At 40.2% G+C, this 142,726-nt stretch overlaps 10 protein-coding genes, 4 non-coding genes and 4 pseudogenes across 15 annotated transcripts in view; 12 read left to right on the forward strand and 6 right to left on the reverse strand.

Moving 5' to 3' along the window:
* Positions 1-1,113: 1,113 nt before the first annotated feature.
* On the forward strand, positions 1,114-5,164 carry LOC117305913. The gene is made up of 4 exons (XM_033790802.1): positions 1,114-1,565; positions 1,855-2,066; positions 2,846-3,011; positions 3,940-5,164. The coding sequence occupies exons 1-4, from the start codon at positions 1,226-1,228 to the stop codon at positions 4,131-4,133; spliced, it is 912 nt and encodes a 303-aa protein (XP_033646693.1). The 5' UTR covers positions 1,114-1,225; the 3' UTR covers positions 4,134-5,164.
* Positions 5,165-18,521: 13,357 nt separating this feature from the next.
* Positions 18,522-18,640, forward strand: LOC117305927. The gene has a single exon (XR_004520756.1). It is a non-coding gene; the product is annotated as a 5S ribosomal RNA (ribosomal RNA).
* Positions 18,641-18,719: 79 nt separating this feature from the next.
* On the forward strand, positions 18,720-18,838 carry LOC117305926. Its single transcript, XR_004520755.1, has one exon. It is a non-coding gene; the product is annotated as a 5S ribosomal RNA (ribosomal RNA).
* An 82-nt stretch (positions 18,839-18,920) lies between these two features.
* LOC117305944 lies at positions 18,921-19,039 on the forward strand (annotated as a pseudogene).
* An 80-nt stretch (positions 19,040-19,119) lies between these two features.
* LOC117305936 lies at positions 19,120-19,238 on the forward strand. The gene has a single exon (XR_004520765.1). It is a non-coding gene; the product is annotated as a 5S ribosomal RNA (ribosomal RNA).
* A 72-nt stretch (positions 19,239-19,310) lies between these two features.
* Positions 19,311-19,429, forward strand: LOC117305929. Its single transcript, XR_004520758.1, has one exon. It is a non-coding gene; the product is annotated as a 5S ribosomal RNA (ribosomal RNA).
* Positions 19,430-19,507: 78 nt separating this feature from the next.
* On the forward strand, positions 19,508-19,626 carry LOC117305953 (annotated as a pseudogene).
* Positions 19,627-19,704: 78 nt separating this feature from the next.
* LOC117305960 lies at positions 19,705-19,822 on the forward strand (annotated as a pseudogene).
* Positions 19,823-21,407: 1,585 nt separating this feature from the next.
* LOC117305900 lies at positions 21,408-26,966 on the reverse strand (annotated as a pseudogene).
* A 4,673-nt stretch (positions 26,967-31,639) lies between these two features.
* LOC117305901 lies at positions 31,640-33,342 on the reverse strand. Its single transcript, XM_033790789.1, has 2 exons — positions 32,547-33,342; positions 31,640-32,460 (listed from the first exon to the last, which is right to left on the reverse strand). The coding sequence occupies exons 1-2, from the start codon at positions 33,340-33,342 to the stop codon at positions 31,640-31,642; spliced, it is 1,617 nt and encodes a 538-aa protein (XP_033646680.1).
* An 11,246-nt stretch (positions 33,343-44,588) lies between these two features.
* On the forward strand, positions 44,589-60,044 carry LOC117305902. Its single transcript, XM_033790791.1, has 6 exons — positions 44,589-44,675; positions 56,098-56,145; positions 57,498-57,579; positions 58,265-58,320; positions 59,230-59,954; positions 60,014-60,044. The coding sequence occupies exons 1-6, from the start codon at positions 44,598-44,600 to the stop codon at positions 60,042-60,044; spliced, it is 1,020 nt and encodes a 339-aa protein (XP_033646682.1). The 5' UTR covers positions 44,589-44,597.
* LOC117305915 lies at positions 50,154-54,205 on the forward strand. The gene is made up of 4 exons (XM_033790804.1): positions 50,154-50,605; positions 50,896-51,107; positions 51,887-52,052; positions 52,981-54,205. Exons 1-4 carry the CDS (start codon positions 50,266-50,268, stop codon positions 53,172-53,174), a joined length of 912 nt encoding a protein of 303 aa, XP_033646695.1. The 5' UTR covers positions 50,154-50,265; the 3' UTR covers positions 53,175-54,205.
* Positions 59,694-63,588, forward strand: LOC117305914. Its single transcript, XM_033790803.1, has 3 exons — positions 59,694-62,164; positions 62,601-62,690; positions 63,032-63,588. The coding sequence occupies exons 1-3, from the start codon at positions 60,088-60,090 to the stop codon at positions 63,235-63,237; spliced, it is 2,373 nt and encodes a 790-aa protein (XP_033646694.1). The 5' UTR covers positions 59,694-60,087; the 3' UTR covers positions 63,238-63,588.
* A 2,965-nt stretch (positions 63,589-66,553) lies between these two features.
* Positions 66,554-67,323, reverse strand: LOC117305911. Its single transcript, XM_033790800.1, has 2 exons — positions 67,033-67,323; positions 66,554-66,880 (listed from the first exon to the last, which is right to left on the reverse strand). Exons 1-2 carry the CDS (start codon positions 67,321-67,323, stop codon positions 66,554-66,556), a joined length of 618 nt encoding a protein of 205 aa, XP_033646691.1.
* Positions 67,324-106,921: 39,598 nt separating this feature from the next.
* On the reverse strand, positions 106,922-119,012 carry LOC117305903. The gene is made up of 5 exons (XM_033790792.1): positions 119,001-119,012; positions 118,265-118,370; positions 115,657-116,385; positions 115,198-115,275; positions 106,922-107,271 (listed from the first exon to the last, which is right to left on the reverse strand). The coding sequence occupies exons 1-5, from the start codon at positions 119,010-119,012 to the stop codon at positions 107,024-107,026; spliced, it is 1,173 nt and encodes a 390-aa protein (XP_033646683.1). The 3' UTR covers positions 106,922-107,023.
* Positions 107,372-114,890, reverse strand: LOC117305910. 2 transcript variants are annotated; one of them, XM_033790799.1, is made up of 10 exons: positions 113,956-114,890; positions 112,613-112,711; positions 112,420-112,473; positions 112,110-112,202; positions 111,740-111,997; positions 111,206-111,619; positions 111,009-111,086; positions 110,746-110,838; positions 110,489-110,551; positions 107,372-109,995 (listed from the first exon to the last, which is right to left on the reverse strand). In XM_033790799.1, the coding sequence occupies exons 1-10, from the start codon at positions 114,008-114,010 to the stop codon at positions 108,299-108,301; spliced, it is 2,904 nt and encodes a 967-aa protein (XP_033646690.1). In that variant the 5' UTR covers positions 114,011-114,890; the 3' UTR covers positions 107,372-108,298. The 2 variants fall into 2 exon arrangements, with proteins under 2 accessions (XP_033646690.1, XP_033646689.1); XM_033790798.1 differs by lacking the exon at positions 113,956-114,890 and having other exon boundaries at positions 112,613-113,536.
* Positions 119,013-123,081: 4,069 nt separating the features above from the next.
* LOC117305906 lies at positions 123,082-139,732 on the forward strand. Its single transcript, XM_033790795.1, has 3 exons — positions 123,082-123,330; positions 138,850-139,086; positions 139,427-139,732. The coding sequence occupies exons 2-3, from the start codon at positions 138,875-138,877 to the stop codon at positions 139,596-139,598; spliced, it is 384 nt and encodes a 127-aa protein (XP_033646686.1). The 5' UTR covers positions 123,082-123,330; positions 138,850-138,874; the 3' UTR covers positions 139,599-139,732.
* Positions 139,733-140,811: 1,079 nt separating this feature from the next.
* Positions 140,812-142,726, reverse strand: part of LOC117305904 — a 2,100-nt gene continuing 185 nt past the window's right edge. The window contains exons 2-4 of the mRNA XM_033790793.1: positions 142,018-142,246; positions 141,545-141,775; positions 140,812-141,137 (exon numbers count right to left, since the gene is read on the reverse strand). Of these exons, the coding sequence (XP_033646684.1) occupies positions 140,812-141,137; positions 141,545-141,775; positions 142,018-142,246 (786 nt within the window). The remainder of the gene's footprint in view (positions 141,138-141,544; positions 141,776-142,017; positions 142,247-142,726) is intronic.

The raw sequence follows: 142,726 nt of genomic DNA on the forward strand, positions 1-142,726 counted from the left end.
GTCTTCACCGAATGGTAGTGGGAGAGATGAAGGCAGCAGCAGAATGGGACTGTCATGACATCGAAATCCTGTATCAGTCGGGTAAGTACATATAACTTCGGTGTTCTGTGTACATGAACACAAGAAGAGTTTTGTTGCATATGTTTCATATCCAGTTGTGGCATTTTTGAGAACAAATTCCATTATCCGTCTCAGGAATGATCGATATGTACGTGATGCAAATTATCTTTTCACATTTTGTGAAAAGAGAAGAACACTTTGTAAAAAACGCACTGTACATGTATATATCCACACATCTGTTTTTCTAGCAAGAAGCCATAAATATTCTGTTTATTTCGGACAGTTTCATGTTTCTGTATGATTTAAATAGTCACACCGCTAATGTCAAAATGTAATTAAAGACTAAAAAATGAAGCTTACTGCTCTTATACATTTGTAGATTCCAGTTTACACATTAGCTCGTTATAAAGATGGAGCCAATACAGAGTAATAACATGCCCCATACATGGTATAAATACAAAATATACTTGCATCAATGTAAAATACTAAACTTTGTAGGTGGGGCAAATTTAATTGACAAAGCTTTCAAGAAGCAGTGTTGATACAGAATTTCCCAAAATAAGAAAGCCTTGTAAGATATGTATTTACTTTGATGTGCTTGAAACTATTAGATGACTATCTGAAGTGCAAGGAGAAGATGAAACTTCTTCTTAAGGAGGATGTGTCCATAGAATGCCTGCAGACGCCCTCTGAAGGCTCAACAGCCGAGAACATCAGGAAGAGCAAACGAAGAAGGATGTAAGTAATTAGGGAGTTTGGTAAATGGTCTCACATACATGTACCTTGACAGGCCCATCCATATCCATGTGTTTACTTCTACTTGCCTCTGCAAATAACACATTTTTCCTCCAAGTATTCCTTTGATTTTGTTAAACAAGGAATATGTAGGTGGTAACATGTAGCTCTTAAATGTTTTTCAAAAGCAGTGCATGCTGTGAGATTATCATTGTGCTTAGGTAACACAGCAAACATTCAAATAGTTCAATTGGTTTTAATTTCCAGGCAAAGCCACCGATACAGCCCATTTGAGTCGGACAGTGATGAGGACAATGGGCAAGACACACCACATCGCCCCAAAAAGGCAAGGATACATTTTCCACCCCTACCAAGGATCCAGTTCATCCATCCAGATGAACTGGAAAGTTGTCCACCCTCACCATCTATCATGCCACCCTCGTCCACGAGGCCACCCTCAACAGCTGCCAGGCCACCATCATCTGGCAGACTGCCTTCATCATCTGTCAAGCCAACCTTGCCATCTGCTGGTCTGTCTGCATCTGCCAGGCCATCTTCATCATCCACCAGGCCTCCATCTACATCTTCTAGGCAACCGACATCATCAATGAGGCCAACACCTTCCCCCAGATCACCCATAATATCACCCATGTCATTTCCCGCTATTGAGCCATCTACCTCCCACAGCAGTTCCTCTCGCTCCTCTAGCTCCTCTAGGACATCGCTGGCCCAATTAACTCAAGAGAAGGCTGCCAGCAAGGGAGTTTCAGGTATTGAGATGAATACCCTTCAATATCACGACCTCAGGTTTAGCACTAAAAAGTTAACTTGACCTGAATTCAAACAGATCTTGAATAATCTTTTACCAACGTTCCAGCTGGTTTCTATTGTCTTCTGCACAACAATTGCAGTTGCACATAGACTAACAGTAATTTTGGGGAAATATTAATTTCTATCGGTAATTTTCACTCAAGTATCAGGCTTTGAAAACCTGTGATGTAAACTGGTCAGATGACCTGTACATGTATCATAAACGAATACATTTTCATTTTATTGCAGCAACCGAGGCTAAAATCCTTGAAACACTCGAGGCAATTTTGCTTCAAGTTGAGAGGAACTCAAGGATGCTCACCATGCTTGTTTCGAACAAGGAATCTTTGGAAGAGAGAGAGGATCTACCAGAAGAAGTCGACCTTCCCTTGCCCACGTACGACTCTGCAAAGGATTTGGATCAGCGGCTTGCCGAAAACCAGACTCTTAAAAAATCATTGGTAGGTATATTTAATAGCACAACACAATTGTACTGCAATTTATATGACATGTTCCATAGAATATATACGGCATTTCATGTCATTTGGTCATATGATATTTTTAATTAATGCAAATACAATATGACAACATGCACAGCGTGGGAAGCGCTCAAGTGTAAAATGTGTTTGGAAATGTTTTCACTCCTTTGCAGTTGTTCTACTGTGGCACTTCTTTCATGGTAAATTTCTACATAGAAACAATTTTACACACATCAAATTTGGCGGTGACTTATGTGACATGTCACTGTAAACAAGTTCATTTAAACTCCTGTGTTTAAGTCAGTGTATCATATACTATTGAGGACAAACAATGCTGAGATGAAAACATCATGGTTCGCTTTCCTATGACCGGTTTTCATAGGAAAGCGAACTATGATGTTTTCATCTCAGCATTGTTTGTCCTCAATAGCTTGAGACATAATAGGACAGCACACATGTTAGTACTTGGCTTTGTTTAAATATAATACCACATTAATATTGACCATGAAAAGTAGAGTGTAACGCTTGAATGAATGGTGCTGATGAATTCACCCAAAGAATGTCCCTCTATAAGATATCTTCCTATGTATGTATGTTCTTGAAAATAGTAGATTCATATCATTGCCTTTTGGGGCAAAAATTGCTCAAAAAATTGTTTAATACATGTATTTTTTATCAATTACATATTCAGTCAACCCGTGTGCTCTTGTTCTGCTTAAATGACTAACTGAAACATTAATTGTCATTTTTGTTTGGTTCAGATTAAGCGCCTCTCATTGATCGGCGGTGCCACCTTAGGAAAGGTGGTTCGAGGGATCATGGTTGATCTGGTGTCAACAGCCTTGGCCACACAGTGCAATTGGGTTGGGCAGAGAGGGCCAAAAAAGCCTTTTAGTGTTCTCAAGAACATTTTCTCTGTGATAATCAGTAAGTAGGATTGTTTCTGTATGTACCTTAGGAGGGAGCCTTTTCAGTTTGCCAAAATGCATCTATTAACCCTTCTATGCTTGGGGTCACCTCTGGCCCAGGCCCTGCTAATCACAACCCCTCACAGCTGTGAAGCAATGTGAAGTGCAGAAATTTCCCTCAATAGGATTTTAGCGTGGAGTTTCTTTGTTAAGCCTGCATCCCTCAAAGGAACATACTTAATGCCTGCTGCACACGTGCAGCACGCATTGTATATGTTCCATTGAGGGATTCAGGCTTAACAAAGAATGGAATACAATACACAGTAGCTACAATGGACGAAACAAAAGTGGTAATAATGGGGTGTTCATTGGGCAACTTCATGGCCAGCCCCTTTTGCTGCCCTTCACAAACACCCATGCAGCTTTAAGGAGCAGGGTGGCTTTGCCCACAGGTTGTGTGTGAGGCATTAGCATGCATATACCAAAGCATCCAGAGGGAGAGTTAATGCACTTGTAAACAGTTGGATTTCAGCCATTTACCAAGCAAAAGAACAGATTCTTTCAAGTCATTTTGGTTTTGTTCTCATTTAAGTTACATGTATGAGATGATTTTTATGTTGAGCTCATGCATGCATGTACCAACTCGCTGCTAACTCTGATGTTGCTGCGTGAATTGCACTGAAACTGAAATATACAAATTTCTTTGAATTAGTCAGAGAGAAGCATGAAGGTATATATACCTAACAATGTTTTGTTAACAAATATGAAACATACATTATAAGAAAACAAAAATATTGAACAAGTTTGTGGAGAATTTTCCAAGAAGCCTAGCTGTGTAAACGTTTGTAAGTCCCACAGGCAAAAGTGGCAATCCGACAGGGTGAACAACCCCAATTACCATTTTTGTAGGCTACTGTATTTATCTAATATTTTTACTTTTTCACCAGAATCAGTGCGACGAAACGGGGGGCATGAAAATGCCAGCCAAGAGGCAGTGCGGGATGCAGTGTCCAACCATCTCCGCTACAGCTTTGATTTGGATGGACGTGGGTCCATCCGCAAGAAAAAATTCAAGGATGGAAGAACCACGGAGACCACTGCAGACCCTTCAAGTGAGCCGGACAGTGACACTGAGACATGAAGGAGGTGTGAAGGATATATTGGACAATTTTGGCTGTTTTTGCACTTTTAGGAAAAGCCATTCTTTTTCGTTTTTGCTTTTCTTTTGACTTGTAAAAAGGGCTTTGTGGTTTGCAGATGAGTGTCCCTAGTCGACTGGGGCAATTTACATTCAACCAGTCCCAAGCAATCTCCCTGAAGACCAGAATCCAATGTGTGTTATTGATTTACTGAAATTGTTCTTTGTTTCTTTATTTTATGAGAACAACCATTATGTAACATTTGACCATTTTCTGGGTTTTTTTTTATGTTGCCTCCGAATTGCTTATCAAAGTTGCCCTGTTGACATAGGCCTTTTGGGACCTAATTGTATAATAAAGAAAAAAAGGAGTGGAGAACAAAATGTAGAATTACAGTTAATTGTTAAAAGAATGTTTGACTCTTAAGTGACTAAGAATAGGAACACAAATTATTGTTGTCATTTCAATCACTTCATTACCTTCTCCATTTCAGAGACATTGGAGAATGAATAAGTGTATATTAAGTTGCATTTATCGTTTGTTAAACTCATACATGTACACTGCTTTTTCTTTTCTGCACTTTCCAGACGTCAATTTTGTTAACAGATATGACTGCTTGCTGATGTACAGAGTATGTTAAACCATCAAAACTGTTTGATTAGAACAACTGAAAACACTTCATGAATGGATTATATTTGTGGAAGAAATAGGAATTCGGGCTACGCATTCAGACTTCCCTCTATGATTTGTTTTGCCCTTTAATAAACAATTGAACCTATATAGGTGGCCATGTTTGTGACAATCAGTTGTCCACGCGTCTCTCCATATATGCACTGAGTATATACAATGAGTTCGCCAACTATCAAGCAGCCAGTGTCTTGCCTAGACTTGTTTTAACTCATACTGGGGTAATGCTGTTACATGTTTGAAATGAAACTAGGCCACTACGTTTGAAATTTTCAACGTTTCACTGTTTATATCGTGCCTGCAAAATTTCTATTTCATTGTACATGTACATGCGTTTTTAAGAATAAAGTGATATTTGTCAGTATCGCAGTCATTTGTCACTTTCGTTGTTATGCTGTCGGATGAGTTAAAGCTCATTCCAAGTTTGTGGAAGTCACTTTATTAGTCATTTGTCTATTCATATGCCATGAAGCCTAAAATGGTCTGTTGGAAAGTTGCTGGAAATTTGTTGGAAGTGGGTGGAATCTGGTTGGATTAACATTGGAAACTTGTGGGATTTGTTGGGAATAATGACAAGTTTGGTTGGATATTGTGGGAATAACGTAAATCCAACGTTGGAGCAACGTTGGATCCAGCGTCGCTGCAACGTTGTCTCAACATGCAAAATAACGTTGGTGCAACGTTGCCGGACAACGCTGGTCCAACGTTGTCATCCGTATTTGACAACGTTGGTGCAACGTTGGACCAACGTTGGCTTGCTACCTGGGATTAAATGGGAATTGAAGAGGCTATCTCGTCAAGCATCTGACGTGCGTGCGCCGCCAGCTTGCAGTGGTTTCGCTATCAGCAAAATCAAATTCCATGCAATTAACAGTGTGACGAGACAGCCCAGTTAATAGTTATTTCAAAATTAAACATTTGGTGGTTTAACATGTTTTGTGGGTGTTTACTGCGAATTTGCAGTATTTTTGCTGTTTTAAAAACAGTTACAGGGTATGAGCATAAAATAAAACCACCAGCCACACAACACAAACTTCTTGACAATTAAGGGGTTTAACTTGTCTGACTGTTGGCGAATTATTAAATGTTTTCAACTTTATTTACAGGCAGATTCATGTATTTGATTTTGTCAGACCCATGTCATCTCAAAAGGAAATCTAGAACGGAGTAACAAAACCGATGAAAAGAAAAGTGGTTTTTATTACTCAATATTCATAGTTGATTTTTCTCATATGGGCGCAATTTCGTAAAGCCTATAAGCACATAATCTTGATAAGCACAGAACAATCTTGTTTAGCAGAAACAGGTAACCAGCCAAAATTCCTCAATGCTTACATTGTTGTGACTGGTCCCCACTCAACTTTTGCTTAGTAGAGAAATTTGCTAAGCAGTATTTTCTGCTAAACAGCTTTATGAAAATGGGCCCTGCATGGTGGGAGGTGGCAGGTTGGAGGAGACTTCCCCTTCAGTTAAACAACTGACGGCATGCCTCAGATTTTAATCTGTGTCCTGTACTTTTGCAAGGTGTTTATCAGCAAAGCGAAAGCACTATCATTATACCCGTGCTTTTAAATACATTGACATGTCTATTTTTATGTTACACTTACAATTGAAAAACATGTCGGTGGACTGTGTTTAAAAATGTTAGAGGCCCATAAATACGTCAAAGTGTTTATAAGAAAAGTACATGAACAAGATTTAAACATGCATGTGAACAACAATTTTTTAAACACATTGTTTATAATTGTTTAGTTTTCTTGTTTTAGAGCTAACACGTCAAAGTGTTTATATGTACACATTGTTTATACGTATGAGGGTGAAATCTTTGTAAAAACACATAGACGTGTTTATAATTTTTGTTATTGTTTAGAGCTAAACACGTACACAATTTAAAAACACGTCTGAGTGTTTAGAAATTGTTCCAGGCATGTAACCACGTCAAGTGTATACAAATAAACATCTAAACATTTTGTATACGTATAAGTGTGAACAATCTTTAAAAACACATAGACGTGTTTATAATTGTTGTACTGATTAGAGCTAAACACATGCACAATTTAAAACACGTCGGTGTGTTTAAAAATCGTTACAGGTCTGTAAACACGTCAAAGTGTTTATTTAATAAACATTAAACATTTTGATAAACAGTGTTATGTTTAGGTATTAAACATGTTGTGGTGTTTAACAACAAATAATAAATATGTTTAAGTGTTTAATATTGTTAAACATTTAGATGTTTAATCGAATAAACGTGTTTGCGTTCTGAAATTAAGCGTGTGTTGCTGTGTTCAGTTATTAAACGTGTACATGTTTAACACATAAACATTACTGTGTTTACAATCAACGTTTAAGTCCCAGTATTAAACATGTTTAGAGTCTAAACACAGTTTATAAGTAAATGCGTCAAAACGTTTATAAATCGTTACAATTTGGCGTTTATGAAGCGTTTAGATATTAAACGTTTGGTTTTACAGTGTACGTCTTCAGTTCTCTTCTTATAGTGCCGTCTCTATTAAACACTCGAGTTTGTTGTGACGAAGATGTAGAGCGTCAAAGTCTTTTTGTGTGATCTGTCCTGTGTAAATAAAAATAAAGATTCATAAGTTATTTGTTCTTTAAATAACAACAATTGTTGTTTTCCGTTTACACTTTTTATATATATTGTGACAAATGTTGGTGTACATACCGTCTATTTGGTCCTGAAGATTGCTAGTAATCCTGTTGACATGCCTTCTTCCAAATATCACTATTGCAACAAATATGATTAGTGATATCCCGCCAGTAATTGTTTGCGTCAATGATGTTTCTACAAACGGAGCAAGGCTGTCTGTGATGCTGTTAGTCTCATTTGTAATTGTTGAGTGCGAACGTTTGAAAGTTGTTCTCTCTTTTATAGCTCCGCGTGTGTTATGATTTTGTTATTGTATGGCGTTTTAAAACTCAAAAAATTCTAACGTACGCGCAATTCTCTCCTGTACGCGCGCTTCACCTTAATACGCGCGCGCTTTAACCCGCCGCTAATTCCAAGTTTTTTAAATCCGAGTGGGTGCTTTCTTATATATTAAGAAGTTGTGACCGTCGCCGTTGGGACAAAGGCCAGGTTGTTATCTTCTTAATATATTATAAGAAAGGACCACCGCTGCCGTTGGTTTTGGGAGTGGCGTACGCCACCCCACGTACGTGGGCCAAAACCAACGGCAGCGGTGGTCCTTTCAAACTATTGCGTTGGAATGATCAACAGGTTCATTATGTTTTAGAGTATCTGAACTAGTTTTAGGTCCAACAAATTTACTCATAGGCATATGTAATTTATCAGTTAAGAATTCTCTTGGTTCTTGTTTACTGTTATGACCAAAACTAATATCTTTATCTACTTTAAACCATTTATCTTTAGTAATGGCTTGTGGATTAGTATCAGCAGTCCTTTTATTAGCCCTTCGAGTAATTTTCTTGTCCCAATTTGGAAAAAATTTTCTATGTTCATTTGTCCAAGTATCCATGCGCTGTTTATTTTCTTCAATCTGTTTCTGTTTTTTAGTTCTAGTTGCGCAAAGTGTTGGTTGTGTACATCTATCCATTGTTGCTTATCTGCTTCTTTGGCATCTTCCTACAAATCAGAAATTTTCTGATTATTGTCTTTAAGTACTTGTGCTTGATCTAATTGCATTGCTTTAATTTGTAATAGTACATCAAATAGTTCTAAAACTATGTAAAAATTCTTCATTCAATTTTTTTACTACGTTCTTGATAGGCTGTTAATCCCATAGTAGTAAAGAAATCGTCCCAAAAGTTTTTTTTCTGTGTGACAAGTAGAATAATTCACATCCGGGTACTTTGCATTTATTCATAGTCACCTTTTTAAATACACCGGTTAGCGCGCCCTCATCGGCCGCAAGACGTCAGAGGGCCACTCTTTCCTTTGACGTCGGAGACTGAACATCACATTATTTTCTCCGTCTTTAATTCAGGTAATTACCATTCTATTTTCCATCCATTCTCCCCTAGATTTCATTTAAATTCCTCTTGTATAAATTATTCGTAGAGTTTAGGCTATTTTATGACATGTTTCTTTATGACAAGAGAACGGTTTTCTAGAGTTAATTTACTTAGTGTTTAGTCGGGAAAGGAAACTCCCCTTATAGATATATTTCTTTTTGATTTGAATTTTCTCAAGTCTCCTCTCTTAGATTTTGTTTCTAGTTTTGCATTACTAGAGATCTAAAGTAATGCCGTACTTGTTTTCCGATTTAATGATGTAAATATTGCTGATTTTGCGGAGTTATCCTCTAATTTTGGTACAATTCCAAGATGGTGGACGTCATTAAACTTTTGGCGGGAACTTTAATTATATTATTTAGTTTGCCGTTATTTATGCTTTTCTGTTTGCCATCCATTTCCAATCTTTGGCAAATCGTTTATTATAGATAGTCTTTATCCAAGTTCACGGATTATTTCATTGATTTGTTTATTCTAAAATACATAATTTCTAGGCTGGAAAACAGCAACACTCTCGCGTCTGTTAAGGATTTCCTAATTAATTGTAAATAGTATTTGTGACTGTAAGTTTTATTCTAAATGTTTTATTTAAAGTATGTTTATTTAATTACACTCTTTCCTTTGACGTCGGAGACTTAACACCACATTATTTTCTCCTTCTTCAATTCAGATATAAATAAAAGTATGGAACAGCGAAGATTGTGTCCCGCAGGATCCTTTATTTAAGCCGATCACATCTGTTTTTGTTAGATCACATTTAGATTGGAAATCAAATGACATTCTATACATATCATATGCTTCTACTTTATGATTAGATTGACTATAAATGTTAATATTATGTTTGACTCTTTTTGCTTCTAGTTCTTCAATTGCAGTACCTTGTGCAGTTAACGATGCCAATGTAAATTTATCTTTGTCTAGAAAGCATTGATGTTTTTTCCTATCTAAATCATAAATTAAAATATGTTTTGTGACTTGTAACATAGCAAAAAATGCAAGTCTACTATTGCAGTCATCGTAACAATCGTTCAGCGTTAGAAAATCTTTATAATCTTCCCAGTTGTTATAATCGGCAAATTCTTCTTTAGCTTGTATAACCAACGGCGAGAAATCAATATTTAGTTGTCTTTGATTTCTGACTAACGCTGTTCCGATTTTTCCAAATTCTTTCGCCCACGGTTCCACATCTTCTTCCGTTTTGATAGATCTTTTTGTCATAGTGTTGCCGTACCTTTAATATATTTTCCTGGTTCTTCTTATAGATTCTTCTTTTTTTATACTTCCGTTCCTTCCAAATTCTCTGATACGTTTTCTTGTACGTCTTTGGCACTTTGTTCTTTTGATTTCTGTCCTGTTAATAACAATATTGAATACTAAATTTTGTGTAATTCTTTTAAAAATTGTGATTTTGTTTATAGTTAATTATAAAATGTTTGTACTCGCCGTCAATCTGGTCCGAAAATTTGCGTATAACGTTATTCAGTTGTCTGCGTCCAAAAATTGTTATCGCTATCAGTATTACTAATGCAAATCCACCGGTAATAGATTGCGATAACGAAAATGACGACTCCAGAGCTGATTGGTTTAATGTCAGTCCAGTTGTATTGTTCATGTCGATATGAGCGTATTTTATTTGAATCGTGTCTTTTATACTTTTGCTTGTTATTTGTTTTATTCTATTACGCGCTATATTAGAGCGTTCCGAACCCGTAGGGGAGAGGAAAAAAAAAAATCACGTCCTATTAATAAAAAAAACAACCGTCGCCGTCTAAATTTCCTTCTTCTTTAAAAAAAACTTCCCACCGTTGCCGTCGCTAAAATCTCAGGTTGCTATCTTCTCATTACATATAAAAGCTCACCGTTGCTGTTAGTTTGTACACGAGGTATAGGATATCACACGTATGTTTGTGTCGTACGCCACATACCCTATACCTCGTGTACAAACCAACAGCAACGGTGAGCTTTTATACGATACTTGGTTGTGGCCCACGTACGTGGGGGTGGCATACGCCACTACCACAACCAACGGCAACCTTTGCACAGCAACGGCGGTGAAATATTCTTAATATATAGAATATAAAAACACGCGCGAAGCTATAATACCTAACCAAACTAACTATTCCTACACGATCCAACGACGGCCCACCATAGTATCAAATGTAAGTGTAAGTCTTCTTTGTTGTCTGCTTTTGAGCATGCAGATGGTTCCATATTTACTACACTACTGTACCCTGACGTGTCTTCTCTTCTCTTCTTAGTTGCTTGACATACATTTACTGGCCCTTTACCTACAATATTATCAATTCTGCCTGTGTCGAATTCTGGGTCTCCGAAACTATCTATGACCAATTCCCAATCTATAGTCGGAACATGTAATGTACAAATATAGCCTATGCTATCTTCTAATCCACTGAGATACTCCCTTGTTGTTCGGATTACATCCCCAATACTCTTATCCTCTGATCCTCTACTTATTACCATACCAGTAAATGAATGTTGTGCACATAGTTCTTTTTTGGTTTGATACTCTCTTCCGAATCTTTCACCACTATAAATTTCCGCCATCTTCAGGCTTCTACTCTCGTATTCAGACAAATACGAAGCCATCCGATCCGAAAACTCATATGGTCCTTCATACATTGGCCAATCGCTAACCGATGCCGTTTTACTGACTGTGAATGATGTGTCCCTCTTTACGTTTTCTATCCCTCTGAAGTTGCATCTACTTATTACTGGCGTTACGCCTTCTATGACCTTTCTTGATAATGATCTACCCTTTAAGTTTGTGGCACTATTCTTATACCATCTACCAGCGATATTCGCCGCTAATACATATTTCTTCAAAGTATGTAAATTATCATGACTTGTGTTCCGGAATCCGGTCGCCATGTTGTATTGTCTACCTTGTTTTCTTGTGTTGACTTTTTCTCAGACGGCCGTCTCTCCCAAACACTCGTTTGTTCTGATGTTTGTGTATGATTTCTGAACTTCCTTCTGAGATCTGTCCTGTGTAAATAAAAATAAAGACTCATAAGTTATTTGTTCTTTAAATTACAATAAATTGTTGTTTTTCGTTTACACGTTTTGCTATATTAATCCAAATGTTGGTGTACATACCGTCTATTTGGTCTTGTAGGTTGCCTGTTATCTTATTGATATGCCTACTTCCGATTATCACTATCGCTATGAATATTACTAGCGATATGCCTCCTGTAATTGTTTGGCTTAAAGATGTGTCAAACGGAGCTAGGCTGGCCGCAATGTACATAGGTTATTACTATGACTATTTCTCATTCCGGTGGCCATATTGGCTTTCTACCTTGTCTTCTGAATCTTCTTTAGTCTCTTGTTCTGTATCTTGTCTTTAGCACCTTCTTCAAACTCCCGTTTCTTGAGAATTCACGTATCTGTTGTACTTCTCGTTGCCTTCCTCTGAAGGTTTTGTGGATGTCTGTCCTGTGTAAGAAAAATAAAGTTTCATAAGTTATATGTTCTTTAAATCACAAAGATTACTCGTTTGTTTTTACACTTTAGACATTTCTTTAATAAATTTATCGTGTACGTACTGTCAATTTGTGTTTGTAGGTTGTTAACCAGCCCGTTAACGTGTCATTTACTTAGTACAGCTGCTAGTACAAATACTACGAGCGCAATTCCTCCTGAAATTATTTGTGAAATCGTTATGTTAGATGGCAATTCACTACTCAAGTCGATCTGTCCTGTCTGGTTGAACATGTTTGTGAACTGTGAGCATTTTTTGTTCTTTCCGTCTTATCTACTACTGCGTTTTGTTATTCGTTGTTGTTGTATCGTGTTTTCACGCGTCTTAGATTCTATATTTTGCGCAATTTCTTGTTTTTTGTACGTGCGATTTACCTTGATCCGCGCGCGCTCTGACCCACCGCTTATTCCAAGTTTTTTAATCCGGGTGTGGTCCTATTCTTATGTCTTAAGGAGATTTTTTCCACCGTCGGTGAGAAGCCCAGGTTGTTATCTCCTTAAGACATAAGAATAGGACCACCGTAAACGTAGATTGGGGGTGTTGTGGCCCACATACGTGGGGTGGCGTACGCCACTTCCACAACACCCCCAATCTACGTTTACGGTGGTCCTATTCTTATGTGTTAGGTTGTTATCTTCTTAATAAGAAAGGACCACCGTTGCTGTTATTTTTAAACCATTTACTAGCTATGTCTGTATCTGACTGGCCAACGTACGACGGCCCAAGTGAATTCAGTGATCGAATGGCCTCATATTTGACTGAATATGAATCTCGTGGCCTTAAGATGTCTGGTTTCTCTGATCTTTTTAATTCAAAGAAAGGAATATTATCCCCATCATCTATCATTTGTTCATATTCTTCCATCTTTGGTTCATCTTCGCTCTCATAGTTAACTTCTGGTTTGTTTAACGTGTATCTTACCCTTTTTGGGGATACAAGTTCAACTTCTTCTACCATCTCTACTTCTTCTTGTGCGTGTATTACATCATCGTTTGCTTCTTGGAATGTTTGTAGTTTTTGATTGAAATTCCCTTTTCTTTTTAGGGGTGATTCATCAGACATGTCAACTTCTTCTTCGTATCGCATGCACCTGCAAGTATCGAACTCACAGGTGCTTTTGTCGTGAGCATCTGTTTCAACAATGTGATTCCAGTGATTGAGTGCCTCTTTCAATGTGAATTTTTGTCCATAATGTCTTTCACAAGTGCTCCCATTAATACTTTCCCTCTTTCACTATAGTCGTAATCTCTGACACCTACAGTCTTAACAATTAAGTCTACCATACTGTTAATCTGACCATGGATTGCTTTCTCTTCATGTTTGTCTACTGTCTTAGTTATTCCATCAATTAACTTCTCATAGCAACCTGGATGTAAATCGGCCGATTTGTCTTGCCATGGTAATTGGTCCCATTCTATTCTTGACCATTTGTGTACATCACATCTGTTATCGAGTGCTTCCCTGTTCATAGAATTCATGACATGTTTCCATGGCATGTGGTTGTTCGTTAGTATGCAAGGTACCCGTCCAATTCTGCTTGCTCCCGCGAATTTTACAGCCACTTCGGCATTTTCGCCTCCAAGTAACTCTTTCATTTTTTTCGACATTTGATCGGTTATGAGTAGTTCGTTGAACAAGCACCAACGCTTTCCCTTCATTGACATGAATTGAAAGATATTGGAGTCTGATTGGCAACCCCCTCCAATGATTGCATGGTTTTGGCATGCTCGTTGGAGGGGGCGAATGATCCATGATTTACCGGCATTTGACGGTCCATAGATACAGTTGGAGTTTTTTTTCTTGTTTGTTGTGCCTTTGTTGAACACATTGTGTATCTTATCTACCCATTGTGTTACATCTTCTCTCTGTTTTTTCAGAAAGTGTGTCATTGCTTTGATTGAGTCTTTTTTACTCAGTATCTGAGTACTTGATGACTCGTCGTATCGTGCATTTGTACCATACCGATTTTCATAGGTGGCAATGTATTCATTCAAAGTTTTTTTATAGTCAATACTTTTATAATGCTTGGCTGCATTGTCCCATACTGATTTTGCCATTTGTGGATTTACTGTGGCCCGGTGCAGCAGCTTATGGTCGGGGTCTTCTAAGTATGCCATATGTGCCATTAACTCAGGAATGTTATCCATGTTAGTTTCTCTATATTTACACATCAATTTGTAAAACAAATTAAACCTTTGTTCTGATACAGTTGGTTTTTTGCCTGTGTCAAATTTAGCTTCTTGTGAAGTTATATTTACACTTGTTCGTTTTGTTTCTCTTTCTTCCTGTTTACTCATCATCAATTCCATGAATGAAATGATTGAACTAACTCTTATCCAAGCTTCAAGGATTCCATCGAGATCATTTACCATATAACCTATGTTACCTTCTTGTTTCATTGTGTCTCTCTTATAGACGTCGTCAAGGTTAACTACTATCCATCTAGGCGGACATAATATGTACTGTAGTGCTCGACTGCCACTAGCCATTGTTTTGGCTTCTACGTTGATGTTTATATTCTTACGATAATTTCTATATCTATAAGTATTCAACAGATCTCCTGAATTTTTTCGTACCCATAGTACTACATGTAAATGTATATCCTCTTTGTTTTCTCTCTTAGTACACGCTGATGGCCCCATATTACATATTCTTGTGTACCCTGTCATTTGTGTCTTTTCTGGTTCTTCTACAACTTTTGGTGCTTCCCCTAGTATGTTCTTAATTCTTCCGCAGTCAAATTCTGGGTCTCCAAATGCGTCAATGACTAGTAGTGAGTCTACGGTTGGATCATGAAGTGTGCATACGTATCCTACATTGCTATCTAGCCCTTGTAAGTATTCTCGTGTTGCTTTAATTACATCTCCGATAGTTTAATCTTCATTACCTTTACTTACTACCATACCAGTAAAACTGTGTTGGGAACATATGTCTTTTTTCGACTGGTACTGACGACCAAATCTCTCCCCACTGTAAATTTCAGACATCTTAGGCCACGAGATTCATATTCAGTCAAATATGAGGCCATTCGATCACTGAATTCACTTGGGCCGTCGTACGTTGGCCAGTCAGATACAGACGATCCCTTACTTACATTAAATACAGTATCACGATGTATGTTTTCAATACCACGGAAACTACCTCTACTGATATTTGGTGTTATCCCTTCTACTAACTTTCTAGAAAGTTTAGTGCCTTTGAGATTTGTTCCATTACGTGGGGGTGGCGTACGCCACTACCACAACCATGGCATGTTTTTGACCGTTGGTTTGAACATGGGGTATAGGGAATCATTCCAAGTTTGTGTATGTGGCATATGCCACATACACATACTTCCGATTCCCAATACCCCATGTATTCCAGAGATAATGTGGTCTACGGTTTCTTCATATTTTTCGCAGATCCTACATTGTGGGTTCATTCCATCTTTGATGATGTGATGGTGAAATGATCTGGTGTCGAGACTCTGAACTTGGGCGGCAAGTGTTTTTGAGCCATTGGTGTGTCTTCAGTTGGTCAACATCTGCTTTTTTCATCCTTTTTGTATACTTCCCGTGCATTACGTTGTCTTCCCAGGTTTTCTGTAGTTGTTTATGACCCTTGGTTTTTGCTGTCTTCTTTACTCGCTTTGCAGATGGTTGCTTTATTATCGGGTGGTGCGATTTCTGAGTAGTCAAGCTCTCTTTTGAATTTTACTGCTTCTTTTTTGATGGAGTAGAGCTTTTTCTTTTCATCATGGTGTTTCACTATTTGGAGGGGTGGGTCATTATTTTTTGTGAGATAAGCATCTAGACTGATTGTGGAGGTTATTATTATTATTATTATTTGTCACATTGCCAGGTTATCCCAAATACCAAAAATCAAAACTAAAGAAAATTGTTCCTCCAAGCACACCACAAATTTACAAATAAACGCCGACTTTAGAATTAATGCGTTTTACGCTAACTTATTTATTTACAATTGAATATTTACACTTTGACCAATTTAACAAAGGAAAATAAAGTACGAATAACTTAATAAATTACAATGTCGCAAATCAGTACGACAATAATCTTTCAAAGTCTGGACGACTACTGCGTCTATAAATTACTCTTCTGGCGTCCACCGCCCACTGCCTAGTCTTGGTGCAAGACGTTTCTCGTTTCCTTTTCACGCACACCGTGGCCAATTCACCGACAGCGCGCGCGCCGACTCACCTGACTTTAGTTCACTCACCGCCCCGGAGAAACGTCTTGGTCCGTGTGCATGTTTGAGTTATGTGACCTCACATACATATTCAACGTGTGGGTCAACAAAATGCTACGCACGCGCACAACTGGAAACAGACAAGTGGGCCAGCCTGGTAACTTGCATGCACCCGACGTGTCGAGTAAAAGCCTCGCTGCATCATGCTACGGCAGGAACCCGGGGAAATACACACCATGTGCGTTTTGTTGTGCATGCAAAGGCGATCACTGATCTTTATGTTATTATTAATTAGAGATCAGCGGTTGCGATCGATTGTTAGAGGGAAGAAATTGTCAGTCAATGAAAAAATACTATAACAATATTGCTGACCGCATCGTCAAGACTCGAGGAGTCGAGAGTTTTATTTGCGGATGAGAGAACTTGTACCTTGTATGGGTATATTTGCACATTATTTCGAAAATAAAGAAAGATATCCTCCATGGCTATCGGCACTTAACTATAAAGCACAGTTTTGGGCGAAAATTGTCCTCCATTACATGTCACGTCTAATTGTGGCCAAGTGCGTCGGCAAAGGATATGTCTGACATGTACATGTACCTTCTTGTACACATGCATACAGTACACAACCGAATGCCAACGAGGTGTTGTGGCTGGGCTTCTTATCTTCGCGAAGACGTGTCAAATTACTCATAGGCTTAGATATTTAATGGTGGTCGACCACCGGTTGATTTTGACCTCTAATTCTACCTCCATGTTTTGACCAAGCTGTGTGAGTATGATACGGAAGTTTCGGATGTAGTGTTTATTTTTTTCTGCATAAAAAGTACTTTCAGGCACTGTGACCCTATAATTTTTTTCACCTACAAAGTTACCCTTTGGACTAAGACTAAAAATGCCAGAAAATCCCATGTTCGTGAACATCGATCTATTTTTGTTAGCTCTGTTGCTAAACATCCTCGTTCATAACATTTTAAGATTCCATTCCCCTCAATTAATTGCACTTACAAAATTCTCAAAATCTTCCCTAAAAACGTATTTTAGGGCAAACTAAAATTCGCACATCGTTCAGCAGCAATCATGTACAAAAACTAAAAGACGAACGTAAATGTACAAGCCCTACACACCAACTAACATACAAGGAAGCCTGGCTGTTTCTGGTTGCGTTGCACCAAAGACGTACAGATACCAGACTGGGGGAAATTATGCTGATACTGCTCCGTCAGAGTTATGCAGGCCTAGCGCAGCACGGCATGATTGGAATGTGCTCGGAATTTCCCGAGCGATCAGCACACGGACCAAGACGTTTCTCCGGGGCGGTGAGTGAACTAAAGTCAGGTGAGTCGGCGCGCGCGCTGTCGGTGAATTGGCCGCGGTGTGCGTGAAAAGGAAACGAGAAACGTCTTGCACCAAGACTACCCACTGCCTACAATATAAGTTTGTTTCAAGTTTACATCACCAATCCTTCTCGTCCTTAGGCTCCGGCAGTCTCTCCCCTTCAGCCGGGTGTTCCGGGTGTAGCGACGTGTCTCCTCCCCACGCACCCACCTCCACTGAACCCTCTCAAGGCCGATGTATCGTAATCTCTTCTCCATACTGGGACCCCTGAAATTTTACCCAAAATACTTATTAATAGTACAGGTTCTGCTGAGTTACATTGTCTCACTAATTCGGATCGGCCGCCCATCAAACAAACTCGCCAGCACTTGTATACTTAACATCAAATTAATTTACATTTTGGTTGCAATAATCAGCACTCTTACGAAGTTTCCCTTCTTCCAGTTTTTGTCTCAAAACCAGCCATACAACATTCTTTATACAAAGGAAATAGTACGAAACTACCATAATTAAATTAACTTACAGTTTCGGCGAGAATACGTCTCTTTAAAACTGGCTCCCCTTATAATACTGCAAAAACGAGTTTTGTCTCAACTCGGTTGGACCGTCTGTCTTCTGCTGCAGAAACAACTTTTGTAAACCTAGACTTGACAGATAAACCACTGCATTAAGTTTAGTTAGTGTCTACAGCCATACTACGCTGAAAACACCGGTTCTCGTCTGATCACCGAGGTTAAGCAGTGTCAGGCCCAGTCAGTACTTGAATGGGAGACCTCCTGGGAATACTGGGTGCCGTAGACTTTCCTTTTTTTTCCCTCAAAGATACCACTTTTGTAATTTTAGACTTGACAGTTAAACCACTGCATTAAGTTTAGTTAGCGTCTATAGCCATACTACGCTGAAAACACCGGTTCTCGTCTGATCACAGAAGTTAAGCAGCGTCAGGCCCAGTCAGTACTTGGATGGGAGACCTCCTGGGAATACTGGGTGCCGTAGACTTTCCTGATTTTTTTCCCCTCAAAGATACCACTTTTGTAATTTTAGACTTGACAGTGAAACCACTGCATTAAGTTTAGTTAGTGTCTACAGCCATACTACGCTGAAAACACCGGTTCTCGTCTGATCACCAAAGTTATGCAGCGTCAGGCCCAGTCAGTACTTGGATTGGAGACCTCCTGGAAATACTTGGTGCCGTAGACTTTCCTGATTTTTTTCTTCAAAGACTCAACTTTTGTAAACCTAGACTTGACACTTAAGCCACTGCATAAAGTGTAGTTAGTGTCTACAGCCATACTACGCTGAAAACACCGGTTCTCGTCTGATCACCGAAGTTAAGAAGCGTCAGGCCCAGTCAGTACTTGGATGGGAGACGTCCTGGGAAAACTGGGTGCCGTAGATTTTCCTTTTTTTTTTCAGAGTAACAACTTTCGTAAATCTAGACTTGCCACTTACAGCAGTGCATAAAGTTAATGTCTACAGCCATACTACGCTGAAAACACCGGTTTTCATCTGATCACCGAAGTTAAGTAGCGTCAGGCCCAGTCAGTACTTGGATGGGAGACCTCCCGGGAATACTGGGTGTCGTAGACTTTCCTTTTTTTCCCTCAAAGATACCACTTTTGTAATTTTAGACTTGACAGTTAAACCACTGCATTAAGTTTAGTTAGTGTCTACAGCCATACTACGCTGAAAACACCGGTTCTCGTCTGATCACAGAATTTAAGCAGCATCAGGCCCAGTCAGTACTTGGATGGGAGACCTCCTGGAAATACTGGGTGCCATAGACTTTCCTTTTTTCCCCTCAAAGATACCACTTTTGTAAATTTAGACTTGACACTTAAGTCACTGCATTAAGTTTAGTTAGTGTCTACAGCCATACTACGCAGAAAAACCGGTTCTCGTCTGATCATCGAAGTTAAGCAGCGTCAGGCCCAGTCAGTACTTGGATTGGAGACCTCCTGGAAATACTTGGTGCCGTAGACTTTCCTGATTTTTTTCTTCAAAGACTCAACTTTTGTAAACCTAGACTTGACACTTAAGCCACTGCATGAAGTGTAGTTAGTGTCTACAGCCATACTACGCTGAAAACACCGGTTCTCGTCTGATCACCGAAGTTAAGAAGCGTCAGGCCCAGTCAGTACTTGGATGGGAGACCTCCTGGGTCATCCCCCCTCCGAGGACTTATCCTGGGCGACCAATCACCGGAAGCCCTCTTTGATTCAACCAATTTCACCGGAAGTTTTAGTAGAAAAGCGCCCTCTCTTGACTCTTGGATTTCTTTCCCCAAATACACTTGTACAAGTCTAATTTTGACCAGTTTCTGTATTCATAGAGCAACCCAACACAAAAATAACCCAAAAATAACACATTATTGTGCTTTCAGTGAAAGTGAAAAAAAGAAGAGAATAATGAAGGATAAACGTTTTAAAACTAATTTATGTGCTTTCCTGATCACTTTTTGATTGAAATTACTCCATTTTCAACAACTCTTATTGCTTGTAACTTCTTTAGGCTTGATATTTTTTATACCAACAATGAATTTGGCTAATCGTTTAGTTAGTGACACAGAAATCATGCTAAAACAAATAGAAAAATTTTAATCACCTTGAAAGAAATTATCATAATAAAACAAAGGACAAACAACACAAAGTATAGATTTTAATAATAAACACCATTTTTATTAAAATACTCTGTATTTTAATTGCTTCTACCTGTTATATGCATTCTTTCTTTAAAACAGATCAAAAGCATGAAAAACCCAAAACTGTTTACCTACAAATACCGAGTTCCTTGGATGACACATTAGGTTTTCACTTTCATGTACCTCTCCCCCTTTCCCCACCCAAGCTAAACCCAAACCCCACGTGCAGTACATATAAATGCCTATACACCGCATTACCATGCATTGATCTCTTAGCATAGTCAGTACAGTTTACCCCCCCCCACACTACTCCCACGAAAATAAATCTACCTGCAGTACATACATATATACACCACATAACCTAGTTACTGATCTCCAAGCATGTAACTATTTAAGGAAGTATTAAAGCGACAGTCATTCTTGTATAAAAGTACCGGTATACAAGTTCCATCATCATTCAGCTATAATGGTAGCTGAAAACCAAACTCTTTTTGATGAGACTATTTGCCAGAATCAATCAAAATGCAAATAATTCCATGCATTTACGATGATAATGTTGAAAACTCTTTTCATACTTCAAAAATATCCCAAAGGAGGATAAAACAAAAATAAGAGTAGAAAATGTTCCTAATATTGTTTTCACCTACAAAAACCTACAAATTCCTCCCTAAGATTGGGCATTAGGTTTTCACGTTCAGTACCTATCCCCCCACCCCAACCCAGCCACTGCCTCCATAATACTGTATCGTACACAGCACAACCTGGCAATGAACTCTCTTGTAATGCAAGTAGTGCTTTACTAAGTGGGGACTTACTTGACAGGTGTTCAGGGTCTGACAGCAGGCTGTGCAACAACAAAAACAATTGGCTGAATGAGATATGCACAGATTCAAGATAAAAAATTAAGGAATACTTGAAAAGTAGAACCTATTCACGAATTTCGGTTCTCTTCCTCCTTTCAAGCTCTTCGTCTACCTCTCATTTAAAATGTTCAAAGTTGTTGTAAACTTTCTGAAATCCTGGTGTAGTTGATTTGCTTGTTGTTGGACAGAAAGTGAAAATTTTCTGATTGCTGCCAACAGTCTTGGTCTTTGATGGTGTGTACCTTTTACGAAGCCCACCACATTTTGGTACATGACATGCAGCACATGGTTTGGTGGATTGGTTAGGGATGGAACGAGTCTGTTTTGGTGGTGGAGGAGGTGGAGGTTGACATATGAAAGGCACACTACTTGATGCAGGTTGTAGGGAGACAGATTGTGCCATTGGCTGTGAAGGCACGACTAAGAGAATTGGTACACCACTTGAAGATGCAGTTGATTTTGGACAAATGCGACGTGGACATTTGGGCTCTGTGGAAGCTGTTGACTGGGGTGGAACTTCATTCAGATCAGGCGTTGCAGGAGCATCATGCCGCCTCTTCTCTCCAACTCGCCTACCAGACTCGTGGGGTACGTCTTTATATTGCACTTCAGTGTAAGCTGGTGATGGAAGGGACTGAGGGAGTTTGGATGCGGCTGGCATCGGCTTAGATGATACAACTTTACGGTGAGATGTCACTTTTGGTATCGTAGTTGCAAGACAGTTTGATTTCTTCTCTTGCCTTGCAATAAAGGCTGTGATGGATTTTGCATTTATGTTCGGGAGTGGGATTGCAATCTCCGACAAGACTGGATCATCTTTTACTCGATCCACAATCCTTTTGTAACTCGCTTTTATAACTCCTGCAATTTTAGTTGGCGAAGACAATACTCCAACCTTTGGTCTATTCTTCAGCATTTTGATGAGAGTATAAAGTAGCCTCGATTCTTCTGTTATCATTGCTGCCTGAGGGTATCGCATCCAGCCGAATTTTGTTTTTGTGCAGCACTCATTTCTTTGCTTTCCGACCCTGAACATCTCCCAAACAAAGTATAACCTCACTTAGACTCATACTTTTTTACAAAATTCTTGGCACACCTGTCATGCTCAGACAAGTTATTAGCTGCTGCTGCTATGTTTTTCCTTAGATTGACTGGGACCAGATGATTGTCATCATTACCGCACAGTTCAAGGAGGAGCAGTGCCAGTTTTTCTACATCATCATATCCTGGAAGATGGAGATGACTAGGTGTCATGAGTACATCTTCCAGGACCGGACTGACCTCTTCTGTCATCTGCTCCTCCTTCACAACGGCATGTTTTGTACTTATAACATTCATGGGGCCCACTTGAATGGGGTTGACTTAAATGGGTTCATCAATTCCTTCGTCCTCGGATTCGCACTCAATGTATTCTTCTTGCTCTTCTTCTTGCTCTTCTTCAGCTGAATACAAAAGGAGAACGAACATGTTAACAGCAAGCAGTTAGCTTTTCATTTGTTTCAACAAAAAACACATGAATATAACTTGGATATAGTTTTAAGAGACTTCAGAACTGTGGACTTTCTATAGGTGAAATACAAGTCTATTTGTCAAAAAACTTATTTTGTTCTTTTCTGCCAACAATTGCTTCTAGAGTTATATAGTCCACAGACAGTGCAAAATAATAATTATGAAAGTGAAAGAGTTCAGCTGTCAAATCACAAGTTTTGCAATATTATTATGAGGTTTTATATTTAACTTTAAGTTTTCTAACCATGTATCTCAAGGCTAAGAAAACATAGGTACCACCCTATTTGTCTTAGGACATGGGAAAGAACATGTGTATGCTTGAAAGTGTTTCTCACCTGCTTGAATATAATAGCCCTTTGGAGTAAAGTCAGTGGACTGTGAATAGCTGTACTCAACTCCCAAAAGCTCTTGCTCTGAAGGATCTGGGTCATCTTGGTCCATTGTGGAAGAAAAATTGGGCTGAAATAAATTCTTTTCTTTCCCAAACAGGATTTCGGCATGGTTGTTGAGCCTCTGTACCTGTCTGGGATCGAAGCATGAGGTTCCTGTCATCCCTCCAGCAATCTTCCGCTTGTTCATTTTACCATTCCATTGAACGGCGAAGGAGATGAGATAAACCTGGTAAGAGGGACAGAAAATGACTCGCCACATTATAGAGTACATGTTTTTAAATGAAATTTTAACATACCTGTCAAAATGCACTTTATAATGAATGTATTTTAAATGCATACATTCTAATTTGATTGACAGAACAAAGGAGTGACAGAATGAAAGAGGAGTCAAACCTGTGCGCATCACTCAACATAGACCTGAATCTGTCCTCCATCAGGGTCAACACAACTTAATTCAGAGGTGAACTGTTTTATCAAAATGGACTAATGCTCATTATTTCTGACCATGGAGTGAAACCAGTGAACATGTTCTTTTAAGACCATGGTCAGACCTGTCCTACTAAATTGGTAGTTTTTTTTTATTAAATGTCCATCTGTTCTGCTTGTTCTGAGTGATTGATTGCATACACTCTATACTCAAGTGTGAGGCACAACAGGAATTCTTAAACTTGTCACAAAATGCACCATACATGTGTATGTACAAAAGAGGTGCTACTTTGTAATTCTGACTGAACATATGATACCAGAACAATATAAATGTAGACGCTAACCTGGAAAGGAATTATTCCACATCGCTTCGAAGGGATGGCATTTAGTAAGTGGGAATGGAGCCCTTCCAAGGCGTTGCTGCCTCTTCTACATCTGTATTTGTTCAGTTTTACCCCATTGATAGTAACAATCTTGGTCGTAACGTACAGCTGGACATTTGGTGGATCCTGAAAATAATGACCAAAATGTTGATAATTCCGAAACTTTTATCAAAAGTTCTGCATATAATGTTTTTACATTCTAAAGTCAAATCTTCTGGCACTAAAACTATAGCTATAACTATAGGGAAAACGATAGCGCTTCTGTGTCCCATATCTAACGTGGCCGAAGGCAGAGTTGGATATGGGATGCAGAAGCGCGTGTGTGATAATGTCTTTATCTTCAAGCAAACTTGGCGCGCAGTTAGAACACACCAGACGCAGGGTGTGATATGGGCCACGAAATATAGGTTTATATCACACTCTTGATAGCTATGGATCAACCAATCAGAATCAAGGATTCAAGCCTAGTTTAAAATAATTTAAATCATCAGTTTTAAATTTGTCATTCTGTTTAACACTTAGAGCATGTACATTGGGGTCTTCTATAAATTATGTCAGACCTTCTCTTTTTGTACAAATTGGGAACAGTCAAGACTTAACGATCACTGCATAATTTGGTTCTAAAATGAAGTATAGTAGGGCTTAAACAGATATGGTGTCACACATTTAAAAGTTTAACACTTACTCCCAAAGCAATACAGCCTGCAGATTGAAAAAAAAATAGTTTAGCTTCATCACTTGTATCGGGACTGTAATATTCTGATACCAGTACAGGAGCATAGATGCTTGTTGTTACAAGTTAGTTGGACACAGGGGTACAGTGTACCGATACTGGATTGTAACAAAATCACCTTTTGCGCTGTCAGTGTTGTACAGATCAACTATTAGCAGGCTATTGCTGTGTAACGTAATAACGCACTGTTTATTCTTAACTGCATACAACTCAGATGTTTACTAGCAGTTTCCCAATGCTTATCGACAGCTTCGTGTGATTTGAATAAAGGGATGCCATCGATGTCTAGCCCAGCTCGACCCTAAAACTCTTCCAAGATGTACTCAATAGCAAGTGCACTCTCCTGCAGAAACAAACAAGAAATCTGTTTAAATGAACTAATTTTAATAAATCATGATTCCTTAGTTTTTCACATACTTAATTCCTGAGTGAGCAAGAAGACAAAACAACAGTGAAAAGTTACTGATGGGTATGTTTTACACTTAACAACATCTGAACATCAACAATGCAAAGATCATTTTTAGTTCTTGAAAAGAAAATAGGCACAAAATAAATCAGTTTACCTGGACACCACATGTCGCTCGCCGCACGTAAGATGATGCCTGATATGGCTTGACGAAAGACAGCATTTCGTCATCCCGGTACTGCGAGAAGTCCCTGTCCCCTTTTCGGATGGCTTGGATCAGTTGGTTCATGTCATGCTTGTTATATGCCAGTACTGCACCAGCTAGAGCACTAATAAAAACTCCATACTTGGCATGTGACTGCTTGATCACTACAGCTTCCCATCGGTGGAGCCAGTGCCAAATGTCAAGTCTGATGACCATACCATCATCACTCCAGTCCTGGAAGAGGGACTGAAGTCATGAGGCCCCACCATCCCTGAAACAAATGCAATCAGAATTGAACAGAAATTGTCAACCATTTCCACTTTATTCCATATAAATGTTATGGTGAAAATAAGCATACCTCATAGGTTAGTTTGCCAAAGTGTATGATCGTTTGAACAGAACACAATCTTACTACTTAGCGATTTAAGATCACGGAAGAGGCCATTGTTGATGAAAGTATTTTTACAGTTCAAAACAGTTTGAAAGCCGTTCGGTGAACAAACATATGAACCATGATGGTCAAGGGGTTCTTTGTAAATCAATTATTGATTGGGGTTGTAGGTTCGAGGGTCAGCATGCTGTTTCCCCATGAAGAGAGATGACTCTGCTAATTTCCTGGTAATAATAATGGCTGTGGAATGGGACTATGGTGAAAAGCTGATATGGCGGCAAATTACCAAAGCACAAAAAACTTGACCTACCTACAACAGTTGTTGTCAGCGTAGAGCACTTTTGGCGCTGCAGCATTGGCACGTTTAAAGCGTCTGATGAGTCCCTGAGCAAACCTCCTGTAGCAATTCTCCGACTCGGAGGTGACCACAACAGTTGTCAGAAACTGGCCACTCGTTCAGCACACTGGTAACATAATGCATGGTGCCTTTTCCATCTCCATAAACTTTCTTAAGAACCTGTATATAGCATACATGAAACGCAAAATTACAGCTGTGGTAAAAAAAATCTGTCCAAGACCGATTTCTTCATGTTCATCTTCAATAAGGGAATAAATGTGTGGTGACAAGCTCTTAAAGGGTAGTTGAGAACGAGTCACTGCTCTTTTTACTTGTCTGTTTTCCAACGTTCTTGAGGTCTGTTAATGCTGGTGTGCATTTTTAGAAGGCAATTTTTGGATAGCATTTGTGTGCATAGTAATGCATCCTCAAATCCATGCTATCCGAAAACAACCGGTTATAAACAGCTCTGGCTGTGCCTTTATCAACCCTAACACCCCCGCTTGACATGCTCTCCAGAAATAGGGATAGCAAAACTGTCTGGGGTATTTCTGAGTTGCAATTTAAAATCAAATTTTCAATTACTCTTACAGAAATATTAAAAGCTCCTTTTTCTTCAACACGACAAAAAAGTACATTTTGTTTTAATTTTCACTTTCTGGCTCAAGATTTTTTTCTAGATTTAATTTTTTACTGTGCCATAGTAGTACTTTGGTAACGAAACTGAAAAAGGTCAGAATAATAAAAAAAAATAAAAAAAATAGAAATTTACCTGTTTTGTACCATCCATGCACAGTGTCTCTCCAGTCACACTCGTGATAATTGATCGGTAGACAGACATCTTTTCCATCTCAACGATGAGTTGAGCTCTACGGAGGACACGGGGGACGCGGGGTGTAGTGTTGGTCAGTGAAGGAGAGTATACCACGCTGTGATTTAGGTGCTTTGCTGGCAGTATGTGCCTCCATCAGTAGTGTCTGGTACAAGTCTCGCCTCTCTGCATACCATTCGTCATGGCCTTGCTGGATCATCCGGTGCACCTTGGTCATAGACACAGAATTGAGCCTGTCACTCAGGAATGTCACCACATTCTTGTCTATAGCCCGCTTTCCGCAGATGATGGCTGGGAACATGCTCCTAACTGCTGGAGAAAGTTGCATGAGGATGCTTGGGCTGAAGGCATGCCATCGATATTGGAGTTGCTGATCATCTTCACTCTTGGCCTGCTGTCTAAGTCTCATGCAGGGATTGCGTTTAAGTCTTTCCGTCAAGAGGGTGTAGTCGTTCCTCATGCCGCATACTTGTCGAGCAGTGTTTCCATAGCCGCTTTTGGTCAGGTAGCTTCCTGGTGGAGCAGGACACTTTGGATTGGGGCACTTCATCTTGATCTCCATCACTCCAACTGGTCTCCAGAAGAGGACAGGAGTGGTGAAGAAAGACAGCATAGATGGCAAGGACCCTTTTCACTGAAGTTGGAAGAGGTGGGGGATTAAATTCCATCTTCTTCTTGAAGATTTGCCGAGTCCCAAATTCTCCTTTGGCAGTAGTGTACATCTTTGCACTTTCAAAGATGCCATATGGCCCATCAGTCTTTAGCCATCGGACGTTTGAGGGAGGGATGCCCTGAACTTGCGCTGGAGGCTCGTCCCAGAATTTCTGCCACCCTTCCTGCAAGGTAGAATCATCCACAGAGGACAAAGATCTGTCTGCTGATGACGTCGAAGGTCTGTCTTCTGATGGCAATGTTGCTGTTGATGAAGGCAGAAGCTTTCCAACAGATGTTATTTGAGTGGACACACCAACCCCCGAGTCTATGAGTACATCCTCTGAAAAGTCAGAGTAAATACCAATTTTAGTTTTAAACAAATAAGAAAAACAAATGATGCTACATTCTTTCAAATGTACCATATTTTCACCATAAATGAGCTATTTATATAAAGATGCAATAAGGATCTACAGCAAAGGAGTAGGTCACTGTCCATTTGCTCGAGCCGTCACCCCCTACCTATAACCCAGAATGAGTCGAAGATTAAACGCCTTGTAAAATTTGAATGTTCTGCCTACACTCAACATTTGTTGTATATTTTACAGACACGATCTGGATACTTTGGTACCAGTATACAGAAAATATAAAAGATATAATAGGATCATGACCTGCCCCTTTAAATTTGTAAAGATCAGAGCAAAGGGAAGAAACCATATAGAAAGAGCAAAATGAAAAGTGATTGGAACAATCACACAACATCAAGATTAGTTAGTAATGCAGTAGCCTTGATCAAGGCGCTCTAGCCAGCAGCGACCTGCATATCCGAGTACCCACTGAATTCGGCCAGCGCACATGCCCCCAGCCCCATACAAAGCGTGCATATAATACGTGTGCAGCGTATGTACATGTACATCACATGGTACACCTATCGTACATGAGTACTTTCTGTTTGAGCCACGTGTACGAGGTTGAAAGTAGAAAGACAAGACCGTACTCACGACTTCGCTATACTGTTCTCGCTGTACAATGTACTGTACATACAATATATATGTGGTTTGTATATGCACAGCGTGCAGACTGCCGAACCACCGGACTGGGGCACATACTACGCCAACAGCCTTGAGTCAAGGCTATTAATGCAGTAGAATAGATAATCACTTTTATTTACAGAAACAGAAATAAAGTAGTTACAGCTACCACATCTACAGAAAGAAACACACTGAAGCTATCACAGCTAAACAGAGTTATGCCAGGTACAGAAACAGCTATGCCAGCTACAGAAACACAGCAAACAGAGCTACAATATCAAGAATACTAGGCAAATTAGAGTTACCTCAACACCACACAAAAACAAAAAGTTCTCACCAATGCTGCGCAATGCACTTCAACTTCGAAATGAAAACTGAAAGAAAATTTTACCAACATTGAAGATGGAAACATCAGAAACTGTCAATACTGATAGGCATTCATCATCAAGCAGGGTATTGTTCATTTTTGTTTTTATCAAAAACAGTTTACCTCAATCTTTTTTAAAAGATTACAGACAAAAAATCAACTGTAGCTTACCTGCCATTGCCAGTAGTTCAGCGTCTTTTATATAGTCATCATCAAAGTCCCCTGCTGCGGTAGGTGCATTAACTTTTTTCTCCTCCCGCTTCTGCAAATGAAAAAAGAAGCATCTTTCTAACTTCCTGTTCAATTGAAATTGCAAGTCAAACTGTAATGATTAGCAATGGGATCCATCTCAGTCAAGCATGTTCGTGTATGTTCTATATAACTCGTCTGACTCGTCGCTGATTCTCTTCATGGCTTATACTTAAAGTAAAACCATCTCGTATTTTATTACACCATTAAGCCCGGTTCATACTTCCTGCAAATGCGAATGGGAAGCGAAATTGACGTCACAAACCTCCTTTCGCAAGTGATTTGCACAGAATTGAACTGCTGGGAGTTATTTGTTGCAAATTTGTGACGTCAACATTCGTATCGCAATCGCAGGAAGTATGAACCGGGCTTAAGTCTTGTATTTTGGTTCTTTAGTTCAGTATGCTATCATCCCATGAGTTTGGGAGAACTTTATGCAATGGTCATGCCCCACATTATGATTACAGCTGGGTTAAACTAAACTAATCTATTTGATACAAATACATGAAGCTACATGTGAACCCAGTGAAACCACTCCCAAAATAATGGTGAGATACTGTTCATTGTATTTAAAACTTACCTTCAGTTTGTTGTCAAGATGGCACTTCACAGAGGGAAATTCATTGACAAATTCTAGCAGTCTCTCTTTCTGCCAGAGCATGCTGGAGCACTTCTCACCATGAATGCTGAAGGCATCCAATAGCCACACCACCAAGCCAACATCGTTCTCAAGGAGCCACTTGAAACTTTGGCCGGAATACTTTCCAAATTGGATGACTAAACTGGATCTCCACAAGGAGCCACTAATGCCCCTTGCGTCTGATTCAGCTTTCTCTGGATGCCACTCATTGTCAACTGGGGTCTTATAGGAGCGACCAGCTACATGTGTCGCTTCTTGGGAGCATTTCAGTCTTGCTTCTCCACTCTTGAAACTGGGTATTGCTGGATAAAAATGCTGCTTTGAGTGACGATTTAAGTTTTGTTTTAGTGTAAACTTCTTGCTGCAACCTGGGCATTGAAGAAGTTTTTCCTCATGTGTTTTGAAGTGTTTAGTCAAGTTTGATTTTACATAAAACTCTCGATGACACTTGTTGCATTCGTATGGCCTCTGCTTTGCCTCCATCCTGACCTGTTATTGTTAATAACAACAAGACATAAAATTAAAAGTTTGTCTATTTAATTTAACTGAAATTTTCGCTAAAGTAAAACATGTGGTTTGAACAGTACAACAATTTTCTTAATGGTACATTTTTAATATGAGTCATGACTTTCGATGAATGTTGTACACGAAGGGGGTGGGGATAGTAAAAACCGAGTCTGGACTCGAGTGTCAGGGGTCAATTTCACCGCCATGGTGTCACCATCTACCTCCCATAGAATGGATGGTGTCACTGTAACTCACGGCCCCATTCCACACTCGACCCACCCCCACTGGCACTAGACATTAGAGAGTAGACTCTGGGTTTTTTATTAGTCCCAATACTATCAGATGAATTGCATTGCATCCATCTAAGAATTATTCACATCCTCTGTTTTAATAATTAAGAAAGTAATATGAGAGGTGTGTTGCAGCAAGAGCAAATGGCAGGATGGATCTGCGGAAACTTTTTCCCATTAAAATTCCATATATATACTTCGTACGTACACTTCAAGAAATGTATGCCTTTAACCGGCCAAGAAGTAATCGGATCTTGCATAAAATTTACGTTTTCTTACTTACTCAGTAGTCTCAGCAAACACCATGAACAGAAGCGATGGCTGTCGGATCCATGTGTCATCTGTCAGCTCGACATGTTTTTGTCGTGCTGTTATTTATGGAAAACAGGAGTCACGGTTAAGCTCTCTTAGGATGAGCAACCCTGGATACTTACTGAAGCAGCATATCCGAGGGGATCGAATAGGTTGTTGTTGATGGTAGACAATACCCCACGTCTTGTAAATGGCTTGTCACTGGTCGTCGCTTGGAAGGTGAATGTGTCTGCTGCCAAGTCCCACTGAAGGCCCAAGCTCCGCTGTGTTTGAAGGGAGTCTTGTCCAAGGTCAAGGTTCTGAAGCCCTTTGGCGAGGTCTTCTTTGGGAAAGGCTTTCATGACATCTGAACTGTGTTAGATGCGATTTTGTGAAGACGAAGATAGGACTGTGCTAGCATGTCTTGTGATTTCTCCAACACTTCAACAGCCTTGCCCACACTGGGAAATGACTGAAGCCCGTCATCGACGTAGAAATGACGATCGACGAAGAGTCTTGCTTGGTCACCATACTCTTCATGTCCTTCTGTAGCCGTTCTCTTAAGTCCATAGATTGCTACAGCTGGTGACGGACAGTTGCCAAATACATGGACCCTCATGCGATAGTCCAGGATGTCCCAATCGAGGTTGTTGTTGTCAGACCAAAGAAAGCGGAGGTAATCTCTGTTCCTTCTTGACGAGAAAACTATGGAACATCTGCTGGATATCGGCCATGATGACTATTGGTTCACATCTGAAGCGAATGAGAATGCCTAGCAGACTGTTGTTGAGATCTGGACCTCTGAGTAGCACGTCGTTCAAGGATACATTGTCATGTTGAGAGCTTGAGTCAAACACGATTCTTATTTGGCCCGCTTTCTTCGGGTGATAAACACCTAAGCTAGGTAGGTACCAGCACTCTTGGCCTGGCTGGAGTGGTAAAGCTAACTCTGCATGACCACTGCTGAAGATCTTGTCCATGAATTCAATGTAGTGGTCTTTCATCTCGGGTTTCTTGAGAAGAGTGCGACGAAGAGACATAAGACGGTTCACTACTTGTTGTCTGTTGTTGGTTAGGCGTCGCCGGGGGGTTTGACAATCTTCATTCATGATGGAGAGGAAAGTGTCGTCTTCAACTGACGGGGCCAACTTGTAATATTCAGGAGACTCAAGGAAGACATCAGAACCGATACTATCTAGCTGTTGTTTCTCGTGTCTGGAAGTCTTGTTGACGAACATTTCCTTCACATGGAATTTGCTCTCACAGGGTGTTAAGTAGCGTGGACGGCCGTTATCAAGGATACTCGTTTTGAAGCTATTGACGGCTGGTTTGTGAGCTCCCCCGAGGCAGACATCTCCCACTATGACCCATCCCAAGTCCAGTTGTTGGGCGTAGGGGGCAGTGTGGGGTCCGTTGCTCTGACTGCGAACCTTGTGGACCTGAATTACATCTCTGCCAAGTAGAAGAAGAATCTGCGCTGTTTGATCAAGCGGAGGGATAATGTGAGCGATGGCCTTTTTAGGTGAGGATGATGACTTGCAGCCTCAGGAGTTGGAATTTCACATCGATTGTTTGGGATAGAGTCACACTCGAGGAGTGGTGGCAAGGCCAGCTGGACTTCTTCATCTGCTGATTGTATTATGAAGCCGTTAGCTCTCATTCCATGAGCGCTTGTTGTGCCAGAACATGTGCGGAGTTCGTAGGGAGAGGTGTCTCCAATAATGTTGAACATGTCAAAGAAGGCAGACCTGGCAAGCGAGCGGTTGCTTTGATCATCTAACATCACATACACCTTCACCTTCATGTCAGGTTGGCCCTGCGGATACACGCTGGCTAGACATATCTTGGAACACGATTTTCCAGGTAGACCATCTCCACAAACGTCTGTGCAACTTGTGGAAGCTCCTGATGGCTCTTTATTGGGTTGCTCCCCGCCATGGTTTTCCACAGGCAAAGAATCAGTTCTTTTCCAAGGTGGCAGGCCATTATGAAGGGCGGATACATGACGATCGCTGTCACACTCGGTGCAGCGAATTTTCCCATTGCAGTCGTTTGCCATGTGAGAAGTAGAAGCATAGCACCTGTAGCAAATAGCATGCTCTCTGAGAAAGGCCTTTCTTTCCTCCAATGGTTTTGCTCTGAAGCCACGGCACTTTCTGAAGGAGTGGGGTCTCTTGTGAATGGGGCACTGCTTGTCTGGGTCCATCAGTTCATTGGGGGCAAAGGTCGAATTTTTCTCCACCTCAGTCTTGTGCACAGCGATTGAGGGCTTTGATATGAACGGACTTGGCGTGAGCTTATGGCTTGTGGATGTCGCCGTGCTGGACGAATGGAAAGCAAAGCTTGGATCAGTCCTCATGTCGGCCTGTGAGTACACAAAGTCAGCGAAGAAGGTAAATGGGGGAAAGGAACATGATGCGTTTTCTTGTACATCGAGCCCTGAGTTAACCACTTTTCTTGTAGAAATTGAGGGAGCTTTTCAACAATCGGATTTATATCCCTCTGGAAGTGTCCAAGTAGTTAAGTCCGGGTAGGTTGTCTTCAAGCTTTGCTGCTTTCACTTCTGTGAGAAGATCTGCAAGTTCATGTAGTCTCGGGTAGTCTCTGTTTCCAATCTTAGGGAAGGTGTCCAGACGAGAAAAGAGTGACTCCTCTATGGCCTCAGGGGACCCATATATCTTGTCCAACCTTTGCCATACCTTAATTAGGCCATCTGAAGGATTGTTTATGTGGACTGCCCTGATCCTCGTAGCATGCTGAAGTGACTCTCCACCAAGCCACCTAGTAAGTAGATCGAGTTCTTCACTTGCTTTTAGGTTTAATCCCTGCGTAACATTGCGGTAACTGGCTCTCCATGACAAGTAGTTCTCTGGCCGATTATCAAAAACCTTGAGTCCGGCTGTGAGAAGGTCTCGACGAGCGAGGTGGGCTGTGAGGTCAAAGACATCTGAATGGCTTTGCAAAAACGGGTTTGACCTCACGTTGTCATGATATCGTCCGACTGATTGGTCAGTGAATTGTGCAGTGTGTAGAAAGGGATGTAGCGCACCAGCTTGCGAGGGCGGAGTATAGAAGTCGGGCGGATCCAAGGGGGGTTGAGGATGTGAGAGAGCTTGAGATTCAACAGCGGTGCTTTGTGGGTGCGAGTGTTCATCAGGGCTCTCTTTCGGATTAATCTTAGCAGGCTGGTTATCGGTGTGGTTATCATGATGGTCAAAATGTGCATTTATGTATTCTTCCGTACGTTGCTCGGGTTGGACTGATAGGGCAAGATGATTGGTGATGCTTGATCTATCCTCAGTTTCTTTGGCATTTACAGCTGCCTCCAGTGTTTTAGCAGCAGCCAATGCAGATTCAGCTTCACCTTCTTCCTGCATGGCGAACAGCATAGCGTCAATGCGTGCACGTTCTACCTTCATCTCGATTTGACGCCTGGTGTAATCAGCTTTTATGCGTGCGGCCTCTGCTTTAGCACGTGCCTCTACTGCAGCCAAGCTGATGTGTGACCTGGTTGAACATCGTGAAGATGAGGATGATCCGGGTTTGTGTTCTGAAAGTATCTCCCAGTTCTGAGAAACTCTTGGAGGAGATGACATTTTGATAGTAGTGTTGCAGGGAACCACCAGTTAATGAAGATGCTCTTGTTGAGAAGCTAATCTTTTCACTCTTCTGACCCTCACTAAGTCGAGTACGTGACGAAATTAGTCAGAGGCTAAACACTATTCCACTGTCAGACTGTCATTTGTTTCTTTATTGGAACCAGTGTGAAACTGTAATAAACAAGAATAAAACATACATTTAGTTATAAAGCATAACGTGAAGGAAGCCTTAAAATATAAAAAAGCTGACATAGAATGTGTAAAGTCACAAAAAGGACCCTAAATCCATGCTGAAATACCAAACATGAGAATTGCCCAGTTTCCGGACAAACGTTGAACGTGTAGTGCCTTCGCAATGCACACATGGTAAAAAACTACATGTAAGGTGCACATGTTTTAAGGACAGTAAACTAGCCTGAAAACACTAATAAATCGAGCGAGCTAGACAAGGAATGATTTATAATAAGACAGAATGAAAAACTTACAGATTGTGCTTGATCCAAGGGAAAAAACAAGGATGTTGAGGCTCAAAACTGCAGAATTAGACGAAGGCTTTATAACGGGAAAATGATAGATGCGAGTAAAAATAATGAACACTTGAGGGCGCTATCTACAAAGGCGAGAGGCCTATTAAGTTCTCGGGGCAAGACATTAACTTTGCCAAAAAGTGCATTAATCATCAAAAGTGCATAAATCAAGTGCATTTTTGTTCATCTAGAGAAACATTTTTATTAATGCATTGCAAAACCCATCGTATTTTGAATATAAACCCACACAAAGTAAAAACTGAAACTTAACTCGCTATACCTTGGTATTAGATTGTGAAATTTCTTAGGTCGAGAACCAGTCAACTGACGTGTCACAAAACTTTGTCTCCTCTTTAAAGTTGAACGATGGTTATGCAATGATCACTGAATGCTGAGCCTTTCATTGCAGTCTATGGTCGCAGTCTAGGTATCAGCATTGTCTATAAACTGCGTCGCGTGTCAATTTTAGTGTCGCATGCCATCGCGAATGTGATCGGTTACTTAAATCGTCCTCAAACCATGAACTTCATCGTCTCTGTTGATATAAGGTAGCAATAGAACCGAGGCATGCCGCATGATGATGCACGCTATAGGGACCAGCTTCATCAACTAATACAATTTTGTATTGAATTTTGTTGTCTATGTTATGTTGGTGGGAAAAATACCACGGTATAACAAAACAACAAATGTTGCACGCTATGATGGAGTCCATAGGTTTTGAACAACATGGACCACATGTGAGCGTGCAACAATTTTATAATATGACTGGTTAGAACCTCTTGTCAAACTTTGTCTTTGCAGATTTGGTTCGTCAGAGATATGGGGATGCGGAAGCAGCAAAAGTGAATCGTCACATCACAGAGAAAATTGCTGACCTAAGGAAACTAGAAAAAAGGACTAGCCTTCCAAAAGAATTGTAGATTATCATCCAACTGTTTTTTTTTCTGTCTCTCTCTCTCTCTTCGCCTACAGGAATAAGTACCATAAACTTAATTTATGTGACCTTTGAAAACCATAAAAATAAGGGTCATTCCGTGTCAAATCAACAAATTTTCAGAAAGACACCGCCCGTGTCACCCAGGTTGACCCTGCGATCAATTGAAAAATGTTTACTTATACACCAAATTTCAGCTTTGGCACTCGACTTTTTCATGGTGTAGTGGCAATTTCAGTAATAAAACACCTAGGGAATATAGGATTGATTTGACCCCTCATGTGGGCACAGGGCTTGGGCGACCCCAAAATATCACAACAACATTTTCTGATTAAAGTGCCTACTTTGGGTAACTAGAAAATTAAAGGAGATACATTTAAATTGTTTGCAGATTCATGAAATTTTGAGCTTGAGCTCTCTACCTGGTAAAAAAACTAAATTATAAGCTTTCAAAGTTGGGGGAGAAAAAAAAAACACTGTTCGCGTCTCGCGCGCGCACACAATGCCCGACTCAACCAAATTCCATAACTGTGTGAGGGTCATCACCTGAGGACCACTGGTTGATTTGACATGGGACTGACCCAAAAGCAAAATACATTTTATCTTCCAGTACGCGCTAATCCACCAATCAGATGCTTGAACTACTAGGGGGATAAAAACATTTATAACACCCCTTACAAATGTTCTGCCTTTTCATTGGTTTTAAGCGCGTCACATGATATGTCTTAGTTTTACTATGCAGCGGCCGTGTGATAGTGCATTGTTTGTCGTGTGATAGTGCGTCATTTGCCGTGTGATAGTCCGACGCTATCACACGACATGCAGTACCCATACTGACGAACGTTACGTGTACAAAGATGACTAATAGTGACTGCTTCAACCCAAAGTATAGAATAGTTAAAGGAACACGTTGCCTTGGATCGGTCGAGTTGGTCTTTGAAAAGCGTTTGCAACCGTTTGTTATGAAATGCATATGGGTGGAAATATGTTGTAAATACAATGATCCACACAACCATGCTTCGAAATTGCGCGGTTTTCCTTTTACATCGACGACTAACACGGTCGGCCATTTATGGGAGTCAAATTTTTGACTCCCATAAATGGCCGACCGTGTTAATTCGCAAAGTAAAAAGAAAACCACGCAATTTCGAGGCAATGTTGTGTGGATCATTGTATTCTACTTTTAAAACATCTTATAACAAACGGTTACAAATGCTTTTTATAGACCAACTCGTCCGATCCAAGGCAACGTGTTCCTTTAATTTGATGTTTTGTCAAAACTGTGGCGGCTATTATTGTCATGAAGTTTTTTAGGTTAGTCTGAGCATTTGAGTGTTTATTTCTACATAGTGAATGTGTGTTTTTTAAAATGTTTCCCGGTGTTGTAAAGTATTTGGATTTGGGTCATTTCATCAGGTTGGACACTGCTGTGACATTTGTCTAACTTATTTCATATTTTTACACTGCAAAAATGGTGTTTGTCAGTTTAGTCTATAGACCCTTTGAGATACCGATCCATTATGCTCCGCCCACTACACACCTTTAGCAACGACATCTGAACCTCTCCCAATGCCTCTTCATTTTTTTGGAATTGAGGTTGTTCAAAATCCCAGCTGTGATTAGTCATTGAGCTATGGTGCAAAGGCTTAATGGATCGGTCTTTTTTCGTACATTACACGGACTCCCATTGTTTTTGACAATGGGTGGTCATAATTTGCTTGAGCCAGTTTGTAAATCAATTATTATTATTTAAGTTTTAGAAAGGAAGTTAAATTTTCTTATGAAATAAATGTGAAATTACATGGTAAACTGAATGGTAATAAAAACATGTTTCCTTAAATTATGCCAATTTGTTGCTATATCCATTACTTCCACCAATCAGGAAGAAGTTTCTTTCTTGGTAGTTTTAAACTCCATGCATGCACATGGGTAAAGTTTTTAAACGTCCGTTCGTAATAATGCTTTTATTGAACTGTTTGACCTGGCAAACATATACAAAGCCACTGGAATGATGATACTAGGCCTCTTACTTTCCCAGTAATGGAGTTTTGAAAGATAAGGACGCCATTTGAAAAATGGCGGACCTTATAGTCTGACACACTCAATACTGCTTTTATTTAACTGTTGGAATTGATTAACAAAAACAAAACCAATGGAATGAAAATACTACCAGCCTCTTACTTTCAGAGTTATAGAGTGTTTTAGTCAAAATTGGCGGCCGCTCTGAAAGATGTGAAAACCATAGCAAAACACCTTCCGAAGTACTTGGTGATATCAGAGGGCCCAGGAGACCAAGAAAAAGAATGAAGAGAGGAACACTGGCTCTGAGGCAAATAATTGGAAGGAGGCTCAAGACAAGGAAGGATGTATAGTCTGTGGTGGGTCATGTGATGATAATGGGAAGGAGGCCAGTTAAATGGCTGGCAATAGTGCCCCCGATGAAGATGGAGATCGAATTGAAGCTACACACAGAGAAAAGATTACACAACTTGTGTAAAATATTACCTGTTTTAGATGTAGTGGGCGAACACCATAACTATTATATATCTTGCTTAATAGCTGTGTAAAAGTTTACAGAAATATTGGGTAGTTAAACCCACTCATGTAAAATAATTACTTAATTTTGAAGTAAAGATTTTACCGATTATTAAATATGTACTAAAGCCCATTAGTGCCATCGCAAGTACATATTCAGCGATTCTTGTTTTTTTTAAGTACATATTTCAACGATTCTTGTTTTTTTGAAGTACATATTCAGCGAATCTTGTTTTTTGAAGTACATATTCAGCGAATCGTGATTTTTTTTTTAGTACATATTTGGCGAGTTTTTTTTTAGATATGTTTTCCCCCATCCTCGCGCGGCGTCAGGTGCACGGCGTGTGAGGGCGCATTTGACATGATGGATTCTTCCGGATCAGGTAAGCGGCGGATTTTAGCTTTTTTTTATCTTCATCTTTTTCATGATTTAGTTTTTAGCCAAGTGAAGGTTGATAGGTACGCCATTCTTTATAGCTTTGAGGCTGTACCCCTTCACTTTACAGACGATAACAAGGTCAAACAAATTATATTTTATAAATGTAAATGCACCGTAATTAGGCCTATGGTTTTGCTTTTCTTGCCTGTGTGCGTATGTACTGTACTCTCAAGTTAGGATTGAGTTTGAAGTCATAGGTCTAGGCCTAAGATTGGCCTATCAAAAGTACCGCTCAAGGAGCTCCTTTGATTTAATTAATATAATGAGCAAGTAGGCTCCCTATAATTGATAAGGTAGCCTTGAAATATCTACAAAGTACAATTATCAGCATCCTGTTTTATAAAAATACATGATCTATGTCTTGCACCAACATGACCAAACAATTCCAACTTAAAGAAATGTTATGGGTCCCTGTTTGTAGGCCTACTAGTAGTTGTAGTAGTGCAAGTGACAGGAAATTTTTAAGATTAATGGAGTCTTGATTGGAGTCCGGGTATAGGCAGCCTACTGAAAACTGTGAAAACACCAGAAAGACTTTATCCATATAATGCTCTTGGGCAACAGTGTGCATTTATGAACTTATAAAACTAAGAAACACAACACCAAGTATCTATTGAATTTTGATTGGCCTTTTAGCTATTTAGCCTTCTTACTGTTGTATAAAAAACTGTTATTGTATATAGGTGAAAGCTACTGTTTCAAAATCGTTAAAGGTGTTCCTTTAACGTTGTACTTTTTTTTCTTTTTTTCCCCATAACCATCAGCTATGGATCTCTTCCAATTTATGAGAGACAGGGCCATCCCAGAATCGATAATTGACAGAATGAAGAAAGAGAAGGTATACACACTCTTGATTTTACACTGAAATAGTAGCTTTGCATATTTTTCTTCATCAAATAATACTGCAAACCTGTCTGTTTGATATTGCTAATTGTTTTAATCTAATGATGTTACTCTAATGACATGAGGGTAAGGTGGGCCTCACAGTTTTGGACAATCCCCTGTGATGTTCCATTAAGTCCAATTGCATTCGAGAACGACTGCAAACACTCCTAGGCTTGTTCCAGCCAATATTTTTCGTTTAATTGTAAGAAATATTGTTTTTTTTAAGATCTAAGAAGGTGCCTCATTTTTTTAATAAAGCAAATCGAAACCTGCTTTGATCTTCTGTGAAAAAGACATGAAAGCATCTCAGATTGAACAAGATGTTGTTTTAGCAATTGATTTGGTCCATTTTGGATTTTTGTTCAGTAACAAACCAGCATTTCTGAGTTTGGGTCCGTCGCGGATGAAATGTTTTTTTGTTAGTATCAAAACACGGTTTTGTTAATAGGCTCCACGTAAAAGTAAATAATAAACGAGTAATTTTCATGAAAAGCTGTTTCCTATAAAGACAAAGTGTTTCCTATAGGGTTACATTATAGTTTACAGTTAGTGATAAACTTTAAACAATAATTCTAATTAGGTTTACATTTTTATTTTGTTTGCAAGGGGGCACTTTGCACAGTTTAAAAGTCTTATTTGAGCATGCATGTTATACATTTTTTAACACATCAATTGTTGATGGAATATGAGCACATTAACTAACGATGCACAATATTGGTGATGAATCTGAAACAATCCAAGGCTCAAAACTGACATTGAATATTCAGATGTGTAAGAAGGCTGCCAATGAAGTTTTTGAGCATTTTTTCTAAAAATATAACATTTTTTGTATGCAGATTGATGAGAGAACACTACTTCTAATTGAGGAAAAAGATTTTGAAGCATTCATTCCACACCTGGGTGACCGAGTGGCAGTGAAACGTTTCTGCAAGAAAAGGATGAAGCAATCGTCTTCCAGTGATAGTGAAGATACTGAGAAGGGGAAACTCCTGCAGAAACTCAGACTGAAACTGCAAAACAAAAGAGCTGGTGGTAAATCACAAGCTCCAAACATGCACCTTGTTGGTAACAAACATGCCAAACGCACTACACGAAAAATAGATATTGGGTGGATGCATTACGATGAAGTCCAAAAACAATACAAGCCGGTCAGGAAACAAAATGGGGGAGGGACAAGAAAACTGTCAGTATGTAAGTCGTCAACAGCAGATACCCTACAAAAAATAGCAGAAGGCCTCTTTTTCAAAGTGGGCAAATCCTCCAAAGGATCGTTGGAATTGCATGAGACCCAACTTACTGACGTTGGGCACCAAGTGGTGCTGAGCAGTGCTACAGTGGAAGAGCTGTATGACGAAGCAAAGATGACAGTCCTACGATTGTATCTGAAAACGAAACACCGTGATGTGGAGAGTGGAGAGGAAGAATTTTTTGACTTGTGGGATACCCCAGAAGTAGAAGTGGAGACCTCAACGGAAGTTCCTGATGATCAGGTATTTTGCAGTTGATGGATGTTTTCCTCGTAGAAAGGACTAACGAAACCAATTAGAGGCCCGACAGGCAAAGTTAGAAAATTATTTTATTTATCAATTGACCAAGCAAACAAGACAGTATAGCAAACATTTTCCATCAGTTAGTGGAAATAGAAACATCACCCTTAGTTAAGCTGTACACGTTGTACATGCCTAAAACAAGTAAGTATGGGCCTACAGGAACTGACTGGTCAACCTCAATTCAAGTGTGTGCAACAACTGATTCTAAACCATTTGTTTTGTCTTCAGCAAAACTAGCTTTTTCAAAATACAGTTTGTTTTTTATACTGACTAAGACTTAGGTGGCACTAATCTGATCAATTGTAAATAATACAGTCATTAACTGGTACAGGTGAACATCATGTCTGCATGATTATAATAATTTTCTTATCTTGTGTAAAGTTTTGCTGCTGTTATTGTTATTGTTATTGGTACTATACTGTTACTTTTATTACTAGAAAGGTTTGCGGTAACACCATGTGAAAACTCTTTTGAGTTGTGTTGGTTCTGAAAAGAACTGGGGGTTTCCCCCACTGGTTCTTTTCAGAACCAACACAACTCAAAAGAGTTTTCACATGGTGTTACTGCAAACCTTTCTTAGTTATACTTCCATCATGCAAAGTTTCAAATCCTACTTGTTACCTTTATTGTTCTTGTCACATAGCATTCAGACATGGAAACCAGCAGTAGTTTTGAGAAAACTGATACACCAACCATTCTGTTTCGTAACCGACGTCAGGTAAGATTAGTATAGTTTAGCATCATGTGTTGAATGAGATAGCTTTGTCTGCATATCAACTCCCTCAGTTAAATAGATGTTAAATTTGCATCGTGGATAAATCCTATTATTTTGTTTTTACCATTCCACCGATGTGTGTAAAGCACTGTATACTCGGTATTTTCCCCGAGTCCTGTGAAAAAAAACAGGCATATTATTCGGGTGGGATTCGAACCCACTCCCTCAGTTTTGGCAATATGCAAGAATGAAGAACTGCACTTTTTTCCTCCATGTTACCAGTATTTTTTTTAAATTTGACATTTGATATTTCTAAATAAATTATGGTCTTTCATGACACCTACATTTGATCATAAGTAAAAGGAAAGAGCTTAAAATTAAATGGCTCACATTGTTTTCTTCTTACTAAGGAGTGTAATGTACCATGTACTGACAGTACATACCAATCCTACATGGAAATTCTTGACAGTGACAGTGATGATGAAGAAGCTTCATTAGCTGCTGCAATTGAAGCAAGTTTGAACGACATCCAGCCACCACCAGAACAAAGGTAATGTTGATCTATATAATCCTTACCCATGAATTTTGTTCAGGGGATATATCGCTCTGTTTTTAGATTTCAAAATTTAAATACACATTTATTTCATACACTCCTTGACAATGTAGTAATATTTTCTCTGCAAAACACATGGAATTGAAAATGGACTCTCTTACAGTAAAGGGAATGTAGTATATATGGTATTACATTTATGCAAACTAACAAAAGTGGGAGTATGAGGCTGTTCAGATAAGCCAAAACTTGTATGCTAGGTTCACGAAGGACAAACAAAGCGGACTTGACAATCCTATGTGAGAAAAAAATATGCATGCCAGGACAAAGAAAGACAAAAACACACACCAAAAAAACCAACAAACAAACAAATCACAACCAAACGAATGAACAGACAAAACAAACCATAAGAATTACAATGGTAGGTAAATACAACATGCAGGTGGTCTGTCTAAGCAGAAAAGCTAGCTATATATAGCCTACATTATGATAAGAGAACTCTTGTAAGAAGATTTCAATTGTACATATCTGTGGCATTTCTTAGGTCAGAATTTATAGGTCAGAATTTTTATAGTCCAACATAGTAATATGATAAAAATCTTGTGTTTAAAATTCAAATATTGACATCAGTGATAAATTGACTTGTCTTGTTAATTGAAATGATACATTTATAACAGAATGGTGATGATGATGATTACTATTTTGTCTTTATCCAAATTATAAGAATTATATGCTATGACGCCTGTTCCCCTTGACATATTATTGGAAAATTTTTTGTTGCGTGGTCAATAAATAGGAAGGAAATGTATGCAACAACCACATTTCTGACATTCATAGTTGATTTTGTTCTTGACAGTCTGTGAATGTACAAGTTCTAAACTTTATACAGTTACTTATGGATGCTATTTTTTCAGTTTGTTGGTTTACCTTTCATTATTTCTAACAGAACAGAGGAAACGCTGCATCATATAATTTCACGTCTCGAGCAATCAGTCACAGGAGATCCCATAATGATCATTGCATGTAGAAAAAGGTTACTGAAGTCAGCTCTACATGCTACTCAAGCCCGGGAATTTAGTTTTGATAGACCACCTTGTGTGACATTTGCTGGTGAGGAGGCCGAGGATGAGGGTGGCCCAAGTAGAGAATTTTTTAAGTAAGTGCACATGTTTTAACCAGATTGATTTTCTTGTGTTTCAATTGTCTTGTTTTGTTTCCTCTCTTCACCTACAAATACTTCCCAAGTATCCAGCCCCCTCTCCCTTCCTCGATTATTCCCAACATGCTCACCCTCTCTTATCTTGCTTTACCTATCCCTTTTCATACTTCCCAACAATACCACCTTTAGGTCAATGAAGTAGACTACTAGTTTCTCATCACAATTCTTTTTATTATTACCCAAATTTCATTATTTTTCCCAAAAAGTTGGAAAAATCTGACACAAACTGCTCCCATCTTAAGCACATAAAAAGGTCCAGACCAGTTGTACGGTTGGTATTTTTGCAGCTTCCAAGGAAAAGAAGGGAAGAACAATACATCAAACCAGTTTCGAAAAAGCAGTTTGTGTGTGTGTGTGTGCGTTTGTATATGGTGTAAATCGAGGACACATACGTGAATACATACCCACCTACTGAGGGCAGTCGGCTCACCGAGGACTGTCCTCGGTAGGATATCCGTTTTAAATGCAAAAATCGATGAAATCTCATGTTTTCCTGCAAATCTCACGAGAAAAATTGGGCGTCCTCGTTCAAGCGACACAGAACGTGTGGAGTGTTACCGTGTGTGAAATTCAGCACATGGTTGTGTGTTGGTCTACTACCCAACGTCCCCACTAATGCGGCAGCACACATGTTTAGTCGAAACACAAGGTACCAGTCTAAATGCAGTACAACCGAGCACTTCACTGTTGTTGGGAACGAACAGCGACATCCTTACGCTTGGATTTCAAGACAAACAACGTAAGTGGCACATTTTTGACAGTCTTTAATTAAGAGAGCTATAGTTTATTTTACTTTCATAACGTTAAAAACCTAGGAATAGTACTCGAAGTAGTGCATGTGTCCTCGATTTACACCATATACAAACGCCGTGATTCACGCGGCATCAAATGTGGCCATCATCAAACATGGCGCCGGACATGACACAGCGTGTTGAGCATCAACTCTGTAACCAAATTAGAAATCTTACGGTTGCTGTAATAGTTTTGTTCATTTTGTTCATTTTTCTTACATTCTATACATTTTTGAGATCGTTCATGTAAGTTAACAAAGTCTATGAATAATTATTCACAACTTGCGACTCGGCTGACAGTGCTAGTGGCCGACAGTGTAATAAACTTTCAAGTTTCATCAATGATGACATGACCTCAATAATACAATCATTCGTGGTCCCGGTGATGTATTTTGTTTAGCTGTGGTTTGAGGAGGGCTACAATTTTTTTTTACTGGAGTAGGCCTACTTTGTTTGAGTGTGAGTGATCTTTTTTTGTAAGTTGCATTGAGTTGTTTTCCCAGGTAGCAAGCCAACGTTGGTCCAACGTTGGAAACTCGCAACTTGTTGGACGTTGGAAAAACTGGTTGGTCCAACGTTGCGGCAACGTCGGATTTCATTTGCTATAACGTTGGAATCTTTGGTTAGTTTCACGTGTTTCCAATGTTGGAAACTTGTTGGGAGTAAATGAGAAATATTTTGTTGAAGAAGAAATGGTCGGGGTGGGGGATGCTGCTGGAAATTACGTCTACTGGATATATTTTGTTAAACCCAAGTACCATTTCCATTGTTAATTCATGTTTCTGATTGTGTGTAGTATGCTTGAACAATAAAAAAATACATGTATCTCATAAACATTTGAAGGAAAAAATAACAATATTTTATTCAGGCAGTTTTTAAAATATACAGACACACTGGCGGATCTATAATTTTTTTGGGGGGCCGGCCTAAAAGTCAAAATTTCAGTAAAATAGTTAAACAGAGAAAACACGAAAAGAAAAACATTCACATAAAACTAACATGGTTAAGGCATTCCCCTTCCTTCTCTCCTCTCCCTTTTCTTTCCTTTTCCTACTGTTTTTTACAATTTCTTTTGCGGGGGGGGGGGGGTGGGGGAGCTTTGGTCTGTGGATGCAAGAGTTACACCAAAAACAGACTTGTTCCCAATACGTATTGGGAGCACCGTGTTTGTATAGTATTGTTGTATTAGCACTTGCAAAGCAAACAGTGTAGAGACTGGAAGCCAGTTTATTCCCCATTCTAGGCTGGTTCCCACATCCAATGCTGCACATAAATGTCAAGTACAGTGCAGGGAACTAGTCTGGCTGTGGGCACATGTGTGCATATACACATGGTCATACACACCACCACGTTGTTCATTCATCATAAGCACTCTGTTCCTTGACCTCGCCTCGTTATTTACCACAAAAATCTATCTGCTTTTGAGTGTGATTTGTTTCCACATTTTGACCCAGGTCGTCGTGCGTTATATTTATATGTTGCATTGGTTTCTTCAGTACAATTGTGGGTATGTATCAGGTCATTATTATTTGTTCCATTGACTTGAAATTGCAGCTTTTTAGGCCACGTTTTTGATCAAAATGATGGATGGCTGTCACGAAAGTACTACTAGTACTACTACTACTAGTACTATAGTGTCAGCGTTTTGCTTTCATTTTCAACATGGTCAAATGTAAATCAACGTGTAAAATTGGTAGCTGTTTGAAAATACTGACTTTATATGAAGTTATATGGATGTTAGCCTTCAGCTGTCATAGGAATATTCACTGTCTTCATTCCTTACTATATAACCTCACATTATAGCTGAGCTAGATGGGTCTACGACTTGTTGCATGTAGGGCAGGCCACCTTTGTAAAATTTCAGCATGGCTCATCGACCTTTGTCATTGTGTGTGAAGTTCAAACCAACCTTCGTTTCAGCACGCAATAGACAAGCCCGGACAAGAGTATTAAGATACCTTCAGTCAATTGAAACAGAGAGACCTAACTCCAATCATACAGCTCAGTCAGAGGTTGCTGGGGATAACTGGCATTCTTTTGCAAATGGTACTGATGACATTTCAAATCGTGGTCCTAGTTCACACATGGATAGGCCTAGCACTACTAGTAGTCCAGAGCATTCATCAGTCAGGGAAGAATCTGAACATTCCACAGCTGCTGACATTAAAAACGATATGTCTACGCCTAGTGATGATACTACTAGTACTAGTGATAGTGACGAAGATGATAGAGAACCTCATGAAATTGATTTTCAGGTGTACCCGCTTGATGAAACCGCCAGCAATTCAAGTTACAGTTCAAATGTCAGCGCTCACAAAGACAGGAATAATAATCAGTTAAAAGACAGTCTAGCTCAGTGGGCCATTGAATACAAAATTCCACAAGTTGCCTTGTCGGGTTTGCTATCCCTGCTTCAAGTTAACCATCCAAATCTTCCAAAGGATGCTCGAACACTACTTCAAACAACTGTCTCTTACTCAACAAAGGTGATCGGTGGAGGGTCATATCATCATTTTGGACTACAGACCTCAATAACATCTAAACTCAACTCTTATAGCGGGCCCCAGTATATGAACCAGTTGTCTTTGCAGATGAATATTGATGGGCTTCCATTATTCAAGAGCTCATCAGGTCAGTTCTGGCCAATATTGGGCATGATTGAGCAGTTACCGCAGAAGGAGCCCTTCATAATAGGGCTGTTCTATGGTAACTCTAAACCTCAGGTTACTGAATTTTTGGCAGATTTTGTTGAGGATATGCATGCAGTACAAGCCGCTGGAGGAATACGATTTAAGGATCGTTTGCTTCCTCTGGAGATATCCACTATTATCTGTGACACCCCTGCCCGAGCGTTTGTGAAATGTGTGAAAGGTCACAGTGGCTATCATGGATGCGATAAATGCATTCAAGAAGGTGAATGGGATGGACGCTTAGTCTTTCCTGAAACTGATTCTGCTCTCAGAACTGATAGGGACTTCAGTGACATGACTGATGATGGACACCACACAGGCACATCACCCTTTCATCTGTTAGGCCTTGGAATGATTTCGCAGTTTCCCGTAGACTACATGCACCTCGTTTGCCTAGGGGTAACAAGGAAGCTAATCTTGTTGTGGAAAAGTGGCCCACTGACATGTAGACTGAGTTCAAGAGAATTCCTTGGGATGTCAAACTCTTTGGTGGCTCTCAAGTCATGTATGCCAAGAGAATTTTCTCGCAAGCCACGCACACTTACAGAAGTTGACAGGTGGAAAGCGACGGAATTCCGGCAATTTCTTTTATACACTGGTCCTGTTATCCTTGCCCATGCTTTACCTAATCCAATGTATAAAAATTTCTTGCTGTTTTCAATGGGAATCCACATTCTGATCAGCCCATCTCTCTGTCATGCTATGTGCGATCTTGCCCACAAGCTTTTAGTTGCTTTTGTGCGGCATTTTGGCGACATGTATGGAAAGGATAAACTGGTGTACAATGTTCATGGACTGGTTCATCTTGCTAATGAGGTCAGATTGCATGGCAATTTGGACAACATATCAGCATTCCCATTCGAAAATTTCTTGGGTCAGTTGAAAAAAATGGTTCGTTCTCCCAAGAACCCCCTTCAGCAGGTAATCAGAAGATTGTCGGAGAATTGTTCAATCACGACACACAAGAATAGAGGCATCAACGGAGTGAAAAAACGGCATTCTGAGGGTCCTCTGCCTGTACACTTCGGGGCATGTCATCAGTACAAAGCGGCTAACCTTCCTGTTGGTTATGTTTCTTCAGTGGAAGGTGATAACTGTGTGATGGTCAACCAGCAGATAAGCTTGGTTCGAAACTTGCTGGTGAAGAACAATGTTATCTACATTGCTTTTCAACCATTTCAGCAGTGTCGGGATTTCTTTTCATATCCACTGAAATCATCACATGTTGGAATATTCGAAGTGGCCATGTTGAACGATGATCTTGAGGTTGTTCCGGCTCAGGCTATTTCATCTAAATATGTACTTCTTCCCAAAGTCAGTTGCAGGGTAAATGACAGACCGGGTGATGTTAATGAAATTTACATTGCTGTACCACTTCTCCATACAGTATGAGAAATGACTACAAAATTAGTTTGCATGTCACATATTGTATTTTTTAAATCAATGCAACATCAGGTGTATTTAAATGAATCTTTATGCAGCAACTCACCATGGATCTGAAAACATATGTGATGGTCGAGTTCAAATCCAAGGCAGAGGTCGCTGTGGTCCACAAGAACTGGATAGTTGTAGGAGACCACAATACAAAATGCAAGTGGCCCCAAGTGTCACCAAGTGCAATTCGTCTTCACCTAATGGTAGTGGGAGAGATGAAGGCAGCAGCAGAATGGGACTGTCATGACATCGAAATCCTGTATCAGTCGGGTAAGTACATATAACTTCGGTGTTCTGTGTACATGAACACAAGAAGAGTTTTGTTGCATATGTTTCATATCCAGTTGTGGCATTTTTGAGAACAAATTCCATTATCCGTCTCAGGAATGATCGATATGTACGTGATGCAAATTATCTTTTCACATTTTGTGAAAAGAGAAGAACACTTTGTAAAAAACGCACTGTACATGTATATATCCACACATCTGTTTTTCTAGCAAGAAGCCATAAATATTCTGTTTATTTCGGACAGTTTCATGTTTCTGTATGATTTAAATAGTCACACCGCTAATGTCAAAATGTAATTAAAGACTAAAAAATGAAGCTTACTGCTCTTATACATTTGTAGATTCCAGTTTACACATTAGCTCGTTATAAAGATGGAGCCAATACAGAGTAATAACATGCCCCATACATGGTATAAATACAAAATATACTTGCATCAATGTAAAATACTAAACTTTGTAGGTGGGGCAAATTTAATTGACAAAGCTTTCAAGAAGCAGTGTTGATACAGAATTTCCCAAAATAAGAAAGCCTTGTAAGATATGTATTTACTTTGATGTGCTTGAAACTATTAGATGACTATCTGAAGTGCAAGGAGAAGATGAAACTTCTTCTTAAGGAGGATGTGTCCATAGAATGCCTGCAGACGCCCTCTGAAGGCTCAACAGCCGAGAACATCAGGAAGAGCAAACGAAGAAGGATGTAAGTAATTAGGGAGTTTGGTAAATGGTCTCACATACATGTACCTTGACAGGCCCATCCATATCCATGTGTTTACTTCTACTTGCCTCTGCAAATAACACATTTTTCCTCCAAGTATTCCTTTGATTTTGTTAAACAAGGAATATGTAGGTGGTAACATGTAGCTCTTAAATGTTTTTCAAAAGCAGTGCATGCTGTGAGATTATCATTGTGCTTAGGTAACACAGCAAACATTCAAATAGTTCAATTGGTTTTAATTTCCAGGCAAAGCCACCGATACAGCCCATTTGAGTCGGACAGTGATGAGGACAATGGGCAAGACACACCACATCGCCCCAAAAAGGCAAGGATACATTTTCCACCCCTACCAAGGATCCAGTTCATCCATCCAGATGAACTGGAAAGTTGTCCACCCTCACCATCTATCATGCCACCCTCGTCCACGAGGCCACCCTCAACAGCTGCCAGGCCACCATCATCTGGCAGACTGCCTTCATCATCTGTCAAGCCAACCTTGCCATCTGCTGGTCTGTCTGCATCTGCCAGGCCATCTTCATCATCCACCAGGCCTCCATCTACATCTTCTAGGCAACCGACATCATCAATGAGGCCAACACCTTCCCCCAGATCACCCATAATATCACCCATGTCATTTCCCGCTATTGAGCCATCTACCTCCCACAGCAGTTCCTCTCGCTCCTCTAGCTCCTCTAGGACATCGCTGGCCCAATTAACTCAAGAGAAGGCTGCCAGCAAGGGAGTTTCAGGTATTGAGATGAATACCCTTCAATATCACGACCTCAGGTTTAGCACTAAAAAGTTAACTTGACCTGAATTCAAACAGATCTTGAATAATCTTTTACCAACGTTCCAGCTGGTTTCTATTGTCTTCTGCACAACAATTGCAGTTGCACATAGACTAACAGTAATTTTGGGGAAATATTAATTTCTATCGGTAATTTTCACTCAAGTATCAGGCTTTGAAAACCTGTGATGTAAACTGGTCAGATGACCTGTACATGTATCATAAACGAATACATTTTCATTTTTATTGCAGCAACCGAGGCTAAAATCCTTGAAACACTCGAGGCAATTTTGCTTCAAGTTGAGAGGAACTCAAGGATGCTCACCATGCTTGTTTCGAACAAGGAATCTTTGGAAGAGAGAGAGGATCTACCAGAAGAAGTCGACCTTCCCTTGCCCACGTACGACTCTGCAAAGGATTTGGATCAGCGGCTTGCCGAAAACCAGACTCTTAAAAAATCATTGGTAGGTATATTTAATAGCACAACACAATTGTACTGCAATTTATATGACATGTTCCATAGAATATATACGGCGTTTCATGTCATTTGGTCATATGATATTTTTAATTAATGCAAATACAATATGACAACATGCACAGCGTGGGAAGCGCTCAAGTGTAAAATGTGTTTGGAAATGTTTTCACTCCTTTGCAGTTGTTCTACTGTGGCACTTCTTTCATGGTAAATTTCTACATAGAAACAATTTTACACACATCACATTTGGCGGTGACTTATGTGACATGTCACTGTAAACAAGTTCATTTAAACTCCTGTGTTTAAGTCAGTGTATCATATACTATTGAGGACAAACAATGCTGAGATGAAAACATCATGGTTCGCTTTCCTATGACCGGTTTTCATAGGAAAGCGAACTATGATGTTTTCATCTCAGCATTGTTTGTCCTCAATAGCTTGAGACATAATAGGACAGCACACATGTTAGTACTTGGCTTTGTTTAAATATAATACCACATTAATATTGACCATGAAAAGTAGAGTGTAACGCTTGAATGAATGGTGCTGATGAATTCACCCAAAGAATGTCCCTCTATAAGATATCTTCCTATGTATGTATGTTCTTGAAAATAGTAGATTCATATCATTGCCTTTTGGGGCAAAAATTGCTCAAAAAATTGTTTAATACATGTATTTTTTATCAATTACATATTCAGTCAACCCGTGTGCTCTTGTTCTGCTTAAATGACTAACTGAAACATTAATTGTCATTTTTGTTTGGTTCAGATTAAGCGCCTCTCATTGATCGGCGGTGCCACCTTAGGAAAGGTGGTTCGAGGGATCATGGTTGATCTGGTGTCAACAGCCTTGGCCACACAGTGCAATTGGGTTGGGCAGAGAGGGCCAAAAAAGCCTTTTAGTGTTCTCAAGAACATTTTCTCTGTGATAATCAGTAAGTAGGATTGTTTCTGTATGTACCTTAGGAGGGAGCCTTTTCAGTTTGCCAAAATGCATCTATTAACCCTTCTATGCTTGGGGTCACCTCTGGCCCAGGCCCTGCTAATCACAACCCCTCACAGCTGTGAAGCAATGTGAAGTGCAGAAATTTCCCTCAATAGGATTTTAGCGTGGAGTTTCTTTGTTAAGCCTGCATCCCTCAAAGGAACATACTTAATGCCTGCTGCACACGTGCAGCACGCATTGTATATGTTCCATTGAGGGATTCAGGCTTAACAAAGAATGGAATACAATACACAGTAGCTACAATGGACGAAACAAAAGTGGTAATAATGGGGTGTTCATTGGGCAACTTCATGGCCAGCCCCTTTTGCTGCCCTTCACAAACACCCATGCAGCTTTAAGGAGCAGGGTGGCTTTGCCCACAGGTTGTGTGTGAGGCATTAGCATGCATATACCAAAGCATCCAGAGGGAGAGTTAATGCACTTGTAAACAGTTGGATTTCAGCCATTTACCAAGCAAAAGAACAGATTCTTTCAAGTCATTTTGGTTTTGTTCTCATTTAAGTTACATGTATGAGATGATTTTTATGTTGAGCTCATGCATGCATGTACCAACTCGCTGCTAACTCTGATGTTGCTGCGTGAATTGCACTGAAACTGAAATATACAAATTTCTTTGAATTAGTCAGAGAGAAGCATGAAGGTATATATACCTAACAATGTTTTGTTAACAAATATGAAACATACATTATAAGAAAACAAAAATATTGAACAAGTTTGTGGAGAATTTTCCAAGAAGCCTAGCTGTGTAAACGTTTGTAAGTCCCACAGGCAAAAGTGGCAATCCGACAGGGTGAACAACCCCAATTACCATTTTTGTAGGCTACTGTATTTATCTAATATTTTTACTTTTTCACCAGAATCAGTGCGACGAAACGGGGGGCATGAAAATGCCAGCCAAGAGGCAGTGCGGGATGCAGTGTCCAACCATCTCCGCTACAGCTTTGATTTGGATGGACGTGGGTCCATCCGCAAGAAAAAATTCAAGGATGGAAGAACCACGGAGACCACTGCAGACCCTTCAAGTGAGCCGGACAGTGACACTGAGACATGAAGGAGGTGTGAAGGATATATTGGACAATTTTGGCTGTTTTTGCACTTTTAGGAAAAGCCATTCTTTTTCGTTTTTGCTTTTCTTTTGACTTGTAAAAAGGGCTTTGTGGTTTGCAGATGAGTGTCCCTAGTCGACTGGGGCAATTTACATTCAACCAGTCCCAAGCAATCTCCCTGAAGACCAGAATCCAATGTGTGTTATTGATTTACTGAAATTGTTCTTTGTTTCTTTATTTTATGAGAACAACCATTATGTAACATTTGACCATTTTCTGGTTTTTTTTTTATGTTGCCTCCGAATTGCTTATCAAAGTTGCCCTGTTGACATAGGCCTTTTGGGACCTAATTGTATAATAAAGAAAAAAAGGAGTGGAGAACAAAATGTAGAATTACAGTTAATTGTTAAAAGAATGTTTGACTCTTAAGTGACTAAGAATAGGAACACAAATTATTGTTGTCATTTCAATCACTTCATTACCTTCTCCATTTCAGAGACATTGGAGAATGAATAAGTGTATATTAAGTTGCATTTATCGTTTGTTAAACTCATACATGTACACTGCTTTTTCTTTTCTGCACTTTCCAGACGTCAATTTTGTTAACAGATATGACTGCTTGCTGATGTACAGAGTATGTTAAACCATCAAAACTGTTTGATTAGAACAACTGAAAACACTTCATGAATGGATTATATTTGTGGAAGAAATAGGAATTCGGGCTACGCATTCAGACTTCCCTCTATGATTTGTTTTGCCCTTTAATAAACAATTGAACCTATATAGGTGGCCATGTTTGTGACAATCAGTTGTCCACGCGTCTCTCCATATATGCACTGAGTATATACAATGAGTTCGCCAACTATCAAGCAGCCAGTGTCTTGCCTAGACTTGTTTTAACTCATACTGGGGTAATGCTGTTACATGTTTGAAATGAAACTAGGCCACTACGTTTGAAATTTTCAACGTTTCACTGTTTATATCGTGCCTGCAAAATTTCTATTTCATTGTACATGTACATGCGTTTTTAAGAATAAAGTGATATTTGTCAGTATCGCAGTCATTTGTCACTTTCGTTGTTATGCTGTCGGATGAGTTAAAGCTCATTCCAAGTTTGTGGAAGTCACTTTATTAGTCATTTGTCTATTCATATGCCATGAAGCCTAAAATGGTCTGTTGGAAAGTTGCTGGAAATTTGTTGGAAGTGGGTGGAATCTGGTTGGATTAACATTGGAAACTTGTGGGATTTGTTGGGAATAATGACAAGTTTGGTTGGATATTGTGGGAATAACGTAAATCCAACGTTGGAGCAACGTTGGATCCAGCGTCGCTGCAACGTTGTCTCAACATGCAAAATAACGTTGGTGCAACGTTGCCGGACAACGCTGGTCCAACGTTGTCATCCGTATTTGACAACGTTGGTGCAACGTTGGACCAACGTTGGCTTGCTACCTGGGTTATTAGGTAGTAACGTAACATGAGTAACGGCACATAGACCCAGTAACTGGGGCGCTGTAGCTGTACTCCTTTTTTCAAAATTTTCTTTTTCAAAATTTTATAGGTCGAACTACTAGCGACCGATAATTTAAAAAAAAAATTTAAAGGAGTACAGAGCCCCAGTTACTGGGTCTAGTGTGCACCTGATTATAAATTTGACTATAGCCTAATTATGACAATGAGTTTCAAATTATTAAACGATTTTCAAAAGGTATTTTTAAAGTTTTAGTTTGAGCTTATTAAATACAATGTAGGTAACTATGGGATACTCCTAGAACTATGCGGTTTCATTCTGCTATCGTCTCCAGTAAAGCAGTAACCTCATAAACGTACATCTCTCATGACAATAAAGATACTGGTTCAATGAATTTTGGAATCGCAAATCTCTTTTTTTTTTTTTTTTTTTTTCTTCCGAAATTAGGCTCTATGTGTCCTTTGAACTCTCATTGGTCCTGGGGCTGACGGAAAATCCACTCCGTGATCTCAAAAACTATCAAAAATTATAAATTCTTACCGTAATTCAGTCCCCAACTGCTTCGTTTTAACACTACACTACAAATGCCGGATGTCCCTGACTGTGCACATATTTTTTTTCCAGGACAAACGTGGAGAATTATGTGCACACGTTCGTCCTGAAAAGAAAAAATACCTAATCCTTGCTTTGTGTACAAAACATATCTGAGAACACACTTTTTGTTGACCGAAAAAAAAAGGACTACAGCGCCTAGTACGACCGATAATGACAAAAATTGTAAAAAAGGAATACAGCGCCCTAGTAACTGGGTCTAGCCTGACGCCATGTACATTGTACCTTCAGATTGTCACCTTTTTTTCAGATAAAAACCCCAAATGTTATGCCTAGACTTTTCCCCCAGTTGTCATGGAAACGATGTGCGCGCTCGTTTCAGTGTAATTTTATAAACAAATCTGGGGGCAAATCACTAAATTTACACCGTCGGCACTATGATGTTTACTGATGCGCATGTGTACATGAGCGCTGATCTGATTTGCTGAAACGGACGCATTGCTTGCATTATGGCAATTTGCCCCAAGATTTGTCCATAAAGATAGACCAAAACGAGCGCGCACGTTTTCGTAGTAATGTGCATACGTACTAATGTACTGAGGTATAGTGGTAACTGGGGAAAAATCTAGGCATAACATTCTGGGTTTTTATCCACAAAAAAAGTGACATCCTGAAGGTACATGTACATTGGCGTATACGGCCAAGAAGCCGAGGGAGTACAGCGTATTGGCACTACTTATGGGGCTAGAGGTTCGTGAGCTCAGGGGGGTCCAGGAAATTCTTTCAGACATGTCAGAAAGATAAATTGATAGAAATAAATAAATAAATAATCAACGCCATTCATAATCCTTAACTAGCTGCTTTCTTAAGTTTCATGATTTCCTACAATTTTGTGTTTCCTGCAGGCAGTCATCATGATTCGCTCACGGTTGCGAAACAGGTTTAAAAGAAAAGTAAGTACACTGTAGATGCAGGATAATTTTTTTAGTCCACATTTTTGGGGATTTTCCCAGTGCATGCATTATATATAAACATTTGGGTTAATGGTGTCTTTCAATTTTAGCCTTGTGTGAAACAGTATATTTTTTGCACTTTTTAATTTTGTATTATTTTAGATCCAGTACTATTGAGCTACTCTCTAAGATCTTTGGTCTATTCTGACTACCCCATTACAGTCTACCCGCAGGTCACTCGATATAATAAGTTCCCTTTGTGATTTATCTGCACGATTTGGTGTGATTTTTCATGCGTGACCTCGGTTTGAATATATAATTAGTCCAAAGGGCTTCTAAAATTCAGTCTTTTTCGGCCTTATCTGAAAAGTATTGACAGAAATAATGTAGAACTTTTTGTTGGGTCAGGGACCAGTCTAGTGTATGCAGTTAGTCTTGGTTCAAAGACCATGGTGTTTGCTCGGTACATGCACAATCAGTACCACCAACGTTTGGATTTATGTATCCCATATACACTGTACACGTTTGTAATGAATAAACATAGAGGGCGCTGTGACTAGTGTTATTTTCCCACCGACATCTGGATCAGGAAACAAAATTACAACACGCTCTCTATGTTCATTCTTTACAAATGTACAGTGTGCGGTGTACATATGAACGTTGGTTGTGTGTACACGCAAACACCATGGTCTTGGAACCAAGACTAGTATGCAGTGTGCATGTGGGACTGACCACTCTATCGGGACTAAAAACTCTAATCGACCAGCAGACCTGAACCAATTGTTGTGTGAACTTGCTCGATCCAGCAGGATGCTGGGCGTGCGTCATTTGGGACAGTCACGGTACGTCATTATCAGGAAATTGTGCATCGCAAAATGTATTTGACGTATTGTCATTGTAGGCAAAATGTGCGTCACATTTAAGACACAGTAATGTAATATAAATCCAGCTTACATTTGACAAGTGACGCACGATTCCAGGGGGGTCCTATGATGCGTCATACAATTTACATTAGTGCATTAGTCTGACGGTATTTATAAAGACTTGTTCTAACAGTTCATCCATCCAACATCTTGTCAGTCTGATTACTGGTCTGTAAATCAATCATACCAAAAAAATTTGAACGGCCTGATTCTTTGACCCATAGCAGAGTCTTTCTCAAGAAAGATTCTGCTGGGGGCCAAAACTTCAGGCCGTCAATTTTTTGTGTGCATTTATACCACACATACTTTTGTTTGGTGAACAGTTTGTAACAGCTAATTTTATTTTCTCTATCGAACCAAGTCTGACCAAATGTTTTAAATCGTTACTTATTCTTTTAATTTGTGGATTTAAAACAAATTGTCTTGCAGTTTCAAGAAGGAGATAATGTCAAGGCACTGTGGCCTACTGATGGTTCATGGCATGGAGCAGTTGTTGTTGGTTACAGCCAAGGTAATTGTTTTAACATTTATTCAGTATGCTAGTTTATAAAGCAGTTACATTCTGTGAGTTCCAACATGCACAAATTTGGTGCTCAGCCCAATGATATTATTGTTAACCAAAGCTGGAAGTTCAAAAAAATTAAAGAGGTTAGGGGTTGAATTTTACATCTTTATATGCCACCCAGTGAGATACTTGTCATATATGAAGCAGAAGGTTTTACGCTTGACATTTGAATGTATTATTCCTTGACCTACATCATAAACCATGCAGTTTGGTTCCTTAAATTTGTATCTGTTGCAGGCCATTACTTTTTGTCAAGGCATGGCACCTTGGTTCAAAAAAAATACCACGCAATCTGCTATGCAAGTGATGTTGATGAATGACGGAGATCAGGCAGATTGATGACAATGACATTGTTTAATTAATTTATGTGATTGACAAAACAAATGCCATAAACAGATGATATATGCATCGTATGCTGACGAGAATCTCATCAATGCATGTTGTGCCAGTTTGTCTTTGAAAGCAGTTGAACAAGCTGTAATTTCAGAAAATGTTTGTTTGCCCAATTACAAAGTTTGCAGTTCTATCTATCGTACAGTTCTATCAATCCGGTCATCATTTCCATTTTTAAAATGTTTCTCAAGAGAAGGTTTCTTTCATTAAACTGTATTATTTTGACAATTTTTTTCAGGGAGATATATTGTGAAGTACAATGACGGTCTGAAGAAGACACTCCATGAACACCAAGTGAGTAATGTTCACAAAGTTGTAGATAATTTTAGCCTGAGATGGTCCAATTATAACACTGACAACATTGATAAAGATAGTAATACAGGGCTCGACCCTAACGCTAGCCTAGCGTACATTGTCTAGTAAAAACTGCTGCGAGCAAGTAAAAACCACTTCTCAACTTCCCGGCGGGCTACTTAAAAACATGTGCACGATTCTTGTTTTTTATATGTGACTAATGTGATTTTGTGTGTCAAGCATGTCAAGCTTCAAGGCCATGGGCCAGGCGTAATGCATAACACCAGGCATCCAACTCTTCAGAAAACTACAACAAACTTATATTTTCCTATCACTTGCATGGACCAGACTGAAGCTAGCAGCGTATTGGGCCCCTATAGTGTCTGGTTCCCGCCTCATCACCTTATACAAAAAGCAACAAAAACACTACGGAGCCAGACTGTTAAAAACATAGTGTAGAAGGTGTGCTGTATGAGGAGAACTTGTGTCTGTTTCAGGACTGTGTAATGCTTTTGTTCATGTGTAAACTTTCGTGGAGCCAGACTCTAAGAATCCTGAACCTTTATTATTTTTCAACAAGCAATGTTTCATTCAGTGGGATTTTTTTTGTTCATCTAACGCAGATTTTTTTTTTCATGCAGCTTGATTGTTTGTTTTTTTGGAAGTTTTTTTTGTAACGGCGGATTTCTATTTTATGAAATGGGGAAAACCACGGAAGAGTTGCATGCCTGTAACACGCGGAGGGCATATTAACTAAGACTAGTAAAAGCTCAAGTTAGATTGTTCTTGTTTACACATTTTGTACCATTGAACTTGAATCTTATACTGTGTAGTAGAGGGGATGATAAGCAAGTTTGCTATACAAGTTCGTTGTTGTATAATTTCGTTTTTGAAATTGGTTTCAAACAGTTACGTGTTTCAGATGAGAGAGACTCCAGTAACCTAGAACAGCGCACTTCTCCGTCAGTTGAAGAAAGAGACTCCAGTAACCTAGAACAGCGCACTTCTCCGTCAGTTGAAGAAAGAGACTCCAGTAACCTAGAACAGCGCACTTCTCCGTCAGTTGAAGAAAGAGATTCCAGTAACCTAGAACAGCGCACTTCTCCGTCAGTTGAAGAAAGAGACTCCAGTAACCCGGAACAGCGCACTTCTCCGTCAGTTGAAGAAAGAGACTCCAGCCACCTAGAACAGCGCACTTCTCCGTCAGTTGAAGAAAGAGACTCCAGTAACCTAGAACAGCGCACTTCTCCGTCAGTTGAAGAAAGAGACACCAGCCACCTGGAACAGCGCTCTTCTCCGTCAGTTGAAGAAAGAGACTCCAGCCACCTAGAACAGCGCACTTCTCCGTCAGTTGAAGAAAGAGACACCAGTAACCTAGAACAGCGCACTTCTCCGTCAGTTGAAGAAAGAGACACCAGCCACCTGGAACAGCGCACTTCTCCGTCAGTTGAAGAAAGAGACTCCAGCCACCTAGAACAGCGCACTTCTCCGTCAGTTGAAGAAAGAGACTCCAGTAACCTAGAACAGCGCACTTCTCCGTCAGTTGAAGAAAGAGACACCAGCCACCTGGAACAGCGCACTTCTCCGTCAGTTGAAGAAAGAGACTCCAGTAACCTAGAACAGCGCACTTCTCCGTCAGTTGAAGAAAGAGACTCCAGCCACCTAGAACAGCGCACTTCTCCGTCAGTTGAAGAAAGAGACTCCAGCCACCTAGAACAGCATGAGAGACAGTCGAGTCTTCACCTGGTACGGAAGACCACTACTTCAATGAATCAACAACGGCTTCAGCAAGCTCAATCATCACAAGCTTTGAAGCTTCACAGTATACCAGTATGGGAAGAAAATGACAAGCTGCAGCTGATATCAATTCCTGGATTTTCTCTTGACCAAATGGATGAAGTTTCATCATCAGTGGCAGAACAGTCTGATAGTAGCTATGTTCCTGAATCAGAGTCGGATTCTGGAGAATCTATTGAAATTCCTCTTGCAGGGCTTGATCAGTTGCAGAAAGAAATGAGGGAGGCAGTCACAGCAGATAACACAGAGGAATCAGAAGAACAATGTCAGCTGAGTAGTAGTGAAGTATCTTCAACCCTTTCGTTCTTGGTTTCTGAGATTAAAGTGGCGCAAACTACAAATGATGGAAAATCTAGAAACTGGGACAAGAAACAGTACTGTTACTTTTGTGGGCTTCCTCAAGCAAAATTATTCAGACATATCGAGTCTGTACACAAAGAGGAGCCAGATGTTACATTCCTGCTTAATCACCCACATGGTGCAGCAAGAAAAAAGCTTCTTGTGAAAATCAGAAACTTGGGAAATCACAAACACAACTGCAATGTTCTCAGAGACGGGAAGGGCATGCTTGTTGTTGCATATCGGCCCTGCCATAGTAAAGCAAAGGCAAGTGACTATGGCCCATGTCCAAGTTGTCTTGCCTACTTTGTACGTAGAGAATTATGGAGACACACCCCCAAATGTCCATTGAGAAAGCCCTCAAAGAAGTCAGCAGATGGAAAGCCAACTTACAGCCGGATATCCAGACAAAGTGACCTTCTAAAACCACCTGTTAAAGGTGTCTCATCACACTTAAACTTAATCATCCAGTCAATGAAGAAAGACGCTGTGTCCCTGGTAGTTAAGACTGATAAACTCATACTTGAACTTGCAAAAAGGGAATTCATGAAGGTGGGCCATGACGTTGACCAGTACAACTACCTGAGGACAAAACTGAGGGAGATGGGCAGACTGCTGCTCCAACTACGACAAAACACAAAAAGGCCAAATGCATCACTTGAGTCCTTCATCAATCCCAGGTGCCTTACCGACATTGTGTCAGCTGTCCATGATCTTGCAGGATTTGACGAAGAAAGACATGATTACAAGGTTCCTTCACTGGCCCTCAAAATAGGGCACACATTCAATAAGTGTGCGGTTATTGTGAAAAGCCTTGCATTGGAATCTGAAGATAAAGACAAGGGAGCAAGAGCAGATGATTTCAAAGAACTTTGTGAAAGTAACTGGGAAGTGAGAGTCTCTACTCATGCCCACAGAACTTTAAGTGAGGCAAAACGCAACAACCCCACTACCTTGCCAACAAATGCTGACATCGTTAGAATGACCAAGTACCTAAAAGATGTCGGGGCTCAACAAGTGAATTGTCTCAATGATGGCAAAGAAAATCCTCGAGATGCATGGAATCTGCTGAATGAGACAACACTCTGTCAAGCGATATTATTTAATAGGAGAAGACAAGGTGAGGTCTCAAAAATGAAACTCTCGGACTACACCAAGAAACATCGAGCAAAACCAGATGGTATGTGTATTCTCAGCAAGCTTGAGCAAAGTCTGTGTAAGATGTTTGAGATAGTTGAAGTTGTAGGTAAGCGAGGGAGAACAGTTCCTTTGTTACTGACTCCGGAGATGTCCGAGCAATTAAATTTGCTAATTGAGAATCGGCATGCTGTAGGGGTGGCGAGTGACAATAACTTTTTGTTTGGTCGTTCAAGCTACAGCAGTGAGGGACATATCAGAGGATCCGATTGCCTGCGTAAACATGCAAGACTAAGTGGCGCTACTAATCCCAACAACCTGAGGTCAACAAAACTGAGGAAACACATAGCAACGGCTTCACAAATGTTGGCGTTATCTGAGAACCAGTTGGAGCTGTTGGCTTCGTTTATGGGCCACGATCTCCGAATACATAGGGAGTATTATCGAGTTCCGGACACTGTGCTGAGAGTGGCTAAATTATCAAAGTTGTTTCTAGCACTGGATAAAGGAACATTGCCATCACAAGAGGGGAAAACTCTGGACAACATTGAATTTGAGGATGACACTGAAGGTAATTAAAAATATTAGAGTATTTGCCACTTTCATCTGTTTCTGCTACATCTACTTATCTAATGTTGGTGCTCTTTATTGTATTGCCCATTATGCTACTTTAGTCCTTGTGATATTTCCCCCTGCTTTTGCCAATAGTTTTCATGTTACTTCCACCTCACCTCACTACCACTCCAACACCCTCGTCACTCTTGCAATTTACCTAGTCTTCTCATCATCACCAAACCATATTCAACCCTGCCCTGAACCCTATCAGTCCTAAGCCAATGTACCAAAAATTTAAAATACAGCATACTGACTACTGTTCATCAACCATCTCCACACCATCTTCCCAGCCTTCCCCTCTTTCAATGTACCAAGGTTTTTTTGAAAAGTAGCTTATGTGACTTTTGACTTACCTGTGCCTTTTTGGGATTGGTTTTTATAATTTTATGCAGAGTCAGAAGCAGAGTCAGATGGAGAAGAGTCATCAAGGGAAGACAATGAAGATGAAGCAAAGCAGTCTTCAAGATCATCATCAGCTAGTGGTAACTTTGCTTGAATACTTTGCATTTCTTCTTGACTTTAAGAGATTTTCATTTCCGCATAAGTTTAATTAAACTCTGAGTTGACAAGTTTTAACCACAACTATTGGTTTGTAGATGCTGTTTTGGATATTTTAATTGAGGAACCCCAACACCTTGCATGCTGCTTTTTTTGTTACGGTTTGCACGTGGTGTAGAATATTTGTAACATGTTTGTTGTATGTCTCCTATAGAACAGCATACCAGTAAATTTAAAATGCCTTATGAACAAAATAGGAAAATATGTTTTTTAAATGTAAATTTCTAGTGTCATTACTTTTGTTTTTATTTGTTTTCATTATCAGTTGCAGTTCCTAAAGGAAAAAAGAGACCGTGGAACACTGATGAGGTTTGTGCGATACAGACATTGACACCCATTCTTAGCATGCGACTTCCAGGAAAGGCAGAAATTGAGAAGGTTCAAAAGCAACACCCTGCACTCACAGGCAGAACATGGCGCAACATAAAGGATTATTGCCGAAACAATCGCTCAAAGTTGATGAAAGTCTAAAACAAACCGGTAAATTTCTTTTCTTCAGAAGAAGCCTGTAGGGGCGACAAGCAGTCGCAAACATCTTTAGCTAAAATGCCCATAGAAAGTCTTATAAAAAGGGGTATTGGCTCAACCAGTATCCACCAATCCCTTAAGAAATGGGGTGAAAATTTTAATGCTGGGTCATTCCATGCCAACTCGTCTGATGGGTTAGCAGGTTCCATCAAAGATTTTGCTAAATTTAATATTTTAACATTCCCCTATGGGTGTCATGAACACACACAAAATTTTAGAATCCTACTCATCCTCCTCAAAATTAATGGCCGGCCCCTTAATTTTTTTTTTGTTTTTTTTGTTTTGGCCACTTTTAGAGGTCAAATGGAGATAAGATATGTAACTACAAATTAATATACTGGGTACTTGTTACCCCATCAATTAGGATCTACTGTCAAAAATAGCACGGGACATTTTTATATCAAGGTATAGGTCTTTATAACTGACATTTCAGCCTGGGGGCAAGAGGGGGGTCTCAAAAATTACGAAAAATAATTCCGCAGGGTAAAATGTCTGTTTTTAAAGACCTATACCTTGATATACAAATGTCTCGTGCTACTTTTGACAGTAAATTCTAGTTGATGGGGTACCAAGTACCCTGTATATTATCTCCATCTGTAGATATAGACCTATAAAAATGCCTGAAAAGCCAGAAATGTCAAGGAGTAGGATTCTAACATTTTGTTTATGTTCATGGCAGCCATAGGGGAATGTTTGGGGGAAAAAATAGCAAAATCTGAGACGAGGCCTGCCCAACTTTTCAGAATTTTGGGTGAGTTGACATAGAATGACCCTGCTGATTTAAGCAACGATTATTGTTAAACTCATCTCTACAGTGATTGTAGATCCCTATCAATACTCCTACTAATCTTTGTTTTGCTGAGATATATAGGCATTCCTTATTTTTGTTACTGCAAAATGTATTAGAAGTTAAACAGAACAGAGGAAATGTAATTTTTAGAAACGTTTTGTTATGCGGTCATGGCTTTATTGCAGCCAGTTGTAGAAGTCAACTTCTTGCATGCACAGGCTACTATCCTCCCTTGGGGAAAATGTAGCATACAGCTGAAATTTTCAAATATGTTCCTCTATTATGTTTGTTATTCTTCAGTGTTCAGTTCACCTTAGCCATTGGCTTTTTGTTGTTGTAATGTTTGAAAAAAGACATCCATTCAACGAATAAAGCTGAATAATATACCAAATTCTTTTTCCCTACAATGTGCTTGTAGTTTAAAAACACTCGGGGGAAGCTTAACACGTTTATCATAGAATGATGTCTCTACAGTGAAAATTGCCATTGTCATTCTTCCAACGCATTCAAAAGGATGTTGTGCACAAATACATGTAATCACATTTGCACAAATAGTCACATTAGTAGTACATATACTTTCATTAAGGCATACAAAAAAATATGTTATGTTGGCGTAACGAGCCCCCAAAATAGGGTAGGTAGGTAGGTAGGGAGTTTTTTTTTATCCCCTCCCATCAACGAAAATGACATGTTTTCTAATTCTTGAGCCGGTAGTATACACGATAACAAAAGAAAACATGGCTACACACAACTAATAGTATATTTTTAAACTCTTGATGACATTCATTTTATTTTTATGTCTTTAAAAGATTTTAATCATTTAATTTCTTCCCTTGAAAAAATTAAAATATCCAGGGTCGGCCATAGTTTTAGGGTAGGTTGGGTTACGGCAACATAACATTTTTTTTTTATGCCTAAGGCTGTCTTCATATGCCAATGTCACCAGTTGGTTAACAAAAAAATTGGTGTTGGCGCTTCTTAAATCATGTTGCCATGTTAGTCTGTATAAGTTTCAGTATTTAAATATAAAATGTTGATTATTTAAAAGTTGAGAAAAGCAACAATCTAAACAACGGTTGTAGAATTGAAAGGTTGGCCGCAAATTGTCTTAATTTAATCTTGTAATTATGTTGAGATTTTGGATTTGATTCAACTGTTGTGTGTATACAATGAGGATGTAGAATGCTACTGGGATTTATCAGGGCTTTGAAAATAATGACTGAAGACATTTATCACACTGAAAGCCATCTCTGTGCGTACTAGAGGAAAACAATCCTTAATGCTCACAACACAATACCAAATAGTTAGCCCTTCAAGCGTGTGTTTGAGTTACAACACATGATGGCTTCACCATGATAAAGCCTTACAGTGGGCATGAAACAGTAACCTGAAGGAGATTTGTGAAATTTGTTGAACTTGTCTTTGTTTTGCTGAGATATATAGGCATTCCTTATTTTTGTTACTGCAAATATATTTAGAAGTTAAACAGAATAGAGGAAATGTAATTTTTAGAAACGTTTTGTTATGCGGTCATGGCTTTATTGCAGCCAGTTGTAGAAGTCAACTTCTTGCATGCACAGGCTACTATCCTCCCTTGGGGAAAATGTAGCATACAGCTGAAATTCTCAAATATGTTCCTCTATTATGTTTGTTATTCTTCAGTGTTCAGTTCACCTTAGCCATTGGCATTTGTTAAACATGTTTAGAAAAAAAATCACAAGCCCCCATTCATTCAACAAATGAAACTGAATTATATACCAACTCCTATCTCCCTACAGAGACTTGTTCTTGCCTAGACACTTTTATTTTTAAGTTAAATGTATTAAACTTGTTACTAGTTTTGAAGATAAAAGTCAGCTGTGCATTGTCTCTTTATAAATATTCCTTCTTTTCAGAAGGGATAAAATTGTGGGGCCTACTTTTAACTTGGAAAAGTGCTCGGGGTGGGGGTATGCGTTAAAAAAAAATGGAACCAGTGATCAGGCAAATTTCAATTACGGAATTGTGTTTGTATTTTTTATTTAATTTATGATCAACATTACTTTGAAATACACCTTCAAAACAAACACTGCACAGGCAGGTATAGTATCAAATTGAATTGCTTTCAAAATGGAAATTGACAAATAAAGCAAGACAAAATATCAATGCATAAATGGTTTTAATATGAATGTCTACTCTAACCAAGGACTGTCATTTCCATTATACAAATCCCACTCACCCTGTGTTGTTAGGTCCAAGTAAAGACAAAAACTCTGAATGAGTACATATCCAGATTGGCTTTATGTCTGGTATCACACAACAATGAATTTAAAATAAAATTAACAGAGTAAATCGATGCCATGCCACACTATTTTAAAGTGTTAATATTTCAATCTTGATAGTTCTGTCCCTTGTCTTCATGACAGTACAGATTATGGGCTATTTTAACAAACCAAAGTCTTCAAATGTCATTTGCCTGCATGATTAATGTTATATTTGTTGCAGTAGAGTTCTTCTAAGGAAGTGATATAGATGAAGTCCTTGCTCAGCGTTACTTGGCTTATCAATGCCTGCTTCATTCATCAGAAGAGTGCACAGTTTAAACACATCCTTGTCACATGGAAATCGACTTTTAAACTGACACTCAGTTTCACATACTTCTACTTCATCATGCTGTACAGGAACAGTATAATCTTGCGTTCCATACAGTTGGGGCACTGTGTACATCACCATAGGTCGACCGAATGGACCATGCCGATTTCTTGATGAAGCTATTCTGTGAGAGTTCCACTCCTTCACGGTAGTGTCAATATCATCCTGTATTAGAAATGGAGATGAATTGTTCAGGTAGTGTAATTATTTGTTGTTCACAAAGTCAGAAAGTAAAACGTCTTCCAATGATGTCACATACAAATTTTTACAAATTACTGAGACTTGGTCAAACTAGGAATGCCTCATCATTATAGTACCTGGATTAGATTCATGAAGCACAACTGTATTAAAGATGTATCCAGAAAATCGCCACTGAAATGACCATCATCTTTAAGTTCTTCAAATAAGTTCATCCAATACTGAGTGCAATGTTTCCGAAATACACTCCACCAACATTCGATGCGCTGATTGCTTTTACTGGTACCTTGAAGAAAACTCCTGTCTCCTGCAAACGCATCTTGGCAATTAGTTCTCATGAAGTGTTGCATTTGTCGAACTGTACCATTTTCAGTTCCAAAGTCTGACCGAATTACTCTCGGACACCCCATTTTTATGGGCGGCCAAAAGGGCCAAAAGCTAAATAAAATAAAAACTAACTATACTTTTGAAAACTATACATAACAAACTAAAATCAAAGAACAATTATAAATAATTAAATATTATTACAATAATACCAATAATAAACAAACGAAATTTATGTGTTGATCGTAAACGCAGAGCTCCAAAAGTTTAAAACGAATAAAATAAAAAAAAAAAAAAAAAAAAAGGCATACAGTAAATTTAGACTATAATAATGGAAAAGTTGAACAATAAGTCAAAACTTTAAAAATAATATGAAAACATATTCAAATAAAAAAAATTTAAAAAATTAATAAAAAAATGTATTCCCCTTTAAAAATACAATACGCGAAATGTTTTTAAATTAACAATAAAAAAAAACCTAAAAAATCCATTAGAAAAAAATTACACTAATTTAAAAAAAGTACTAATAAAAAAATGTTTGTCCCTTAAAATTAATTACACGTAATGTTTTAAAATTAACTGTAAACAAAACTATCCCAAAGTTATCCATTAGAAGAAGAAAAAAAATCACTTTACTAAAAAAAAAAAATAATAAAAAATGTCTGCTCCTCAAAAATAATTACACGAAATGTTTTTAGATTTAAACAAAAATTAAATTATCCTTAAAAAAAATTACCTTTTATGTTTTTTTTTCACTATTAATTCTTACCTAAAAACCACCAAAATTACAAGATAAGTTAAAAAAAAATAAAAATAAAAAAAAACATTGAGGGCGTCAAACTAAAGGACAAACTTTGTAAAGGACAAATTTTGTAAAGGACAATTTTCAGAATCAACGTACAAAAGTGTTTACGAACTGACCATAAATGAACATAGAGGGCAGGCAGCACACGCGGAGTTTTTAAAAGGTGTTTTTACACGACTGTGCATTGCATGCATATCGTTACTTCTAGAGCTAAAATGTCAGACTCAAACATAACTGAAAGAACAGCTAGAGACCTGATGGGTGCCCTGCAAAGGGTACCCGATGTGTTGCCGACGGCAATTCCTGCTATGGGCGGTGCTATAACCCCGGCTGGTCCTCGCCCTACACCTGTGATAGGCCACCAAAATTCGAGGATTTCGCCTACCGCTGGCCCTGCACATTCTGCCGCTGTCTCGTGCGTGGCTGGCACATCAAGAGTTGCTTGCTGCCCACAAACCCCTCACATCAGGCAGGCTACAAACCGAAGGTAGGCACTAGCACGATGATAACTTATGTGTTTAACACTTTTTGATTTAAGTATCAATTAATAAACCACAAGCTAAGGGTAACTTTTAATTTATAATTTGGGTTTGAACCAAGACAAATTGACTGGAGTTGAGCGGGATTTGAACCAACTACCTGGTTAACGACAACGACAACGACAACGACAACGACAATAACCACAGTAATAACAACAACAATAATAACAACAATAACAATAACAATAATAATAATAATAATAATAACAATAATAATAATAATGACAATAATAACAATGACAATAATAACAATGACAATAATAACAATAACAATAATAAAAATAATAATAATAAGACCAGCACTTACAAGTTACATAGCGCAATTCCAAAAAAAAATTGTTTACAAAACACTTAAAGTAAAATGGATTAGTATTTATTATCAAATGGTTCATCAGTGGTGGCTATTTTTGGTGGATGGCTTAAACCGGGGGCGGGGGGGGGGGGGACAGGATGGGTGTTGTCCAGCGTGGCACTTTATTTTGGAATGGTTTTGATGGCTTTTTTAGTCATTGCGTACTCTCTCAAATTTTACCAACCAAAATAACGTAAAACTCGGTTTTTATAATGATGTAATTGTATAATACAGAGTTATATGGTCAAAACTATTGTAAATATAAAAGAGATTGAAATGTGAAACAAAATGCATCATCTATAGGTCCAGGGAGAAGCACAGCTTTTGTTCCCCAGGCTATAAACAGACAGACAAAAAAAAAAAAAAAAAAAAAAAACAGCCAGACATTAAAAATACAGGACAAACTAACATGTGTAAGACAGAAAATAAAGCCGTTACTATTTCTTCTACATACGAAAATTACATACTGAAAATAAATAGTACCGGCTTTATTTTTTGGCCCGTCTGTTCATAGGCTGGGGAACAAAGCTGTGACTCTCCCCGGACCTATTGCATTTTGTTTAAAGTGACAATAATTTTGACCATATTACTCTGTATTATACACTATTTGCAACGTTGATTAAACGTATATATCTGTGGTGTATTGAATTTTTGAGCCCACTCAGAAAATTACATTTGTTATAGTATATCAAAAGAGGGCGCACTTCACTTTTAATGGTCTCGCAAAGTTACTACACAGTTAGGGTTGTGAAAGGAACAAACGAAAAAGTAGCCCTCATGACAATCTGATGCTTATTTAATGTTGTAGTCATTTGCAAACCAGCAATACCGACTTATAGTCGTCAGATAATTATTTGATGTACCCTTAACGTATTATTTAAAATATGATTTTCTTTATGTAACCAGATACATCACTGTTAAGCGTATTAATACTGAACAGGTTAAACGCCCTGAGTAGGTTTCGCGGCTTTTCTCTTGGACATAATATTATGAGAGAATACAGACACAGGTAGAAACTATGCAGTAGTTTTATCTCTTTTAGGAGATACGACCCTGGACCTATGGACCCCAACATAATGATCTAATCTAGAGAGGTATAGTGGAGGCTTGGTTGGTGAGTTTGATGTATTTTTGGTTATATAATAGGTGGATTTAATGATGTTTTAAAATAGTTTGTCAGAACAATGTGACACAAATCCGTGTGTGGCTATGTATATTGTACATGCATAGAGAAAATTCTCTATGGTACATGCATGTGTTTATTAATGTTAGTTAAGTGACAGTGTACATCAAGCTTGAGCATACTCTATGCCCACGATACAGACTTTATTGTTGTTATTAACTCATTGTCATTTTGGAAAAAGAATAGACATGAACCTTTAATAATGTATTGATATTTTATCTGTGCTAGGTTTTTTTGGATGTGGACGAAAAGAGAAATAAATCGTGACAGTACAACACAGTGTAATTCAACAAATTGACGTATGCACAGTTCTTGTCCCCAATGGCGTCAAGTCATTCCTCGTGTCAACTGAACTGACATGAAGCAAAATAACACTACATATCTATCTATCTGTATCTATAAAAGGTCTCCCATTAGCAAAAGGTCACTAAGTAAAAGCTCAGGCTCGAATTGCCTTTACGTAGCATTTTACTTGACTAAACACCTGTTACTTGATAGGATTAGTAAATGGTCGGAGAAAGGCACAATAGCGGGTTATATAATCAGGAGTATAACAATAGCGGGGTATTCAATAGAACACGGACTCGTAGATTATAATAGCAAATAATTTAAATGCAGTGGCAGCTTCCTCTTCGAAAGGAAGAAACATACACTTAACTTGTTTTGCCTTGTATAGGCCTACTAATTTCTCAACACAAATACGACTAGTGGCTGCAGACGATTATCATGGATGTCGCGGATAGTCCCAAAGATCATTGATGGCGGCAGTGGCTATGATGAGGAAACAGCCAGCCTCTCAACACAAGAGCTCAAGAGATTTAGTACTTTTAGAGCAATTAAAACACATTATAGTTTGATCATAGGCCAAGAGAAAAATAACTCTTTTACACTGACCCGATACCGAGCCATATTATGCAACACTGTTGTTATAAGTAAAAGGTCAAGCTCCTCATACAGTAGCTTGTAATTGCTCAAGGAAAGTAATAAAAGATAGTTTTTATTTATATGTCAATCCCACGAGCTTTAACTTAAAAATCTAAGCAATTTATTTTACTTACTAGTCCGACCATTTTAATATCCGAGTCAAGTAAAAAGTTAGTCAAGGAAAGGGTTATACTTATTATATATAGAGATTTAAGGCAAAATGCGCATGCCTGATCTTTTACTTATTGACCTTTTGCTATAATGTTGGACCTTTTACTTGATAAGCAAATGTTTGTATTCCCCTTTTTTCTTTACAGGTGTAGGCCTATGTAATAGTTTAACATTGCATATTAATTACATATTTATTTGAGGGAGGGTTTATGAAGATTAGCATGCAAAATTCCTTAGAATCTTACACTGGCATCTCTCATGTTTTCTTAAATGGGAGGGAGGGTGTGGGGAGGGGAGAAACAAACTGATACGTGTGAGTGGCCAGATGATGCATGGATATTGGAGAGAGGATGACATAGGAGAGCATCAATTTGAGGTTTGTGCGGATGTGAAGTATATGGAGTAATAAACTTACCACTTGGGAGAAAGTTAATGATATCATGTAAATGAGTTTATTATGAGCTTTATAAACCCAAGGTGAAACATGAATTATCAAGCAGGTATTGATGACTTATTAAACAAGCAGAAGACATTTATTATGGATTCTCCAGCCATGTCACACCACTACACTGCAGTTTATTCTTTGTGTACATTATATTTACAGACCACTGCCACTTCAGGAACATGGTCGCCTGTTTGGGGTAAGAGAAATACTGAATCTTCTTCTTTTGTTACAAGTCAATTACAACAATGTTTCAACATTTTTATTCTTAAAGTTTAGACAACTTATTGCTTTCCAAGACTCCTTTAAAGGCAGTGGACACTATTGGTAATTGTCAAAGACTAGCCTTCACAGTTGGTGTATCTCAACATTATGCATAAAATAACTAACCTATGAAAATTTGAGCTCAATTGGTCATCGAACTTGCGAGATAATAATGAAAGAAAAAACGCCCCTGTCACGCGAAGTTGTGTGCGTTTAGATGGTAGATTTCGAGACCTCAAGTTCTAAATCTGAGGTCTCGAAATCAAATTTGTGGAAAATTACTTCTTTCTCGAAAACTATGGCACTTCAGAGGGAGCCGTTTTTCACAATGTTTTATACCATCAACCTCTCCCCATTACTTGTCACCAAGAAAGGTTTTGTGCTCATAATTATTTTGAGTAATTACCAATAGTGTCCACTGCCTTTAAATCCATTTTAAATATATTGTGACGCAACTTACCCACCACATGAGGGCGCACGACTAGCTGCGGGCTATAAAAGCCGTGAGCGCAACAGTCGGGTCTCTCAGTCAGCCCTCAGTTTCCCACGTAGTTAGTTCATAGTTGGTGTATTCAGCACGTGCAAGGAGTATAACTAGGTAGGCACGGGCGGGGCAGATGGCGTGCTGCACGGTGGGTGAAGTCGGGCTGGGCGCTGGTCACCGGGTGTCAGGAGGCTACTGGAGGCGCAGCTACGGGCTGCTGTAGGTAGCGCGACGGGACGGAGCCGGGGAGCGCGCGTCGATGCACCGGCCGCCTCTACAAGGGAGATACGAGGACTCGGAGCCGTAGAGGGTGGGCATCTAGGGAGGCGCACTATCACGCAATTGGTAGTGAGGCTAAGCCCAGCCAGGCATTACCCCACCGACAGCATTGCCTCTCATTGATGAACAGGGGGGCTATTGTGATTGTAGGATTACACTAATAATTAGGGAGGTTATTCAACAGGGGTCCAGTTAATACAAGAGTGATTGCATAATAAATAGGTTGGAACAGTGATATATCTGTCTCTGTGTTTTTATATTGTCTGTCCATTGTCTGTCCCAGAAGGCTGAGGCGCGGGTGAGTGCAGCTACGCGTATAGGCGGTATATTTCATCCAAAACGGACCTACCTTTCTCGACCGCTCGATTGGTAAGGGACCAGTTCCGCCACAAATGGTGTCAGAAGTGGGATTATACGTCTAGCTGACACTTGCCCACGTGCTCACTTCTGGGAGGCTTGGAAAGGCAAGGATTATCTCAGGACGCCTCGAATTAATTAAATAGAAATCAAGTTAATAACAAAATAATCAAGACTGACTGAGACTAACAATGACGGACCAGACTGTCCAGGAACTTCAGGAGGAGATTGACAGCCTCCGTGTAGACCTCCAAGGAAGAGAGGATGAACTTAGGTGTTCAATGGAGGAGGGTACACGCCTGGAGGCAAAGATGGAACAATTGACGGACAGACTATCCCGGCTAGAGGACGAATGGAGGCGCACCAGTCGCATGGAGGCTTCGTTTGATTCTGGTTTGGACACTAGAGTTACCTACACTGCAAAGGTACAGGGAACAGCGCCGGAGGTCACAGGAGGTGATTGGACACCTCCGAGGAGTATTTTGAAGAGGAAAATAAATTGGATGCCACAGGCACAATCCACTGCTATCAAGGGAGACACAACGCCCCCTGTGGAGGCTTTCGACCATGAAAGAGGACTTGGACCATGAATTAAGAGGCGAAGTAGCCTTTAAGGAGACACCATGGCCTCTCAAACGGGATCAACGGATAGTCGGACAGGAGCAGTTGCGAGAGAGGCTACAGAGGGGGGCGGGTCGCCCCAGGATTGTCCCGGACCGTTTTAGTGATAAGCAGCCTTGGGTGGACTATAAGGAACATTTTGAATCTTGCAAGCTGGTAAACGGATGGGACGACGAAGAGGCGTCCGTATTTCTAGCGGCGAGCCTTCAGGGACCGGCACTTAAAGTGCTTATACACCACGGAAGTGGAAAAAAGAAGAGACATACGTACAGCGAACTTCTCAAACTTTTGGATGGACGTTTTGGACCGGGTGAGCGGGCTGAGAATTTCCTGCTGGAGCTTAGGAACAGGAGGCAGGGGCCGAAGGAGACTATCCAGGAGCTCGGCCAGGCGGTGCGCGAATTGGCAGCTTTTTCGTACCCGGAGTTCACGGAAACCGCAAGGGACCGTCTTGCCGGAGGACACTTCTCCGACGCCATAGCCAGTCAATCCATTAGAGAGGGTGTGTTCCGAGCAAACCCTTCAACTCTTGACGAGGCGATACGGGTGGCATTGGCCACGGAAAACTTTGAGAAGATTGAGGCTCAACGGAGTGGGACTAAGTTTGGCCTCGGTAGATGCAGGATGTTGGACAACACCCCTGAGGAGGCGGCACTTCAAAGAACGGGACAAAAGATGCACCAAACGGAAGAAGAGGCGGGTCAGACACCGAGGAGGCGTGACACCAGGGTGTATCGTTTTCGCCCGGGTTGACCTGCAACCCAAGGGGACCGGTGCTATAACTGTCAGAGGAACGGACACTTTGCACGGGAATGCCCAGAGAAAAATAATACACATGACCGTCTGGGAAACGCCAATCAGCCTGTCCTACAACCCGAGGAGGGGCTGGAACCACATCAGGGTCCCCCATAGTCTAGGTTCCTAGACCATTGGTGTTGCGTGGTCACACACAACCAACGTTCCGATTATGCACGGCAAAAACTGTACACGCTTGTAATGAACGAACGCTAGCGGGCACTCTGTTTCTCTGATTTCCTGTGTTCACCAAGGTCTAGGACATTTGCAACGACGGGTCTTAACTTTTTTATTGTTTTTCGGCAAATCTCCCCCGACTTTCCGGTGGAGCCAATCAGAGGCTGCGTTGCGGTTGGCTCATGAATAATTCATCAGTGTTGTGCATGCAGTGTAAATGCATGCAGTAATGCGTTGCATGACTTTTGCTATACTACTCTGCATGTCCTTACTCTATGATGTGTGTGTGGTAGATGTTTTTATCGGAGTATAATATGTCCAGATCAGTAGGATTTGAAACTTTGCCACATGGTGGAAATACGATAAAGAAAGGTTTGTGGTACCACCACGAACCTTTCTATGTAGAATATCCAGATCCAGACTACTGCATTGCCATGATGCAGCTTGAAATGCGATCGTGGCAGGGCCCACACTGATGAAGCCTGTATTGGCTAAACAATTTGCTTATAGTTAGCACAAAATAGTATTGCTTAGCAGAAACTGGTTACCAGCCAATTTTTAATTAAATTTGAAATGTTGTAGACTTATGCCTAGTGCCCACCTAAATTTTTGGATAGTAAAAAAATTTTGTACAGTATTTTCTGCCAAACAGATATTAACTGGTGGGCCCTGTAGTGTTATTCACAGTGAAAGTTTTTTAATCTTGGGGGAAGGAAATCTTGAGGGACTCAAAAGCGTCTTTGTGAGAATGTATTTTGAAACGTAACCGTAGCTGCAGATCTTGGAATGTAAGCGTAGCTTGACTCGGGATTGAAAGCGTACTTTTTGATATTGTAGCGTAACCTAAACGTATCTTGGAGTGTATAAGCGTAGCTGAGTAGCTGCGTAGCTTAAAACGTAACAGTATCTTTTGGAGCGTAAGCATATCTTGGAACGTAATTCGTAGCTGCGTATCTTGGAACGTAAGCGTAACTTGACATGGGATTGAAAGCGTACCTTTTGATATTATAGCGTAACTTGAAGGAACATAAGCAGATCTGTAAGCGCAGCTGAGTAGCTGTGTAGCTTGGAACGTTGACATCTTTTGGAACGTAAGCATATCTTGGACTGAAGCGTAGCATCTTGGAACATAAACAAAGCTGCGTATCTTTGAACGTAAGCATAGCTTCACTCGGGCTTGAAAGCGTACCTTTTGATATTATAGTGTAACTTGAAGGAACGTAGACCTAAGCGTATCTTGGAACGTAAACGTAGCTGCGTATCTTTGAACATAAGCATAGCTTGACTTGGGCTTGAAAGCGTACCTTTTGATATTATAGTGTAACTTGAAGGAACGTAGACCTAAGCGTATCTTGGAACGTAAACGTAGCTGCCTATCTTGGAATGTAAGCGTAGCTTGACTCGGGCTTGAAAACATACCTTTTGATATTATAGTGTAACTTGAAGGAATGTAGACCTAAGCGTATCTTTGAACGTAAACGTAGCCGAGTAGCTGCGCAGCTTGGAACGTAACCATATAATATTTTTTGGAATGTAGCTTTAACAATATCTTTTGGAACAACTCATGAGAAATTGCGAATTTTGATTGCTTGTCGGGTGGCGACTACTGCTATTCAACTCCCAGTTATTTGAGGCGAATAGTCAGGTCATAAATTCCACTAGTTGCCCAGTTTAATCATTACTTCAAAAATAACTCTTCATTCACAGAATTAAAAAATAATACTTTGTTTGGCAAAATTATGCTTTGAGGGAATTTTGTTTTAGCATTATTTTTATTTCAACCTTTTATAAAAAATTCTCATAATATTTTTAAGCTACTCACACAATAACACTGTCAATATAACCATGATATAACCACGGAGGTAGATGCGATATTTCTACGTTTTGACATCATCAAAATTACCTGAAACTCGTAACAAAAAGAAATTAGGGGGCCATGAATCAAAATGGAGCATATTGGAACGTTGCGATCATAAAAAACAACAATAAGAGTCGACACCCGCAAGCTGGGAGTTCATAGCGCCCAGGATTTAACACCTCCAACCCCCACGAGACACGGCATGGGCGGTACGTGATATTCCACAAGGCTTATTTCACGTTCCGATTGCTCCACGCCGTGGGGCCATACAAGCGTCCGTTACACGGACTCTCTGAATGCTAATCTTACGTTCGATTTTTGACCATTATTTACGATTTCAAATCGTCACGTATCTGTAATCTGAATAGGTAGTCTATACTTAAAATTTCACTGTTTTCCTTTTAATAGGCCTATAATGACCACGGAATTACTCTTTGAGCAAAGATTATTAAAAATAGCGCGCCGATCACATTGACCTTTGACTCGGTCTAGTTTGAATAGTCATCTTCAACCCGTCACGTGATATGAATAATCGAGTCATTAGCATAGTCTGGCCACGCCTTCAATTTGCAAATGTCCTAGACCTTGGTGAGCACAGGATATGGGGAGATCCGGAAATCAGAGAAACAGAGCGCCCGCTAGCGTTCGTTCATTACAAGCGTGTACAGTTTTTGCCGTGCATAATCGGAACGTTGGTTGTGTGTGACCACGCAACACCAATGGTCTAGGAACCTAGACTAGGTCCCCCAGCTATTTAAACCCAAACATGACAAACCTCCAGCCCGAACTGAAAGAAAGAATACTGGTACCAACGATCTCTCCAAAGAAAGGACTCTACGTACGTGGGAAAGTGCGTTCCCTTGACATTCCACTACTTGTAGACACTGGAACAACTGATACAATTATTTCGACTGAAGTTTACTACCGAATTCCACCCGAGAGGCGGCCCAGGTTGGAAACAGAAAGCATAAAAATGTTCCAGGCGGACGGGACACCGATAGACACTTTGGGCGTTGCACAAATCAAAGTTAAGGTTGGAAGAACTATCTTCCCAGTGCGGGCAGTTTTTGCTAAGGTTAGCGCACAGGGAATTCTAGGAATGGATTTTCTCATACCTACAGGAGGGGTGTTAGATTTTAAGTCCTTGGAACTTGTGTTGCATGGAGAACACATCAAGTGTACGAGCCGATTGGGAACATCGTTGTGTGCCAGGATAGTGGTGGCTAAGACCACTGTCATACCACCAGGGAATGAGGCAGTCATACCGGGGAGAATGGATAAATCATTTGACTCCTATCATGTCGGAGTAATAGAACCAGTTGAAGGAGGAGGGGTGGTGGCTGACAAGGGCCCTATAATTGCGAGATCACTAGTGAACATGGACGGCGAGACACTGCCGCTGCGTGTGTTGAACCCAGGACGACAGAAGTGTGTCCTTCGATGTGGGGTGACCGCAGGCCGCCTCACGCCAGTTGAGGAAGGAGATGTAGAAGAGGCAACAAAGGGAGCAGCGGAGAGAGGGTCAAATGATGTGCATGTCCCAGGACACCTCCAGGATCTTTGGAAGCGCAGCGTGGAGGGGATAGATGTACGCTACCATTATACAGTTGCAGGGCTGTTGTCAGAATTCTCGGGTTTATTTCTGAGGGAGAAAAGGACTTAGGAAAAACTGACTGGGTGAAACACACCATAGACACCGGCAGTGCTAAACCAGTAAAGGAGAGGCCTCGGCGACAGCCTCCATGTAACCAAAAGGAGATAGACCGACAGGTGGACGACTTGTTACAAAGAGGCGTTTGGAGCCATCGGACAGTCCATGGGCTTCCAACGTAGTTCTTATAGAGGGCTCAACGAGAGGACAATTAAGGATGCCTACCCCGTACCACGAATTGACGACACACTTGACGCCCTAGCTGGTGCAAGATGGTTTTCAACCCTTGATCTTGCGTCCGGCTATTGGCAAGTCGAACTGGACGACGAGGCCTGTAAAAAGTCTGCTTTTGTAGTTTGCGGAGGGTTGTACAGTTGGAGGGTTATGCCCTTCGGCTTGTGCAATGCCCCTGCCACATTCAAGAGGCTCATGTGTCTCTGCTGGACAAGGACGTGCCAGCCCCGGTGCGTGAGCCACTTCGAGGAAAGCCCCATGGGATGTTTGCGCTGGCCAAAGGTGAGGAGGATGTGAAAGAGCAGAGCAGTGAAGATGAGGAGGGAGTACTGCCACCAGACAAGCCAGCCGAGGCAAGGGCCGGGAACGACGAGGGAGAAGCAGAACACAGAGAGGACCTGCAACCAATCCACGAGGTGCCTCTTGCAGAAGTCCTTAGAGGCAGAGTTAGCCGCGTGACTGAGGTGTCGACCACATCGGACTACCAAGAGGGGTTGAAGGTTCGCGAGTATCGGTTGCACACGTACAGTTCAACCTGGACTTCCGTAGGGTGTAGAGACAGTCCATCAGAGGTGTTCGCGTAGGGCTCGTTAAGTCACCAGCTCTTGCCATTCTTTCATAAACGTTTATCTCAGGTTTTTCCATAAAGTTTTTCTATAAAGTTTTCTATAAAGTTTTCCATAAAGTTTTTTATAAAGTTTTCTATAAAGTTTTCTATAAAGTTTTCTATAAAGTTTTCGTTAAAGTTTTCTATAAAGTGTTTATAAAGTTTTGAAGAGAGGCGCATGTATAAAGAGGCGCCGGAGGAGTTGAGGACCCTGTTGAAGTAAGTTTAATAAAGTTATTGTTTTTCAGTAAGTTGCTTTGATTCTTAGGTCTTTATGAATGGGGGCGTTCATGCCAAGAAGGAGGCTTTGTGACGCAACTTACCCACCACATGAGGGCGCACGACTAGCTGCGGGCTATAAAGCCGTGAGCGCAACAGTCGGGTCTCTCAGTCAGCCCTCAGTTTCCCATGTAGTTAGTTCATAGTTGGTGTATTCAGCACGTGCAAGGAGTATAACTAGGTAGGCTTGGGCGGGGCAGACGGCGTGCTGCACGGTGGGTGAAGTCGGGCTGGGCGCTGGTCACCGGGTGTCAGGAGGCTACTGGAGGCGCAGCTACGGGCTGCTGTAGGTAGCGCGACGGGACGGAGCCGGGGAGCGCGCGTCGATGCACCGGCCGCCTCTACAAGGGAGATACGAGGACTCGGAGCCGTAGAGGGCGGGCATCTAGGGAGGCGCACTATCACGCAATTGAGGCGTACGGCACGACGGACACCCGGAGGCTAAGCCCAGCCAGGCATTACCCCACCGACAGCATTGCCTCTCATTAATGAACAGGGGGGCTATTGTGATTGTAGGGATTACACTAATAATTAGGGAGGTTATTCAACAGGGGTCCAGTTAATACAAGAGTGATTGCATAATAAATAGGTTGGAACAGTGATATATCTGTCTCTGTGTTTTTATATTGTCTGTCCATTGTCTGTCCCAGAAGGCTGAGGCGCGGGTGAGTGCAGCTACGCGTATAGGCGGTATATTTCATCCAAAACGGACCTACCTTTCTCGACCGCTCGATTGGTAAGGGACCAGTTCCGCCACAATATTTTTATTTTATTTTGTTTTTTACAGTATACACCCTCAGCTCCTCAACCGACCAAAAAAAGTGAGTCTGTTAAATTGTATCATAATGTGTCAAGCTTGGCACATGCATGCGTTATAGAGGACTACAACTTACACAATACAACATTTCCTTAATTTCTTTTAGAGAAAAAGTAATCATAAGTTTTGGAAAAGTGGGTTGGAATCTTTCCTATTTAATAGAGGCGGGCAGAGCCACGTATTTTTACGGTAATATCATCTTACATGAACAGTCCAGAATGTTGTTTTTCCGAATTATAAAATAAAGGATAAGCCAAGGAAGACTCAACCAGCCCACTGGCCTAAACACCCTATGAAAGAATAAAATTATGGTATAATTACAATCATATAACGTGCACGAACTAATAGTGAATTTTACCAGCCTACACCATGGAGGTAAAAAGTATTACCTCCATGAATATACGGTAGGGAAACAAGTAATTGACTGTGATTTAAATTTCCAGCAAAACAAAACCTACAACCCACGGTTAGCTGCAAAGGCGGATTGGCCTATATACAACACCGTCCGATCTCCCCTCCACACTATTATATTCAACACAAACCAAAATAATGGTCACCCGAAGCCAATATTACGCACACACACACACACACAGTCGATGTTCAAACTTCCCATAAAGTGGTTGACCTTGACCCAGAAAACCACATTCACATTTGCAACTCATAAAACCAGAATGTTCACCATTATACAAGGCAATCTTCCCCTTCCCCCCCCCCACACCCCCCCCCACATAAGGCCCTACTCAAACTTCACAACAGCGCGTAGACCTTGACCCAGAAAACCACATTCCGAAGTCACCAACTACAAAGAGTGCGTGCGCACCGTCAATATAAACACACACACACACACTCCTACATGCTTTCACCTCCAACCGAGGACAACGTTTAGAACCCAGCATCTGTGGACGTGCTCAAAATAGAATAGTATAGGCCTACAATGAAGACAAAACACTAGTCAGTCCACCTCAAACAAATGTAGCAAGTATTGATTGATTTAAACTGCTAATTACCCCCTTTTTATTATTCGCTATTTTTACATTCAACCGTGGACGCCAGTGTGAAGCATAGTTTTGTACATATCAACCGAGGACGTTATTAATAACACTGTTAAATTTGTGTTTTTTCGAAATTTGTTGTTTTAATTGTTTTGTTTATTGTTGTGTGGTAAGAGTTATGATTGTTCCCCCGCAAAAAAACTGACACGCACCAATATCCATGCAATACCGGTGCACACCGCTAGCGGTCCCTCAATCACCGACCGCGGTGAGTTTAGCACTACCCAACTGCGGACAGTCTGATCCTACGTACCTCCTGCATTATCTGTGTAAAGTCCGCAGTTGACTGGTACCAGACTGACTGGTGGTCCGCGGTTGCAGACAGTGTATATCTGGCGGTATATACTGTCTGCAACTGCGGACCACCAGTCAACTGTGGACCGTCCACAGTTGACTGGTACCAGACTAGTCTTGGTTCAAGACTCTCCTGGATTTGTCACAACAGGTCGCGCTATCACCCCCAACGCGCTATCAACCACGAACCGCTGTCACCCGAGAACCGCTATCACAGGAGAGTCTTGGCACATTCGTTAAATCCCCCCCCCCAAAAAAAAGGGGCGGGCTCTGCGGGAAACCTACGCACGCGCATTATGTTTCCCCCCGATTTTGGGGGGAGATTTAACGAATGTTCCAAGACTCTCCTGTGATAGCGGTTCGTGGTTGATAGCGCGTTGGGGGTGATAGCGCGCTTTCTTATTACAAATCCAGGAGAGTCCTGAACCAAGACTAGTACCAGACTGACTGGTGGTCCGCGGTTGCAGACAGTGTATATCTGGCGGTATACACTGTCTGCAACCGTGGACCACCAGTCAACTGTGGACCGTCCACAGTTGACTGGTACCAGACTGACTGATGGTCCTCGGTTGCAGGTAGTCTGGCGGTATATGTCTGCAAGCGCGGACCACCAGGTAGTTTGGCACTACCCAACCGTGGACAGTGCTAATTTTATATTTTGTTTAAAGGCAAAGAGAGACGTTTTGTACTACCAATTACGATCGCCACAGTCTTAAATAAATGGATATTCCAAGTTAATGATCAAATGAAGATGCTATGTTTACATTTTGCCTTTTAAAAATATATTTTCCACATCAAATAAATTACATCAAATAAAGTACAAAACAGTAACTTGCTATTACTTTTGCTATTTTTTCCAAAACTAAACAGTCTCAGATAAACCAATACAATCCTGAAAACAAAATCAAGGAAACAGGTCGGGCAACAGATCTCAAACAATATTAAATCTAAGTGGTCATTTTAACGAGGGTACTTTCTAGAGAAATCTTTGCTGATGGTCAAACTTGTTGCTTGAACAGAGTTGGATCAAGGGCTAAAGCAGACTCAATATCTTAATAAAATTTACCTGGCAAATATATAAGATCCCTAATATGAAGTCTTAACTTTGCTCTAGTTTTAGAAATTAAGTAAACAAAAATCAAACAAATTAATTGTCCAATTCAAAGTGTATCATTTTATTCTTCAACACATCCATGACAAGGTACCACATTTTATGATCTACAGATGCACCACCAAACACTTCAACACATCAAAGGAAAGAAAAGGTTTGGATACTACTGACTGCAGCACTGTTGACTGGTACCAAACTCATGTGTGGTCTTCAGTTGCAACACTTTCTGCAAGCACAGACCACCAGTAAGCTTGGCACTACCTCAACTAGCTGTGGACAGTACATGTACATACACTACAACTTTTTTAAAGCTTTGTTCGAAGGCACAAAAATACGATTTGTTCTGCCAAATACCATTGTCACAAACTTAAAAACATAAATATCCCAAGTTGTTGTGCAAGTGACGAAGATTTGTTTAAACTTTGCTTGGAAATGTTTAACAATTAACAATGAACAAACTAATAACAACTACACATAGTAACTGTTTTAACTTTAAAAAATATAAGTGTAGTTGTTCAACAGTGTAAGATAACACAGTAAAATCTGGGGCTAAAGCAGACTTATCTCTTCTTAAAAATTAGCGGTCCCTCAATCGCCGACCGCGGTGAGTTTAGCACTACCCAACTGCGGACAGTCTGATCCTACGTACCTCCTGCATTATCTGTGTAAAGTTCACAGTGACTGGTACCAGACTGACTGGTGGTCCGCGGTTGCAGACAGTGTATATCTGGCGGTATACACTGTCTGCAACCGTGGACCACCAGTCAACTGTGGACCGTCCACAGTTGACTGGTACCAGACTGACTGATGGTCCACGGTTGCAGGTAGTCTGGCGGTATATGTCTGCAAGCGCGGACCACCAGGTAGTTTGGCACTACCCAACCGTGGACAGTGCTAATTTTATATTTTGTTTAAAGGCAAAGAGAGACGTTTTGTACTACCAATTACGATCGCCACAGTCTTAAATAAATGGATATTCCAAGTTAATGAGCAAATGAAGATGCTATGTTTACATTTTGCCTTTTAAAAATATATTTTCCACATCAAATAAACTGTAAGTACAAAACAGTAACTTGCTTTTACTTTTGCTATTTTTTCCAACACATCAAAGGAAAGAAAAGGTTTGGATACACTACTGACTGCAGCACTGTTGACTGGTACCAAACTCATGTGTGGTGTTCAGTTGCAACACTTTCTGCAAGCACAGACCACCAGTAAGCTTGGCACTACCTCAACTAGCTGTGGACAGTACATGTACATACACTACAACTTTTTTAAAGCTTTGTTCGAAGGCACAAAAATACGATTTGTTCTGCCAAATACCATTGTCACAAACTTAAAAACATCGATATCCCAAGTTATTGTGCAAGTGACGAAGATTTGTTTAAACTTTGCTTGGAAATGTTTCTTAACAATTAACAATGAACAAACTAATAACAACTACACATAGTAACTGTTTTAACTTTTAAAAATATAAGTGTAGTTGTTCAACAGTGTAAGATAAAACAGTAAAATCTGGGGCTAAAGCAGACTTATCTCTTCTTAAAAATTTAACTGGCAAAATAATCCCTTAGATCAAATCTTAACGTTGCATTAGTTTAAGAAACACAGTGAAATAATAATCAATTGTTAACCATCCACTTAAACTATATATTCTTCAACACAGCCATATTCAAGTTCTTTGCTACTCATTTTATGATCTACATTTATGCACTTAAGCCAGGCAGGAACACGACCAGTCACAAATTAACATAACTCGACTCATTCTCACAATTCAGCTCAAAACATGAGCTGCACCAACTTTAGAACTTGAGTTCTAATTGTTGACAGTTTTAGAACAAGGGTTTGTAAGTCTTTTAGGCATAATGATGGATGTGAACCAGTACCAAAACTGGAGGAGGCAGTAAGGTAGTATAGACAATTACAGCAAAGTTTTCTGCATGGAGGAGTATTTTGATACCAAGTTTTACAATAAAACAAGTACATGTAATGTAGCTTTGTGGATAAAAAATTGTTCTTAATAGCTTCGTTTTTGGAATGCTAGGGAGGGAGTCCAGTGTTTTGGCACCATAAATTAATGGAGCAAATGTACAAAATTGCACCCCATATGCCTCCAGTGTTATTCAGCATCACCATCATTATGACTCCTCACATACTGTTCACATACTGTACAGTAACTTTAAGTGTACGGACAGAGTGTTGTTACAAATAATATGGCTGATTGCAGTCGGGGCGTACATTTGTAGCCCCCATACAGGTGCCAAATAATAAAGTGCATTGCGTACTAAGCACTAGTATAAGTAATATTGGGGCTAGTCATGCATCACGTACATTAAATTTAAAATGTAAAGCAAGAAAAAAATCAAAAACTTCAACCAAGAATTAGGCCAAGATCCTATATGGATAATATTTTTTTTTTCAAGTATACTTGAAACAAACGCACTTACTACAAGCCACATGTAGCTATGTTATTAACCTGGTTACAAAATGCTTCAAACTGTTGTTTGTTGACTTCACTGTGGGTGCTGCATATCATGCCACGCTGTGTGACTATGAACTTGACATAATTAAAATCTTTGCTGAGATCAATGAAAATAAAATGACAATGATCCCTGTAAAAGTGCCGATACAGCAATCCAACTAAATCAAAAACACCAAACAAGAAGCGTGCCTCCGCAGGATCAGCACAAATAACAAGTCCACCTTTTAAAGACATGTTGTCTGACAAACCCTTAGCCTTGCCAGTGCATACTAATTAGTTACTAACTTACGACGAGTCCTATGTCAAGTTAGCAATACCTTTAAAAAAAACAGCTGAATTCTTATTATGTTTTAACTGGTTTTAAACAACTACATGTATAGCCACAAATTACCAGCCGTACTTTATTCACAAATAACAAAGCCGTACACTGATGGTAATAAAACCGACAGAAAAAGAGAGAAAATCTAGAGAGAAACACTAAGCATCGAAAGAAATGCTTAGTTACTCCACTGCAGCACTACTCAACCGTGGACAATTTGCAAACACTGCATGCATAATATATAGTTTTGTTAGAGGGCACAAAAGTACAATTTGTTCTGCCAACTACAATTGTCACAAATAATGTGAAAACATGGATATCCCAAGTTATTTTTTGAATGAAGATGGTTTGTCTAAATTTTACTTGGTTCATGTTTTTTTTTTTTTTTTTTTCCTTTTTAAATTAACAAACTTAACAAACTACAAAATAGTAACTTGTTTTAACTTTTAGAAAATACAAGTGTAGTTGTTCAACAGTCGGGGAAGCGGGGAATCGTGATAAAAAGCACAGAATTCGGCGGTAAGCAGAGCCATCAAATTGGGCCCAGGTGAACCAACTAAAGCAGACTAATCTACCTGTTATAAAATCTGAATGTACTGACTTCAGCAATTTTGGTAGTTTTACCATGGAGCTATTACTAAGTTTGTTCTTAGTTAAAACAAAGAAACATTTCCAATTACCAAAGTTTAAGGAAATTCAAACAGGTCAGGCACATAGATCTTTTAGAAGATTAAATCAACTAATCAATGATAACGTTCTTTAGCTACTCATTTTAAGTTCTCAAATGACTTGGAAGCCAGTACCGTGACCAGTTAGACCCCCCCCCCTGATTATTTGCACCACCATTACCTCCACACATCAAAGGTTCAGACATGATTTATTTCCCCTACTGCCCCTTAAAACAACATTTGGATCCCTGAGATTATGGTGAGAATTTTACACCAAAAATCATTGCTATAATTTATAAGTTAAGGACACTCATATCATCAATATAACTTGTTTTTTGTATCTTTTCCTAGAGAAAACTGAAATGCAAAAACTTTAATAAAAGCAGTTTCTGGTGAAGTCTCTGATGTTGGTCGGAGTTCTTGCTAGCAAGCAGAGTGGGATCTATATGCTATACCAGGTATAGTACCTGGTGAACTTATCCCTGTATTAAAATCATAACATTACTGACTTCAGCACTATTCAACTGTGGACGGTACTGTCCACAGTTGACTGGTACCAAACTCATATGTGCACGGTTGCAGCACTGTCTGCAAGCACAGACCACTAGTGAGCTTGGCACTACTCAACCGTGGACAGAACATGTACATAAACTACAACCTTTTTTAGCTTTGTCCGAAAGCACAAAAATAAGATTTGTTCTACCAAATACCATTGTGGCAAACTTGAAAACATGGATATTGTGCAAGTGAAGAAAATTTGTTAAAATTTGGCTAATTGGAAATGTTTCTTTGTTTTAACTTACAATGAACAAAACAATAAAACTAATAGCAACTGTTTTAACTTTTAGAAATACGTTGCAGTTGTTCAACAGCATTAGGTAAAACAGTAAACTCAAGGTCAGAAAAACGGATCCTTTAAAAGATTATAAAGGGGTCATTTTAACATTTTAAGGTAAGTTACTAATGAAGTCTTTGATTTTGGTCCAATTTCTTGCTTACAGAGTGGGATCTGAGATTAAAGCAGAGTGCTAAATCTATTGTATGTTTACTTGGCAAACTGGTCGCCAATACATTATTTTTGAACAAAAACAATCCAAAACAATTTCAAATTGCTACTCTTCAACACATCTGCGATAAAACACTAAGCTGCTCATGTTGTTATGATTTACAGCTGCTCTAAAGCAAGTACATGCAGCATGACAAGTGGGACCCCCCCCCCCCCACACACACACCCCATGAAATGAAAAAAAAAGGTTACAAAAGTTCCAACATGTTTTATTACCCCTACTGCCGATTAAACATTTTTTTAGTTGACTCAAGCAGGACCTAAGATTTTGATGAAGAATTAAAAGAATGTCCTTGCTAGAACTTATAAGAACACTCGACTCAGTTTAAAAAATTTCCCTTGGCAACAAGTCAGGTACCCCACATAAATACAAAGAACCGACAATTACCTAGATAAAATCTAAGGGATCCGTTTTACATAGGCAGTTCCTGATGAAGTCTTTTATGTTGGTCCACTTTCTTCCGTGCAGAGTGGGATCTGAGGCAATGGCAGACATAATCTCATTTTTACCTGGCAATTTGGAACTTATGAAACAATGTCTAAACTGCCTCACAACAGCTGATTTCTCCTCATGGCTCCATGGAGTTCTTTTCATTTGCTTGTTCTTCTTAGGTGTATTCCCTGATGTTCCCTTCTCCTTTGTTTTCTTCAAGCTCTTACCTGAAAACGAAGAAGATTGAAGCCGTGAAAAACAGATAATTTATATCATTGTTGTTGTGATGTTGCAAACACAGTTACAAACTTTATGCTCATTACAAGTATTTTTGACACCGGCGAGTTGGCCAGCAGAAGTAGAAGTACAATAAAAACAGTTATGATGGAAGTAATGAACAAGTTTTTCTCAAGCAGAATTACATTAATACTAGACGTGATTTCAATACATGTGGAAAGGAGCACAATTGAAACCAAACATAGTTTTAACCACCAGACTAAATACAATAAATAATACATAGGCCATCAATGTAAAATTGGCACACAAACGCACTTGAACTATATTGGAAACTGGCAACAAACTTTGTTCTTCGTTCCTGCCTGGTATTGATTGCGAAACTAGTTTTCGTATTTAATTTTCCACGGTACAGGATGAGCAAACACAATTTAGTAAATCACATGACACAAAACATGGTCTTATGCTTGTGAGTGACACAACATTCAGCATGAATAAGCTTGGTAAAATATTTCATTACTCACTCTTAGCGTTGGCTGTGTTGCGCCGAGGTTTATCCTGTAGAGGGATCCCTAGAAGAAAAAAAAATAAACTAACCATAAATAAGGTCCACTACTCAACAACACATTGTTAGGATAAATATTCTAAGAATAAAATTGCATGTGTTAAAGACATTTTGTTCTTTGTTAATTTGTCTTTAATCTCCAACAAGTCTAAAATAAAATCACAATGCAAACAATTATTTTAATTCTCAATCATATTTTAACAATGTCACCTACAACCACCAAAGACGGGGTCTTGAAAGCGAACAATCGACTCAAAGGGTATCGAACTGTGTTGACCTTTATTTATAAACAAATTGGCAATTTATATCAAAGTCTTATGGTAGTAATGGTGACTGTGATCACAATGATGACAATAATGATTATGATGATGATATGAGTGATGATGCAAATAATGTTGATTTTGGCACCAAACAAAATTATTTTAGATTACTTATTGCAAAACCTGGTCTTATGCTGATGAGTGCATACAACATTAAAGGAACACGTTGCCTTAGATCGGACGAGTTGGTCTATAAAAAGAGTTTGTAACCATTTTTTATAAAATGCAAATGGTTGGAAAGATGTTTTAAAAGTAGAATACAATGATCCACACCAGTTTGCCTCGAAATTGCGTGGTTTTCCTTTTACTGTGCGAACTAACACGGTCGGCCGTTTATGGGAGTCAAAAATTTGACTCCCATAAATACCCGACCGTGTTAGTCGACGAGGTAAAAGGAAAACCGTGCAATTTCGAGGCATGTTTGTGTGGATCATTGTATTCTACTTTTACAACATGTTTCTACCCATATGCATTTTATAAAAAAAACGGTTACAAACGCTTTTCAAAGACCAACTCGACCGATCCAAGGCAACGTGTTCCTTTAAGCATGAATAAGCATGGTAAAATAATTGTCATTACTCACTCTTAGCTTTGGCTCCTTTGGGCTCATTCAGCTGTGTCGGAAGGCTTTCACTTTCATCTGCGTCGTCGAGAGGTGTATCCAGAGGGATCTCTGAAGAAGAAAACAAACAAAACATGTGTACATACATTAATATTCAGATAAAAATGTTTTACTTTTCCATGAGAGGTGGATTTATATAAAAGATGGTTTGAAGTGAAAACAAAAAACAGAAGGTACTAAAACTGTAATTATGAAAAGCTTTGTTCATCAACCAGGGCTATTTTTCTAATTTCAAGATTTCTACCACAAATGGATAAGATCAACAAGTGTTCAACTAGTTTTCACTATAAATACCACGTTTTTGTTATTCAATGGACATACAATACATGTTAAGTGATGCTCATCACCACTTTGGTGTTTTAAAAATTGAAGTGTATGTTAATTATGACACTCAGAAAGAACCTGACCTTTCCAAATTTTAAAATAGTTTGTTTTCAAACTCACATTAAAGGTGATATCCGCATATCAACAACAAAACTATTTATGCACTAAACTCTTTCACACATTACAGTCTCAACAGCTGTTGAAATATAACACAAAAACCAAACCAGTGACCAAAAACAACAACATTTAAATACTAACCTTCGTCCTCCTCTATCTGGATGTCACACAGACTACTTCCAGCTAAGCTACTTAGATCTCCCTTCTCCATTTGTAGAAGCACTTTTGATACCTTTGCAAGCTGCAAAGTTTGCTCTGGGAGACGATAGAATTCACGATGTACACGTATGTCATGCCCCATAAATCTTGCCAGTATGTCTTGTTCATTTTCTTTCAAGTTCATTACTTGGGCCACAGTGCCAATGTGTTTACGCAGGGCAGTTGATCTGAGGTATTCGGGCTTGCTAGCTCCACAAATAGACGCAAATTTGCGAAGAACATCACATCCTCTCATGTGCCCTTCTGTTGTTAGGAGTGGAAACACGAACTGGTTTACATCCAAAACGCCAGCCAGACTCCTGTTGTCTTTCAGGAGGTCCAGACTTGCTTTCATATCTTCTGTGAGAAGCACAGGCACAGTCCTTGCTCTCTTGCCAATGATTTCCATTCGCCATACAACTTTGCACAACTCCTTCTCCCACTTTGACAAGCCTTCCATCATTATCCCCTCTTCTCCTTTTCTGCACTTAGCTAAGTCCGACATTTTCATTTTAGACACTTCGCCTGCTCTTTTCCTGTTGAATACCAAAATTGAGGTTAGTGTAAGTTCAGCGAGCTCTCTGTATTTATCTGAGACATTTACGTTGCGTGAACGGCTGCCGTTGATGAGAGTAGTTCTCACCTGCTCTACATGGGTCTTCAGGTACGATGTAAGTTTCACTATGTCACTTGTGACAGGTAGGTACTTCGGATTGTTTCGCTTCTTCTCATTCAATGTCCGCAGTGCATGGGATGACACAAGGTGTTCCCAGTTCAATTCGCAGAGCTTGATAAATGCCATAGCTCTTTTCTCAAGAGCTTCGTCTTCATGGCAGATGGCTTCACCCAAGAGAATTCCTGCTGCTTTTTTCATAGAATGGCCAATCTTCAGAGCAAGGCTTGGGGTTCGGAACAAGTGACTGCTTTCATCAAACCCTGCTGTACATCTTGTTGCAGTAATCACATCCTTAAATTTCCGAGGATGAATTAAATCTGTCAGAGATGCATTTTTGTCACGTGTTTGTTTCCTGTAAGTGACTACCATTCGACCAACTTCACGCAGTTTAGCTCTTAAATGCGAGTACTGCTCTTTGTCATGACCTAGTTTAAATGTCAATTTTTCTGCCAACTTCTTCATAAGGCTGTCACTCTTTATAAATACAGACACCCCTTCTTCGTCTTCTCTAAGGCCTGCATAAAGGTGACGGACCGTATCACTCATATCAGATGTGGGCAGCATACTCCTGCCTAACCTCACGAAATCTTTCCTGCCCTTCTTTTTGGGAGGCTCATTCTCCTGGTCAATGTTGCATCTCTTTGGATCTTCCCGTAGTTTACACTCATGCTTCCATAAGTCTCCTTTTGCAAAGTAGCCTTTGCAGTCACTGCATGGCAGGTATTGTCTGTAGTCCGCGTCATAATTTGGTCTGTACACCGGGATGATGGTACCCTTCTTTTGCAGAAGAACTGCTGCATTATGGTAGTAATTGCCCAGATTTCTCATTTTAGTCAGCCTTTTGTCCTTTAGCTTGGAATCTGTCGTGACTGACCACTGCACAACTTGTGGCTCCTTTTTGTGAGCTTTGGTCTCCTTCAGATGCCGAGGCAACTTCATTTGGTATGTTTGACAAAACGGACAGTACGCACCTTTGTCCCACTTTCTTTTGCCTTGAGCATTATCAGTACGCATTACTCGTATTGATGGACTGTCTTCCTCTTCAGTCTTTTCAGAGCATGCAGAAGCCAACATTGAATCGTCATTACTTCCACTGGTGGATGTTACTACATGATCTGTATCATCAACTGGAAGCTGTGGAGGCAGACGTATTGGTCCAAACTCCACTGAAGAAGCATAACTTGTCTCTGACACATGGCTTAATGCATCATCATCATCACTTGAATCACTTTCTGCATTTGACAACTCAACTTTATAATCTGGATCATAATCATCAGCGGCAGAACCCACACTTTCGATATCACTTAGGAGATCATCATCCTCAATGGCACATGGCCCCAAACTACCCTCCTGTGCAGACTGTTTAAAATTGGCCTCAACTGATGAAGGAGCATACCTTGTCTCTGACACCTGAATTAATGCAGCATCACTTGAATCACTTTCTGCATTTGACAACTCAACTTTCTGATTTGGATCATAATCATCAGCGGCAGAACCCACACTTTTAACATCACTTAGGAGATCATCATCCTCAATGGCACTTGGCCCCAAACTACCCTCCTGTGCAGACTGTTTAAAATTGGCCTCAACTGATGAAGGAGCATACCTTGTCTCTGACACCTGACTTAATGCAGCATCACTTGAATCACTTTCTGCATTTGACAACTCAACTTTCTGATTTGGATCATAATCATCAGCGGCAGAACCCACACTTTTAACATCACTTAGGATATCATCATCCTCAATGGCACTTGGCCCCAAACTACCCTCCTGTGCAGACTGTTTAAAATTGGCCTCAACTGATGAAGGAGCATACCTTGTCTCTGACACCTGACTTAATGCAGCATCACTTGAATCACTTTCTGCATTTGACAACTCAACTTTCTGATTTGGATCATAATCATCAGCGGCAGAACCCACACTTTTAACATCACTTAGGAGATCCTCGACCTCAATGGCACTTGGCCCCAAACTACCCTCCTGTGCAGACTGTTTACTGTTGGAGGCCTCTTCATTTGGACTTCGTTTTTTCCTCCTCCAGGATAGACCTTTCTCTTGATAATCATATCTCAACTCTTCTCCCTGGGCAATATCCCTCAAGGCAAACAAGCAAATATACACTTTCGAACCAAAAGTTACCATTTTCATTTTGCCATTGCATGCCCTTCGGTTTTGAGGCGCATCATTGACTAGGCGAGCCAATGACACAGTTGACTTCACAGCAGTTGCATCAATACTGGATGAGAAAAGACAAGGAGTGAGAGAGAGGGGGGAGAGAAGAAAAGACACAATAAATAACTATTAATAATAGCAATAATAATAATAATATTAATAATATATTTTTGGTTTGCGGTAACACCATGTGTGTTACTACTTATCAGGTAGAGTTTGTTCTTAGAGAACTGTCTTTCTTTATTCTACTGCTGACGGAGACTAGAGCAATGACTAGAGCAAGCTAGTCGAAATGTTTATACTAATTCAAGAACTGACTGCCAGTAGTGCAGCTAATTAAGATCATATAAGCTAAAGTAGTAGTTAAAAAGCAGGACAGTTCTTTTCAGAACTTAGAAGTCTCCCGAACATTTGATAAATCTACACCGCGGTAGTAGAATAAAGACAGACAGTTCTCTAAGAACAAACTCTACCTGGCAAGTAGATACACACATGATGTTAACTCACCATGCAATGCCTTAATTCATATAATAATAATCTGGCACTTTAACATTCAGAGGGATCTTTTTAAAGGAACACGTTGCCTTGGATCGGTCGAGTTGGTCTTTGAAATGCGTTTGTAACCATTTGTTATAAAATGCATGGGTAGAAAGATGTTGTAAAAGTAGAATACAATGATCCACACAAACATGCCTCGAAATTGTACGGTTTTCCTTTTACCTCGTTGACTAACACGTCAGCCGTCAACATTTTTTACTCCCATAAATGGCCGACTGTGTTAGTTCGCACATAAAAAGGAAAACCATGCAATTTCGAGGCAAATCTGTGTGGATCATTGTATTCTACGTTTAAAATATCTTTCTAACCATATGCATTTTATGAAAAAAGGTTACAAACGCTTTTTATATACCAACTCGTCCGATCCAAGGCAACGTGTTCCTTTAAAGAACATATAGGTGTCTGGATGTTGTAGTCCTAGATAAGGTGCAAGAGACATGTCATCTCATTGACATAGTAGCTGTGCCAGGTAATATAAGAGTTTCAGGCGGTATAACAGACCAACAAGTACTAAGACCCAGGCCTGTATGCTTCGTTTTTGGAAGGGCAAGGGCACCAAGGCATTTTCTCTTTGGCAAAGGGCACCCTATGAGGAAATTGTGAATTTCTACTGGAGCATTTCCAGGGCACCAAGGCAATGGCAAGGGGCAACTGAGGCAATCGCCTCTGTTGCCTCCGTGAAGTATCAGGCCTGAAAACCTGGCCAGGGGACTTCGTAAAAGTTGGCAGGTAAGTGTGATTGTAGTCCCTGTGGTTGTTGGAGCATTTAGCCTCAATCCAAAAGCACTTGAGAAATATTTAAGTGAAATGGGTACAACTGTGAAATATGCTACAGAAGGCAGTGCTTTTGGGAACAGCAAGAATCTTAAGATGACCCTTGAGATCTAAGGCTACAGGACGTAGCCCGACTCAAGAAGTAACAGGCACTGAAGAAAATATTATCTTCCGTTGAAAAAGAGATACCTCTTTGTGAAAATATGTGCTTAATTTTATTTATGGCTGGTGCATTATACCAATGCTGACAGACAAACACATCTAAAATACAATTATTGTTGTGTTATTTCTTTTTCTAATGGAACTGAAACTAAATTATACTTTTGAAAGTTTGTATATCCTTATCTGTGACATTCCTTTCAGGCATTTTAGTTAACAAAATACTAACCACATTTTTTTTCCATTGCAGGAAAAAAAGTACTGATAACTATGTCTGCAATCATATTCCCTCGTCTCTGCCTCCTGTGCTGTTATTAATTCTCCTTTGTACTCCAGCAGAAAGTCTCCTTTCTCGAATGGTTTGGTAGTAAATACTCCCCATCCTGTGAACAGATACAATATCAAGCAATTTACTGCCAGTGCCATATCCAATCAAAAATAAAATGTTAAAGGAATAAAATAGCCAAATCTCAAAGAGGACTAACATGTAAGTGATCACACAACAGGGAATTAAAATTGCAGCAGTGGCACAGGTGGCTAGATATATATAAATAGGTTTAGTATCAAACCTCAGATTGTATGATAGGATACTAGGACAATTTAAATAACTGAGGTTAGTTCACTGCCATGGTCTCATTTCAATTGTTTTGGAGTACTAAAAATTAAATATATTAACTTAAGTCTATTAACCTGATACTTTCCTGTGGCTTGGATAATAGTAACGTTTTCCTGTGGCAGTTCAAATACAACATGGGGAGAGAAAGTAAGGAACACACCATAATGGGATGCAACGCTTTTCCAAAAACATACAGTTGTGATAAACTGCAAGGAAAACGGACTGTGTACATGTTTTGATAAATCTTGGGTTAACAAAGAAAGTTACTTAAAACTTATTAAAATTAATGACAATTGGGTGGCACTAACCTCCCCGACACCCATAGAGAACGGGATTATATAGAGAGCACATTTGAGAGCACCAGCAAGTCAATCCACATAGCAGGTTTAAGTCCAATGCATAGCAGTGCAAGGTTTGTAACATGGACACTACAATACTCAGTACTCACCGATTTCTGTGTTTATGAACTGCCCTTGAAATCCTTCTTGGTCAAGTTGATTCCCCGAATTGAATGTCCTTTTTTCCCTTGCATCCTTGCGACTAGATCTGGTTGTTGGTCTCTGAAAACAGTACATTATACACTGATTTGAAAATCAACAAACTATGACAAGTCAATAGGAACCAAAGTTCTAGCGGCATAGCTATAGGGAGGAGGGCACAAGCCCCGACAAAATAGAAAACATTATCCCTAGGGCCATAACTGAAAAGTAAAAGCCCCCCTCTCCCACTGTGAAAACAATCCTGGCTAACCCACAACAATTACCTTTCTTCATTAACGACAAACCTTGTCTTGATATTAAACAGAAAGAAATGTACATGACATACATCAGTTTCAGTTTATTATAAATTAGCAAAAAGCAACACCATATCACCTAGACAGGATTAATTGAATTATATCATGATGGGTATACAATATATTTTTTTTCTCTCTAGAAATAAGGTGAAATCTATACAGTAATTACAATACTTGTTGCAGGCAGAGGGAGTGCATTTGCTCATAAATTCAAGAAGTCAGCTTCAGGGGCACTATATTACCTTAAAAATGTTTACAATAACAATGATTAAAGCCATTTGCTACTATCTTATTACACAAAGTGGTACCAGGTCAAGTCCTGATTAATGTGTGCGTGTTTAAAACCTGATGAGGTCACCTAGCATCTTTGAATAAAGTCTGCAGCATGTACATACGGGTAGAAATAATGAATTCCAGATAAATATCAGAACAGATTCCTGTCGAAAATAGTGTTATACTTACACGGGTCTGCATGGTGGTAACATTGACTTGAGGTCATTTGTCTAGATGAACGTTCTAGAAGGGGAAGGGGAAGGGGGGGGGGAAGAGAGAGAGAGATGCAGTCAGAATTAAATAATTATTTAGCGCTTAACTAAAGAGAAAAACTTGAGTTCTAATTGTTGACAGTTTCAGAACAAGGGTTTGTAAGTCTTTTAGGCATAATGATGGATGTGAACCAGTACCAAAACTGGAGGAGGCAGTAAGGTAGTATAGACAATTACAGCAAGTTTTCTGCATGGAGGAGTATTTTGATACCAAGTTTTACAATAGTTTAGTGAACGGACAACAAATATTGGTGAATGAAATGACTCTTGGAAAATTTGTATACGAAGGAATGCGCCAAAATAAAGACGCAAAAAGAGCGGTTGAAGCGAGATGTAATTTTTTAAGATGAATTTGAGAACTATGCACCAAATGCAAGAAACTCAACTCTTTGGGATAATTTGTTGTCTTCGTCATAGAAATTAAATTAAATTTTACGGACGATAACATATGATTATTTTTAACAACAGGAACTGTTCTTTAAACCCGCTTACTTTGTTTACCTCTTGCTTTTTTGTGTACGCACGACTTGCTTGCGCAAATTTAAAAAGGGTCATAATCAATGATTGTGTAACCCGGAAAATGGGTACACTTAGAAAATAAATGAATAAAACTAATTAAGCTAGAGGGATTGCAGTGACGACCGAAGATCTAAATGACGAGTCGCAGATTTTCCTTAAATAACTGGGGCAAGTACACTAAATTTTGCACTGAAACAACACTATGAACTTTTAATTAAACTTTGACCACTGATGTTCGAACAATCCAGAAGAATTTACTTTAAGCCAGAGCAAATGTTAACTCCAGATTAAACTTAAAAATACAAAATATAAAAAAAAAGTAAAAAACCCAACACAGCACTAATAGCGAATTACTCTCTAAGCACAATCAGAACAAATAATGAATAGCCTGTAAATACAAAGAACAAAATGTAAAAGAAATGATTAAAGATCAGGTTACAAATAAACATTAACAAAATATGCATTTCCAATTATACTATGCACCGTACACTCTTCCTGTACAAAACTATACTGAGAAAACTTAAGAGAAAATCATCTCTCCAAGACACCTCAAAAATCTAAATAACAAAGGAACTGTTTACTGTGGCAGGGGATTAAGTAATAAAACCAGCCATAAACTTGAAGAAGCTACACAACCCTATGGAACTCATTAGGTATGCAAATCCCCAAAATAAACATCTTGAGAAGAATGAGAAATGCACAGGCAACATGGTCCAAAAGAAAAATCAGGTTTCTACATAAAAAACACAGCATCAAACCTCTGTTTAAAGTTAGTATAAAACAGTCCTAAGAAAAGTCAGTCAAGTAAATCCAGACTAATATCATACAGAAATTCCTCTTCATTATCAACTTATCCCAAAACCATTGACACAGTAAATAAAATCCAGTCACAAGTGTTAACACTTGATGCAAAAGTTTGGTCAAGGTACTGATGTAAGTGCCTCCAAACTAAACAAGGAAAATGACATAAAAACACTGGTCTTTAGCAAAGTGACTTTAGGAATAATAATTAGTTTCAAAAAGTTTCATAACCTTCAACAGTAACCTTTATGCAATTTGAACAAGGCTTCACTTAGTTGAAATAAACTTTATTTGGAAACCTACCAAAGGCAAAAAAATAGTTTCCATACTCTAAAAGGTTTATCTCAACAAAAACAAAAATAATGCACAAAAGATAAATATGTACATAGAATAGACATTGCATAAAATAAGTAAAGAAATGAAAACTCACCAGAATTATTGAGCAAACAGGGAAATACAGCAACTTGATGTCCAAACTTTTAAGAATTTTGGAGGACACAAGAGGAAACTTGAAATTGGATCTGTCCTCAACGCTGTATCGCTGCTCACTGACCCACACTAGCACATGTGGCCAGTGGAACACAAAGCAATAGACTGGTGCGCCTCGCATCATTAATTAAGTAAAGAGTAAACTAAGTCAAGGAACTATGCAGGGGTGCCACTCCTATAAAATCAGTAACTTTAGGGGAACCACTTTGGCAAAAATCCCATTGCAATAAGGATCAATAAAAACAAAGTTAAATTTCACTCCTCTACACACGCCCATTCTTTAAAACCTTGTTGTCCTCAACAATTAAAGAAACCAATCTAAAGGGAAATACATCTGGGAAGTACGTCGTCTTTCGGTTTCATCAGGCTTCATCAAGATACCTCCTAGGTGGGCGGATGATCCTCTTGGGTCGGCTGGTGTCCCACATCTCGTCAACAGAACTGGAATCGGCTTCATCATTATATGTAGATGGAGATTCATAGGAGTTCACTGAAGAGAGTTCAACATCACTGAAGTCCTCTGGAGGGGGAACTACATCAGTCATACTAGGGTGATGAAGGATTAAGTCATCTCGGAACCCGAAAGGTGGTTCCATGGTAACGTCCATACCAGAAGATTGAAGAGGTGTGTCAGCATTGGATATCTCCTGCTCAAGTGGAACTTCGAAAGGGCAAAGGGATATCAGGTTGCGGTGGACCGTCCTCTCCTTTTGCGTTTCCAACTGCTTCAAAGTGTATACTGGAATACCATCGAGCTTCTTTACAACCAAGTAAGGAGTATCTTCCCATCGGTCTTTCAGCTTACACTTTCCTCTCGGTGTTAGATTAAGCACGAGCACCAGATCTCCTACTTGAAGTTCACGCTCACTAACCTTCTTGTTATAGGCGCCGGTCTGCTTCAGGCGTGCCTTATCTGCATTTGTCTCTGCCAAATTGAACGCTGTTGTCATTTCTTCCTTCAGCATTTTGACGAAAGAGTTGTAATCACGATGAATATGTTGTGTGTCCTCTCCTTGGCAAGGGAAAATCACGTCCACTGGCAGCTTAGGTTCCCTCATAAACATCAGGAAGAAGGGCGAGTAGCCTGTCGAAACATGTTGGCTGCAATTGTAGGCATGTGTCAAAATTTCAACGTGCGATGCCCAATTCACCTTCTTCCCTGGATCAAGGGTGCCGAGCATCGATAAAAGAGTTCGGTTAAACCTTTCTGTCATTCTGTTGCCTTGGGGATGGTAGGGCGTTGTCTTGCTCTTGGACACTCCCATAACTGCACAGAGTTGACGGATTACTTCAGACTCAAAACATTTCCCTTGGTCGGAATGCAGTCGCTCTGGAATACCGTAGTTCGAAATGTATCTCTCCCACAATACTCGTGCCACCGTCGTCGCTTTCTGGTCTCTTGTTGGGTATGCTTTGGCATAACGAGTGAAGTGGTCCGTTACAACCAGTAAGTGTTCATACCCGCCAGCCGACTTCTCAAGACTCAGGAAATCGATGCAGACTAGTTCTCCTGGACGACTTGTACGAATACTCTGCAACCCAGCGCTCCGTCTTCCTTCTGGACGTTTACGCAAAGTGCAACGTTCACAGGTTTGTATGTAAGTCTTCACGTCACAGTATGCACCAGGCCAGTAGAAACGTTTCCTCACTGATCGTAGAGTCTTCTGGAATCCAAGGTGTCCCATCTCGTCATGGAGTTTCTTCAGGATTGTCTTATGTAGTGACCGAGGTAGAACTGGGATGTAATGTACGTCATTACCTTCTCGGTTTCCATAGACCAGCAGTCCCCCCTTTTCCTGAAGATGGTCCCATGAACGAAGCAGTCTCTGAACATCTTTTTCTTCACGGTTGGTTTGTCTTTGACTCAACTTGCTACGTCTGGTTGTTTTGAGATGTAGTACGCGACTGATACCTTCATCTTCCTGTTGAGCTTTCCGAAGTTTCCCGTCATCTTGAATAGTACTGGTTCCATACATGTACTTCTCTGATGAAGCATTTTCATGTTCAGAAGTCTCTCTAGATTGCGGGGATGTTGGTCTATCAGTTACAGATTGTCTTTGGCGGTCCGTCTCTGTCGATACATCATGGGTCGAAAGAGTAGCTTGCACGTGGACCTCAACATCTTCTGTTGTCTGCTTTTCCACGGAGCCATTCTCGGTTGCGTCCAGTATGCGGGTTACTTCTGTTCTAGTAATTCTTGAAAGTGCATCAGCATTTGCGTTATTCTTTCCTGGACGATACAGTATGTCTAATTCGAAAAGAGATAGGTCATTTACCCACCGTTGACTATGAGCGTCCAGTTTAGCACTCTTCAATACATAGGTCATAGGATTATTGTCGGTTACCGCTGTTACCTTATGTCCGTACAGATAATCTCGAAATTTAGTAGTCAGGGCCCAATGTAATGCTCGAAACTCTAGCTTGTGTGCTGGATATTTCTTCTCGGCTGAAGAGAGAGTGCGGCTCGCATATGCCACTACACGTTCACGGCCATCCTGTTGTTGGGTAAGCACTGCACCAAGGCCTTCAAGAGATGCATCAGTCTGTATGACGAAAGGAAGATCATAATCAGCATATGCTAAGATGGGAGCTGATGTTAACTTGGATATTAACGTCTGAAATGCAACACCACACTCGTCCGTCCAGACAAACAGTGGGTCTCGAGTTCCACGTTTCCCCCCAATGAGGCCGAAGAGAGGACGCGCTACCTTTGCATAGCCTTGGATAAACTTCCGATAATAGCCAGTTATCCCAAGGAAACTCCTGACATCCTTCTTTGATTTGGGAATCGGCCAATTTTGTACAGCTGCTATTTTCTCAGGGTTTGTGGAAATACCATCTGCCGAAACAATATGACCCAGATATTGTACACTGCTCTTCAGGAAGTGACACTTGGAGGGTTTAAGCTTGAGGTTATGCTGTCTTAATCGGTCAAACACTTGGCTTAGTCGAGTCATATGTTCTTCAATCGTCGAGCTGTAGATGATGACATCATCGAGGTAGAGCAGGACACTTTCAAAATTCATGCCGCTGAATACATTCGACATCAAGCGTTGAAATGTGGCGGGTGCGTTGACAAGTCCAAATGGCATTCTGGTAAACTCGTACAGGCCCATCGGGGTAGTGAAAGCTGTTTTTGGCTGGTCCTTTTCAGCAACACCAACTTGGTGATAGCCAGAGGTCAAATCCAAGCAAGAAAAATACTTAGCTTTTCCCAAAGCATCCAGCGCTTCTTCGATCCGAGGTAGAGGATATGCATCTCGAATTGTTCTGGAGTTCAGCTTTCGGTAATCGACACACAGTCGAATGCTCCCATCCTTCTTTCGGACGATCACCACTGGAGAAGCGAATGAGCTCTGACTTGGTTTGATGACATTTTCCTTCTCAAGATCCTTAATGTGCTTCTGGACCTCTTGAAACTCAGCGGGTGGGATACGTCGGTACGGCAAACGAAATGGGGTAGCATCACTCAAAGGAATCTCGTGCTCAGCGGTTTGGGTCATGCCAATGTCAAGGGAATCTTTGGAAAAGACATCAGAATTGGTTTTGAGAAGATCCTGAATGGCTGCCTTTGCAGAGGGGGTCAAATCAGCAGAATCAATGTCGGGCAAGGGGTATTCATCCGAAGCTGTTCGTGGTTCTGCAGTCTCGGAACTGGTGTGGAATTATACTTGGATATGGGACAGCAATGCCACAACTGTATTCTTTCTGACCGTCACCTTCTGATGAGATAAGTTGCACAGCCGAATGGGTACTTTACAGTCTCGGACTTCTACCAGCATTTGCCCAACAGCCAGACTATTGTTTCTCTTGCCCTCTACCAGTGCTGTGATGCTTCTGCCTTTAGTGGATTTCGGAGCTTTGGCCGTTATGATTATTTCTGCCCCAGGCTGTACTTCAAGCGGACGTCGCCCTGTGTAGCGAAGATGACCAATCTCTCCATTCGTACGAGCAATGTCTGTGCCATCACTGTTGACACACTGGAAAGCTGAATGCCAAGCAAAGGACTCTTTCTTCATCTTGGACATCAATCCCCGGCCATACTTCTTGTGGATGGAATCTCGCAAGGTGAGGATTACATTGGTGCCTATCAAAAGTGGAATAGATCGCCGGAACTCTGTGACTGGTACAACTAAGGCGGGGACATTCTTGGTAACTTCTCCAAGTGCATCCATGGTGAGGAGTATGTACCCCTGATGTGGAACACTCTGGCCTCCTGCGCCACTGATAATGATGGGTGACTTCTTCAGATTTTGAAGCTTCAGAGTAGGGTGGGCTGACACAAACTCATCGGTTATGGTCGTCACTTGCGAACCGGTGTCTAGCAAAGCCTTACACTTCCTTCCTGAAATAGTAACTTTTGTAATGTTAACTGGGCCTACAAGCCCAGCAGTATTGGATTGGTGTTCCTGGTTGGTCTGCACCAACATCCTGCCTTGTCGTTTCTCTTTCTCATTAGGGCGCTCTCTTTCTAAACCACCTGCCGACTGCCCAGCATCCGCAGGTCCATCTAGTTTAAAGGACTCTGTCTGGGTCTGCCTTGCTCCATACTTCTGCCTGGTCTATTGCACTCCCTCGCAAAATGGCCGACTTCTCCGCAGTTGTAGCATCTTTGCTGGCTTGGTGACGCAGGAAAACGACGGGGTGGGTAGCTCCCATGTGGATGCGTAGGGGGCCTCTGAACAGGGGGTACTCGTCTGAGGGCGTCCTCTATGTGGTCGACACGTTGGCTGAGCGAAGTCTGTCCCTGGGAAACTTGATCAAGCATGGATAGGTGTTTCCTCATCATGCCAGTCAACTCTTCTAGTTGCTTATTGACATCGGTGGCAACCTGGGGATTCATGTGGGCTGGTTCCGTCGTGGCTTTGGTAGGACAATTTGATGGAGAGTTGGTAGTGTGCTGATTTATTTGGTACTTCTGGCGTCTAACTTCTCTGGCATGTCTGGCTTCTTCTGTGATGATCCGGAGCTCTTGTCGGAGAGATCTGAAGGACATTGTCCTTGGTTGCATCGGGGCCAGTCTCTGCCTCACACTATCATCCTGCAACCCCTTCATGAACTGGGTCGTGAGGAGTAAGTCCCGGTCCTCGCCTAACTGTCCCCATTGTCTTCCCTGACGTCGATTCACATCCTCCACATGCCTCAGCAAGGCCTCCAGAGCAATGGCGTAATCGGTGGTTGTCTCGTCTGACTTCTGTATACGAGAGAAGAATGTCGCTATCGGTGTTGTAGCCGTACTCCCCTCTCCGAACTCTTCTAACAACTTTGTAAGGGCCGCTTCGACTGTTTTCTGACCACGACACTCCAAGTTAAGCACCAAGTCTCGGGCTCTCCCTCGCGTGTGCCTCACCACCTCATGGAACTGGACGTGGTCTGGCTGGGGTCCCTTTAATTCTAACAGATATCTAATGTCTCTCACCCAGTCTTCAACTCTCAGATTACTGCGTTCCGATGAAGACCCGGAAAAGGTTGGCACATTCTTCAGTTGATGTGATGTGTATGTGAGTGGCACATATGGCTGTTGTGTTGTCGTCGGATGGGCTGCTAGGGGTTCCATCGGTGTCAGGGGGTCGAAGTCTGTCAGAAGGGGAATCCTTGGGTGGAGTTGATGTGGCGCAAAAGGATTGGACGGGCTCCCATGGTAAGTCAGGACTGGTGGACTTGAGTGGCTTGGTGTATCTGCCATCATGCACGTTGAAAGCTCTCCGACTAAAAGCACTGTGTTGGGTTTATTTTAAAAAATGTATTGTCTCTAATAAAAAAATGATTTTGCCCCAGGTGAATAACAAAAATCGGCTAAATTTCCAAAAGAAATATATCAAGTACCCGGATTCTCCACCAAAAAAAATGTAACCCGGAAAATGGGTACACTTAGAAAATAAATGAATAAAACTAATAAAGCTAGAGGGATTGCAGTGACGACCGAAGATCTAAATGACGAGTCGCAGATTTTCCTTAAATAACTGGGGCAAGTACACTAAATTTTGCACTGAAACAACACTATGAACTTTTAATTAAACTTTGACCACTGATGTTCGAACAATCCAGAAGAATTTACTTTAAGCCAGAGCAAATGTTAACTCCAGATTAAACTTAAAAATACAAAATATAAAAAAAAAGTAAAAAAACCAACACAGCACTAATAGCGAATTACTCTCTAAGCACAATCAGAACAAATAATGAATAGCCTGTAAATACAAAGAACAAAATGTAAAAGAAATGATTAAAGATCAGGTTACAAATAAACATTAACAAAATATGCATTTCCAATTATACTATGCACCGTACACTCTTCCTGTACAAAACTATACTGAGAAAACTTAAGAGAAAATCATCTCTCCAAGACACCTCAAAAATCTAAATAACAAAGGAACTGTTTACTGTGGCAGGGGATTAAGTAATAAAACCAGCCATAAACTTGAAGAAGCTACACAACCCTATGGAACTCATTAGGTATGCAAATCCCCAAAATAAACATCTTGAGAAGAATGAGAAATGCACAGGCAACATGGTCCAAAAGAAAAATCAGGTTTCTACATAAAAAACACAGCATCAAACCTCTGTTTAAAGTTAGTATAAAACAGTCCTAAGAAAAGTCAGTCAAGTAAATCCAGACTAATATCATACAGAAATTCCTCTTCATTATCAACTTATCCCAAAACCATTGACACAGTAAATAAAATCCAGTCACAAGTGTTAACACTTGATGCAAAAGTTTGGTCAAGGTACTGATGTAAGTGCCTCCAAACTAAACAAGGAAAATGACATAAAAACACTGGTCTTTAGCAAAGTGACTTTAGGAATAATAATTAGTTTCAAAAAGTTTCATAACCTTCAACAGTAACCTTTATGCAATTTGAACAAGGCTTCACTTAGTTGAAATAAACTTTATTTGGAAACCTACCAAAGGCAAAAAAATAGTTTCCATACTCTAAAAGGTTTATCTCAACAAAAACAAAAATAATGCACAAAAGATAAATATGTACATAGAATAGACATTGCATAAAATAAGTAAAGAAATGAAAACTCACCAGAATTATTGAGCAAACAGGGAAATACAGCAACTTGATGTCCAAACTTTTAAGAATTTTGGAGGACACAAGAGGAAACTTGAAATTGGATCTGTCCTCAACGCTGTATCGCTGCTCACTGACCCACACTAGCACATGTGGCCAGTGGAACACAAAGCAATAGACTGGTGCGCCTCGCATCATTAATTAAGTAAAGAGTAAACTAAGTCAAGGAACTATGCAGGGGTGCCACTCCTATAAAATCAGTAACTTTAGGGGAACCACTTTGGCAAAAATCCCATTGCAATAAGGATCAATAAAAACAAAGTTAAATTTCACTCCTCTACAATTGCACCCGACGTAATGCCAATTACGGCACTATACTCAAAGCCATGCGCACATGAGCTCACACTATCAATTGGTACATGATGATCACATCGCCAGTACAGTACTTTGACTTATTTTTGGAAATAATTTCTCCCATGGATATATTTGTTACCTGTGAACTCATTGAAAGTGTAGTATTAAGGGATGGACGGAATTTCAACTTCTCAAATATCAGGTAAAAAATAAAGAACATTTTAGTCAAATTTGTGTTCGCATTGTTGTAAAAAAGAACTGGCTGCCATCCTACCATTACCAGGGGAGGGCTAGGGCTACTCATGCATAATGTTGATGTACATCAAATTTAATAAATAATATGAAAAAACATTAACAAAATCAAAAGTTTCAATCAAGAATTAGGCCTAGGGCCTATGGATAATAGTATTTTTTTAGTCTAATTGAAACAAACACACTCACTACGTACAAGCTACATGTTATTAACCTGATTACAAAATGCTTCAAACTGTTGTGTGTTGACTTCACTGTGGGTGCTGCATATCATGCCACGCTGTGTGACTATGAACTTGACATAATTAAAATCTTTGCTGAGATCAATGAAAATAAAATGACAATGATCCCTGTAAAAGTGCCGATACAGCAATCCAACTAAATCAAAAACACCAAATAAGAAGCGTGCCTCAGCAGGATCAGCACAAATAACAAGTCCACCCTCTGAAGACATGTTGTCTGACAAACCCTGAGCCTTGCCAGTGCATACTAATTAGTTACTAACTTACGACGAGTCCCTATGTCAAGTTACCAATACCTTGAAAAAGACAGCTGAATTGTAACGATGTTTTTTTTTTTAACTAGTTTTAAACCACTCTGGCGCTCATATTATCAACCGTACTTTATTCACAAATAACCAAGCCGTACACTGATGGTAATAAAACTGACAGAAAAAGAGAGAAAATCTTGTACTTACTCTTTAACAAAGAAAACTTTTGACGAATCATCATACGTCCTCGTTTCAACTGAATACAACACTGTTTAGATAGCATTGTATATAGTGTGTGCGGTGCGCGCGCGGGAAACCGTGGACGCTAGACTGCCAAGCTGAGTAGTACGCATGCGCACCACGTGGACAAAAGAGGGTGCTGTTCGAAGTGGTACACACTATCGACTACGGCACACACTGGACGCACAGAGCTAGACGACTTCTGGCGTCCAACCGTGGACAGGCGATTGATTGGTGCGTAATTTACAGGGCGCCCTCTGGGAACCATAAAAATACCGCCCGTGACTATATTTAAATTGCGGACCGTCCCCCATTGCAGGTACGTCCACGGTTGGAAGGTCTTAATCTTCGAATGTGTCCTCGTTTGGCGGTGATTACAAAAACACCAACACATGTGTACACTGCAGATTGAGGACATACTTTTAATACTATCCAATGGAGGACATTGCCAAAAGTCGAATGGTACCTATCGATGTGAGGACATAACACATGAATCCTTGTTCTTGCGGTTCACTAATGTGAATGTGTATACTGGCCTTCTGGGAAATGTTTTTGGGGGTGGTACACGATTTTCTTGTTCTTTGGGGGGGGGGGGGGGGGGGGGCAAGCCAAAGGTCTAGACTAATCATTTGGCTGTGCCTACAGAGTCACTCTAGGTTATGACTGTACTTTGGTGGTGCAGGAGACCTTAAATTTGTTTAAGTGTCATCGTGTTTCTACAAAAGTCCTTAATGTTTTTCCAAGTTCTGGTCTGCAATGCCACAGGACAGGACGATTCAATGTCACGTTTTCCTGGAATCTTCTTCAGCAAAATGAATCTCTGCAAGCCCTCAGTTACGTCTTTCTTTTCCTGGGCAGTCCAGGGGCGTCGCTTGAATTGTCGACGCTTGACTTGTCGAGCTTTTGGAGCTGGATCCGTTTGGGTTGGTGGCCTTCCTACAACACACAAGAAAGAAGAGGTAAATTAGTTAACATAATCAAATGGGGCGTATACATACCCTAAATAAGTTCATTTTACCAATCGGCCCTGTTTTGGCAAAAGGGTGTATCTCAAAAAATCATATTTTGAGATAAACGGCGCTTAAGTTCAATTACCTACCATTTATAGATATTCAATAATAAATGGTCAAATTGTTCTTTAACTAAATGTGTGATTTATAATTTAAATAAGAGAACAAATTTCGTCCTTCTTGTAAAGTTGTTTTTTCTGTAATAACCATTTTTTAATAGTTACTCCGTTCTGACTACAAAATGTGGCTTGAAGGTTGTAATGTTTTCTAGGCAAAAGGGTGTATGTCATGTTAGTCAAATCAAGATATGTGTATTGTTTAAACAAAAGGGTGTATTTTGAGATATCTCAACTCTTTGCTAATGTTTTTCTTTGGCAAAAAGGTGTATCTCGTCATAGCTATTCCTTATTGACGTGCCTGTTTTGGCAAAAGGGTGCATCTGAAGATACTTTGTATCTTTTCCATTGAGACATTTGGCAAAAAGAAGTAAATTCAAATGTTTGTATGCAATAATGGCAAAAATCAGTACATAATTATTGTATGATTTTACTTAACATTAGAAGTCACAATATACAAAACACACAATATACACAAACTTAAATTCACGGCAATATTTGCCTACTTCCATAACATCCATATTTAATAAATAATAACAGTAACAGGGAATTGATAACAGGGAATTGATACGGAAAATATCCACAACTTAAAAAATTTAAACCAATTAGCAAACTAATACTTCATCAGTACCCATCAATACTTCTTTAAGGTTATGATAGAACAATTGTATTCAAACCATTTTTTCAAATAATGAAGTGTTACTGTTTACAGACATGAAATGTTGTTTCATATGTATTGCAAACCAACAAAGGGATGGCCCAACACATTTCCAGCTGAAAAGATGCTTGACTGTATTTCTGATTTTACAAATTTATCCACTCTACTCCCACTGCATTTTACTCCTCCCGCGATGTTTCCAGATCTACAGCCTCCTCAGTTACGACCATATTCTCGAAGAACTCCTTCTTGTAAATAGGCATTGTTGTGGTAAGCTTCAGTATTTCTTCTTTTTTTGATAACGCTACACCTCTTGGTGCTTCCATTCTTGGTACGGACGTAAGTGGATTTTCGTTGCGAGACAGTTTGTTCTCTATCTCCCGAACTTCAGCTTTCTTCAACAGCTTGATCTCTTTGAAGACACAATTTTCCTCGTGGGATTCTTTGATGTGCATGCTCAAAGAACCTCGGCGAAACTGGATTACTTTAAGGTCCTTCAAAACCAAGTTTACCTTTTTTGCACGATTTTCAAACAGGTACATTGAACTATGGTCTATTAGTGCACATTTCATATTTTTACGAGAATTGTTGATTATGTCGACAATGTCTGTAAAATCGTATATAGCAGTTTGACGGTTCATCTTAGTTGCTATGTTTCCATGCACAGCATCTGCAGCCATGAAGGTGTGACCAGGTTCAAAGTACTTTATTGTGATACTCTGGGCTCCCACTGAAGGGTCATTTACGATCCTTGGCATTGCTGAGAGCAAAGTCCAGTTCTTGTTTTGAGAGGAGCAGTTGTCCGCATACAATATGATTTCCTCTTTGTCCCTGTTTTGTTTGATGAAAGCAACGTACGAGCTGCAGACATTGAACGCCTTCCTACCTGCCTCCGCCTCATGCCATAGGACACATGTCGCTTGTCCGTCTTTACCGGGACATGCAAACGTCTCATTGAAGACAACTAACTTCCGGGAGAAGAAATGATCTTTAGTTGGCACTTTTGGTATCGTTATTGCTTTTTGCATGTCTACTGTTGCCACAATTACTTTATTGTGTTCTTCCATTTTCTTCGTATCAAGATGAAGGGCTTGTCTTGCTTGTTCAGCATCATTCTTGTGCTTTTGAAAACCAGAGCATGCAGCACAGTCACATGTAGTACAACTATGTTCCAATTCCGAATGTGTATGATTATGTTCCATACATTTCTTGCACAAGTCATTTTCAGGTTGTGCAAATGATATGTTCATTGATTGAAAGACTCCAAAGTAGTAAGTGTAAGAGCACACTACTTCACCCTCAGTCAGGGAGTCTTTGAAATGATTGTACATAAGTGTAATCGATAGTTCAGACGGAAGGTACCTTCGGTTGGGAGCATGTTGCCTCTTATAATGGGAAACTTGAGGCCTGTATGAGTTAATGTGAGTAACAACTTTGTCATGATACTCTTGGGAAAGTTTATTTTTCGGTTCATGATGACCCCTTTTGTCTCCTGTAGTTCCAACAATTACATCCCCGTCATTTCGAATATTGTTCAAGGCAGTAAGTACAAGTTTGTCACTTCTGTAACCTAGAGTGTGTAAAAAGAAAGTCTTACACACTACATTTGCTCCCAAGCGCCACACAAGTGTGTTAGAACGTCGTGAGTGTTTGGCAGTGTTTGTAACAGAACGCTTCTGGATTCGGTCAACATTTTGAACGAGCCAGTCTCTTTGACGGTTGTATTGAAGATCCCAAAAGTTGTTCCATATTGCTTGCCGTTGGATTTCCGGGATTAGCTCTGGACATTTTTTTGAGCACTGACAAACTGGTAGCATTGGATGCTTCCCCCGATTAGTTTCCTTCTTTTCAAAACTTGTTCGAGAGCGCTTTTTAGCTGCAAAGAAAATAATACATCGAAAGTGTTTAAAAAGTACCCAAGATACATATAGTTAGTTCGAGAATGTTATTGGTTGGCAAGTATTCATATTGGTATGCATTAACGAGAAAATGACTCACTTTTAGTGGGTAGGTATGTACCAAGGTCCAATTTCATAGAGCTGCTTAAGCAGAAAAAATGCTTGACAAATAATTACTGAAAAAAATTAAGAACGGATCCAGTCACAAATTGTGCAGATGATATGGAATTTTAGCTATAAACCTCTTTCTGCTAAGCAAAACAAATCTTGCACCGAGCTGTTTTTGTGTTTGAGAAGCTCCAAATAAATTTTCCCCAGTTGTACATCTTCATACAGATCTTTCAAGTAGTCTTGCACGTTGTTTTGTTTATGTAGGGAGCCCAAGTGCGCCCTCAGTGTTGAACTTCTAAAAAGTTTACTTTTGGGGATGTCACATGACATTCGTTCTCTTTTAACTGTTAATTACTCTACCTTTTGGGGCTTCGGCCATGACTTCATCCTCTTCAATAGGTATTGGTATCTGATCAATATCGCCTGTAAAATCAAATACGGGTGATTGATAATAAAATATTAAAGGAAAATGTATTTATAATTTAAATTTGTTTACATTTTTTATAATCAATTTAGTCAAAATGTTTTTGTAAGAAATGAACCTTGCGAAAACGCAATGGTGTACGACCTCCTATAATCATTATTATTATTATTTTTTTCACTGTCATTTACTATACCTTGCGGGTCCTCGGCCATGACTTCATCCTCTTCAACAGGTACATGTATTAGTATCTGATCAATATTGCCTGTAACAGGCATGATATTCGGTCCTTGGGAAAAAAAGTTGGAAAATGTTATTGAGTACAAAGGCTGGCTCACATGTACATGCTGAAAATTCAAATATAGGTGAATGATTGTGTAATTTAAAAGAAAACAAATAATCATACTATACATACACAAAATCTTGTCATACAACTTACTACTACATTTTTGAACTTACTTTCAATGTCGCCACTTATGCAGCTCATCAGCATGTCATTTATCGCAGTTTCAGCTGAAGGGCATATCATGATATCATCTATTGCAATGAGAAAAAAAACTCAATATTTCAAATAACAATTTTTTTTATTGTTTAGTTACTTTTAGTTTGATCATCCTTTACTTTTATAAAAAATAATAAAGACCACAGTTACTTACCAAATATTGTATCAGATTCATCTGATAAGCTTTGCATGTCAAAGTCCTGGTCCTCATATTGTGCTGCAGGTGCGTGGCTAGAAGATGGCAGTCCTGCGTTGGTGAAGGAGAAAGCTGGTGCAGACGGAAACAATTGTTTACGACATGATGCCTTTTTAGATACAAGGCTGGTTGAAGCAGGCAAAAGGGGCAAGGCCGTCACTTCTGCATCTGTAACAGGCACATTGATGTCTAATACACTAGGCACATCAATGGCAAGCTTAAAGGCTTGGGGGACACACCTGGGTGAGGTTGAATCAGTCACGGTGGGTAATGCTGCTGCCTGTACATCACTAAGCACATCAGTTGCAGGTTTAAAGGCTGGGGGCACCCAAGTGGTCGAGGCAACTGTTTCTGCTGGAGTTGGTGAGGCCACTGTCGAGGGTAAACAAAAATATACAAACCTAATGTAAGGACAATATTGTATGTAAAGCCAAGGCTAGTTTGATATAACCAGAAAATAGTTTTTAATTGAGATTTCCAAAGTTTTCTTACCTGTTTCCTCATCTGTGGGAACGAATGATGATGGTGAATCGGTCACAGAAGGCAGTGCTGCTTCCTGCACATCACTGGGCACATCCATTGAAGGCTGAAAGACTGGGGTGACCCACATGGTTGAGGCAACTCTTTTAGACCTAGTCAAAGCAACTACGAGAGGTAATGCTCTTGCACATGACTCAGTTTGAGTTTTGGAAAGTTCAATACTACCAGTTGCAGGTATGGCCTCATTCAGTGTAGCTGGAGCTGGTAAGGCTGCAATCGAGGGAAAAATCACATAGAGAATAACAACAAGAGAGCGCAAACAGGTTAAGAGAGTTGAGGTCTTGAGAAAGTGAATTTCTAAATACATTTGACGTTTTCTTACCTACTTGTCCTTGGTTCATTGTTTCAGTTGGGTGAGACATGTGCAGCAATGAACTTGCAGCTGATGATGGCACTTCACATGTTGGCTTGGTTCCTAGGAATAAAGTAAATAACATATTAATAGAAATTTAAGTTAAAGTAGAGTAGTATGAAAAAGGAAGACAACAGCTTCCATAAACTGCTTCCACATCCTCAATAACTCTGATACAAGAAGTATTTTTTTACATGCCTCAATACTGAATTTTTGATCCACTTAAGGCATGTCTACTCAAAAATACTTTATTTACATTTCTAAATGTTAGTTTACCAACCTTTGCTAGTTGTAGGCACAGTAACCGTCATTGCTGCTGGGGCTGGTAAGGCAGCTGTTTAGGACAAAAACAATTAATAATAATAATAATTAAAGTGTTTTATATATGACAAAAACGTACATGTATGTAAAGCTGGTGATTTTTTGATGAAACCAGAAAACAAGATTACTTGGAATTTCCTGAGTTTGCTTACCTGCTTCCTCATCTGGGTTAGTAATTGCTGCAGTTGGATGAGGTGTGTGCAGCAATGCACATGCAGCTGATGATGGCACTTCACATTTTGGCTGGGTTGCTAGGAATGAAACAAAAAATCGAAAATAGATCCAGCCATGGTTTACAACTACATGTAGACAATTATCTAAAAGGCAGGCATCAACATTTATTACTGTTTTCAATAAAGGCAAATGGTCTTCATGCACTTGGGGTGATAGTGTTGTCAAAAACAGCAACATGTAATTTATTGTGATTTTTGTTAATCCGTGTTAATGTTTGTTTATTATTAGTTATTGTTAGCCTTTTACCGTTCTGATGATGTTTTAAGAAAAAAAAATCGCTCATTCTAGTAAAAGCATTAGGGAGGTCTATGTACTACAAGTACATTTACAATAACATAGGCCTACGACCCAGTAACTGGGGCGCTGTACTTGTTTTTTTGAAATGTTAACATCTACGAAAAACGAGTACATCGCCACAGTTACTGGGTCTAGGCCTTTACATAACTTATTTTATCACTTATCAGTTCAATTTTAAAACTTGTAATATTATAATCATGATAGAGGTGGGGATCAGTCTAACTCTAATCTTGACAACTTGTTTTTGACGTCTTTTGCCACTAGCTAGACCCAGTAACTGGGGCGCAGCTGTACTCCTTTTTTTTAAATTTTGGCATCATCGGTCGTATTAGCGCCCCAGGTTATTACTGTATGGTTCATACATGATCCTACTCTCAGCATGACCGATGGGTGCCCTGCCTCAACCGCGTAGTCGTAACGGTTGCGGCAGGGCACCCATCTAAAATTTTAGACCTGCCCTGCCTCGACAGTGACGATTACGCGGTTTGAGGCAGGGCACCCATCAATCATGCTGAGAGTAGGAACATGTATGAACCATACATTAATAACCTGGGGCGCTAATACGACCGATGATGCCAACATTTAAAAAAAAGGACGCCCCAGTTACTGGGTCTAGCCACTGCACTAGCTATTTTTTAACCATTACCATGACCATGTTATTCAATTTGCATTCGACTTCCAGTTTTTACAGCTGAAACATTTTTGGGAATATTTTGGGGTGTTAAACTTCAACGTGTATTGTAATTGTTAAAGCTTGTGATGATAATAACGAACTAGGCCTAAAAAGAAAGTAAAACTTATTTTGTATGAACATTGATTTGATGAATATACGATAAGTGACCAAAAATACATGACCGGCAACCGTCGTGTTAGACTGCGACGGCCAATGCATTTGATTTAGCATCAGTGATAAAACAGCATTATTGCTGAAATTATAAATATCAACCAGTAATATTCTACATACCTTTACGATTTTTAAGCCGGGCCAATTTTAACATCACAAGTCCTCTACTTGCCATTTTGTATTACAGCTACTGCATGTCCAAGCAAACAACAAATTGCATGACAGCTAGCTAGCTGCAACCTCGTCCCCATGGTTTACTTTATTTCCAACCATGTTTACAATAGTCCTCGTACTGCTCGACACACCCTGGGGACGAGGTCGAGCTAGCTGTGTGTTGCCTTTAGTCTGCATGCCGCCTGCATGTACTTTCACTACATGTGCAGTCAGGGTATAAGTCAAAACTAAAATGATGGCGCCCTCTCTGTCAGGTTGTAAACAAGGCAAAAGGGCGTAACATCAGAATACACCCGCCGCCGGCTAGCAATTAATAAACAGTCTTCAAGGCAAAAGTGTGTATCAAGAGATAAGTCTTGTTGACATAAAGCTGTTTACTATTGATCAATCTACCTTTTTGATGGTAAAACGGTGTATGTAGAGATACGGCCCTCTGATAGAAAATAATAATTTGGGAGTAACAAACTTTAATATGGCAAAACGGTGTATCCGAGAGATACATCTTTCTGACGCAGAATTAGTCAGTGATAGCAACATACTCTTCACATAGCAGAAGAGTGTATCTATAAGATACGTCTCTCTGACATAAAACAAGTAGCTTGTAGTGCAATATTCTTTCAGGGCAAACATATTTAACACTAAGTTAGGCTGTTTTGCCTCAACATACTCATCTATAAGCGGGTGTTATCTATGAGATACACCGTTTTGCCAAAGAAATCGGAATGAAAATATGAAAAATATGTGAAGATAGCACATACTATCTTTAAAATGGTACATCGTACGGACTTGAGACTTCGTTCATTGGGAAAAGCGCCCTCACTTTCCCTAGAAATTGTATTTTCTCAAAAAGTTGAAAAATTGGGTTACACCCTTTTGCCAAAACAGGGCCGCAATGTGCCGGTACCTGCCGGAAATGCCTGACAAGAAGCAGCCATCTTGTTTCATCCTACCATACAAAATGAGTTGCCGAGATGGGCTAATCTAGACTTATCACTTGGCTGTGCATACAGAGTGACTCTAGGTTATGACTGTACTTTGATGGTCCATGACACCTTGAATTTGTTGACAGCAAACGGAGTCTGGCATCTTATCGCATTTTGGTCTGGGGGGGGGGTAAACAGGGAATAGGACCAGCATATGCAAGAGACCTACAACAGATATAGGCAGTCAAAAATATTATAAACTTACTGGCATCAACACTGTCCTCCAAAGCTGGGTCACACGAGTCACCTGAATCACTGCTGTCCTCATCGCTGGTGAAGCCTTCTGCAATAACAAGAAATTAAACTTCTAGAGTTAGCTTTGATTGGTTTCTGGCACACAAATAACAATGTGGGCCAATCCGTTGGGTTGGGTGTGTGGGGTTTGGGGTGTACAGTGAATGATGTTCAAAGGGGGGGGGGGAGTGGGTTAGGTGATGACGGCCACAGGCCGAGTTATCAGGCCCCAAAAACAAAGAGCAATTGTTACATTTAGGTATGCTTGCTTTTTGGCGTACACACCTAAACATGTTGGCCAATCCAATGGGGGGGGGGGGGGGTGGAAGGGGGGGGGGGAGGTTGTACAGTGAATGAATGTTATTTGGGGGGGGGGGGTACCACAGTTTGAATTAAATTGGAAAGACAAGTTAAAAACGGGTTCGTTTACCTCCAGTAACATGCAACTCCTCCAAAGATTTGCCATGTTGCGAAACCAAGTTGCCTCTCTCCAAGCTGAGGAAAAGTCTAGACAGTTTGGTAACCCTCTGGACAGTGTCTGGCAACTGGTAGTACTCGCGATGGACCCGCAAATCATGACCCATGAAGTCTGCAAGTGTTTCAAGCTGATGTTCATTCAAGGCCAGAATTTGTGAAACAGTCGCTACATGTTTACGAAGCTTTGTAGACCGCATGCTACCAGCATTCTCAAGGCCCGCCTCATTTGCATATGCTCGTAGACAGTCGCTTCCTCGTATATGACCTGAGCCTCCGTAACAACTTCGTGCGAATAAGAATATATTGTCTTGTGCCACTCCAGCTGCATTTCTATTTGCGACCAGAGCCTTCAACCACGCCATCACATCAGTACCAAGAAGCACAGAAACAGTTCTGCCCCTCTTACCAAATATTTTAATGACTTGGAACATTTTACAGAGGTGCCGTTCAAGATCAGTCATCACGCAATCACCTTTCACAATGGCTGCACTACTGCGCTTGTGAAAATCTTCCAGTTTAATTTTGGATACTTCCCCCTGTCGTCTGCGGTTGAAGATAATGAGATGGCACAGTGTGACTTCATTCAATTTCTTCCAAGCTGGTGTAATTTCATGGCCCTTAGCAGAGTGTAGGAGCTGCACTTCCCTGTTGCCAGTTTCATGAAGGAACGATGAGATTGTAGCTCATAAGTTACGTCATAATTGTTTACTTGCATCCCATAATACTCAGAATTGTGGTAAACGGTCAGTATGTAAGGTGGCTGGGTTTGTCAGACACAATTTATGAGGACCAGTTTCCTGATCAAATAATAAAAACTATAGTAAATGAAGAATGTTGTGGTATGTTAGGTACACAATGTCCAGCTAGGAATAAAAACAGGACCCCTCATTGGAACTAGACTGCATTGCTAAACTTCTCATTTGGTTTGTAGAATAAACTCAGTCCCTCAGTACAGTGTATCGTTTGTCAGACACAATTTGTGAGGACCAGTTTCCTGATCAAATAATAAAAACTCTAGTTAAAGGGACACACCAGTTCATCGTTTACGCTCAATAGTGATAAAGAAAGAAAGACAATCAATTTTATAATTGTTGTTGTAAAAAAAATCATCAAAGCGGCCCTTAAATCGGGAAGAAAAAAAAAAAAAAAGGTCAAAAGTCAATGCATACGCTTTACCAGCCGTTTCGAGTGTGAAATTTACGCTGCAATGTCGCAAGTAGACTGGTGCTTTGATTGTCAATATTATTATTACTATGTCAAGACATGAGTATCCAGTCTGCATATCCCCGAACTGTTTGTAAACACAGTACGGTCACACAACGATCTTCGCAAACAGCTTTACATTGGTTGTATTTCCTTCGAAGGGTCCGAAACCATGGAAAACGTTCCTTCAAAATCCCAAGATTGTCGTAAAAAAACATAAAGCCAAACAATCCAAAGCTGATAAAACCTCAAGTAAAAAGGATAAAAAACACACTCCCTCTTGCATATTCATAAGCTTGCAGCATGATGGGTCGTGTGGTAGTTCCGAGTAACCTTGTGTGGACTTCGCTCGTCCTTGCTCTATGCTCACACTAGTGACTAGTGTGAGCCAAGTCCACACAACGCTACTCTGAGCTAGGTTGTGGGAGCAAGCCCCGCGCCAAGCCACGGCACAGAACGTGGGATATGTGTCGGGGTATGAGTCATGCAATCCCCTCGCACTGGGAACATGGAGCACACTCTCATTGGCCGGACTCTCTGGGTTAAGTTTTTATAAGCACGATATTTCGTAATAATGTATAATTTGTATCCATAATATGAATACATGCTCTCTTTTGTCAAATACTCATGAACAATAACTTTGAAATCACAGTTGAATTTGATGCAGTAATTAACTTTTACACGTCTTGAAGTAAGACTACTCAAAAGATCACGTAATTATCCAAACCAAAAAATCGGTTCGGAAAAACCATGTGACCGTACTTTTTTTTCAGGATATTTCATCTCTACTTCTCAAGACCATGTGAAGACCTTGTATTCTAGTTTGAAGCCCAAAATAGCCCAACGAAGCCGGTGTGTACCTTTAATGAAGAATGTTGTGGTATGTTAAGTACACAATGTCCAACTAGGAATAAAAAGGACCACTCAATGGAACTAGACTGCACTACTAAACTTCTCATTTGGTTTGTAGCATAAACGCAGTTCCTCAGTACTGGAATCGTTTGTCAGACACAATTTGTGAGGACCAGTTTCCCAATAAAATAATAACAAATATAGTAAATGAAGAATGTTGTGGTTTGGTAGGTACACAATGTCCAGCTAGGAAAAAAAAAAAAACTTTATTGGACTGCATTACAAAACTTCTCATTAGGTTTGTTGAGCTCCATTTCCCATCAGTACAATTTGCAAGATACTTGTTCACTTTTAAGCAGGTCTTTCCATCAAGAGGGAAATTTTGTAAAAGCCAGCACTGTTTGCTTCCTGATATTTGTATGAAATTACAAAGGAACATGTGTATCCACTTACTTTGATTAAGGAATCTGCATGACTCCCCACAAGACAATTGTCTTGAGTCTCACTTCTGCCTGCATCATTGCTCAACATATTGTCATCAACTGCAGTAGGCAACTCTTCCACTTCCTGGGAGAGGCCATCTTGCAATTTTTCAACACTTGCTTGTAAATCCTGTGAAAATAAAAACAGAAAATAATCATTCAAAGTAAAACAGTAGTCAAATTTAAAACCCTACTTTTTTGCAAAAATATCAAAGACAAATTTAGAGTCAATGGTAGTGTGGTCCTCTTTTCTACAGGTAATTGAAAACTGACAAATATTTGAGTGATATTGGAACTAGACTGCATTACTAAACTTCTCATTTGGTTTGTCGAATAAACTCAGTCCCTCAGTACAGTGTATCGTTTGTCAGACACAATTTGTGAGGACCAGTTTCCCAATAAAATAATAAAAACGATTGTAAATGAAGAATGTTGGTATGTTAAGTACACAATGTACAGATAGGAATAAAAAAGGACCCGTCATTGGAACTAGACTGCACTACTAAACTTCTCATTTGGTTTGTAGCATAAACTCAGTCCCTCAGTACAGTGTATCGTTTGTCAGACACAATTTGTGAGGACCAGTTTCCCAATAAAATAATAAAAACTATAGTTATGAAGAATGTAGTGGTATGGTAGGTACATGTAGGTCCAGCTAGGAATAAAAAGGAGTCTTCTTTATTCCTTTATTTTACCGAGGGATAATATTCCTCCCAATTCACAAATTAAAGCCACTAAATATTTGTTTTTTATAACCTACAAACAGATCCATGTCATTTTCACAAGAGACACAAAGTAGACAAGCTGTTCCTTGTTCATCCCACACATCACATTATTCATTAACGACACAGTCACGAGTAAGGCCTATATGCACATGGTATTTTTGCTAATTTATCTGATTCTGAAGAGTGTTTTGTGTTTAACCAGTTTATAAAAGGCCTGTCTTTGCTTAAGTCACTTCTGCTTAGCCCAGCATACAAGCATAAAACCTAATGCAAGCCATGTACAGCAAAGCAAAGCAGCTGGTATGGCCAGCATGTATTAAACATTGTGTGGATCATAATATGTGGCTCCACAAGTTGTATTAACTGTGTGGTGGATGGAGGGCAAACCCCAGGTGTAAACTGGGTGCGTTTTGTTACAATGTATTACTTTATACATGGCAGACTTACAACTTAAGAGTACATGCTTGATTTATAAATCTCTTCTTTTTTTGTTACCTTTTTACATTCTTAATAAACCAACATGCATACAATGATGTACATGTATGTGTAGTGTGTACATTATTTGTTGATTGCCTCTTTTTGGCGTTAGTTTGTTTTTTTCCTGCCACTTTTTTTTCCAGAATGATCCTAATGCTTAAGGATTAGTTTTTTCTGACTTATATTCAAGCAGCCTCCACATTTGTGCCATTTTTTAAAAATAATTTGATGTTTTAAATGGTATTACTATTAATATTACACTTTTCAAGTTGATTTCACAAATAATCAATAATATGAAAATATAACATAAAACAACAAAATATTTTGTTGAAGAAGGCAAAATAAAATTTTTAAAATCTACAAAATAAAACATCAAAACTATTTTATTATGTTTAAACAACCGGTCACCACGGTAATGATTGACCCACTGTTAACAAAAAACATCCGTTAACATTTGTACATTACAATGGAAAGGAACTTTACTTTTCGTTATGTAGTCCTGTTATACATACATCACTGTTCACCTTCTACACTCTCCACGCACTTTGTGTGGAATTAATCACCTTTAAAAACAATGCATTGCAATTGCATGCACAAGGGTAGTTCATACTGTACACATGCCAGTGAATAAAAATGACTGAAAAAGGAGTGTAATTCTTTGAATTGAAGCTATCAAACAGGCAAATTGCATGTTTTATTAAAAATAAAGGTTTGGTTTATTTTTAATGCACTATATCCTCGGCCTAATAACTTACAAGTATTGTGTATTCACAGACCAACATTTTTATGAATTCATACTTGTATGAAGTGTTTGTTGATTAAATATTAAAGGTATTCGAATGACTTGTATCCTTTCCCACTGAGGGTTATCATGGATATTTTAGCATAGTACATTGCATCAGAAAACTTTGGAATCCCTTTATACATGCCTTCACACTCCACATGAGAGTGCGGAGACTCAGTAATAATCATTGGGCTCAATACAATAGAGTACTCCACAATTGTACAAAAAAAGTAAGTGCTCTGCATGTGCTGTTTCACTGACAGGTTACCTTGTCAATGTATTAAACCAAAAAGCGACAGTATGCACAAGGGCTAGTCAAATGTTGATTTGTTTGATGTTGTTTAGTAATATTTATTTCTTTCTTTTCTTGAAAGGAGACAACTTGGGGCGTTATGTTCCATAGAATTATTTCAAATGAAAATGATTTTAAAGAAAGTGAAAAAATACTATGTCAAAATGTTGACCATAAGCCATGCAAATGGCTTTTTCAATGGGGAAGGCACATACTCTTCTAGTTCATATTGTACACATTCATCACTGAATGCATGTTGATTTGTATAGAAAGTAAAAAAGGTAAATTAAATGATTCACACAAACAAGCTTACTCTATACCTGAAAAGCAACCACTAATTACATTATTCATGGGCCTCTAGAGGAGCTTGGAAAATTGGACAGCAGTTTTATGGCATTCAGTACAGATTGTTTATTCTCATGAAATCATAGCTTTTTAAACTCAGTCTTAACTCAGTCTTCAGTACAGTGTGTTGGGCTATTGTTGGGCAGATACAATTTGTAAAGATTAGTTTCCTTAAAAAATGGTCAAAACTATAGCTAGGAAGGGTTGTGTGGTATGTTAGGTACACAATGTCCAGCTAAGAAAAAAACCAAAAACCATTATTTGACTTCAATACCAAACTTCTCATTAGGTTTGTAGCATGAGCTCAGTCTCTCAGTACAATGTATTTTTCAGTCCATGAGGAGTGCACTGTTGGTCAGAGACAAATTGAAAAGTTATTTTTTCTTAGAACTGTTGGTCAGAGACAAATTGAAAAGTTAGTTTTTCTTATCAAAATAGTCAAAACTATAGCTAGGAAGGGTTGTGTGGTATGTTAGGTACACAATTTCCAGCTAAGAATTAAACAAAAACTTTTTTGGACTTCATTACCAAACTTCTCATTAGGTGTGTAGTCTAAACTCAGTCTTCATTAAAGTGTGTTGGGCTATTGTTGGGCAGATACAATTTGCAAGGATTAGTTTCCTTAAAAAATGGTCAAAACTATAGCTAGGAAGGGTTGTGTAGTATGTTAGGTACACAATGTCCAGCTAAGAATTATAAAAACAACTTTATTGGACTTCAATACCAAACTTCTCATTAGGTTTGTATCATGAGCTCAGTCTCTCAGTCCAATGTATTTTTCAGTCCATGAGGAGCGTACTGTTGGTCAGAGACAAATTGAAAAGTTAGTTTTTCTTAACAAAATAGTCTAAACTATAGCTAGGAAGGGTTGTGTAGTATGTTAGGTACACAAAGTCCAGCTAAGAATTCCGAAAAAAAATTTAATGGACGTCAATACTAAACTTCTCATTAGGTTTGTAGCATGAGCTCAGTCTCTCAGTACAAGGTATTTTTCAGTCCATGAGGAGTGTACTGTTGGTCAGAGACAAATTGAAAAGTTAGTTTTTCTTAACAAAATAGTCAAAACTATAGCTAAGAATTAAAAAAAAAACTTTATTGGACTTCATTACCAAACTTCTCATTAGGTGTGTAGTCTAAACTCAGTCTCTCAGTACAGGGTGTTGGGCTATTGTTGGGCAGGTACAATTTGCAAGGATTAGTTTCCTTACAAAATAGCTTGGAAGGATTGTGTGGTATGTTAGGTACACAATGTCCAGCTAAGAAAAAAACAAAAAACATTGGACTTCAATACCAAACTTCTCATTAGGTTTGTAGCATGAGCTCAGTCTCTCAGTACAATGTATTTGTCAGTGGCATAATCTGTTATGAAAAGGGGGTCGGGGAATGATTCTGAAATTTTGGTATGCCGATCTGAAAAATGTATGCATCATTTTTGTTTGTCTAGGAAGACCTAGGATATGGTAAGAGTGCACACATTTTGAGACAAAGTATTCCCATCATTATGTGCTTAACCTTTTATAAATTTGTACAATAATCGACAAAATGTTTTCACCACTTGGCTAAATCTGAGGCAGGGAATGATCCTATGGGCCATCCCCCCCTCCCATTATCCCTAGGATTTATGCCCTTGGTGATTTTGGTCAGACACACTTTGCAAGTATACCTTTCCTTATCAAATAATCAAAGCTATGTAGCTTGGAAGGATTGTGTTGTATGTTTAGTACACAATGTCCAGCTAAGAATAAAAAGAACCCATCATTGGGACTAGACTGCATTACAAAACTTCTCATAAGGTTTGTTGAGCTCCATTTCCCATCAGTACAATTTGCAAGATACTTGTTCACTTTTAAAGTGCGTGGAAAATGAGAAGTTTCCATTCAATCCACTTTCAAAATCTAGTTGCTGATGTATCAAACACAATATATAAGTATACAAAGATAATTTTTCGAAATTGTAAAAAGATTAAAAAAAGGAATTTTTAAAAAGCCCGCGCGTCGCGATTCTGAAAATGCAGAGGTCACGATTGGTTGTTGCGCAATGGCTGTGACGTCATAAAGGAGACTGACTAAGTCTGGTACCCATACAACTCACGCACGCTACGCAAGCCCCACATGTAATGTGCGCGTGCATTATTTCATTTATTGTCCGCTGATTCTTTCTTCGACGAAGTAAACATGTCAGACTCTGAAAACTCCGGTGACGAATTTTGAGAAGAAATCAGTGTAGATTCTGATGGTTCCAGTGAAGGATCTGAAAGTACCTCAGGGGGATCGGGAGACAGCGATGACGTTGAGCCAGACGATGAGGATGAGGTGGTTCGTGGGGCTGAACCATATAGATTCGAGCCACTGGCAAGACCACGCCAACAGCAAGGTGACGCTGCTGCTGCTGACGACGCCGACCCCGATGAAGAACAAGATGGGAATGACCAAGCTGCCAACAACGAACGATTGAACAATACCGACTGGTAATTTTAATTTGTGATTCCCCCCATCAGGATTTTTTGTTTTGGCGGGCTTATTATTTTATCTGTCACTTCGTCACAGTCTTTCAATGTGGTAAGATATGAATAATTTTTTGATGAAGGAATTTTAGTCTTTGATTTAGCTTTCAAGGTCAATTTTTCCAGTTTCGTTTTGGGATAAAGCTTTCAAGCAGTGCAGGAGATTGTTCATAATATTTTCGCTCCAGAAGGAGTATTTAATACGGAATAGAAATTTTTCCAGTTATTTGGGATAACAACTTTGGCCAGCATACGGAAATCATGCCTCGAGTTAGACGGCGTCCGGCTCGGTTTGACGATGTCGATGAGGAAGGCGCCTATCCAATGGACAGACGTTCCACGATGCAGTCGGCGGCTGTGAATAAGAAAGGCCAAGGGAAACGGAAGGCTAAGGTGAGGGCATCATCTGCACAGCCGGCCTTGATCACTCTCAATACCGGCACGGCTTCGTCTTCCCCTCGACCGCTATCAAGTCAAGGCCCGCCGCCAATAATTTCGCCACCAGGGATCCAGCATCAGGCTATTATACCGCCGGCAAACACCGGGGCAACCTATGCTTCTACTGTAAGGGATGAAACAGTCACGTTCAACGGTTTGCAGCGTGGCGAGGCGGTGGTCGCCCCTCCGGTTTTCAGCAACTCGACTGCCGGGACTCGGCCCCTGCCGACGGGTGGTGAGTACACCGGTGATTCCGGTCAGGTTGCGGCCCCTTGTTCCACCTCACATGCATTTAATAATCATGATAGTAGTTATGGTAATACTAATAGGCCTATTATTACTAGTAGTACTAGTTGTATTGATGTGCCTAGGGGTGGGAATAGTTGTACTGATAATAGTGGGTTAGGCCTCGGTGTTCTTGGGCAGGTTTGTAGGCCACCAGTTCTTCCACAAGTTGACGTCGGAACACCTTTGGGTTTTCAAGTGTCAATGGCGCTCAAAGAAAAAATTTGGCAGGGTATGTACATTGATATGTCTCTCCTCCTAAATGATTCTAGTGCTTCAGTTTTCGCTAAGGCGGGGGATACTACTGCTAACTTGTCATTGGCAATTGTTGGGGGGAATTTAGTTGTGCGCAAACCGGAAGGATCACGCAAGAAATTGGACACATTTGAGGAATGGCAGTCCGCTTTTCACAACTTTATGGCGATTTTTCTGGTGAAACACCCCAATCGCTGCGGGGAGCTGCTCAAATACTGCGAAATTATCCACATGGCTGCAGTTCAATTTCCTGGGCAAGGTTGGAAGCGCTACGATGAACAATTTTGCTTGCGTGGGGAGGCAGACCCCATGCGCTTTTGGGGCAAGCTTGATACCGAGCTTTGGCTAACCGTGGCAGCGGTGGGTGTTACTGCAGCTAGTCAATTTTCGAGTGGCAATGTGTTAACCGTTCCTCAACCCTCCTCTTCCAAGGTGCGCACGGGACTTTGTTTTGCGTACAACGGCACGCAAGGCTGTCATTTCCGTGTTTGCAAATTTTTGCATAGTTGTTCTAAGTGTCAGCGCCCCGGCCATGGTGCAACTCGTTGTAGGATGGCGGGTCAGGCGCGCTGGGTTAGTTCCCCTGCTACTGCTGCATCGGCCCCGCCGGCGCTGCCACACAAACTCCCGGCTTTGCCAGCGCAAAAGCTTGCTGATCCAATGGCTATGCAAAAGCATTACTCAGTCAATCTAAATCGTGCCAATGTCAATGGCGCTAGTGGGACCGGTACTGGGTCTTTTCGCTCTTCAAACGCCAATTAATTTTTCAGTTTTGGATTGTTGGCTGTGTTCTTACCCCTTGGATTCTGATGTTGAGGTCTTACGTAATGGGTTTGCTAACGGTTTTTCGTTGGGTTATACTGGCCCTAGGGGGGCGCGCGATTCTGTGTGCCTCACTTCTGCTGCGGCTCAGCCCGCGGTTGTTGTGCGTAAACTTGCAACAGAAATTGCGTTAGGTAGGATAGCGGGGCCATTTGTGTCTCGTCCTTTGGCTTCCTTGCAATGTTCCCCCATTGGCTTAGTACCTAAGCGCGAGCCCAACACGTTCCGCCTCATCCATCACTTATCTTTTCCCGCTGGTCAATCCATTAATGATTTTATTAGCAGGGATCTTTGTTCAGTGCATTATGCTTCATTCGACAAAGCTGTTCAGCTGACTATCAAGGGGGGTCACGGTGCATGGTTGGCAAAGGCCGACATTAAATCGGCGTTTAGGTTGCTACCGGTTGCCCCAGTTGATTATGAATTGTTAGGTTTTACTTATGGCGGGATGTTTTATTATGACAAGTGTCTTCCCATGGGCTGTAGTATTTCATGTTCATTATTTGAGAAATTTAGCTCATTTTTAGAGTTTCAAGTTAAACGTTTTTCTGGGTCCTCCTTTTTAACCCATTATCTTGATGACTTCCTTTTCGTGGGGTCATCTTCAAGCTCTTGTTCAGTTTTGCTTGAGGCCTTTAAGGCGGTTTGCGCTGAGCTTGGTGTCCCTTTAGCTGAGGAGAAGACAGTTGGCCCAGTGCAGTCGATTTCGTTCTTAGGCCTTGTGATTGATTCAGTTGCGCGTCAAATTAGGGTGCCACAAGAAAAGGTTGATGCTTTAGTATGTCAGATTAGGGGCTTGTTGGGTAAACGTAAGATTTCCCTCGTTGGGGTTCAGTCAATTGTAGGCTCCCTTAATTTTATTTGCAGGGCAATTCCTACGGGGCGGGGTCTTTTGTTCGCCGCTTAATTGCATTAACACAAGGGCTTTCTCGCCCCCATCACATGGTTCGGATTTCACAAGGGGCCAAGCTGGATTTGCTTGCCTGGCTTGAATTCTTGGCGCATTTTAACGGGGTTTCTGTGTTTGCAGACCATGCTTGGCAGTCGAACGATACTTTGCAATTGTTCACTGATGCCGCTGCTAGTGTTGGTTTTGGGGCATATTTCCAAGGCAAGTGGGTTCAAGGTCATTGGCCCCCATGTATTTTGCAGCAGCCTCCATCCATCGCTTTCCTTGAGCTTTTCCCGCTTTTCGTTGCATTGAAATGTTGGGCCCCGCTACTTGCCGGCAGGAAAGTTGTGTTTAACACCGACAATTTCGCTGTTGTGCACATTATTAATAAGAAATCCTCGCCGTGTAAGCGTATCATGGTTGTTGTGCGTCAATTTGTCCTGCTCTGCCTCGAGTTTAACATATCATTTCGAGCGGTTCACGTCCCTGGGAAATTTAATGAGATTGCGGATGCTTTATCTCGTTTCCAGATGAGTCGTTTTCGTGTGGCAGCCCCATTGGCAGACGCTGTAATGACACCGCTCCCTGCTCTACCTCTTCCTTGGTAGCTGATGAGATGAGCCGTCTATTGGCAGCATCCATTGCGCCCAACTCACACAAAGCTTATGCTACGGGGTGGAATGCTTTTTGCCGATTTCGGCAACTATCCCTTGATACAGTAGGGCCGCCTGCTTCGGCGGTAGAGGTGCGTCGTTTTGTTGCGTGGCTTTCCTTGCGTGGCCTTGCCCCAGCTACGATTGCTAACTATGTTTCGGGCGTGGGCTATTTTTATAAGTTGCATGGGATGTCAGATCCTACGAAAGATTTTCTTGTTTCTAAATTGATTGAGGGTTCTCGCCGCGGCTGCGGTTTAGTGGATAATCGGGTGCCAATTTCGTTGCCAATTCTTCAGCAGCTAATTGATTCACTTCCTCACATTTGCGTGTCTCAATTTGAAAGTACCATGTTCAAGGCAGTTTTCCTGGGTGCCTTTTTCGGTTTTTTACGCGTAGGCGAGTTTGCAGTGGTTTCCAATTCCCGGGTACAGGAGTCCGTACTAGTTTTCGGGGATGTGCAATTTTCGAAACCGGGGTCACATGATCAGTTTGTTGGCTTAACCTTTCGGCAGTCAAAAAATAATCAACATGGTTTTCCACAGCGCATTCGTCTTGTCACTACTAGTTCTAAATCACTATGCCCCGTTCAAGGGTTCTTGGATTTTATTGCTATCCGTCCCGAGTATCCCGGGCCGTTTTTCTGTCACTTTGATAGCAGTCCATTGACTCGGTACCAGTTCAATTCGGTGTTACGTAAGGCAGTTTTCTTTGCTGGCCTAGGCGGACAACAAATTCGGGGGCACTCGTTCCGCATCGGTGCTGCATCGTCCGCAGCCGCTCTCGGGGTCTCTCATGACAATATCCGTGCTATGGGCCGGTGGCGTTCCAATGCATTTTTGTCTTACATTCGCCCGATCCCTACTTGCAATCTGCAATCGGGCTGCTGATTGTCCGGGTGGGGGTACCATTTTCATGTTAGCTTGTTTGTTATTTCATGCATTTTTGGGCCGGGATTCAATTTCACTTAATTTTATTTCGTAGGTTCAGTTTGGATTGTTGGGGACTCCTTGGTGCGTCGAGCTGAAGGTCCGTTCGGGATTCCAGCCCGGGTTTATTGGAAAGGCAAAGGTGGGGCTGGGATGGCTAATTATGATTACCTGCTTAATGACCTCCGAAAACGGGCACCTCCCCCAGATTTGTTGATTTTTCATTTAGGTACCAATGACCTCGTAACTATTGATGAGTTTGCACTGCGGCAGCAAATTGCAGTGATGCTCCGTGATTGTGCCTGGGCGTACCCAACTTCGACTATTGTTTGGTCAGATATGCTGCCTCGTGTTTTTTACATGGGCGCGCGTTCTCAATCGGCGCTGGAACGTAAACGCCGAACGATTAATCGTTGGGCAGCGTCTCAATGCAAAGCAGTGCAGGCTCTTTGTGTTCATCACCCCCAATTTATTTGGTCTGAGGTAAGCCTTTTTTCATACGATGGTGTGCATTTATCTTCCCTTGGGAATCAATTGTTCCGAAGTAATTTGCGAGCATTCATTGTTTCAAACATGATGTAGGCAGAGGGTATCCTGATATGATGTGCATGTTGTGACTCAGTAGCCTATAATTTATATGGGGGTGTTTGGTTGTCTCTCCCCCTCCCTTCTCCGTCTCTCTCTCTCTCGGTGGGCGCGCTTGGCGCGTGTGGCATAATTGGAAGGGTTCAGACAGCCATTTACCCCGATTTTGGCGTTTATTTAACAACATGTAATAATTATTATAAACACAATGGATTTGTTAATTGGTTTTGGTATTGTTGCCATGGCTTTCGAAAGTTTCATGAGGCCATGATTCCGACTGAGGTTTCATCGGTGGAAGCGCAACTCTATCCTGTACTCTGTGTAATTAAACAAATTAATAATTTCTACAAAACACAGTAAAGTTGATCTGGTGTAGGCCTACACAAATTATATTGGGTTTGTGGCTGACATATGCAGCTAATTTTTGGGTCAAATGGAACCCAGGTTTGGGTGCAAGTGCATCCTGGTTTGTTTTGTATTTTTGGGTCAAATTGAACCCAGGTTCGGGTGCAAGTGCATCCTGGTTAGGGGTCAGGTGTACCCCGCTTGTTTTTCTTGTGTCCGGTTTGCCCAATTCGGTATCCGGCACAAATAAAATCAGTTGGTTTCAGACTGTGGCAGTAATTCAAATATTTTTGTCTTGTTTGTTTTTATTGGAGTGTGATGAATCAATATTTTATGATACCCATGGGCATTTCGTTAATTACGGTGATAAAAAGTTTGTTGAATGACTTTGGTAAACGATAGAGGGCGCCATTGTACTTAAACGGTAGTCGCACGGATACAAATGTCAAGGATGTAAAAAGGCATAACTTTTTGGATTATTTTATCTGAGAAAGAATTTGGGTCTCAATCTCGTCTTTATTCTTGTATGTAATGTAATTGTACCCATTATTACAAATATTCACTATGCTATTTTCAATATTCAGCTCATTATAGGTGAGTTTGGTAATTAATCAGTGTGTAGCGTAGTAATTTTAGCCGGTTTAGGCGGAGGGGTCTATTTGTTGCGTCCTTTTTCGTTGTTGGTCTCTAAATGAGTGTCACGTATGACAATGATGAGAGGGTAAAATCCAACATTCGGGGTGGAGGAAGAAGTTGGAGAGACCCGCTCATGGAGCCAGTTTGATTGCCAATAAATAGAGGAACGGATCGGTTGGTGAGTAGAAATTTAGAGGGTTAATTTGGGTGAAACTGGGTAACAATGGTTGATCAATATACAGCACATGATCTGAAGTTCACGTTGTATGGATATGTATCCGGCCTATAATTAAGTGTTATGTAGACTTGTTTAGTGTAACTGAGGTGGAAGGTTACTTGTGGAAAAGTAATCTTAAATATTAGTCGTTACATGCATGATAATTAATTAGATTTATGGATCTATGTTTGTAATAGGTTTTCTTCGGATGGTGAATAAATCTGTCAGCAGAGTAACGTATCAGTGAGCGACCCAAAAACAAGGTGTCAGGCCTTCCTTAATTGTCTCCGGACTGATAACAAAACACTACAAATTTGGTAACACGGATGGGGTTGCTTTAATCTGCTGCTTTGCTGGTTGTCGTCCAGTACATTGAGGGCATTGGCCGAGTTCTGAAGAGGGAGTGAGGATCCAAGTGGAGGACAGCGACTGGAATAGCCTGTGGCAGTGCAAGTGGAGAAGCCCGGTGGCGGTAGTGCTGTTGGACCCTTTTGGAGCTACGAACTCAACCTTTACATGTGCATGTACATGTGAAATCTAATGACTCTGAACTGAACTGGACTGAACTGGTTGATCAGCAGTGAGGTGGGATTATGCGATTCAATTCGCACATTGTTGGTAGGATTTAGATAGGCCTATATATAGTTTGTTAGTCAGTAAATTTTACCTGATAATGTATAGGTGTTAGTTTTATTCCTAGTGAAAACCAACCGGTCCTGTTGAAGCAAATTTACCTGGGTTTAGGTGTTTATGACTTAATTTTGATTGTACAAATTGGTTAGCCTTCAATAACTGAATCATAATTTCTTGACTCACAATGGCCGTACCAGAGGCTGATGTTGTGACGCGCTTGGTCGCAGGGCTGACCGAGGCACTTCGGCAAGATAAACCGAAGAATGTCATTCAGAGGCCCTTGAAGTTGGGTAAATACTATGGTAGGCCTAGTAAACCGGGAGATCCGACCATTATTGAATGGCTTGAAGATGCAGAGGTTTATCTGCAACAATGTCGTATCCCTGAGGTAGATAGGGCTAAAGTGGTTGTCCACCACCTCGCGGGTGTTGCTCGCGATGAGATCAAATGCCACAATGAGAATGTAACGGGTGACTATGCAGCGCTAAAAAAACTCCTTCGGCGTCAGTTTGGGGCAGAGGAGTCAGTACAGGCCCTTCAGAAGGCCCTTTTTGAAAGACGGCAAAGGGAAGACGAATCCCTTATGGATTTTTCCCGCTCGCTCATGCGAATGCATGATCGGATTTTAGAGGTTGCTACAGAAACAGAGAAAGATGCATTGAAGGGTTTGAGAGATAGGGTTTTGATTGGGCAGTTTGTGGCGGGCGCAAGGAATCAAGGTGTCAGGCTTGAGCTGAGGCGCTTAGAGTTGGCTGAACCGGATCAGGATTTTACCGAAATGAGGGATTCAGCTCGCGAGTTGTTCAGAGATCTAGAGGAGTACCCTCGGGGTTCTCGACGTGGTGCAAGTGTGCACTTGCATCACCTAGGTACAGAAAATGATCTGAATAGTGACGAGCCAGTGGCTGATGCTAATGTTAGCATTAACCAAGTAGTTAACAAGTCCCAAGGGGACACACAGTTGCAAACAGTGTTGCAACAACAACAAGAGATTCTTAAATGTATGCAAACACAGCAAGAAACTCTTTGCAAACAGCAGGAACAGATAACTACGCTTATGCAAGCAGTGGTGAAACAAAGTGGGACGGTAACTAGCCAGGGCATGTATGAAGGCTCAGGAAGGCGGCAGGACAGGCCCCCGATTCGCTGTTTTTATTGTAAACGCCCAGGTCACATGAAGCATGAGTGTAAACTTCGTATGGCTCACGAAAAAGCGAATGGGGGGCAAGGGCAGGCTATGGGAGATGCACAAAACACAGGGTCGGGAAACCAGACTTCTCTGCCACTGTAGGCCGAGTGACAGAGGAACAATCTGGAAAGGCCTCACCAGTTGGAAGTGTAACAGAGAAGTCTTATGAAGACATACTAACCAGTCTAGTAAAAGAGAGCCCCAAGGCTCATATTGCTTTGGCTGGAGTGCCAGTGGAATGTATCCTCGATACCGGGGCAGAGACTTCTCTGATTAGCGCCTCTTTTTATAGGGATCACCTTGCAGGGAAATTGAGTGGAGTCAAAACTCTAGGTACTTACCTGCGTGTGTTTGGGGCAGGGAATAGTGAGGTACAAATTGAGGGGTACATACATGCCCCACTGATGGTACATAACCAGACTATTGATGCACATTTTTTGGTGGTCAAAGAATTTCCTAAGGGTGAGGCAGGGAATCATAAAAGTTTTCCAGTATTGTTGGGTTGCAATGTCCTTCATAAGCTGAAGGATATAGAGGTTGATTTAGAACAAAAAGATGCAGATGCATGGACAATGGCCATTAATTGGTATAGTCTGACTAAAAACCCAGTAGTTGAGGGGTCACATGGGGCAAATAAGTGTGTACGGGACCCACTGGGTGCTCGTACAGGTAGAAATCCAGTACATTTGTTGCCTAGGGAAGTGCGTAGTATAACCTGCTATGTTCAGGCTAATCAAAGTAGCCTTGACGGGCAAACTGTCCTTGTTGAGGGTCTATCTAGCTGTGCAGATAGTGGAGGTCAAACCAGTAACATAGATGGAAATTGCCGCGTTTACGATCTGTGTACAGTAGTTAGTGGTAGAACTGTAAATGTGTTGGTAGCGAATGTAGGGATGCGGGTGATTGAATTGTCCCCACACACAAAGCTTGCTTACGTGACTGAGGTATCCTCAAAGACAAATGTTGCACTTGAGACGGGTGTGGATTGTGTTCATGTTGTAGTGAATCATTGTCTGTCAGAGTCTGGGGAATATTTAGACACTGGTCGTACTGAGGGAGCCCCTGGTGTCGATTCCAATGAGTTAGACATTGAGATGGGGGATGCTGTAGAGTCACGGGCAAGAGAGTTGTATGTGTTTGAGGATGGGTCAGAGTACCAACTTCCTTATGGATTAAGTCTTGATTTATGCGCTGATTTGTGTAAGGAAGACCAGGACAAAATTGTGCAATTAATTCAGAAACATGATAAGGTGTTCTCGCAGAATTCGTTGGATTTAGGACTTTGTGATAAGGTTCCCCACAAGATTGACACTACTGATGATAAATCAATTAGCCAGCCTTACAGACGAATTCCGCCGCAACATTTTAGAGAAGTTAGGGAATTACTCCAGAAGTTTCTTGATCAAGGTATCATACAAAAGAGTAAAAGCCCCTATGCCAGCCCCATTGTATTGGTCCAAAAGAAGGATGGGTCGCTAAGGATTTGTGTTGATTATAGGAGGCTTAATGCCAAAACAGTACGAGACTCATTTCCATTGCCTCGTATCGAGGAGTCGCTGGAGGCGCTCCAGGGTGCAAGGTACTTTTCTTCATTAGATTTAGCCCATGGATACCATCAGGTTGTAATGGACTCAGAATCAATAAGTAAAACTGCATTCAGAGTACCTTTTGGGCTGTTCGAATATACGAGAATGCCGTTCGGGCTGGTAAATGCCCCTGGAACCTTTCAGAGAGTGATGGAGATGTGCCTTGGTGACTTGAATTTATCAGAGCTTTTAATCTATTTAGATGACATCCTGGTATATTCCTCTACGGTACAGGAACACATAGATAGGCTTGACAGAGTCTTCACTAGATTGGCAGATTTTGGACTTAAGATCAAGGGTGCAAAGTGCAAGTTATTTCGTAGGCATGTGTCTTACTTAGGACATGTGGTAGGGCCAGAGGGTGTTGCAGTAGACAATGACAAGATTAAGAGAATTGAGGATTGGCCAATACCTAAGACAGGGGCACAATTGCGGTCATTTCTTGGTCTGGCCGGTTATTACCGGCGCTTTGTACCCGGCTTTTCAAAAATTGCCGCACCCTTGCATGCTTTAGTGCCCTCACTGGCTAAGGGAAATTCGAGATCCAAACCTTCGCCATTTTGTTGGAGTTCTGAGGCACAGGTGGCCTTTGATACATTAAAGCAGACCTTGACGCAAGCACCAGTGCTTGCATATCCAGATTTTTCTAGGCCATTTGTGTTGGAGATAGATGCCTCCTTGCAGGGTTTAGGAGCTTGTTTAGCTCAGTGCGACAAGGAAGGCAAGAGACATCCAGTTGCATTTGCTAGTCGGGGGCTGAGGGGGGCTGAAGCTAGGTACCCCGATTTTAGTTCTTTTAAGTTGGAGCTTTTGTCCCTAAAATGGGCTGTGGTTGATAAATTTAGAGATTATCTCCTTGGGGTACCATTTACAGTGCTAACAGATAATAACCCCTTATCTTATCTACAGACAGCTAAGTTGGGCGCATGTGAAATGCGCTGGATAGCACAACTTGCAGCTTTTACCTTTGATGTGAAATTTAGATCAGGGGCTAGTAATCGTGTAGCGGATGCACTAAGTCGCAACCCAAGTCACTCACTAACAGGGGAAGTTGAGGAAATACTGCAATGTAAGGTCCACTCCACAGTGGTTCCATTGCAACATATAGAGGTACATAAGGTATTAACTTCTCATGATACAAAGGCTGGACCTCCACAGGTTAAGTGTCAATCAGGTATTTTCCCATCGTGGACACCAGAGCAGCTGTCTGCCCTACAAAGGGCTGATCCAGTGCTGAAGTGTATCTGGGAACGTTGGGATCAAGGTTGGAAACCGAATGAAGTTTTTCAGGCTGAAAGGGAGGAGCCAGTAGAAATCAAATCGTGGTTGTGGCAGTGGCCCAGGTTCATAGAAAAGGATGGTGTTTTACATCGTCGTGTCATGGACCCATTGCATGGTGAACTAGATCAAGTACTGATGCCCACAAGTTTACAACAGAGGGTGTTAGAGGGTTGTCATGATGGGTGGGGGCATCAAGGTGTTGTGAGAACGTGTGCCCTCCTGAGGCGGCGGGTGTTTTGGCCCAAAATGGCTGGTTCAGTGCGTCGGCATATCGGTCATTGTGAACAATGTGTAATCTCTAAGGCGTCAGAGCCTCAAGCAAAAGTGCCAATGCGGCACCTTTTAGCATTTCGACCACTCGAAGTGCTAGCCATAGATTTTGTCAAAATTGATCGAGGGGCAGGAGGCTATGAGGATGTTCTGGTCATGACCGACATCTATACAAAATTTGTACAGGCATATCCGTGTAAGGATCAACATGCAGTAACTGTTGCCAAAGTCTTGAGGAATCAGTGGTTTTCCAAATATGGAATACCTTGTCGTTTGCACAGCGACCAGGGTCGGAATTTTGAAGGGGAAGTTGTGAGGGAATTGTGTGCATTGTACGGCATGAAAAAGACCAGAACAACTCCTTACCACCCCGAGGGGAACGTTCAAACAGAGCGCTTCAACCGGACTCTGTTTGGACTCATTAAGTCCATGGATGAGCGGGATAGGCGGAGGTGGCCTGACCTTTTACAGCACCTTGTATTTGTGTATAATGCTACTCCGCATTGCACCACTGGAGTAGCGCCGTATTTGCTTATGTTTGGTAGGGAACCATTGATACCTCTAGACCAGATGTTGGGGAGAACTGATAACGATTGGGATCAAGATTTTGTCAGAGAACAATCTTCTTTGCTCTCTAGAGCTAGTGAGTTAGTAAAGGAACGAGTAGCAAAAAGCTGCAATCACAACAAGGCTACTTATGATAGGAAAGTAAAACCTAGCAAACCTATTGAGATTGGGTCCCATGTTCTACTCAGAAAATGCGCATTCAAGGGACGCCACAAACTGGCTGACAAGTTTGAAAGAGACCCATATGTGGTCGTTTGGATAAATGAGCATAGCGATGTATTTCGTATCCGTCCCTTGAAGGGGGGCCCAGAAAGAGTAGTTAATAGAAAACTCTTGCGGTTAGATCCCTTTGCAGAAAGTGACACAGAAAATGAGAGTGATGAGTCTGATGGAGATTCAGATTGGGAGGTCCTACACACTGAGCCTTCAGGGGATCAGTCTCTGGTTCAAGATTTACAGGGCGTGAGCAATGTAGAAGTAGGGGAGCCCCCAAGTTTACATTGCCCTGCATCTGAGCACCTAAGAAGTTCTCAACGAACTACAAGGGGTAAACACAGCAATCCATTCAGATTGCCCTGTTCAGCTATTAAGTGATTTGTCTTTACTCTGGTGGCGGGGGTTCTCAGTGATTGCAGAAGGTCAGGGAGTTGTCTTGCTGGAAAGACTTGGGGCATCCAGTTTCCGCAATGGCACACCTTACTGTAGGGCACCACTGGGTATTCTGGCTACCAGTGGACTGACATGGGTGTTAGGAAATTGTGTAAATTTGTAATTGATTAAGTGGTAAAGGAGTGGGTTGATAGGGCTTCCTCCCCCTTTTGTAGTATTGTGTTCTTAAACGGAAAATGAGTTTTGTCCTTTTTGGGCACAGTTTTGTTAAACGCTTGAAAAGGAAGCGAGGTTCTCAGTTTAAAATTGAGTTACAGAGTAAGGTAGTTCCTGTTACATGTATTGGTGAGGGCGGTCTCACTTTAAGTAGGATTCGGGCAAGGCCGAGGAAGTATTATGAATATTTACGGCAGGCAAATCCTTTAGTTTTAATTATTGACTTGGGTACAAATGATTTGTGTTCTAAAAATGTTAATCCAAACCAAGTGCATTCTTCACTCTGTGACTTTGTGTATGAGTTACCCAAGAGGGGTATTAACCCAGAGGTAATAGTGTTTCTGCCAGTACTCCCTAGGACAGGAGGTTTACGGGGTGGTCAGGTCTCACTCGAAGAATTTAATGATCGAGCAGAGAGATTTAATGATCTTATTCAGCAGTCGACCTTTGTGGAAGACCAATGGTGGTTGTGGGAGCACAGAGGGTTAAAGAACTCTCGGTATAACCTTGATGGGGTCCACCTGAACACTTCGGGAATGGCACTGTATGAGAAAACGCTTCGTCAGATAACAAAGTACTTTGAATCTCGCATATGGGCATAATTAATGTCAGATGATAATATGCTAATTGTGTTTTCTTGTAGGTTTAAAGAAAAACAAAAAGTTTGGTTAAATACATGTAACTTTTGTTCAAATATTTTCTCTGTTCTATAAAGCAAATATGGGTTGGTGCGAGAAAGATGGTATACATATTGTATTTTGGTGATTAGTATGATTCGCTTATTTGTAAGATTAAGGGGAACATTTTTATCCTCATGTGATGCTGAATCATTCAATCGATCCTCAGGAGTTGATCGAACTAGTAGGGGAGAATGTGATGAATCAATATTTTATGATACCCATGGGCATTTCGTTAATTACGGTGATAAAAAGTTTGTTGAATGACTTTAGTAAACGATAGAGGGCGCCATTGTACTTAAACGGTAGTCGCACGGATACAAATGTCAAGGATGTAAAAAGGCATAACTTTTTGGATTATTTTATCTGAGAAAGAATTTGGGTCTCAATCTCGTCTTTATTCTTGTATGTAATGTAATTGTACCCATTATTACAAATATTCACTATGCTATTTTCAATATTCAGCTCATTATAGGTGAGTTTGGTAATTAATCAGTGTGTAGCGTAGTAATTTTAGCCGGTTTAGGCGGAGGGGTCTATTTGTTGCGTCCTTTTTCGTTGTTGGTCTCTAAATGAGTGTCACGTATGACAATGATGAGAGGGTAAAATCCAACATTCGGGGTGGAGGAAGAAGTTGGAGAGACCCGCTCATGGAGCCAGTTTGATTGCCAATAAATAGAGGAACGGATCGGTTGGTGAGTAGAAATTTAGAGGGTTAATTTGGGTGAAACTGGGTAACAATGGTTGATCAATATACAGCACATGATCTGAAGTTCACGTTGTATGGATATGTATCCGGCCTATAATTAAGTGTTATGTAGACTTGTTTAGTGTAACTGAGGTGGAAGGTTACTTGTGGAAAAGTAATCTTAAATATTAGTCGTTACATGCATGATAATTAATTAGATTTATGGATCTATGTTTGTAATAGGTTTTCTTCGGATGGTGAATAAATCTGTCAGCAGAGTAACGTATCAGTGAGCGACCCAAAAACAAGGTGTCAGGCCTTCCTTAATTGTCTCCGGACTGATAACAAAACACTACAGGAGTCTGAGTATAATTCCTTTTATCACCCTAAGGATAAAAGGCCTTATACTCAGCGTAACCTTCATTGTACACAGTCTGTTCCGGGCATACCCACAGCGTTTTTCTTACAAGCAATATTTAATTGTTTTTTCCCTGTGCATCCATGGCATAGTTTGCAAAAAATCACTTGCTGGGTTTCTGGGTCATGCTGTGTTGCAATTTAACAATGTAGCAAATCAGTGTATTACATTTACTTTTGTTTTAACCAATCATGGTGATTCCCCCCATCAGGATTTTTTGTTTTGGCGGGCTTATTATTTTATCTGTCACTTCGTCACAGTCTTTCAATGTGGTAAGATATGAATAATTTTCCCACCGCCATCCCACTTACTCCACCTGTTATTTGGCAATGTTCTTATTGGCTGTTTTTTCAAGTTGCTGCATTGGCATAATTGGAAGGGTTCAGACAGCCATTTACCCCGATTTTGGCGTTTATTTAACAACATGTAATAATTATTATAAACACAATGGATTTGTTAATTGGTTTTGGTATTGTGCCATGGCGTTCGAAAGTTTCATGAGGCCATGATTCCGACTGAGGTTTCATCGGTGGAAGCGCAACTCTATCCTGTACTCTGTGTAATTAAACAAATTAATAATTTCTACAAAACACAGTAAAGTTGATCTGGTGTAGGCCTACACAAATTATATTGGGTTTGTGGCTGACATATGCAGCTAATTTTTGGGTCAAATGGAACCCAGGTTTGGGTGCAAGTGCATCCTGGTTTGTTTTGTATTTTTGGGTCAAATTGAACCCAGGTTCGGGTGCAAGTGCATCCTGGTTAGGGGTCAGGTGTACCCCGCTTGTTTTTCTTGTGTCCGGTTTGCCCAATTCGGTATCCGGCACAAATAAAATCAGTTGGTTTCAGACTGTGGCAGTAATTCAAAAATTTGTGTCTTGTTTGTTTTTATTGGAGTCTGAGTATAACGAACGATTGAACAATACCGACTGGTAATTTTAATTTCTGAATCATTGACGTACACATGTAGTATAGTTCACTGATTTTACTTAAAAAAACATAGCCGGTGAATGTAGGCTTTTGCTGATATTGATGACAGCAAAACACGTACCCATGTACGGTGTATACCAGGTCATTTGGCTCTTAGGCCTTACTCGCTCGTCTATCTACACAATCATACAATGCAAAGACACCTTTGTCTGTGAGTAGTTTTCTGTGACTGTTAGTGTCTAATTTGTAATGATGTCAACCAGGTGAAATTGAGTTGTGTACATGAATGTCGAGTTAAATTCCATGCCACAGTTCTCTTAAAAATGTCTGACTTATTAATTGTCTTGCTTTTTGAATTGAAGGTGTTCCTGTGGTAAATGTGTGGTGATGGAGTTCGTTCATAACTGCATTTGCTGTAAAGAGATTGCAGCCATACAGGAGAAAATCGTTCATACTGGAGTCGACACTGAGGGTTTCAGATGTTTTACAGACCATCCCTGGTATTCGGCTACATGTCTGAACCCCGGAACACTAGAGACAGCGTACTATGCGTACCGACAACAGTATGGGGCTAGAGCTGTTGAAGGTGACCTTCCACGGTAAGAGTTAATTTTCAATGTTTATAAATTTCAACTTTTTTTTCTGTAAGATTTTTGAACCGAAATAGAAGCACACAACCTGGTTGTTATATTCAGATAATCTATTTTATGAGAACCGGTACATACATGAACATGTATCAGGACACTTTTCCCACCCCCACAATAAAGGCGACTCTCTTGATAAGCCCATTATTCCTTGTTTGAGCCCATTTCGTCAGTCCCACTTATCCTGGTAACACTGATACTGGCTAGTACATTGGTCAATTCAACGTAACAAATGGACAAATGATATACAATTTGTTGATTGTAAAACAGAACGGTATTATTTTTTATTTCACAGAAAGTACAGACATGTGTCTTATCCGCAGGTGATCAGGTGGTGTTATGGTTACCTTGGAAGACACAGCAGAGTGCCCCTCCCAGCATGCATAATGGAGATAACCAGAACGACTTTCCCCGATGAAGGAGGCAACTATGAAGGGTTTAGATTTCCTGACCTTGATGACATGTAGATTTACAATATAATAACACATAACTGGATGTCAGTAACACTTTTACATGGTTTAGGAGTAAATATACACTTTACAATGTAAATATGATGATAGTCTTTCAAAAATGAGTCTGAACGGTCAAGCGTTTTACAAAAGAGGCCTTTGCATTTTTTTTTTTTTTTTTTTTTTACAAAATATTTTACATTCAAAGTTATTTGAATCTATTTGAGGGAACGCCATGTCAAATTCAATTTTGTGATGCACTCATGGACGAGTAGGAAAAATAAAACAGAATTTGTATTTTACAATAAAAAAAACGTACATGTGTTTGTTAATATTTAATAGTCATAGACCTCACCATGATGTCAAATTTGAAAAATACGTTGTTACATTTTTATTTGAAAATGTAGTGGTAGCCATGGCTAGTTATATTGGACGAGTTCAGTCGAATAGTATTCTAGTGTGCAAACCAAGTAACAATAAATGCATGCTGAAATGAATGCATAATGAATATCAAAGGATTATGCTCTGTTGTGTCGCCCCCGCCCACCCCCCCCCCCCACCCACACATGTATACTGCAGTAAACAAACTGAAACAAACTAAACTGTACATCTTCCCAGTGAGCAGTGGAATGCAGACACACCATTTTCATGGGCAATATAAAATTACAAAAAAAATCTTTCACTTAGTACAAAATTGGCACTGCGATTTATTAAATCTTGTTGTTTGTTCATTTTTAGTACAACAGGTTGGTCGAGTCATTAAACAATACCTTAACAAAGAAGTCCTGCTTACAAAGAGTAAATTCTTGGGTCCCAAATATCCAGTTCTCTTTGTGTTTCTTTGACAGTCGAGTGTTTCACACAGAACATCTTATTGCGTTTCTTTTTAGAAATATGAAACTGACCGCATTTGACTAATTCTTGTGTTTTGTTCAGTGACAGTTAGTGGGCAACAGTATAATAAAGATTGTGCACGTAAACATTTAGCTTATTTAAATCGGGCAAACGCAGCATTCCGAGTTGATATTTGTTGTGGCTTTGTAGGTAGGTACATGCCTTGCCAGTATCTATTTTAATGCTTCACAAGAATTTATCAAAGGTGTTAAAACCAAAAAACTTTCAATTTTGTGTTAGTTGCAACAGTCCTTATTCACAAGTTTTCAATGTACCGTTTTGGTTTACACACAACTTTAACCAAATCACATAGAATGTGCTAGCGGCAACTTGGCGTTTACTTCTTGCGTTTCTTTCTGGATGAAGGTTCTCCCTCTTGTTGGCCCTCGGTATGCCTTTTGTCAGCATGCTTGCTCTTCTTCTTCTTCTTTGTTGCAATACTTGCTGGAACAACCACACCTTCAGTACCCTCTTGTCTTCCCATAGGCTCCACCGCTTTACCAAACCTTGACAAAAATTCTTTCACAGCCTGTGTTTTGTTAGGGCGAGTTACCTTGGCTGTTAGATATCCAGGATTTGCCTTCAGCTCCGGGTAGTTGGCTCTGGTGTCTGCCCCAGCTGCGCAGAGTAACAGAACCTTTTCCACGATCCTCTTGTTGAAATCTATAATGTAATAAAATCAATTATAAGGACACAACCCACAATGTGTACATAAAACTTTATGTGGATTTGCCTAATCAACTGGTGAACTTTGATGCATGCAAAATATTGCTAGAGGAATGTGAAGGGTGAAAAACTAGGCGCAAATTGTGAAACGAGGGAAATTTTATACAAAAAATAAGGGGGTGCCCCCCCCAAAAAAAAAAAGTTGTTCATTTGAAAAAAAACTATAAAAAAGGAGATTTGAACATCAACTGTATCTTTACAGAAATTTAGTCTTTGTACTGTGCCCCAAATAAAAAGTAAAAATTACTTTGATCAGTTGTAGTTTATTTGCAAAGAAATTATTTATCAGGACAAGAAACCTCTTGTGCCAGCATATGTAAATACTTGCACAACCATGCACTTACTGTGAGTGGCCTGTATCAGCACCTTCCTGACAGTATATCCTCCCGTTGTCTGCTTGGCCCTTGGATAGCAGATGCTGAATGCTGGGTTGCCCTCCCTGTCCATGGCCTGTGCCCTGTTGGTGTTCATGTTGAAATGAAGCGCAGCAAGGTATATTCTGAAATAAACAAGGATGTACTTGTATGATAACATACATGGTGTTGCAGTATGTACTGCCAAACGCTTGGCCGAACCTTTAAATGAAGGCTGGTGGAATGCACAAAATATTAATGCGCTGTACGTGTACATTTTTTTTGTACACCTTAATCATCCAACCTAAAAGTTTCACCCAATTATGATCTACTCTTTGGAAAATTGCAAAAATCAAGGGCAGATCCCATAAATTAGTTAGGGGGGTCAGGCCCACAGATTATTCTTTCTAGTCAATTCCTTTATGCTTGTGCCCAAAAAACATTATGTTTTCAAATGACTGTACCTGGAGTTAGCCGTGCTCTTTCTGCAAGCTCTCCGTGGCTACATTGTGGGAAGAGTAGACTGTCGTGATGATGAATATTGAGGATATGGTTGACAACACTTGAAAATTTGGCTAGCATCAAATCGCCGTCACCATCGGGAGTAGACGCTGCCACCCAATAGAAGTTGTTGGTTATTCCCTGTATCCAACTCCTGATGTCCTCGCAACCTGAAGCGTTGGACGCACCCGCCTACAACACACGATTTGGGCATTTTGATGGTATCGGCACTGAACTTTAGATACACAAATCGAAGATTAAATGATACTAAACTGGGATACAACCAGAGGATAAAATTGTGAAGCTCGCATCGCTACGGCGAAACACAGCATATGCACATATACACGTTGCTACGGCGAAACACAGCATACACACACACGTTGAAGCTCCTGTAACGTACTGCCAGGGTCCTTGTTTGCTCTGTAGCCAACGCAGACAGAAAACAAACGAACTCAAATTCCGTTCAATATGAAACACACTGATTTATTTAATACTTCAAGAAGAACAACTTATTCCATGCTCACTCACTGAACTCAACATTTGGTCTGTCCACACATCTTAATCATACACAATACATTGTATAGAAAAGGCGCCAAAACAACGCATCCGGTCCGCGCACCTGGATAATCTCTTATAATTATGTTATACAATGTTATACATCATCGATAGTTC

The sequence above is a fragment of the Asterias rubens genome, unplaced genomic scaffold (genome assembly GCF_902459465.1).
Source record: "Asterias rubens unplaced genomic scaffold, eAstRub1.3, whole genome shotgun sequence".
Classification (NCBI taxonomy): domain Eukaryota; kingdom Metazoa; phylum Echinodermata; class Asteroidea; order Forcipulatida; family Asteriidae; genus Asterias; species Asterias rubens.

What these genes read in the sequence shown, in the direction of transcription:
- LOC117305913 (XM_033790802.1), top strand. Translation starts at nt 1,226, where the DNA reads ATGCCACCCTCGTCCACGAGGCCACCCTCAACAGCTGCCAGGCCACCA. An exon ending in TGCCAGCAAGGGAGTTTCAG is followed by an intron (nt 1,566 to 1,854) that starts GTATTGAGATGA and finishes ATTTTATTGCAG; the next exon opens with CAACCGAGGCTAAAATCCTT. An exon ending in AGACTCTTAAAAAATCATTG is followed by an intron (nt 2,067 to 2,845) that starts GTAGGTATATTT and finishes TGTTTGGTTCAG; the next exon opens with ATTAAGCGCCTCTCATTGAT.
- LOC117305901 (XM_033790789.1), bottom strand. Translation starts at nt 33,342, where the DNA reads ATGAGGACTGATCCAAGCTTTGCTTTCCATTCGTCCAGCACGGCGACA. An exon ending in CTCTATCCCAAACAATCGAT is followed by an intron (nt 32,461 to 32,546) that starts GTGAAATTCCAA and finishes TTGATCAAACAG; the next exon opens with CGCAGATTCTTCTTCTACTT.
- LOC117305902 (XM_033790791.1), top strand. Translation starts at nt 44,598, where the DNA reads ATGCAGTACAACCGAGCACTTCACTGTTGTTGGGAACGAACAGCGACA. An exon ending in TGGATTTCAAGACAAACAAC is followed by an intron (nt 44,676 to 56,097) that starts GTAAGTGGCACA and finishes TGTTTCCTGCAG; the next exon opens with GCAGTCATCATGATTCGCTC. An exon ending in TGTTGTTGGTTACAGCCAAG is followed by an intron (nt 57,580 to 58,264) that starts GTAATTGTTTTA and finishes AATTTTTTTCAG; the next exon opens with GGAGATATATTGTGAAGTAC.
- LOC117305915 (XM_033790804.1), top strand. Translation starts at nt 50,266, where the DNA reads ATGCCACCCTCGTCCACGAGGCCACCCTCAACAGCTGCCAGGCCACCA. An exon ending in TGCCAGCAAGGGAGTTTCAG is followed by an intron (nt 50,606 to 50,895) that starts GTATTGAGATGA and finishes TTTTTATTGCAG; the next exon opens with CAACCGAGGCTAAAATCCTT. An exon ending in AGACTCTTAAAAAATCATTG is followed by an intron (nt 51,108 to 51,886) that starts GTAGGTATATTT and finishes TGTTTGGTTCAG; the next exon opens with ATTAAGCGCCTCTCATTGAT.
- LOC117305914 (XM_033790803.1), top strand. Translation starts at nt 60,088, where the DNA reads ATGAATCAACAACGGCTTCAGCAAGCTCAATCATCACAAGCTTTGAAG. An exon ending in ATTTGAGGATGACACTGAAG is followed by an intron (nt 62,165 to 62,600) that starts GTAATTAAAAAT and finishes AATTTTATGCAG; the next exon opens with AGTCAGAAGCAGAGTCAGAT. An exon ending in AAGATCATCATCAGCTAGTG is followed by an intron (nt 62,691 to 63,031) that starts GTAACTTTGCTT and finishes TTTCATTATCAG; the next exon opens with TTGCAGTTCCTAAAGGAAAA.
- LOC117305911 (XM_033790800.1), bottom strand. Translation starts at nt 67,323, where the DNA reads ATGGGGTGTCCGAGAGTAATTCGGTCAGACTTTGGAACTGAAAATGGT. An exon ending in GCTTCATGAATCTAATCCAG is followed by an intron (nt 66,881 to 67,032) that starts GTACTATAATGA and finishes TTTCTAATACAG; the next exon opens with GATGATATTGACACTACCGT.
- LOC117305910 (XM_033790798.1), bottom strand. Translation starts at nt 112,871, where the DNA reads ATGTTGCTGTTTTTGACAACACTATCACCCCAAGTGCATGAAGACCAT. An exon ending in TCCCACAGATGAGGAAACAG is followed by an intron (nt 111,620 to 111,739) that starts GTAAGAAAACTT and finishes TACCCTCGACAG; the next exon opens with TGGCCTCACCAACTCCAGCA. An exon ending in CATAAGTGGCGACATTGAAA is followed by an intron (nt 110,839 to 111,008) that starts GTAAGTTCAAAA and finishes TTTTTTCCCAAG; the next exon opens with GACCGAATATCATGCCTGTT.
- LOC117305903 (XM_033790792.1), bottom strand. An exon ending in GGAGTTGCATGTTACTGGAG is followed by an intron (nt 115,276 to 115,656) that starts GTAAACGAACCC and finishes TTGTTATTGCAG; the next exon opens with AAGGCTTCACCAGCGATGAG. An exon ending in GGAGGACAGTGTTGATGCCA is followed by an intron (nt 107,272 to 115,197) that starts GTAAGTTTATAA and finishes TGTGTGTTGTAG; the next exon opens with GAAGGCCACCAACCCAAACG.
- LOC117305906 (XM_033790795.1), top strand. Translation starts at nt 138,875, where the DNA reads ATGGAGTTCGTTCATAACTGCATTTGCTGTAAAGAGATTGCAGCCATA. An exon ending in GTTGAAGGTGACCTTCCACG is followed by an intron (nt 139,087 to 139,426) that starts GTAAGAGTTAAT and finishes TTTATTTCACAG; the next exon opens with AAAGTACAGACATGTGTCTT.